The sequence below is a fragment of the Siniperca chuatsi genome, linkage group LG7 (assembly GCF_020085105.1).
Source record: "Siniperca chuatsi isolate FFG_IHB_CAS linkage group LG7, ASM2008510v1, whole genome shotgun sequence".
Classification (NCBI taxonomy): domain Eukaryota; kingdom Metazoa; phylum Chordata; class Actinopteri; order Centrarchiformes; family Sinipercidae; genus Siniperca; species Siniperca chuatsi.
In genome coordinates this window covers 18,899,339-19,002,012 of record NC_058048.1, presented here as the reverse complement: position 1 = coordinate 19,002,012, position 102,674 = coordinate 18,899,339, and the positions used below count along the sequence as shown (strand labels likewise).

General features: G+C 42.0%; 5 protein-coding genes across 10 annotated transcripts; 2 read left to right on the top strand and 3 right to left on the bottom strand.

Moving 5' to 3' along the window:
• The first annotated feature begins 2,543 nt into the window (after nt 1-2,543).
• sipa1l3 (signal-induced proliferation-associated 1 like 3) lies at nt 2,544-77,161 on the top strand. 5 transcript variants are annotated; one of them, XM_044204047.1, is made up of 25 exons: nt 2,544-2,713; nt 36,565-36,647; nt 39,524-39,601; nt 46,761-47,502; nt 48,403-49,390; nt 53,209-53,339; nt 55,933-56,121; nt 56,642-56,816; nt 57,201-57,304; nt 59,105-59,262; nt 59,371-59,953; nt 61,217-61,315; nt 61,434-61,609; nt 64,203-64,457; nt 65,802-65,984; nt 66,474-66,595; nt 67,373-67,488; nt 67,584-68,029; nt 69,897-70,127; nt 70,852-71,014; nt 71,125-71,299; nt 71,557-71,733; nt 72,362-72,488; nt 72,893-72,974; nt 73,638-77,161. In XM_044204047.1, the coding sequence occupies exons 4-25, from the start codon at nt 47,014-47,016 to the stop codon at nt 73,830-73,832; spliced, it is 5,364 nt and encodes a 1,787-aa protein (XP_044059982.1). In that variant the 5' UTR covers nt 2,544-2,713; nt 36,565-36,647; nt 39,524-39,601; nt 46,761-47,013; the 3' UTR covers nt 73,833-77,161. The 5 variants fall into 5 exon arrangements, with proteins under 5 accessions (XP_044059982.1, XP_044059981.1, XP_044059980.1 ...); XM_044204046.1 differs by having other exon boundaries at nt 2,544-2,718; XM_044204045.1 differs by lacking the exon at nt 39,524-39,601.
• A 309-nt stretch (nt 77,162-77,470) lies between these two features.
• Nucleotides 77,471-82,994, bottom strand: LOC122879651 (ribonucleoside-diphosphate reductase large subunit). The gene is made up of 4 exons (XM_044204051.1): nt 82,805-82,994; nt 78,938-80,919; nt 78,130-78,318; nt 77,471-78,041 (listed from the first exon to the last, which is right to left on the bottom strand). Exons 1-4 carry the CDS (start codon nt 82,821-82,823, stop codon nt 77,847-77,849), a joined length of 2,385 nt encoding a protein of 794 aa, XP_044059986.1. The 5' UTR covers nt 82,824-82,994; the 3' UTR covers nt 77,471-77,846.
• Nucleotides 82,995-83,860: 866 nt separating this feature from the next.
• On the top strand, nt 83,861-89,633 carry qpctla (glutaminyl-peptide cyclotransferase-like a). The gene is made up of 7 exons (XM_044204052.1): nt 83,861-85,153; nt 86,699-86,845; nt 86,922-87,215; nt 87,634-87,795; nt 88,165-88,264; nt 88,359-88,475; nt 88,794-89,633. The coding sequence occupies exons 1-7, from the start codon at nt 84,935-84,937 to the stop codon at nt 88,937-88,939; spliced, it is 1,185 nt and encodes a 394-aa protein (XP_044059987.1). The 5' UTR covers nt 83,861-84,934; the 3' UTR covers nt 88,940-89,633.
• Nucleotides 89,634-89,911: 278 nt separating this feature from the next.
• Nucleotides 89,912-92,696, bottom strand: six9 (SIX homeobox 9). Of its 2 annotated transcripts, none has more exons than XM_044204053.1 (3): nt 92,166-92,696; nt 91,059-91,219; nt 89,912-90,230 (listed from the first exon to the last, which is right to left on the bottom strand). In XM_044204053.1, the coding sequence occupies exons 1-3, from the start codon at nt 92,562-92,564 to the stop codon at nt 90,062-90,064; spliced, it is 729 nt and encodes a 242-aa protein (XP_044059988.1). In that variant the 5' UTR covers nt 92,565-92,696; the 3' UTR covers nt 89,912-90,061. The 2 variants fall into 2 exon arrangements, 1 of the variants encoding a protein (XP_044059988.1); XR_006378749.1 differs by having other exon boundaries at nt 90,101-90,230; nt 90,825-91,219.
• Nucleotides 92,697-93,039: 343 nt separating this feature from the next.
• On the bottom strand, nt 93,040-102,430 carry six5 (SIX homeobox 5). The gene is made up of 3 exons (XM_044204050.1): nt 101,211-102,430; nt 97,409-98,895; nt 93,040-96,141 (listed from the first exon to the last, which is right to left on the bottom strand). The coding sequence occupies exons 1-3, from the start codon at nt 101,894-101,896 to the stop codon at nt 95,474-95,476; spliced, it is 2,841 nt and encodes a 946-aa protein (XP_044059985.1). The 5' UTR covers nt 101,897-102,430; the 3' UTR covers nt 93,040-95,473.
• Between the last annotated feature and the right edge of the window lie 244 nt (nt 102,431-102,674).

Here is a 102,674-nt window from a genome sequence, read left to right as displayed (position 1 = left end):
CACAGGACAGCAACAACATATGATGATCTTATGGAATATGATGCATTGCTGTAGATTAAACTACCCAACAGTATATAAAGTAGTTATAAATATATATATAAAGCAACTCAACCTTAAACATCTACAGCAGTAAAATCCAACATGCACATTTATGCAGCAGTAATATTAATCCAGAAACCTCATATATAATAGCAAAACACTGACAGGGACCGTTTTCTGCATAATGAGCACTTTTACTTTTGATACTTTAAGTACATTTAGCTGATAATACTTACATACTTTTACTTAAGTAATGAATGAAGGACTTTTACTTGTGTTGTAGTATTTATTACATATTGTATAGTTGTGACTATTTTTACAATGTGCTATTGCTACTTTTACTTAAGTAAAGGATCTGAATACTTCTTTCACCACAGGAAATAGGGGTATCATTTGAGTCATACTTAGTTCTCTAGTTCTTTTCATCCAAGCGGAAAGTGTCTGCTGTCCTGTTGTCATTGGGGAGCTCATTCCACCGTTGTGGACCCAGGGCCACAAACAGTCGTGATTTTGTTGAGTGGTAGTTGGGCCCCCTGGACATGAGGGAATAGCAAGCCGATTGGCAGTAGCAGAACGTGGTGGACGGGCTGGGGTGTATGGTTTGACCATGTCCTGGATGTAGGATGCGCCTGAGCCATTCGCAGCACTGTAGGCAAGTAGTACCACTGTCTTGAATCGGATTCGAGCAGCCACCCGTAGCCAGTGCAGGATGCAGAGGAGCGGTGTAGCGTAGGAGAACTTGGGTGGGTTGAAGACCAGCCGAGCTGCTGCATTCTGGATGAGCTGCAGAGGTCAGATGGCATATGCAGGCAGACCACAGAGTTCTCAATGGTTATGGAGAGGTCATGGACGGGAGATGCCTTCCCTGGAAGGAAGAGCAGCTCAGTCTTGTCGAGGTTGAGCTTCAGGTGGTGTGCAGACTGAGATGTCAGCCAGAAATACTTTATTGATCCCTGAGGGGAAACTCTTTTGTTACAGCTGCTCACTATTATTTGAGGGTCATCTGTAGCTGTGGTAGGAAAAGCCATGTGAGTGAATAACAGAGCCAAGTGACTTGGTGTAAAGAGAAGAGAGAGAAGAGAGGAGGAGACCCAGAACAGAACCCTGAGGGACCCCCGTAGTAGAAACCACTTCCTCCAAACTATCAGCATGTCCTGCGTCTTCCTACTCTCCAGTCCTCCAGCTCAGTGCTGTTTACGCTTTTACAGGACAGAGGACTGAGGTGGAAGTCAAGTCATTCTAGTTACTGTCCATTACTTCCCATTATCAACACCATCCTCTGATTCAGAGACAGCTGCTTGGAGCTGCAGAAATCAGACTGGTACAATGAACAGGTTGTCGGTTTTGGTCTGGTGTTATAGAGCTGATCTGAAGACTTTCTGGCTGCTACATTGTTGCCTAAAACCACAGATCAGATTATATTTGCAGGAAATATACTTTTGGATTGCTGAGAAATAGCCTACACATTCTCAGTGACTGATCCATAAATAAAGCAGACAGTATACTGCAACGTATAAAACATGATACAATGGTGTACAAATGTATGCGATTCCATTATAAGCACAAAACTTAGACTCATGGAAAAGATAACTGCAAAAAGTCAAGCCCCAATACTATCCATGCTTCAGACCCTCATCCTGCTCCTCCACAGACGGCAGGATGTTACATGTGTAACTTTAATTACACAAAAGGGAAAGAGGGTTAAATAGTCAGTTGTGAAGTAGTATTATTATCATTTTTAAAAAATGTATCTATTGAATGTTTAGCCTATCTTAAAACTCACACTTTACAAAGATTTGTGGTTGTGAGCCCTGTGTGTTTGTTTTTCCTCTTTCCTTTTGTATTTACAGTATGTGTGCATTGATATGCTCATAGCCAGCTGACAAAAGCAGACAATTTGAAAAAAGACGAAGACTGTAGTAAAATTACCTGTACTTTGATAAATTGTTGTCTTTGATTTGTCTTTTAATTTATTGTTACTTTTGCCTCTGATGTCTGGTCTTTTCAGGGGGTATTTACCAAAACATGATTAGATAATTGATGAAAGTGAAAATGGTGATATTGACTGAATAAAAAAAACAAAACAAAAAAACAGTGGTTTTAGGAATATGTCATGCATGTTGGTGATACTTAACAATAAACCTTTTTGTAAAACTAAACAGTTCTTAAACTTATCTGAATTGATCTGTGAAATACCAACTGACATATGAGAGGACTGATTATGTTAAGCAACCACAAGGTTGTGCTATTGACTAATTTGTGAGCGATGCATAATCGAAATGTGATCATGCAGCATGATAAATATACAGAATACTCATCTAGTGTTATTTATACATGTGTTTACACTCAGATGTAGTTTCCAGTGCCTTTAATATTAACAGTAAAACTCTGTCACTTTTACCAGATGGTCATTCAAACTATATGTGTGTCCACAGTCCCAGTGGTGGTGGTGTGCTGCCCCCTGTGTGTTACTATCAGTAGGTTGCGCCAACCAGAGCTGCGCATGCGCAGTGAGTGTGCGGGCGCAGCTTCGCCGTGGTTTCGGTTGAGCATTCTTGGCAACGTCTCGCTCGGTGAACAGGCAGTCGACCGTCGGCCAACGAGTGTTTCCACAATGTCTGGAGAATTATTTTAACGGAATAGGATCCGAGCGGAAACACCGGATCAGCGTTAGGTAAGGTGTGTGCTCTTTTTGGTTTTCTCTGAACAGTTTTAGTTCAACAGTGCGGGCTATTCAAAAGCGCTGAAAAGTAAACGTTAGCGAGCGAGGCAAAACCGAGAGGCAGCCGAGCCGACCAACTTCAGTCAATGCCGAGAACAGGCGCTTTACTACGGCTCAGCCGTTACTCTGAGTCCTACCTACAACCGTTTACACCGGTTCAATGCTTCACTTCGACCTCCGGCCATTCAACAGAGTAGATATATAGCCTCAAATATGCCGCTACCCGTAAAAATGTATTAACTACAAAATATTCTTCAACCTTCCTGATCATTAAGGTTCCAGTGCGCATGCTCATAGTGCTGTTCAGACTTCGGTTTGTAGTTTTTCGTACCTGAGTTAATCACAGTTGTTAGGGCCAAGAGAAAACGGTAAAACTACAAGTTCCAGACAATGGGAGCTTTGTTTGGGAGCAGAGCTAGCCAGCTAGTTAGCCTGGACGAGCTTTGAATTTCGAGTAGTTGTGCTGCAATGGGAAGTTGCCTTGGCTGGAAATGTGTTTCAGAATGAGCTGCATGGGAAATATTTTGGCTGTACTGCTACACACATACACACATATTCTTTTTTGATGGGAGTGTTGCAATAGTTGTAAACGGCACCGGTTTGCCGTGATAGGTTGTGCAACATGTTTTAAATGTGGTCATAAAATGAGAATTGGTTGTGCTCCTACTATGTTTGGACATGCAGGCTCTGCTCAGCTGTCAAAAGACCTGTGCGCAGGATTTGCAAGTGCGTAGTAGACATGTGTATATATGTATGATTGTGTGTGTTGTGTGTGTGTGCGGTCGAGTGTGTATATTGAATGGGGAGGTGATGATGCCTCGGCGTGTCGTCTCCCTTTCATAGAGATCCCCCCGTGCTGCTGCTGTATTCCCCAGCCCTCAGGAAATGACACGTCGAGTATCAGGGTGATGGATCTGTCCTGCAAGAGCAGCAGAGCATGGCAGCACTGCACATACTCTGGTTGCCTCCCATCTGGAACTAATGGATTAATTATTACTGGGGGAAATCTGAGAATGATGTTTAAGGGTCTTACCCTGGTTATCCTTCTGCTTACCCGCCTGTAACAGCACAGGTGTTGAGCACATCACTGCCCACTGTTTGCTGTGCAATGGGGAAATCCTGCATTTCATCTTCAGTTTGTGAGGAAATCTGATTTGAATGCAGTCGACACAGTTCTGAACTGTGAAGTTTATGCTGAATAGTAATTACATGGTTCTCCATATTGTAAATCCAGTTTCCTTTGATCAAATGCTGTGCACCAGACTGCAGAAGTCATTTATACAATGCTCTCTGTTTATAGTTTCCATGAAGACATTTCCATTCTTTCAATGGATGTTTGAAAATGTTACATAGTAAAAGCAAAGCTAATCAGACTTTCTGTTTATTGCCTGTGAACTTATCAGTCTATGCAACTCCAATGTTGTATGTTTTTAGCTGAAGATCCCAAAGCATATTACACTTATTGAGTAAGCAGCAGTGTCCTGCTTAATGACACACTGCTTTTGTGAGACATTAGAGTCTGAAGCAGTCTTCATCCACAAGGCTGCCTTACTGTTCATAACCTTCGCTGTTGTAACTCAGACATACTTTATACACTCCTTTCCTGACGTCTTTTGTAGATAAGCTTCTTTTCCTGTAGCTCTCTACCTGTCTGACAAAGCAAAAATTCCATCAATTGATGAAAGAAAACTGCAGTACACATGTAGTCCTGCATGAGTTATTACATCAAGTGAGTGCAGCTGCATGTCCCTTCGAGCTGCTTTTGATGGATATATTGAAAACAACAGGAGCTTATGGCTTCCAAGAGATGAAGCAAACCTGCAGAAATTAGCAGGGATTTCACACTGTGGTGTAGATACATTGGTGCAGTTTGAATCTTAAGTGTCCAAATTTAAAATCCTCTATTGTGTGGTGTAATAGGCCCTTTTCGCTGAAAAGGCACAGGGCCAACAATAAAGGAGCCCTTAAAATGACAAAGTAAAATGACAAAGTAAAAAATTACATTGACATTAAATGTTTTTTCTAAATATTCTTTGCATTCTTCTTTAAATTAATCTCATTCGTAAAGTTCAAAGCATCAAAATTAGCACAGTCTAGTCTAGTATTTGGTAAAACTGTGTTGGTGCTGCATTTAAAGGTTTTCATTCCAGCTATGCGGCATGTTCAGGTAACAAACCCTTTGCCAAATGCCGCATTGTTCTCCAGGTTGTACAGTTGGGGTCACGTAACTCAATTGAAGTCAATGCAAGTTGTCATTAAAATCACTCTCCTGAACTCCATGCTGTTGAGAGCAAAAGGACAAAATCTAAGGTATATATACAATATTTATGAACTCTTAGGTTGGGAAAATGTGTCACTCTGAAACTAGTCAGAAAAGTGTACATTTCAAGATCCAATTTCTCTAGTAAAACTTAACCTTTCCAAACTAAACTGGGGATGCTCAAAGAGTTCTTAAATATGGTTCATTACCTTAGATTTTGTCCAGAATATGCTTTGCTGCCAATACTAAACGATTTTGTAAAGTCCTGCCAGGTCCATAATATCTGTGTAAGCATGTTTGTTTTGGTATTTTTACAACATAATCACATTATCGATGCTCATTTCATAACTTTGGCCCCACGTCACATCTCGGCTTGTAGTTGGCTCCACTGGTTACCAGATAACAATTGCTTACAGTCTGTGATCTTGAGGAACATCTCATATTTTGTGCTACTTATTCTGGTGTTTCATTGCAAACAGCTGCAGGAACAAAGGATCCTGCCTTCAAAGAGAGCTGAATGTGGGCCACCTGAGTTATTTCGCCTGTAAACATTACATTGAATCACCATGTCCTATCTTGATAGAGGTGACTCATCAGTTGCTGATTTTTCCCTGGTCCGTTATTCTTGACAAGGATTTTAAAGAACTCACACCGAGGCACGCAGTCACAGTCATCTGTTGGGTGAACAATACATTTTTCCAAGTGCGTCTTTTGTGATGTTTTTAAGGCAGCAAAGATTTTGTTTTGGCACCAGCTCTGGTTAAAGTTCTCTTTTCCCAACCGCGACACTTTGGCAGCCCTCCTGCTGTTTGTAATTTTAGAACGAAAAGCCTCTTGCCAGGTTTCTATTTAATCCTCGGAGGCGTCTTAGTTAAATGAAGGTTAATAGAAATAAACAATTGTGTGCTCTCACAGTGTGCAGAAGAACAAACACACTCAAAGACCTTAAAAAACATCCATCACAATCATTGGGTGTGTCCTGATAGGTCACAGAGAGGGAGGACGATACCTTAGGCTACCTTACGCCATCTGGTCTTTGTCAGGGTGCTCAGTGACGGCATAAGTGTGTGTTTTGAGGGGGCTGCTGAACATGAAGCATTGTCTTAAACTTGAGTTTATAAAGTTGAGCTGAATGTCAGCTAACCTGCTACAGACATTAATTTCTTACTGAGGTGTATTTCAAACTGCTCTCTCTCTCTCTGATCTGCCTCATGCTGTTGGTTTATACTCCTTTTAAACAAACGCTGTGACGCAGCCGGTTTAACCCATGTCAGTGGTTAATCTGAATGGGTCACCACACGTCATCACACCTGGCATCACAGCCTCCAACCAACTGGGGTTGAATACAGGTTTGACATTAATTGACTGTGGTAAACAGGTATTTCTATTTGCGTTGACAATTTATTTCAATCTTGCTATTAAATAGAAATTAATTTATATCAAGCAGATTAACAAGTGCCTTCTACTCCTAGCCAGGTGGGCTGCTCATACTCGCCATAAAATCTCCAAATAATTTAGCCAACATTGTCACTGTGACAGTGTAACCAAACTCGCTTAGATCATACAGCACCTCTTGAATGCATACACAGAATGATCTAAGACTGAAAACAAAATATAGACAAAGCAAGGCAAGTTTATTTCTCCAGTACCTTTCACATGCAGAGGCAATTCAAAGTGATTTGCGTAAGGTAAAGAAATGCATTAGGAGTGCATTTTAAAAACACAGCAAAAATGAAAATAAAAGTAAAATAGCATTAAATTAGTTATTCTAATTATTCTAAATTAAGATAAAATAAAAATGGACACAAAATAATAGACTAGAAATACAGTTACAGTGCAGTAATATATAAAGACTCCAGACACTATGTACAAATTTAAAATGTGACATAAGTCAATTTTGTTAATATTAAAACACAATTTTACCCATTGACTCGTCTAACAAGAAAGACAGACAGAAGCCCAGAGCAAACTGTGTAGGCAAGAGCAAGCGTGGATGTGGAGGGAAACTGAATTTTCTATTTGATAATTATGTAATGCAGTGTAGTTCTATACTTCGGTGGTTTAGCTGTGATGTTTATGGGACTACAGTGGTGGACTAGAGTTTGTGTGAACAGTGATATCCTCAAATAACTGAAAATATTTCTTTGCACACCTGAATGTGTAACAGGTACGTCAGAGGGCAGCACAACTTGAATAAAAAGAAAAAACTCCTCCAAACTGTCTTGCTTACTATATTTGCTATATATATATATATATATATATATATATATATATATATATATATATATATATATATATATATATATATATATATATATATATATATATATATACACACACATAGATGCTGGGTAAACTGTTGTGATGCTTGTTTAAACATCATAAATAAAAATACCAGCTGTAACCGAGACAGTGTGCTGGTGTTTTTTGACTTCTATTCAAGGGATTAACCTATAACAGCAGTCTCATGTTAATGGATCAAACACGGTTTGAATGTGGGTTCAGTAAACCTGTGTCATACATGTATTAGTCAGAGTGCAGGTGTACAGTTCAAAATGAAATAGCATTAGACCACCAACAGTATTGCAAGCCCCCCCCCCCAATCCACTCTCTTTGATGTATTTGCCTCCCTTGAGGGTCTTATCCATAAGTCAGCATACATGACAGTGTCAAGAGGTCATAGATTTACAGAAAGAGGAGCATGCCGTGTTTCTTGAAATGAGTCTCTGTTTTATGGCCTTCTGTGCAGCCATAAAACATTTGCTAGGTAGGCAGTTGATCTATGAAGCCTGCCAAGCTTTATTTCTTCTTCCTCTCACTCCTTCAGAGGTCAAATTCCTTCAAGGTGTTGTTTACCAATCTGTGTCTTCTTCTCAGGGAAGAGGATGAATCAGAGAATCACAGTCCTGCGCGTAAATGTCCAAAATGTGCTTGCATTCGGGCTGATACCACTGGCAGTGTGCGCTTTCTATCTTTTCCAGAGGTTAGGGTCTTCTCAGTTTGGATATAACATAGTGTACGTCTCTCAGGCATAGCATAGGCTAGGTCCCAGGCTACATCTTTCTTCTCTTGACTCCTCTCTGGTGCTGGATATGTTTGACTGGGGTAAATATAGCCTGTTGGTTTTAGCTCGAGGATAAACACAGATGTTGAGGAGGCCTTTCTTGCCACAGGTCGGCCTGCGTCCTCCCCCCTGGTCTGCGCTGGCAGCAGAGGGAGAGAGTGAGAGGGAATGCCTCACCATCCAACCACAACACACTTGAAAACAGGTTTATTGGACTTAACACTAAGCTTTTGACAGGGTTATAGGATATGTATACATTTGCTGCAAAGCATTAAGACATCCTGACAAAGTGCTGTACACAAAGAGTGAATTACGCAGGTCTATATATGACTGTCCATTTAGCAATTTAAAGTGGAGGCCACTCTACAGATTTACAAATGGATGCCAACTTAAGAAAGAGCCTGTCAGGTGGTGAGTTTAAACTTGAATACTTGGATTTGTGTTTATTGACATAGAGGAGAACTTGAAGATTTTCACAGACAGGATTGTAAGAAAACCAGACCTGACTGTTTGGGTTATTTATCAATTCTCACACTCCCAGGCCACGAACGATAGGAATCGCTGCGATAACTGGCTATAGGCCTGCTTAGTCCCTGAGTAGTACTGAATGTGCTCATTTCCATAACATTAAGAGCTCTTATCTGTTACTCTCCCCCTTTGTATAATGTTTCTCTCTAGCCTATATGTGTCTTTCAAAAGAGACCTATGATGTTAAATGGTGTTTCAGTGCTGTGCTGTAAGAGACTGTTGATGACAGACGCACAAATCATGCATTCAATCTCTAGGGAACCAGCTTTGTTCTAGAGACTTCCAAAGCATTCAGATACACATCCATTAATATGGATTGCCATGCAGCTGAGAGGGGCGGCAGCCACCTTTCTCTCTGTGATGTCTTCATTGCCTTTGTTCTCCCTATTTGTTGTGTCTTGGGAGTTGAATTTGTCTGGCGCTTTAAGTGGAAGAGCGTGTTGTTACACCTGCTACATATCTGTCTGTAACAGAGGCGTCACACATAGGGTTGACAGGTGGTGTGTGCGCGCACAAAGAGCTCTGTCATACACCCAACATAGCAGAAATGTTCTGGAAAGAGGAAATCCTGCATGACGGGTTAAAGAAACAGCTGATTCTGTCTCCCATCTGTTTTTATGGAGTTAGGAGGAGTAAATTAACCTCGGGTGCCCCACATACACATGAGCTTGACCATCACACACCTGTCAAGTCTTAAGCTCACTTGCTAGTTGCTGTCCATTTTGGTCTGAGCTGCAGCATCTTAAGGTTATGCTACAGTTATAGTTGATTAATCATTTTCAAGCAAAAACACCAAGAATCCTCCAGCTGGGGATTTGCTGGGTTGTTAGTTATATAGCCTATATAGTTATATCATTGTAACTGAATATCTTTGGGTTTCAGACTGTTGGTCGAACAAAACATGACATTTAAATACATATTCTTTGGCTTGGAGAAATTGTGTTGGGCATTTTTTCCCTACTTGACATTTTGCAGACTAAACACTCAATCGAAAATCAAAACAACAATTGCCAGATTAATTGATAATGAGTATTAGTTGCAGCCCTAGTGTTACCATATGGTCACACTAGGGCTGCAACTAATGATTATTTAATTTTAAATTAATCTGATTATTCATGTAGTCTATTACATGACAGAAATTGTGAAAAATGCCCATCACAGATCCCAAGTTGACATCTTCACATTGATTGTTTTGTCCAACCAACAGTCCAACACCCAAAGACACAGTTATATAAAACAGAGAAAAGCAGCAAATTCTCACATTTGAGATGCTCGAATGTTTTTGCTTTTGTTCTCGATTAATGACTTAAATGATCGTTTCAGCACTAAATCACACCAGGGAACATTACTGTAACAGGATCTGTAGAAGGTTAAAGACACATATTGAAGTGAGAAACACAGCCAGCAGAGACGCTTAAGAGTAATTTCAAGGTACCTACTATCATGTCATCTTTTATTTTTCTTTAAATATTAGTGCTAAAATGTAATGACATGACAGTTTTGAAATTGGTGATCAAGAATGTTAATGCGAACGAGGAAGTTTAAAAGCCCTTTATCTCCGTCAATGGCCTGAATCACTGAATCAACAAAAGATTGTAATGACCCAGCCCACTCTGTCTGAACAATGCGTCAATTCTTCATCGTGAAAGATGTGTGTATGACCACGTTTTTGTTGCTTTCTGTAGAGCAATAAAACCATCTTTGTAGGCCCCAGACACCTCATGTGAAATTCCATCTGTATTTTATTTGGAAGCGCTCGACGGCCTCTGCGCTCCTTCTGGCTCTCTGTGCTGCCTGTTGGGGGTCAAGCTGTCGGACAGGAAGTGAGTATTAACTGAGGAGGATGCTAGTGCGTGGTGATGATGAGTGTTGCTATGAATCAGACAATAGGCATCAGAGAGAGAAGTGGCCTGACACTGCAGAGATCAGTCACTGACCAGTTCACAGGACATGAGAAAAAACATTTCTCTAAGCTCAGAAAAATGTTAACACAATTTGTCCGTGGCATGCAGCTGATATCCTGGGCTTTTCTTTGCCCATTCATTGTTGGAATAGTTTAGTATTAGCTCATCTTAGTAACTGGAGACGAACCACGTTGCCTCCAACTGCTGTTAAAAAAACCGTTGGAGAAAAGGGCGTAACACCAAACACCACCAGGAAACGTGTAGATAGATTTGCATGTCTCCCCCTTCCTCTGTCACTCAGGATGTTTTGCTTTTAGTGACCTGCGTGTCCTTTTAAAACACAGACAGCTTAACACACACTGCCTCATGTATGTGTTTTTAGTTCTTTTCTGTCTCATTGTAAGATGTTTTATGAAACGACATCAAAAGTCAGTGTCTCTTTCTTTTCCCTCATTTTGCGGTATGTGGCATACATACATACATGCAGCCATTCAGAGAGGCATGCATAACATACATACATATGGTCTCTCCCACCCTCTTCCTCTTCATAGCTCAGATCTTAGGCTATGACTGCTGACTGTGGAGCCATTGTTTTAATGCTAATTGAGTATAGCATGTGGTCATTCTTTGAATGCCTCTTGGCTCAGTTTTTATGGTACTGTATCAAAATCTGCATTTTTCCCCCTCCTCGTTTCCAAATCAGATTTGATACTGGGATGGAGGCTATTTAGCAGGCTATTTCCACACAAGTTCATTTGGTCTACTCTGCACAGAGAGGGTATGGTATGCTAATGTGTTTATGCTGTCGCTGAGGCAGGGCAGTGCAGATCATATGTTAAGTCTGTTCTATGAGTGGGACATAAAGGGATTTCTAAGCAACATACAATATACAGCTGTTTTGGGGATTTTAAAAAAAGAAATCTTGCTGAGTATGTAATCCACTGTGTGTGTGTTAGTGTGGACACACTATGGCTAGTCAAAATTATTCAATATAGTCAACATTTTTGAATAATTCATTAGTGTTTCCTGTGGGCAATTTGTCATCAGATAACCAAGCTCATTGCCTCTCTTAGTGGTCATACTGAAAATACGCAAGGGGTGTGTAGCTTCAGGTAAGGTGAGAAGATGAAATATGATCCAGGAGAGCCGGTTTGAGTTATAGATTCATGAGTTTGAAGGCTTTTGTCGCCAAAATAGTGCACAGGGGTTTATAATACTGTGAAGAAGGATTTTACCACTACTACCATCGTTTTGTCCTACATCCTTCATGTTACAAAGTAATATACCAGGAATCTGTGCTTGCACATATTTGAATAGCAAATGTAGTGCATTGCCCTATGACATTGCATGGCGTTGCTGCAACGGTTGAGCTAATTTAAATTTTTTTTGCCAGACAACTGCACTTTTTTTGCCGTAGCACACCTGCATTGACACAGAAATGAAATATATGTCTATGTACTATTTAATATATAAGACATTTTTTTGTCTCAGAGCAACGACTGTTGCTTGTGGGTAACTTCAGATTAGGGATATGCTGGTCAGAAGTTTTTCTCCTTCATCATGATAAATGCTCTAATATTGAGTATCTGCAATGAAGCATACCAATACAATATGTTTATAATTACATTAACTATTTTTTATAAAATACATGTCAAATCAATCCAGTGTTTAGTCACGCTAAGCAGTTATAAGGAGCACACATCTGTAGTGGAACTAACTGTCCTGGTCACGTCCTTCAAACAGTCCAAAAGCATTTCACATACTTTGTCACAGTTATACGAGGATAAAGTCTGAGAGGTAGTGTTGGGAGGGAAACTATAGTGTTGGTCCTACTGCTCCATTTGCCTCCAAGTACAGATTCTGTTCATCCAGCACAATACACATATATCTTCTTTTTTTGCTGAGCCTGAGCACAGACGTTTCCTGCACTACTACATGTGAGAACTTGTATGCCTTCCAGTGCTGTTTATTGAAGTGCTAGATTAAATTAGTAGGCTAGTATCGTAATTAGCTCTGCTGATGCCACCCTTTGAAACACTTGCATTATGAGTGTCTCTTTGACTTTTTTTTAGTCTTCAGTTTGAAGTAATTCCACTCTGCACACTTGGCTGCTGCCCAGTTGCTTTCACATCATGCACTGCACTGCTGTAAGTGATGGCTGACACTTGTTATGGTAAATACTCTTATTCCAGTCAGAGGCACCAGTTATCACTGTAATTATTTGTTGTAGCCTGAGACAGCGATACAAACTACTGTCTTCCCTGCCAGCATAAATGAGTGTCCCTGCATGTGTGTTTTTCATGTTAAGAGTGTGTGCAGCAGCCTTGTTGTCTGTCCCATAGGAGTAGTCCAGAGAGCAGTGGAGGGGAGTAGGAAGTGACAGAGGTTTGGGTGTTTCTGCACACAACAGTAGAGCCTGTTATCATCGTGGGAGAGGAGGAGACGGATGAGCTGATAAGTCGGAGGGAGAGAAATGGTTTGACGGGAGGAGGGATAGGAGGAAAGACAGAGGGACAGGCTAAAAGTGAGGCCCGTTGGTAGAAGAAAGACAGCCCATGTGCTTCCTTCTCCTATTTCACATCCTTGATTCGTCCTCCCATTTCTTTCTCTGTTTTCTCCATGACCTCCATGCAGCCTGAGCTCTGATTAGATAACTGTCTGATTCAGCGTGTCAAGAGAGGCTCTACCTGAAAAACAATAATGGAGAACAAAACATAGTGGAAGTGAGTGACGATAAAACAGAGTGAATGTGATTCCCCCCCCCCCTGCAGGGAGGTGAGAGGGAGGAGAGGGAGCAGAGGGGTGTATTGTGTGTGTGTGTGTGAATCTGCAGAGAAAATGCAGAGTCTGTTGTGTGGTTGTCTCTGGAGAGGGTGTGTATGTGGAGCGGATCTCCTCTCGCTGTGATGAGTACGATTAAGAGACGCAATACAAAAAGGTTTAGAGCAAGGCAGAAGACAGTGGACATTTTGTCTCAGTGCTGCAGCTACCAGGTGACTGCTTGTGTGTGTGCTGAAGGTCACGGCTATCACCCCGCCCCTGGATGAAACTCGCTTGACCCACTTTGTTGCCCAGAGGCGCTCCAACACCCTCCCTCCGCCACCTCAGACATGCACTTAGGCAACCTCTCTGCTCCGCTCTCTCTCTCCAAGACATGAACTCTTGTCACTGCTCTCACCTCAGCACACACATGGCTGCGTCCATTAAGCACAGTTCTGCCATGTGCCCCCCGATGTGCATGTACACGCTCACATGCACAGTTGTCTACAGAGGGCTGTGTTTTTCCGGTGGTTCCCACGTCTGAATTTGTCAGGAATGTTGGCAGCCCAGTGGGAAGCCTCTAGGCTGTGGATTTTTCTCCTCCCTTCGCAATTTATAAAGGAATAATTCAGCATTTTGGGAAATGCACTTAGAGTTGGAGAAGAAGATCGAAACAGCTCTCATGTCTTTCTTAGCTGTTTTCCATACACATGTGGCTTGACTCGGTTTGCCTCGCCGCATCAGCCCAGCACCTCAGGGATTTACTGCTCTATCACAACAGGGCTACATGCTTGAAGGTGTGTCTTAAACTGACGACGTGGAGGTGAGGTAACATGTGGCTGTTTCTGCTTGTACTCTTCCTCCCTGCAGCATTAGGAGACTTATTTTTATTAAAGAATAGCCGTTAACAAAGCTCTGCTAATTTGGTGATAAACGCATTTAATTTCCTATAAATTCTTCACAATAAAGCAGATATCTGAAAGTACAAACAGGGATGCAGGAGAGAAACAAAATTTCAAACCCCAGATTCAGTTAGAAGCTGCAAAAGTACTGAGTGCTGAACACAACGTTAAAAACGTCTTTCTCTCTGGTCTTCTGCACAGACATGAGTTAAGTCTTTCAACACACACTTGTTTGAGGGGGAGAAGGGGGGTCGTCACGGGTTGGCCACAGTCGGCGAGTGACGGAGGGAGCGACTCTCCACGACTCGGCACAACTAGGTGCGTTTAAACTGGTAATGGAAACGCAAATCAACATGGCATGGTTTGACTCAGCACGGCCAAAAGTGCCAATGGAACATATGAACCTAGAGCCAACAGGCCCTTAGCTTAGCTTAGCATAAAGGCTGGTAGCAGGAGGAAACAGTTAGCCTCGGTCTGTCCAAAGTTAAGAAAATCCACCTACCAGCACCTCTAAAGCTCACTAATTAACATGTCTTTATGCTAATCTAAACTAAGCCCCTCTCGGCTCTAGCGCCAAAGCTAATGCATAGACAGTGGTATTGATCTTCTCATCTAACTCCTGGCAAAAAAATGTAATATGTGTATTTCCCTCAAATGTCAAATTATACATTTTAAACTCTCCTCTTCCCCTCTTCCCACCTTTCCTCCCTTTTCTCTTTGTTTTTCTCAAAACTTTTTGTCATTAGTCAAATGACAAAAACACCATAGCTGTAAAAAAAAAAAAAAAAAAACATCTAGGCTAGTGTACTGTATGCTTCTGTGAGCACATGTGCAGCTCAGTGTGAGGGCACTTGAATGCGTGAGTGCATGTATGGCTGTAGAACCACACCCTGGACTCACGCCACGCTTTAAACCAAACACAGAGAGAAAGAGAGGCGACTTCTGGAGGGATTCAGCTTGTTGTGACAGCGCTCTGCGCTAGTTTAGGCCAGGACAGCGATCACTGGATCGCAGGGTGAAGAATGAACAAAGTGGCAGCCGAGCAGGCCTTCAAGCCATCCTTGCTCCTGTTGCGACGGCCAAGTTTGGGGAACAAAGTGATGATGGTGATACGGTGGTACAGTCCCTCTGTTGGAGTTTCATTTGAAGCTGGTTGGAACAGACACACCTTCCACTTGGCTGTTATTACTGTTACTGTTATTACTGGCCAAATTCCACTTCAGAGATCCTGCTGTCAGTCCAGATGCCTACGATAGTTTTGAGGGGCTGAGATCTCTATCAGCGTGTAAAACTCCCCCTCACCTCCTGTGTGTGTGATTGATACTGCGACCTGAAACCAACAAGCATACATAAATTATCACCGCTTCTTTACCGCTTCTTCGGCATTAGAACCGTATGCTGGTTTAGAGGGAAACAGGTTTTAAAGTAAGTTGAGATTGAACTCTGGACTCTGACGGGAAGGTGCTGACAGATCAGATCCTGTGTCTCCATTTAACTTTCCATAATGGGGTGTTCATATGGGCTAGGGAAGGACACACACACACACACACACACACAATGCTACTGTGAGTTAAAAGGAACCAGACCTTTCTCCCGTAATCCTCTTTCAGTCTCAGTCAAACCCCTCTTTTTAAAATCCGAATAGACTGATATCTTCTGAATAGACTGTGTTCACCTGTGCTCACCACCTGTCTCTCATTTTGCAGAAGTTTGTGTGTGAAGCATTTACATTTTTAAGACACTTTTTTTTGCTGATTTCCATCTTAAAACGGACAATAAGAAACTGATGTCATTTATAGCAGTCAAATAACAACAAATGGCATGATGGGGAACATTTTGACAAACAATAGCAACAAAACCCTTCCACCACAAATACAGTTTAAAGTTTTCAAATAAAGTTTTCTGCACATTTCAGCAACGTTCACATCCACACAAGACAATATTCAGAGTGTGATATCCAACTTGCAATTCTCAACATGGCCATTGAATGTCTGTCAGAGTGATCCTAACCTGTATTAGATCCCTTATCCGATGAATATGGGTGGGTGGCATTTAATCCTTTTACTTTAGAAAGATCAGTCTTCTGGCAATCAGAGACACAAAAGCAGTGGTGTTTAATTTATATTGTGGAAGATTAGTTTCTTCAGCAACTAGTGCTGTCAGTGGAGATTAGTTGAAAGGGATCTCAAACCTTTGAGGCAGTTTTGAAAATACCTTTCCAGTATTCACAGAGTAGAGGTCAAGGTGTAGATAAGGGTTTGATTTTCGCACCTAGCAAATAGGCGCCTTCCGTACAATTGTGTGTACATTTGAACAAATATAGTGTTACCTTTTGAGAGTTTCTTCTGGTGCCATTTGCTCTGTTTTAATTCCCTGGCTTGTTGGCTGCATTCTTTGTTTCTCTTTTCTCACAGCGTCAGTTTGTACAGTACTTTCTGCAGCTCTGTGTTTCAGCTCAGTCTCAATGGACCTACTGTACTCTGTTTGCTCTCACTAGTCCCGCAGGCAAACAGTGCCTGGTCTCTCTGAGGCCTGGGACTGTGCTAGAGCAAGCTGCAGTACTACAGTTTCACCATAGCCTCATGTTACCACAGTGTCTGGCTAGTGATGTTGTGTGAGAAGTGGGGGTGTATGTGTTTGTGTTGGCTAGGGATTCAGTGTGGGCTCCAGATGCATTTTTTTTGTAAGAGCTAAACACACAGAGTTCACACAGATCAATAAAAAAAGAGTCACACAGATGTAAAGTTTTAGCTCTACACACAGTAAGAATATGTCCTCACAAAAAGAGACTGGGCAGTGGAGGTAGAAACACTAGATCACACATTACAGTAGGTGTGAGAGGAAGAGCAGCAGACCCTTGTAAAAGAAAGATGCATCCCCCCATGGGCAAGCAAGACGTTGTTCTCCACGTGATTCTGCTGCACGTTTGTGTCCAGATGAAGTTGCATGTTCACATTTTGGTGCACATCTTTTGATTTAATCTAACCCTCTCTATTCTGCGGGACTTGAAATTGCTCCCCTCGGCTGGTGTTGGCAGACGGAGGGAGGAGGAGGGGAAGACCGGAGCGATTATGAGACTTGGGGTATGCTTTAACCCACTTAGCACACCATCTCAGGGTCTCCTGCCAAAACGGTGAGCTTAGTGCTTTTAATCCTCTTCCCAGAGTGAGCTGATAGTTTGTTGCTTGCGGCTGCTCTCTTGTCTTACTGCCTAGAAATGTTATCTGCGTGAGTTTTTTTTTTATCCTCCCTTCACAATTTATGATTGTTTGTACCAGCATGATGTTTTTATTTGTCATATAAGTGGATGCATATGAGTGTGGATCTGTCCATCTTGCAGTGAATTTTGTGAGAGTTGTGTGTGTGAGTTGTCAGGCAGTTTCCTGGTCATAAACACGCCAATGAAGTAGCCCTGCTGTGGTTTGACGTGAGCCTCCCTGTTGGCCCTTCCAGCGCACACAGCCAGCCAGACAGGCGTGTTTATTTACCCCCCTCCAGACTGGATTGTGCTGGGCTGGCCTCTGCCCCAGGGGTCTGACTATAGTCCAGTTTGAGTTCATCCTCTCCCAGCTTACAGCCAACATCACATGCCTGTTTCCCCCCACACTATGCTGGGCTCCCTCTCTTAATAAAACAGGCTCATAATGCACGTTCCTTGCATTCTTTATGTGCAGGCTTCTCTGCCTTTTTTCACATGCATGGATGGGTTGCAGTGAGAAATGTAGACCACACCGTTGATGAAGCTGAAGTTGTGCACAAAGCTTTTAGTGTGGCCGAATGTTCGTCAGTTTTAGATCTGTTTATTTGCCAATATAGTGTATTCACAACATAGCAGATCTCCACGCAACATTTGAAGAAGTTTCCTGTTTTGTGGAAGTGCAAAGCGAAGAGCAGAGATGGAGGAGGAGTGGGAGCAGGAAGTGAAGGCTGATTCAGTGGTGGGGGTGCGTTGTTGGAGCAACAGCAGCCCTGTCACTGTAGGTTTACGTCTGGACTCCCCCCCCCCCAGCAGAGTGTAGTCATGGCAGAATCGGGGTCAGCCATACTTCCTCAGTTGCTACCCGGTCCTTAGTTTATCCCTCTTTCCCCAAAACAAACTCTCTCCTCTCCACGTCTCTTCTCATATCTGTCATCTCTATAACTGACCTCTTCTTCACTTCTTTCTCCCTCTACTGCTTTTAATAGCCCTCCTCATCTCATGCATTTTCTCCGGGCACTTCCCTACCCTGTGCCTGTTAGGGGAAGAGGACAGGGTGAGATTTATAATTAACAAAGGCTGATTCTAGCACTGAAAGGGAGAGCTGTCTGAAGAGTCTGTGTGGAGGGGGGCGCAGGGTGGGGATGGTGAACAAATTGGGCTTTTTATACAGAGTATCACATAGATGCTGATGAAGGAAAAAAACCACACTGATGGAACACAATGAGTGATGTGACCTAAAAGAGGTTGTGCTGTCTTTGTTGGCAAGTTTTGGCCACGTTTTAAGCTGCTTAGCCATGGCAGAACTCCACTTTAAAAGCAGCCTACAGTACGGTGGTATGTAGTCCAACACTGCATAAATGCTCTGATGAGGTTGGGCAGCCATGAAGACTCATTACCATCTCATAAAAGATCTTTGTCCCCTCAAGTCTACGTTATCTCTGTTGAAATTATCTCTACTACTCTGTGTTGTTTTATGGCCATAGTACAATTACACTTTGCTCAAACTGCTATAACTGTTTGTCAGAGTTTATGTCTTAAGTTTGACTTAACAAATTTCTGCCATAAACGCAGTGGAATTGTGGACTTTGAAACAGGACTTCTTCCCTGGCACATTTCGTATCATCACATCATAAAATTGATGCTCTTTAGCTTTACAAGACAGTAGTGTATTATCGTGTTGGTTCATACATGCCAGGTTACTTGTTTACTCAAGGAAGGCAGTTTGAAAGAGGGAATGCAAATTATATCCAAAACTAACCCTCTGCATCTCAAAAAACGCAGGCCTGCTCTGAGGCTATAAGGCAGGGCCTGGCCTGGCCTGGCATGGCACAGTCTGGTTGGTTAAACAGATGGCTCAGTGCAGGCTAGTGTAGTGGTGGGAGGAACCGTGCAGACAGACTCTTAACCATCTGGCTCCAAGTGACACCAGGGCTACTTCTCTGTACATACATACAACCGATACCTGCGTCTTGATGATAAGGTCATACTTAATTCATCCCCATTGGAAAATTCTGTGTTTAAAGCAGTGTTTCAACATTTTATGAAATGCACTTACTCACTTTCTTGCAGAGAGTTAGATGAGAAGATTGATAACCACACTTGTAACTGTCCATTCAGTATGAAGCTGGAGCCAGCAGCCGGTTAGCTTAGCATAGCACAAAAACGAGGGGCTAGCCTGGCTCTCTCCAAAGGTAATAATCTGTCTACCAGCACCTCTAAAGCTCACTAATTAACATGTTATATCTTGTTAGTTTGTGCAAATATTTGGTAATAATTTATGGTTTGACAGGGGTTCATGGGCCGAAGGTTAGTAGGCAACTTCATGGTGAACCATGACTCCAGGATGTCACGTAATAGTCCTGCACGTAAACCCTTGTAAAAACACAAATTGTTATTTTTACACTTTGGTTTCCAGTCTTTATGTTAAGCTAAGCTAACTGTCTGCTGCTTCCACTTTATATTGAATGGACAAATGTGAGAGCGATATTGATCTTCTCATCCAACTCACAGTAAGAAAGTGAATAAGCATATTTCACAATTATAATCCTGTATGAGTCAATTTAGAAACAAGGCAGCTTTTCAGAAGCTACGAGCTTGTTCTAAGTAGCCACTGTTTAAATCACTGCTTTGACCTTCCCCATATGTGACGACAATAAGCCATTTTTCAAAGAAATGTGGAACTGTCAGTTAAACCAGTAACAAAGAAAACAGTTCTCTTTATTTTTTTACTCACTAACAGACTGAAGTGGGTTGTGTGGTTTTGGACATGTACTGCAGCGTTCTGAGCTTAAATCCAAGGTGATGTGGTGGAGCACAGAGGCAGGGCCCAAGCCAGCCCTCAGTCAATATTTGCCTCAGCGAGTGCCTAGCCACTGGCAGGAGAACAAACAAAAATGATCTGGCAAATGCCTTAGACAGAGGTACAGTTTCTCTTAGAGGCCTCAGCTCTCATGTTAAACCTCCTAAAGCTGCCACTGAGTATGTGTGACACCTGTTCCCCCTGTTCTCCAGGTCTGTGTTTATAAAAAGCATCAGAGCAAAACCACAGCACTAAGTGGTTAGTGGGTGGCTGCAGCAGAAGCTTCATTAGATGCTCAAATGTACAGCATTCATGTGTGTGTGTGTGTGTGTGTGTGTTGCTTTAGCTTAATGTTTGCATTGCGAGCTGCTGTTGTGACACGCCGTCAGCAAACAGCTTGGACGCAGGCCACCCAGCGAGAACTAGACGCTCTGCTCTTTGTCACCCACTCTCTTGCTCTTTCTCCCTCTGCTCTGTCCATCTGGCAGGGAAAGAGAGAAAAAATGAACAGTAATACACAGGTGGGAAGAGCAGCCAGGATGACACAAAAGAAATGTGAGAAAAGACAGCAGAAGACGAGGAGGATGCCAAGAAAAATTGGAGGAAAAGACGAGGAAAAGATAGAAGATACAAGGAGAATAATGAGCAGAAAGGTGTGGGGCTAAGGGTATAAGTGTGTGTGTGTGTGTGTGTGTGTGTGTGTGTGTGTGTGTGTGTGTGGTTCTGCAACCCATGTGGCACGTAAAAAGACTGGCTCGTCTCATTAACCAGACCTTCCACAGAGGTTTTGAAGGGAGCCGCAGCACCCCAGCCGCCTTATATTTCCCACCCTATCCAACTAGAGCTACAGTGTGGGAGCGAACAGGAAGTTGTTGTCCTGTAGGAACAAGGTTCAGAGTATTCTTGCTAAGACATTTTTCTAGAGCTTTGGATTTGTGCCCAGAATTTCTTTTACTTATTAATATGCCATTTCGATTATATATCAGAAAATTTTTATCAGCATTCTACCTTGAAAAAGATCACCTGACATTTACAAAAGCAAAGCTCTCCTGCAGTTTCTGTTTGTATTAAGTCAGGAGGGTTATTTGTGTGTGTATGTAAGCCAACAAATAGGCTAGCTATTCCTTGTTCATGGAGGTGTGCAGTGACTCATGGCGTAGTGAAACTTGATTGCCTGGTTTGCTCAAAGTCATCCTCGCTGTGTTGTGTACGCTGCTGCAATGTAGTTGTATTTCCTGTTTTGCCAGGAGTTCCAGCAACCGGCGGCTTTGTTTGGGGATTGTGGGTTTGTGCTGTTTGAACGTGTTTACATGAAACTGCTCCACACGAGTGACAGGCATGGAGACACCACAGATGCATGCACACAAAAAAATAGCTTGGTTTTTCTTTGAATGACAAACAGCAGTGAGATCACCTTTGTAAAAACTTTCGAGGTTTATGTTAAGACCAGTCACTCTCTCGTAGCTACGTCACTGCCAAGAGGGGAAAATATATTGCAATGACATATCTATTATAGTTTAATATTCAGTATGGCCTTACTGAAGAGTAAAATGGAAAGGGGATCAATCGCACTTCTTGTGGTCCCCATGTGGTATCTCCATAGCTGCAGTAGCCTTGATGTGTAGTTATATTTTTGAGTAGGTCAGCTCCAGCAGATCTACAGAGCCTCTGCAACACCCAAATGCAGAAATATATGTCTGGAATTAAATGAGTCTGAATATAACTAGATTCATACCAAGAGTTACAAATGCAGAATTTAGCCATAGAGGTGCTCATCATGGGATCTAGTAGTCTTGAAAGAAAGTCCAACCAGCAACTCTTGTTAAACTAACTGGTGACATGCAGCTTGGATACTAACCTGTTTGTCAGAAATAAATAACTGGGACATTTGTAAATAGGGAGCAAGCAAGATTTAGCATGTAATTTTAGAGGATGTAATGAGAGGAAGTGATGTGCATGGCAGTGGTGGGACCATACAGGCTTTGTACTTTTCACAGTTTTATCCAAGCCTGGTTCCAGATCTCTGAATCGTCACCCACATCTTAGATTTGTTTTGGCATTTAAATACGTGTGGTTTCCATTGACATCCTTCTACATAGAAGGCTAGCTACCTAGGGCTACATTCATGAAAACTAGCGACAGAAAAATGGCGACAAGGAAAAATGTTAACTGCTCCTACCAACTGACTTCCATGTCGCCTGAAAATGTTGTTGGCGGTATGAATACATCACTCACTACTGACAGAAACAGAACAAAACAACCCCCTCTTCCAATAATAAATCAACTAACCTGAACACAATGTTAGGCTGAATGAATGAATGGAAGGGAAGCGTTTCTGTCTGTTTATCTGGCTATTTTTGTCCACATCAGTCCTGTTGGCCTATCCACAGAATAACAAAGATGGACATCTGACTGAGGAAAATTAAAATTGTGTCACAATAGCTAGAGAATAAATTTGGCTGTGCTATGCTCCAGATTCTCTCCAACAAATTCTCTGTAGCATAATTTCAGTTGTGTTGAGACTTGAGTTGTGAGGCACTCTGCTCGCCAAATTTCTATGTGAAATTTCAGTCAGCCGTTCAGCCTGAGTGGCTGTTAAAACATAGAGGATCATTTTTTTGGGGTTCCCCCATGCATTCCTCCTCCTTGTATTTTCCATGTTCCTTGCCTGTGTATCCTGCTCAGTCTGCTGCTCTCCCACCGTCTCTGAACGTCTTTCTTTGGCTAAAAGCAAGCTGATCCCAGACATTTCTCACCAACCTCAACCACAGAAGCAGAGAGAAGAGTCTACACTGAGAGAAGTGACTCAGACTATTTATATATAGGTTTTGTGTAATCATGATTCTTCTATTTGTAATTTAAATTATATCTTGTACCTCACAGAAACAAGAGTTAAACAGTTGTGATCAGTGGATTCCTTATCAGCCAGACACTGAGAGGGCATAGATACAGCTCTTTCTCATCATTTTAAACTCTGAGGTTGCTGCAATAAATATTAAAAAAAAATGTTTGGAACTTCATGCACAGACTTTACCAGGAGGTATTAGTATTTGGCCTCACTCAAGAGGAGAGGGAGGAAAAGGGAGGAACAAGGGAGTGGTAGCTGTGTTTTTAATTTCCTCTAGCAGCTCTTAGCCTGTTTCTGCTGCTCTGCTGCCTCTCTGTAGAGTCTCTGTGGTGGATTGAAGGGGTTTGGGTCAGGATCACCCCAGGACAGGGTGAGGTGGGGGGGTGCCATCGGCCCGAATGTCAACGAAGAGAGAGGTTGGGTGAGGACAAGGGACTGACATATAAAAGGCATGATTTCCTAAAGGCAGTGAAAGTGAAAGTCAGTCTTTCCTCACATTACAGCCAGGACTGACTGTACTGCCTGTACCTACCCGAGTCTATAACCCTCATGTCAGCTGTTCCACCATATGATAAAGTTCTATTGTTCAGATTCAAGTTGTTTTCTTCCTTTTCTGCAAAGATTTGAACTTTAAACTGTTCTGCTTTCTGGTAGTTCAGCTTTTTGCCAATTTGTAGTTTTGTATTATCTCTGGCTGAACTTTTGAATGTATTATTGCACAGAACGTGGACAGAGGATTTTGTCCCCCATTTTTTTTTTTTTACAGTATAGTCGCTCTACAAAGGTTGATGGCCAGTATGGAGATGAGGAATAAATACAGCAACTAATAACTCTTGGTCTGGTATTGTATTAAGATGGACTTGAATAAATCCAAACCTGTCCTTTAATCTCAATAAGTATGCAGTAAATGCATAAAGTATATGACTGACTCCAGCTTTTTTTTTATATTTCGCCCTTTAATAGCAGTATATTGTGTATCATGGAATTGCTTATATCATGATATCTTCAAATCTTCATTATTGTCGACAAAATATTTTAATTGTATTGAGAGTTAGCCCATTTTTCCCTAATGCGGTCCCATAGGAGACTGTATTTGTACGCTTGGCCCTAAACATCACTGAAATTACTGCCCGCATGATCTTAAGCCCTGCTGTTAAAGGAATAATGGTTTAACTTTTCTATTTGAAACATTTATACATGAATAACTCAATCATGCAGACAGTCAAAAATACATGTATTCAGGAGCAATGGTGGCAAGGTTATAGAAGTGATTAAAAGCCACAACCCAGCACTCCTCTGGTCACTACGTCAGCTCCAGGTCTTTCTCAAGATTTTCTCTGAGGATGTTTGGCAATCCAGCATCATCTCATGTCATGACGGGAAACATTAGAGGAGAAAATATGGAGAGGTGTGTTTGGGATCTGTGTGCAAAGACTTGTTGTGGAGAGGCAATAGGGTAAATTTTTTTACGGGTTGGTTTTCCTGTGTGTAGTCATACTTTGCTGCTCTTGAGCCGTGTTGTCCTGTGAGAAACATGCGATCGTCACTGTGCTGCCTGCATGTCCTGTCACATCTTACTATGTCATTGCTGGAATCGAGGTGAACTTGGGCTGAGCGCACTTTGCAGTCGCCCTTTGAACATGAGAGTGCGTGACATGAATTTAAAGCCTTTAACTGTATCATCCAGGCCAGTGTATTTGACTTCCTTCATTTAGAAAGCTCAAGCAGTCAGCATCAGGTTTTGCTAATAAGAGGCAAATTAAAAGTGAGCCTGTAAAACTGTGGGAGACTGTAGGAGAAATTGCACTGAATAATCTCCAAATTCGCCAGCAGACAGTTAAACCCTTTTACTTGTTCTGGGATTAATTTGACCTTGCAGTATTACACCCACAATATGCCAAGCCTTTCCCACACTTTATCTTGGCCTAACCACAAATCCAGTTAGAAACCCCCAAAGGAGTCCCATCATTTCACAGGCATCAGAGTAACCGACGGGCACTATTACCTCTATCTCTAACCGCTATCTCTCAGCCCTGCCACACTATCTCTCCACCAGCTGAGCTTATCTAGGCCATATAACTACACAAATGCTGGGCGGAGGCAGCTGCAGTTGTAGTCTTCAAAGTCCATGATCAGGCAAAAGGCATCTAAGACTCCGTCATGAATCACGTTGTTATTACTATCTTGATTTTCAAGTGTAGTGACATTGTTTAGCCAAAGTACAAACTTTGACCCCGAGTCTGCGTAAGTCATTCATTCTAGAGAGATAGTGACTGACGGGAAAAATGATCTGCAACAGTCAGGGTTGTCTCTGAGAGCTCATTTATTCCTTTGGGAGATCACAAAGTCTTCATACAATAAGGTCCTAACTGCCTCTTCTTTCAATGGCACCATTCAGGGAGAAAAAATCAAACAGAGAGAGGCCTAGTGAGAAAAGAGAGGGAGAGAGAGAGAGACTGGCTAGATTTGTGTCAGAGGCCCTCTTTGTTTGACTACACTGTAACCCCTCCACACACACACACACACACACACACACACACACACACACCTCGACCCTGTGCTCTTTTGCTATTGTCGATGCAGAGTAGGTTGCAGAAAAGAGGACAACAGTGTCACTTCTCATTAATCGGCCCTATTAAAAACGCAATTGATGGAAATGTCACTCAATTTACTCTCATCTCCTTTATGTTTAAAAGAAGGTGTGTTACCTCTTAGCGCTAGATGAGGTTGTGCTCCCATGTCACGCTTAGCAGCATTGTTTCATTGACTATGACGTCAAAATTGTGTCTTCATTGACCACGATGATGACCATGAAAAATCTTGACTGTCATTTTTCAACTGATTAGACCAGGAGACAGTGGGAAATAACTATTGCTGAGTTTGCAGCAGTATTTCCTTTATAAGCTTGCTGAACACTCCTTATATCTGTCCTGTCAAGTCCACAAGTCATCTAGGGCTGCAACTATGATTATTTTTATTATCGATTAATCTGCCAATTAAATTCAATAAATCGTTTTGTCTATAAAATGTGAGAAAATAATGAAAAATGGCCATCTGAATTTGTCATGACTATGACGTCTTCATATTGCTTGTTTTCTCCAACCAAAACCCAAAGATATTCAGTTCATAATGATATAAAACAGGGAAAAGCAGTACAATCTGCACATTTGAGAAGCAGCACCCACCGAATGGTTAGCATTTTTGCTTAAACAATTACAGAAAGGATTAATTGATTATTTAATCAATCAATTATTTAACTTGCCGAGCCCCAGTTGTCGTTAAATGAATTATATGGATTTATTACAAACAAATCTGTCGACAGAGAAGCAATGTGGCAGCATGTACACAACACTTAACTTTGCATCCAAAAGGTACACTTCTTATACTAGAACGGTGGGTGGTGGTTTACAGGTTACATCATCTAAAGATGAGACAAAGAAAGAGACTGTCTCTGTCCCAAGTTATCAGTATAAGAAGAACAGAGACTTCTGGCACACTTCTATCTTATGTTAGGAACATCTAGTGCCCCATAACCCAAAACAACATAATCACAGGGCCTGAGGCCTCCTTTGTGAAACAATACTTTAGTCAAAGTGTCATAAATTCTATTACACCCATAAATCCCTTTTACCCCAAATTCTCCCACAATGCCTTTATTAGTGAGGTGACAGGAAATGAAGGGAGCGAGAGATGGGGAATGGCATACAACAAAGGTCCCTGACTGGACTTGAACTAGGGACGTTGTGGTTCATGGTCGGTGCCTTAACCCCCAGGCCACTGGTGCACCCCTAGTTTTCAATCAATCGATTAATCGACAAATTGTTTCAGCTCCAAAGTCAGCACTCATGCTCATTGCTGCTCATTGCTGAGGTGTCATTGAGCAAGGCGCTGTAGCCGACCCTGTGCTGTGATATCTGTGGAAGACAGCAGAAGGTGCAGTGGTCTGTTTTTTTCTTTTTCTTCAGTACGTCTTGAATGTTGCCAGATCCCCTTCTTAGCCTTAAATACCCTTTTTGGCTCATTTCTGTGCCTGAGCTGATTAAATAATCTGTTTTTAGTGAGGTGCATGGAGGAATGCGCTTTAGGAATTTTTTGATTGAGGCTTAACCCGTGCCTGACCCTCCCTGATCCGGTCACTGAAAGTAGGGAGATGGACTTATTAAGTCTGTTGCTTGACTGGAAGTCTGATCAGGGGGCTGTTGAATGAGAGCCCACATCTGTTTACGTCAGTAGACTGCAGCAGGACAGTATACACCTCAGAGATGGAGCTGAGAGCTGCGGGGAAGTGAGAACGAGTGTACTTCAAGGACCGGAGACCAAGCTGTTAAACCTGACCTCTGACCTCCCTTTGAAGGAGGGCATTTCTTTCTATGGATCAATAATAAATCACATGATAACCATTACTTGACTTGCAGACATTTCCTATTGCACAGCTCTAACCATGGCTCCCAGTGGATATTGTAGATGGCGAGACCAGCTCTTCTCTGCCAGATATAGAGTTTCTATAAAAGTAAAGCTTCTGGAGGAAGCTGTTTGACACATCTTCTCTTCCTGAAGCCTCATCAACATTTAGCCTCATTAGTCTGTCACTGCTCTGATTCGGTTACAGGAAGAACCTTGAAATAACCAGCCGTACAGGCTCACACACACTTACATGTCGACACACTCCTGCCCCCGCTTCCTCTATGAAGGCATTATTGTAAAAAAATATCTGAGAATATGTGCATACAGACACACATAAATCTTTTGATATCTTACTTTGAGTAATATAAACATGTTTTTCTAAGTCCTCTTTTGTATTTAACAAGCTGAGCTTCTTAAATGAATCAGTGTTTAATTTTGTCTTCAGACAATGCAGCTGTAAAATAACTTTGCCTGTATTAAATAGAGCCTAAAATTAAAGAATAAGGAAACAAATCTACAAATCAGACCAGATATTCCATGTCAGCTATCAGTGCTTAAAGGAATAGTTCAGCATTTTGGGAAATATGCTTATTTGCTTTTTGCTGAGTTAGATTAGATGATTTAATACCTCACTCATGTATGCAGTCTAAATATGAAGCTACAGCCAGTTAGCTTAGCTTAGCATAAACACTGGAAATAAGTGGAAACAGCTAGCCTGGTCCTCCTACCAGCACCTCTAATGCTCACTAATTAACATAATATAATTAACAGTTTTCGATACTTTGTACTATGGATGCATTTCGGTCGATAGCAAAAATGATGCATGGTGGAATCTAAATTCACAGGAACACAACCGTGTGGGAAACCTCAAGTCAGAGAAAAGATTGACAAAGTAATGTGCAAAGAACAACAGCTGAAAACATCTCTGCCACTGTGTCAACTCATTGATCTTTGCTTAAAAGGAAACCATGATTTGTTACCTGCAGGCACTAAAATGAGTGTATCCTGAGCAGAGCCTCTGCTGCTCTGATCACTCTTTTATTCATTTGTGTGTGTGTGTGTGTATGTGTGTGTATTTATAGGATTTGTGTGAGATTATGGTAATAGACCAGTGTTTACCAACCCCTTAATCACAGTCAGCTGGCTGATTTTTTTGGAAGTATTGTAGCTGACCTCAGTGCAATCAAATTACAGCGTACAACTTTATAAATGGTCAAGATATTTCTGGTTAATTTGTGAAAATCTATCTCTGCTGTCCAGTTCTCCTACTTAGCGGTAAGAGTCTTTGGAAATAGGAGCACAAATTGCTAATCTTTTGTTGCTGCCACAGCACACAGCTATCTGACTGCTCCTGCTCTCTGCCGAGCCGCAGTTGTTGAGTATGAAGGGGAAACACTGGCTAATCACAACTGTGCCAGAGACATTGAATATGACAGATGTATTTACTGTAGTTGAATTGCCCTCATGGTCTGCCTGAAGTCAGAGCTGTCAGCTTCTTAAAGGTGAGCAAACATGAATCCAACATTATTCCCAATTATAAAAGCATGTGTCATTGATACAGTGCACCTGCAGCCATGCTTGCCCAGCTGTCTCTTGACAAAGCACAGTCATTTTTTACACAGTTCTATTTGTAATGATTAATCATAGCGGTGAAGTCTGTGTTTTCCAACAGCACAGGGAACTGTGTCCAGATAGAGGTCAGAGGTTCGACTCACATAATTTAAAGCCTTTATTGTTCCTTTTTCATTCATTCTGACACATTAATTTAGTTGAAAATATACACACAATACTGTAATTGAGTAATTTAAGTAATTTTAGCTCAATAAATTACATTCTGCTAATTCCTGATGATGTATGAGGTGTAATGTAGGTCATAAGCATCCAATATAGCCTACTTTTATTTTGAAACATGTGTCAGTCGTTGGATGGTTTAAATTTTTGCTCTTTATTGTTCTGAACCACAATAGTGAGATAAAAATTTTTTTTTTTTTTACTCTGGACTACTCTTACCTCCCAGCTGATACTCAAACACAGTAACAACATGAAGGTACCAGGCAGACAGTGTATTGCATTCATTTTCAACTTCTACCTTTTGTGTTGGGTAGGTTTACAGTTGTTTTCACAGTATGTATATATTGTTGTTTTCGCATTTAGGAGAGTTTGAATAAACTAAAGAAGCATATGGTTAAACACGGTAGGAACTCAAAGATTTCATTCAGGTACATCTTGCATTACGGTACAACTGGAAACTGTATTTAAGTTTAGTTTAGTAGCACAGTAATTAAGCCATCTAAGCAAAATGATAAGATACAGCTAATAAATTATTTATTTAGATAATAAATAATTCAAAAATAAAATACAGGAGTAAAAATGCACATAAGGAAACCCCAAGAGCATTGTCTATAGCTATAGAAGATGAGTACTACTGAATTATTTAATGAATGTTTAACTGTTATGTTATATACCATAATATCTAGTGAACATACAGGCCTGCCTCTGTCTGTGTGTAAATGTGTGTGAGCGAGTGTTTTCCTCGACGGTCCATGTGCACGCCCTCGGGTTAATCAGTGTGGAGCAGCAGTAGCCCGCTGGTCTCCCCTGAGACGTCTCTGTGGGAGCTGCAACAGCTGTGACAGTGTAAGTCACCCCGAGGACCCTTCGTTACCTCTGCACACACACACACAGAAACACACCCAGAAACACACCCAGTCTCACCGCCCGCCTGTGGGGATAAAAGCCGAGTCCAAGAGCAGAGTATGTAGCTTCCTTATTGGCCTGGTCTGGTTCGGCTCGAGGTTTCTGCCTCTTAAAGTAAGCTTTTTCTTGCCACTGTCACTAAGTGCTTGCTCATGGTGGGAATTGTTGGGTCTCTGTAAATAATATTATAAAGAGTACGGGCTAGACCTGCTGTATAGGAAACGTGCAATAAGATATCTTGTGAATTGGTGCTATATAAATAAAATTTAACTGAAAAATGAATTTAATTGTTTTCTCTTCCATATGTTTTTGCATTGTGAGCTTATTTTCCTGCATGTTGTCCCCTTTACTGCCAAGAGTCTTGTCCTTCCTTAAGTCTTGTAAGGAATGTGCCCTCTGGCCTGAGTTTGGATCAAAGTATCACCGAAGCTGGTCTTTTCAACAGAGAGGAGTCGACTAGTTTCACGTCTGACCTGCACATCACTGCACAGGAATGCGTCTGGCAGTTTGTTAGACAGTCCGATAAAATGCGGGCCTGCAGCTGCAACAAGTAGCTAGCCGACAAAATCTAGATGGTAATCGTCGTCTGTACCGACAGTTACCTGACGCCAGGTGATATGCCTTGATGAGCCAGGAGAATGGCTGTGTGTTGAGAAAATGTCTGTGTGGTGACAAAATCCCCCTTTCGTCTGTGATAAGTACAAAACATGCAGGCCTGTTCTCTCTAAGACGTCATTCATCCTTTACAGCAGCTGTCTTAGGACATTGTTAGAAGTGGAGATTATATTACAGTACATATGTGTATTCGTGTACATTTAATCACTCACACAAACACATACAAATGTATGTATTGTCAGACTGAACAGCACTGAGTTAAGGGCCCTTTCTATTATATTCTTAAAAAGTCGTTATTTAGGAAGGCCAGAGGGCATTTTGTGGTTGCTTAACCTGTAAACTTCCAGTCATACAGTAAAGTTTCTCCTCCGCTAATCCTCCTTACTTACTGTCACCGGGTTCAAGCTTTGCAGATGTAATTGAAAAGCCTCTCCATACAGCAGGCTCTGGAGCTTGGCATATGGCTGATTAATCGCCATAGATAGCGTCTAAGACGACCATCTATAGAAAATGCAAGGAATTTGCTAGACTGGATTATTCTATGGAAACAAAAACAAGTAACAGATGCTGGAAGTCTGCTGATGAGTGCATTTTTACAGCCCTAAGCTTTTTCATGTGTTTGAAGAGTTTAGAGCCTGTTCTAACATGCTTTGATGCTTGCATGGCACGTGGTCGCGAGTAGCCTGCCCGAGAGGGAGAGCGAGGGGACATCGACAGACTGATTAAACCACAGAGGGAGAAGGAACAGATCTGAGGACATCTGGGTGAACGCTTCACAGACGTAGAAGTCAAATTAAAGAATAAAGAAAGATCCACTGCAGCACCTCGAATGAGCAAAGTTTAGAGTTGTTCAGTTATTCCAGTAAAGCACATGCTGTGTGTGTGTGTGTGTGTGTGTGTGTGTGTGTGTGTGTGTGTGTGTGTGTATGAGCGAGCAAGCTTTTCTGCAAGGTGACCAACTGGTGGCCGTGTTATGTGGATTATTATTTTTACATGTCTCATTATCAACTGCTGCGCTCTCAGGTTGTGTGTTCTGATTGTCTGCGGCCCGCCGCCTACATCATACGTCTTTTTTGCTGGTGCACATTCCCGTTCCTATGGCAACCAGCACCAGCATAACGATCAAACGGCTACAGCAGCATTTCCAAGTGGTTTTGGTAAAAGGATCTCTGTGTATTGCATATGACTTCATCACTGTATTTTCCTCTAATGTTGCCCAGAGTCAAAGCACGCAGCCAGTGGACTTCACTCAGCCCTTTTAAAAAATTGAGAAATGTCAGATTTTGAGTTATTGTTTTTGTTTGTGTTAAGGAAGCTCAGATTGGAATATTATTAACATAGCGCAATCATAAGTTTATTAGCAAGTAATAATTAAAAATATGAGTCTCAATAAATAATCATTGGAACAAACACCTACACACTTCCAGCGAGTTTAGGATTCTTTCCAGAAATACTTTGAGTAGATAATTACAGCCTAAAACATTTGATGGATGGCAGTAAACATGGCGTTTTTTGACTCTCCGCTTGATATATTTATAGTGTACACAGGGATACCTTAAGAGCACACTGTCTGGTTTCATTCTGCTTTTCCAGTGTTTTTCCCCCAAGCAACACTCCCACTCCATCCTGATTTTATCCTAATGAAGATCTTCACAGCGGGACAGAGCCACGTGTCATTCATGTGTGCGACTCACAGAGGAAGCAAAGCAAGGTCTTTTTTTCCCCATTGCTCCATTTCAATTCGAATACGATGAGGTGGCGAGAATCACGGGGGAAGACAGAGGGGCGTGCCGAGGAACGGAGATGTGAAAGGGATGAAAGTGTGGCAGTCCCCACCTCCCAGTGTTGGCGTGTGAATGGGGCTGCCCACCCTTCTCTGCAGGGGGTTCCCTCCCTCTCCTGCAGCATGTGTACTCATTACACACTCCAGACTACAGCATATTATGTAAAGGATATGCAAACATAGACACAATATTCAGAGAACAATGAAGTGACTGCTGTGTGTAATTCTAGTGAGATTTTCAGTTGAAAGATGAGTGAAAGTTACAGGAAAAACCTTAAAAGTGAACATTTTGTATTTTTGTTTATAGTGACAGTGGGCTGCATAATTGTTCAAAGTCTGCAGCTTAAACAAGATCAAATGATTCTTGGTAATTGCCAGGTGTGTTGTTTAAAAATAGGGCTGCAACTAACCATTATTTTCATTATCTATTAATAAAAAATGCTCATCGCAATCTTTCATTGGCTTGTTTTGTCCAAAACCAAAAAATATTCACTCAACAATAATGTTAAACAGAGAAAGTCAGCAAATCTTCACATTTTAGGTCCATCAAATGTTTGCCACGTTGCTTGAAAAAAGACTTCAACTATCAAAATATTTTAAATAATAAACTATTTAATAAATAATACAATTATTTTTTTGTCCATCGACTAAGCAATTAATCAGCTAATTGTTTAAGATCTACGTCTTAGACGTCTATTACCTAGAAATACACTGACAAGCTAGCAGTACGAGTGAAGTTTGTATACATTTTGGTCAACAGTAAAAATCAGTTCAACTTCTAAAACTTAAATAGCAGAAAGTTTTTAATTCACTGTACCAGATCATAACATGCATTAATCTGATGCCCAGAGCTGAGATGAATCAACAAACATTTATTATGTGTTTCACAGATATTGTGACAGCCGTTGAGCTTCCTAGAAAAGAGCATGCTCTTTTTCAACACGCATTTTGATTAAAAACTTGAGTGGGCTGAACTCTGGAGGAGGACTGACACAGCACATGCTCTGAAATATTCATGTATCAGAGTTGTGACAGTAATCCCATCTTAATCACAACATAATGACGGTAAAGGCGCAGACACGTATACTGACTCTTTTTTTATCCCATCAGTGGTGGTTGCACTTATGATTTACATGTCTTCTCTGAAACGCCCCTAGCAGATGAATTTATTTATTTATTTATAGAATTATTTATGCTGAACTGACAGTCCAACTGTCCTGCAAACATACTGTATGTACACACACACACACACACACACACACACACACACACACATAAGTGTTCTGGCTGTGTGACAGTTATTCTGTCTGGAGGATTGAGAGAGTGACTCCACGACTAAATATACAGTAGACTCTCAAGACTTTACCAGAGTCCCAGTCACACAAATCGACTTTCCATCAGACACGTGTGGACGTCTGCTCTGAATTCAGCTCTGCTCTCTCTGCACTCTGCTGCTTCACGTAACGGTTCAGTGATGTTTGCATGTGGTCATTTGTCTACATCCTGGTGTTCCCGAATCCTCTGTCAAACTTGTTCTGCGTTGTGCCTTGAGACCTTTACTGTAATATCAGGCAATCATTACACCCAGTGTACACACGTTGTTCATGCTTTTACAGATCCGCCACCTTTCACATACACGTTTTGCTGACTCAAGAAAATGGTTGGAAAGAACTGCTGAAGATTTTGTTCTCAGATACAGGTACTTCAGTAACAGCAGCAAAGCCACAGATAACAGCTTTCTGATCCTCACATCAAACATTTTAAACTAAGCCTGTGGCACAGAGGTGATGATTCAACCCCTGTGGCAGTTTGTGAGGTTGTAGTTTTGTGGTGTGTGTGTGTGTGGTTTACCAGCGATGTGTCAGCTGTGAGTCCCTTCATTCCTGTTGTCAAGCTGACCACTTTGCCAATATTGTTTGTGGCTGTGACTCGTGAGTCAGGTGTCGGCTGGCATCTGTGGAAACCTGTTAATGCCAAAATATGCTTCAAAACAACCATGCCTATTGTTTTCTGTTAAAAGGCCATACAGTGGTTGCATCTTGATGTGTCAACTCTCCAGAAAAGCAGCAGTTTTATCACATTTGCTCCCCTGTTCCACACTACTACTGCTGTCTGAATGGCACGTCCAGAATGTACTTTTGATGGGACGTAGCATAGTAATGTAGTCAGTGTGTGTTTAGTTTCTCAACAAACGACAAACAAATACACATTTGGAGCAAACTAATAAAAACACCTGATGAAAACTGAATCAATTACATTTACAGAGGGCACCTACACCTACTACCACTGTAGTTATAGTAAGTTGAATGTAAACTAGTAGCATGTGACAGGTTTTAGTGTGAGTGTTTGATTTGATTTCACTAATGCAATATGTGTCTTTGTGTGTGTGTGTGTGTGTGTGTGTGTGAGTGTGTGAGAGAGAGATAACAGCTGCATACTTACACAAAAGCTGTAGTATAATCACTTTGAGGCTGGGGTCTGTGGTGCCTGCTATGGTTCGGAAGTTTTCACTTACAGTTTAATTTCATTTTCGCGGAAAGTGGAGTGAAGCCTGAGCCTTAAATCCATGCTGACTTTGTTAAGGACTGACGCTTTGACCCTTGTCCACCCCTGCTCTCCCCTTCTGCTAAAGACAGTGTTATTATTCTTGCCGTGGCAGGGTAAGTGGACCCTGATTGATCAGTATTGATTAGAACTGTATTTGTCAAGCAGTAATAGGCCTCCCCATCAGGACATTATGTCTGCTGATTCCCACCCGCCCCCTCCTCTGGCCCCACTTCACCTCTCTTTATGTCCCATTTGTATTTGAAGAGCCCTCCCCCCTCTGTTCTTGGGCCCCTCGACCTCTAATCAAAGTGCCCAGTCTTTTTCACTTTGCCTCCACTCTTGCTTTGTATTTCCTTCCATGCTCAAGAACGAGCTGGAAGATGGAGATGGGTTTGTGAGGATGAGGCAGGAAACGACGCAGAGTTTGTTGGAGACAAAATCAGAGCACATGTGTTTGTTTCTGTATACTTTTGTGTGCAGATGAAGGAATTAATCCATCAGCTGTCTGGTTCAATATTTGATCAGTTTTTATAGAGGAAAAATGCTGCAAAATCTACATGACCTGGTGTTTTTAAACTCTGTTTGTGTGCAAGACAGTCAGTGTGTACGCAAACGTGTTTACAGCACAGATGTTGTACAGACAGACCGCCTCAGGCATCTCAGAGTCCTCACAAACAATAGACATGTCTGTGTGTATGACCTGATGAGCGTGGAACTGATTACAGCTGCTCAATTATTACTACCACATACAGGTTATGTGAAATACAAGAGGTTAAATGTGTGCAGATTAACATATAAGAGAGTCACATTGATTCAATACGTTTAGACTTTTAACGGTTTGATCACATCACCCCGGTTTTTACACTGGCTTCCGGTACGTTTTAGAATTGATTTTTAAGGTGCTTTTAATTACTTACAAGTCACTTAATGGTCTGACTCCTCAGTATATTTCAGGTCTTTTATTCCCGTACAACCCTGCTCGCACCTTCAGATCCTCTGGCCGGGGCCTTTTATATGGTCAGACTCTCGGCTGAAAACTAAGGGGGACAGAGCTTTTGAAATAAGAGCCCTGAGACTCTGAAACTCCCTGCACGAGGAAATACGTCAGAGGCTTCATTTAAATCTAAGCTTAAGACATACTTTTATCGCACCGCCTTCCCTGATTTCATCTGATTCTAGTTTTGATTATTTATTATGGTTCATTTAATATTTTTATTCTATTACTGCTGTGTTTTATTTGTTTTTATATGTTTTATGTGTTATTTACTTGCTATGTGAAGCACAAATAAAGATATTATTATATTATTATGTTCACCTGTTATGCATTACATCATATGAAACTCTTCATGTGTAAAGCAAAAACGTTAAATCATTTTAATAACTGTACCAAAAATTAGCTGTAGAGTGCCTTACCATGAAGAAGCTGAGATGATTAAAAAAGAAGTAAACTGCAGTTTAACAAGATGCTTATTTCTCTCATTTTTTCCTTCAGAGAAATCCTGAGTCTTCCCTTCCTGCACTGTGTCGTTAAACACCTGCTTCACCTGCAAGCTGCACAGCTGAAGGCAGAACACGGTAAATTTTGTACATTTGATGTTGCTCATCATATTCATGTAATCACATATTTTGTTCATTTTAATCTGAGGTTTGTTTATGTGGACTTGGCAGAACATTTATCTTATTTGTTTTGGAGCTGTGTGATCCACTTTTCTTATTTGTCATGATACTTCTAATGCAAGCAATTGTCTTCTGGTCATTAATCTTCAAGTTATTCTGCCATTTCCAGTATTTGAGCTCTTTGTGACTGGTTAGGGCCCAAGCAGCAGCTGCTTATTTAATTTTTTTTTTACTTTGAATGCATTTTTGGGGCACTTGGCATGTTCCAAATCTCAGGAAATTTGGCACACGCGTCAGTCAAGTGTGTGAAATAGATATCTGATATGGGTCTCATGCATGTCAGGAAGTCAGCCATTTTGAATTTACGGTACAATTTTAGGGCATTTTTTGCCATTTACAGGCTCCGTACTTTAATGAACTCCTCCTACAGAATTAATCGGATCAACTTCAAATTTGGGCACTCCAATCTAAAGACTGTCAGAATTAAAACTTCTTCAAAGTTTGTGCATAACTTGAACGGCGTGTCTGTGGCGTGGCGTGACACAGGAAGTTGTAGTAACTTGAGTGGACATGTTCAAATCTGCCACAGAATTCACATGTTTGATAAGAGTACCAGCCTGAAGAAATCTACAGGCCAATATTGAATATTAGTCATAGCGCCACCCACTGGCAACAGGAAGTTAGCCTTCAACGCAGTAGCCCCCAGGGTATGTTTGACCTAGATGCACAAAATTTCTGCAGCTGATCTACCACCCCAAGATATACATGTTTCGCCATAAAACAGGAAGTACTTTGTAACTGGACTGTACATCGTCAAATCTGTCCAAAACTTCACGTTTGATAAGAGTCCCGCCCTGAAGACACCTACATGCCAAAATTCAGTCAGTCATAGCACCACCTACTGGCAACAGGACATGCCATGTTTCATACTTTGATGTACTCCTCCTAGCAAGTTGACCACATCCACCTCAAATTTGTTCAGCAAAGTCTTAAGACCTTGATGATGCTTAATTGTGAATATTGTGAGTTTCCATCAAACACTGTTGTCGTGGCGACGCATTATTTGCCGTGCAACAGGAAGTTGTTGTAACCTGACTTTACATTGTCTAATCTGCCCCAAATTTCACATGTTTGTCCGGCCTGAGAACATCTTCATGCCAATTAGGAGTTGTAGTCATTGTGCCACCTACTGGCAACAGGAAGTAAGCCCTGTGTGACAATCATCATTTCATTTACATGAAACTTTCCAGGTGTGGTCCACACTTCATATAATTAGTGGGTGTTTTCTAGCGCCACATAGCAGACGCAGGAAGTGACATTTATCTCCTTCGTGCAGCGTCCAAAACACCTGAAAATTCAGAGCCGCATCGTCCGACCTCCGGCAACAACACCGCGACTAAGGCACGTCCTGACGTGCGGGGCCACGACCATGACCTCTGTACAGGCAAGCGTTTCAGCTCCATTTCAGAAGTAATCTCCGTCCATACTAACACGCCTGAAAACGCATATCACATGATCATTCACGTACACTGGGCATGCGTCTGCCGGTGTAAACAGGAACAGGACAAAAATAATAAGGCAGGGAAACGTGACTGCTCTTCACAGAATCCTCCCAGATAATGCTGTTTTTATTAAAACATTGTAAATAGCATTTTGTTTGTCTTTTCCATCATTGTATTTTCAAAGTCTTTTTGTGTCTTTCTAAATATAGACAATATAACATCCATTCCGTCAATGTACAAACTCAAATACTCCACAGTATCATAACAGATACTCTGAGTTCACATTAGCCAATGATTCTTATAGCCTACATAGTGTTACACATGTACGCAATAGTGTGGACCCTAGGTGTAAACATAGCAAAACTTGTGCATTTTAAAACGAAAAAGTAGTATTGTGGATGTAGCCTAATTCTCTCTGATTCAAGTAGCAGCTCACCAGTACTTTCTTTAGATTCTTCCTGGCTGTTGTCATGAACTTGTTGTTATCAGCAGCCTCTTCTGATTTACAGAACTGTTGTTGTTTGGCTTCAGGAAGCACTTTGACCTGCCTCTGAGCTGTCTGTCTGTGCTATATCTTTAACTTTAGTGTCAACAAAGGTGCTGGCCACAAAAGCTGAAATACTTGTTTTAATTCTTCACACTTTAGTCTTCTGTTTCTGTGGTATTTATAAATACATTTTGTCATTCTAGTATCCTTGGCCATATTTTGATGCTAGGGATGTCGGTGGTTCTCTTACATGGCACTGGGAAACAAAGGATTAAATATTAAGAAAATGCAGTAGGTTCTGCAAAAAAAAAGACTTTATTCACAAAGGGATTTTGACATCGTTGATACTGACAGAAAGCTGTATAAAAAGAAAATTGTAATAGGGTTGGGCGATGTGATGACATAGGTATAACTTAGAACAATATAAATTTGCCTTACCATTTATACTGTGGTAGCTACCCCATTCATTTTATTCAGTACAGTTTGTTGTTCAACAATTGTTTTAGGTTAGAAAGGCCATCCTTCAACCAGACCTCCGAGGTTCATGAACCCCTCCCGGCAAGTGTTTACCTTGTCAAAATGTCCTTGAGCAGTACTCTGAATCTCCTCCAGCTGCTACCATGCTGACTTCTGACCTCCTTGTGAGCGAAAACTTTCACTGCTGGGATGAATTTGATTATTTCGACAAGTTATTTCAAACCAGAGAGATTACAAATCTTGCACCAGCGCTGCAGTATCTGAATATTTACATACTCATCTCGACCTCCCCTCTGTTTCTCCTCTCCACCTCCATCTCTACAACTCCTTCTTGTTTTCTCACCATTCATCTGTTCCATCGCCCGCAGCTAAACCAGTGAATGACGATGATGATGAATGGTGATGTGGGCTGTGATTCGTGATCCTCCATCTGGATGCATGGATGTGTGAGTGTGTTTTGAATCTAATCTTGCTAAATGCGTCTTGCTCTTTTCACCCCAACCCCTGGTCCTCCTCCTCCTCCTCCTCCTCACGAGCTGTCTCGGTGTCATGGGACAGCAGCCTGACAGACAGACAGGCAGATGGAAGTGACACTAGCGACATCAGCGGGATTCAGCAAAACAATGTAGACAGAAATCAGTGGAGACAATGACAGTGGGGTCGGGACAGACTTGAGGAAAAGACTGGGGAGGAAAGTGAGTGGAAAGGAAAGCAGGGCGACAGGGAGAGAGCTGTAGCTCAGTAAAGCTCCAGTCTGAGAGGGAGAGATGTCGCCTCCAGATAAGCCAAACAGACTTACAAACCCAATATAGACCAGAGTGAGACTGTATTTCCTTCAAGCCCAATGTTCTGATATGTCAATGTTGTTTTCGGTGTTTCCTGTAGAGTTTTGTTGTTGATGGAGGGGGTCGGGGACTCAGACTTCCAGGATCGCCTGCAGTTCGTGTTGCACGTAAAGAATTTTGATATTTATCATGGTGCGTGACCAGGGATGCGAATCGAGAACCGGTTCCAAATTGTCCGATCTATCAGAATCTTATGCCTCTGAGCTTATCAATTCCTTCCTTTTTTCATTAATTCCTTTTTCTGAGAGTTGTGCATTGCAAAACAATGACATCAAAACATCTACACTACTAGAAATTTGCAACAAGGAGTCCTGGCGGAGAGGAAGAAACAGTCCAAAGCGTGTCTTCATTTCACGAAGAAAGATGACAACAGTGCTAGTTGTAATGTCTGTAAAATGATCATTTCAAGTAAGGGTGAAAACGCCAGCAATATGCTGAAACATCTTTCTACGCAACATGGGCTTAAATTCCAGGAATGACATGTATTTGACACTCTACCCATGAGTGCCACTCCTTCTCCACCAAGCAGCACGTCCATTACCGAGGGTAAATATTCAATGTTATAATAACATTACCGCCACACAGGCAGGCTAAGCAGTTTTTTCTTTGACTTAGAAAACCGAAATGAAAACGAAAGTTATACAAATATTCTCTCATTTCATCCATTTTAGATGATGAGACTGTTGCTGAGTCACATGCATGCCTTTTTTTCTCCACTCTGTTTCTACACTGTGTTCAGACTCAGAGATAATAAAACAGTTGCGTTGATGCTGAAAACCTGTGTCGACCTACTTTTTTTCCACACAGAAAATTGAGCAGGAATCAATATAGAATCGGACCGATAAGCAGAACAGATAATGGCATTGGTATCAATAAAATCTTATCAATTCCCATCCCTATGCATGACCATTTGTGCTACTACTGTTAGTATTTTAGGGCAAATGACTCTAAATTATTTGTATTTTTCTAGCTATGGAGGAAGGAACACTGTTCTCTTATAGCTGGGTTCGAGTGAGATGTCCGGTCAGAAGCGGAGCCCTGTAGCTCCATTTGGCTCGTCTGCCAGCGTCACGTCAAATTTGTTTAACAAATCTGTTATTGTAGAAGGGAAAGCACGTTGCCTCTACACTCACATCAGGAAAACGCAGACGGACACGGGCAGTCATCCTGTAACCTCTAATCATGAGCCTTTCCAACTGCTCCGCTCCACAGCACAATTAAACATCAGGGCAGCTGAACTTCACTCATGGTCCCAGAAACCTCACCTCCACCACTTCCTTTTAAAGGCACTGACCTTTCAGCCATGCACTGGTGTCTTTTCATTTTAATTTGAATTTTTAGTCTTTTTGGATCAAGTCATTCAGGTCTCTGAATGTGGACCATTGAAGGATATGTTTTGATTTTTTTTTCAAGTTTATCTTAATACCATGCTCATATGCCACATGTATGTAGTTATTGATCATTGCAATCATTCCTCCTGTCCATAGTGGTAGTGAAAAGATGCCTTTGTGCCGCAACTACACTGTAAGAAGAGGGGTTAAAGTATTTTTTATTTCATTTGTATTGTTTGGTGATTTTATCAGGTCAGAGCTGAAGACTTGAATGTTTTCTCTTTAAAGTCTTCAGTCAAGTATTTAGATATGACTCGAGTCCAAATTTCAAGTCCGCAGTTCCGCTTTTTATTTTCTTTGTCTGACTAAATGGAAACAAGCTTCTGTGTTGCCAGTAGTACACACCTTTCAACATGACCTGATGTTATTTTTATGTTTACTAGTCTCTTCAGTTTAATAACCTCTCTATTTTTGTTTTTTTTAATTCATCACTTCAGCTGGCTCTAACTTCAGTAACGTTTTACCTCTAAATGAGTTGAGGTCGTTCAGGTTGAGTTTAGTGTCAGTGCAGACCTGATATCACCTGCTGGTCTGTCCGCTCCCTCAGAAGCCATGGTGGCATGAATGCTGGATGTGGCGTCCCTGCCAGCACTGTATTGTGTTGTATTACAGTGTCGTGCTCTACTCTGCTCCTGTCTGCCATCTGCCAGTCATATGTACCACCATCTGTTCTTCAAACCAGCTCATAATGTAGCGCACACTCTGGCATCGTTTGCTTAATTTAAACACTTACCATAACTGCTGCTGATGTTTTATGTCCGGGGAGTTTGTTTTTTTTTCCTGTAAGGATTTTAAAAAACTTTTATTGTAGATTTTCAGACGCCTTTGCTCTTTTCATTTGATTTTTGCTTTCTGCCATACATCTCTGCTTCAATCTTACATATACTTATGTATATATATGCTTTCTGTTTTGGCAACAACAGAGACAGAAACATATGGCAGGTCTATCTCTCCTCATCTCTGATCCTTTTACATTTGTGACAAACTCTTAGTTGCACTCCGCGCTGATCTCAGGTCTGCCCGTTCTGGTATGACATACCATCAAGCAGCAATATCAGTGGGCACCTCCTCCTCTACAGAGTACTCTCATTCCTCTGGAAGCTGTACTCCCTCTGCTAACTCTGTCATTACTACCATCTAACCAGTGTAATTACCAGCCTCGGTGTGTGTTTGTGGTGCATGGGCCAAGCCTGCATCATGTAGAGCAAGTGAGAGCATGTGTGGAGGGAGAGAGGGAAGGAGCATGAATGGGAGAGTCAAAACAGGGGAGGTACATCCCATAGCTAACTAATTACTATATGTGAGTAATTAAAGTGCAGACATTTAATGCCTTTTATCTTCTGAAGTATGGGCCAAAGTTGCATGTGTCTGCTCAGTTCTTACTGTATTTCATGGAGATTAATGTTTTCTTTTCTGGATATTTTTTTTTACCCTTTTCTTTGTATTTGATAATCACATTTTATTGTGCTGTTGATTAATACACCAAGCTTCTTGCTCTCCCCTCCATCTCAACAATGGAGCAAACTATACAGGTTACAGGTTATTGGCCTCTTCCCCTCATCTGTACAGTGTACGTGTAGCTGTGGCCCTATACTCGCTGCTGCTACTTTTTATAATTGAACAATTGTTACTATAAATTTGTACAATTGTGTCCACACTGTGTGACTCTTTGAAAGTGGTGATTTGGTGTTACAGATACTGTTGGGGTTAAAGAAGGTGCGGATGTTTCCTTTCCCACACAACAAATAATAATAATCTTTATTTATACCACACTTTTCAAAACAAAGTTACAAAGTGCTTTACATGGTTGAAACAGGAATAAAAACATTTCAGGACTGCAATGAAATAAAGAATATATTGTCACACATACCGATCCCAAGGCTCAAATTAATTTTATAAGTTGGATGATAAATACATGACAGATTCATCTTGGCAGATTTGTGATCATAATAAATCCTTACTGTTCTTGTATGTACTCCCTTTTACTATAATTTATGGGTGTTTTAACTTGTAACTCTGGTATTTACAGCAGATGCCTGAGGGCAGCGTAATGCATTTAATTTGTCACTTAATTATGCACAACACAATCAGTCTTCTCATAGTCATCTTGGTGTATGAAAGACAGATTGTACAAATTTTAATGTATTGATACTTTGGTTCATGACAAAATACCTACAAAACGACTGACATTCCCATCAGCCTCAGCTGAACTTTGTGTTTAGTGCTAATTAACAAATGTTAGCATGCTAACCGATAGCCTCTGTGTGGCAGTTGTATTGATGTTGCTGAAACGCCACCGTCCCACAGGTCAACTGTCTCACAGGGTAAACTCCAGCTAGTGGAGATTACCAGTCTGTATCTCTCACTCTTTGGGTGTCTGTTAAATTTAGGCAGGTATGTTTCTTGCTGATATGCTGTGGGCTGCTCACACTCTGACAGAGGTCACTGGTAAAGATCAAACCACGCTCTCTCCATTGCCTCTCTCATCAGGCACCTCAGACACATAATGAAGCCATTCTGCAGCTTCTGCAGCTGGGGCCGGATAATCTGGGATTGGGTCTGATAGTGGATCACAGGACAGCTCTCCGGATGAGGAGAGACTCAGTCAGGAAGCACGATCAGAGCAGGAGCCTTTGGCCCGGAAGTGCCTGTGGTTCTCCAAAAACAAAGACATGATACATTTGCTCGGCTGTATGACTATAGGGGGATTTTGTTTGCTGTGAATGAGTTCTGTTGATGGTGCCCGTCTGCGTGTATGAGTGAATGAGTAATGCGGTCTTGGGGCCAAAAATGAATTCAGCGAGGACTCATAAAAGGCTTTGTGTATCATAAAACACACACACAAACCACTCTGAGCTGCCTCAACACAATGAAAAGCTCAACATTATGCAAATTGGATGTCATAACGAGATAGTCACCCCAGGAGTCGACATTTGTAGAATTCACAAAAACTGAGGCAGCTGGAGAGGAGACAAGCACAGATTGGTTCTCCCAACAAATTGTTCCTCATGTACGCTTTCTGGAGGCTATTAAACTTACTGGAAAGAGTAAAATGTTTAGCTTCTCTTTTCAGACAAGTGTAGCCCCTGATTTTTAAACCCCAGTGGTTCCATGTGTAACAGCAGTATCGGTGAAAGTGCTTAAATTTTAATGTGGTTAGATGTGAGTCCAAATGATTATACAGTTAAACATTGTGCCTGTGGTTTTTCTGCTTGTGGTTGAATCGTATTCAAAGCTTTTGTCTGAGGAGTAAAAATGTTACCGCTCCTGTCCGATCAACCGTGGAAAAACGCCCTCTGAGCAGTTTTAGTGTAGATACTTGAATGACTTTGGCGGTTTGAGGAGAGACTCATGTAGATAAAGGAGCTTTAATCCAGGAACGGAGACCTAAATAGAGAATGAGATTAGACAAAAACTCGAAAATGGAAATTCAGGAGAAAGGAAGAGTAGCACTAGAAACACTAGCAGTTTGACTGCAGCAGAGATGGATGGATTGAGCAGATTTACATTTGAGACATTTAGCTCTCATTTAAAATATTTAAAACCCTCCTGTTATCATGATTTCCATATTGCATGTTGAGCTGTGTTCAGGTAACAGGTCTTCAGGTAGCAGGTCTTGAAAAGTCTTAAAACATTGAATTTAGTTTCCTCCAAAAAAGACGGACCTTAGAAGGTATCACAAAATCTTTTGCCTGCTATAGGAAGTAATGTTGGTTATAAAATGTTTTTGTATCCAATTGCAGTCTGTTGGGAGACATTACACACCTATAAACTAAAAGTAGAATTGTTTTGACAGGAGATTGTTGCGCACAATCTAATAATGAATAATTCTAGACTGTATCATCCCTACTGGTTTTCCATCATATTTTGGCCAGTATGATTATGAAACAGATATTTAATTGCATTCTGTGTGGTATTAAAAAGGTCTTAAAAAGTTTATTTAACTTGGTGAACCCTATAGAAACCCTGGTAATGGGACTCAAACACATACAGTAGACTGTACAGTGGTACAAGGCTGCCAAGATCCCACAACAGCTCTTTCTTCACATGTTATCCACGCAGACCCCTGCCAGCATATTGTCATTGTTTACTGGGTTTATAATGGTCATCCAGTGGAGTCATAACCACATGATCGCAGCTGGTCACTCTGAACAACCACAAAATATGGCCATGACTTTTTTGTGAAGTTTTGTCTGGCCTGATGACCAAAGAGTACGATGATTCAGTCTGCCTGGAACTTTACAATGAGTGCAACACTAGTTTTTAGATCACCAAACTTTAAGTAGACATTAATATAGAGTGTGTGTACTCCTGTACCCGTGCAGTGATCGTGTAAAACATTAACGCCTGTAAAAAATCATTACGTTAAACCTCAGGAGAGACATAGGATGCTTCTGGGTAAACAAGAGTCTTTACAAGGCTGGTGGATTTTTAAGACTTGATGCAATGTGTCATATTAAAGCGCGCTGTTGTGGTTCACTGAGCAATGTACAGCTCTCCTCCTTGCTCTTTCTTGAGTCTGTACAATCACTCTATTTCTGGATTCACCCCATCTCACCCGTCCAGCACTTTGTGCCATCGCCCTTTTCTGTCTCTCCTGAAGTCCCTATTCATCTTCCCGCCTCAAAGTTGTAGTAGTTTGTTGTTTGGCTTCACTTCACTAGAAAGAGTAGAACAGAGTAGCTTCTGTGTCTGGCACTCTGTCTCAGCCATGTGCAGATCAGTGCCCGCATGATGACAAAATCAGTCATGAGTTGACTCTTAACACACATATAGGCTATATCATCTCTGTGGGTAGTGAGCACCAAATGTGCTACAGTGCTGAAGTGTTTCACTTGTCTGTGTACTCCCTCTGTTTGCATCTGTATTACTTTATAGTCGGATAATATTAGCTGAAGTGTTTCGGTGGTTTTAATCTGCAGCAGAGCGGCCACAGCCTTCATGTCCTCTGGGTATATGAGTGTTTGTGTGTGGACGCACATGCACTCGAGTGCACAGTGTGTGATAATAATATCCCTTGTCAGCCTCCTGAAGATTAGCCTCAATGGGAGAAATCCTCTGTCATATCCCCTCACCTTATTTTCTCTTTCTCTGTCTCTCTCTCTCTCTGTCTCTCTCTCTCTGTGTCTCTCTCTCCCTCTCTGTCTTATCAGTTTTACATTGTTTTACAGTTGAATGACTCTCTCTTTCCTGAATTCAGTGCTCAATTTTTCTTCACGTCTGCAGAAAGAATGTGGGTCACACAAGCTCTGTGATTTAAAAAAAAAAAAAAAAATTGTTTCAAATGTAATTTGTTTTGGTTTTAGATTGTTTTGTGCTGATTGTCTGAAGCTGATTTGTTGGAATGATTGTTTTTCCTTTTGTTTTAGTCTTTTCTCAGATCTGCATTCAACTGAAAATAGTCCCAGAAGAAGAAGACCGGCCCTGACTCAAACTGGTCATCAGTGGACCAGTGAAGTCTTTCCCACCCTGCTAAGTTAAAAGCGATGTTTTTGGGAGCTGGAGGCCGTAGCACCATCAGCAGAGTGTGTGTGGGGCCCCTCCTCTCCCTCTTTCCCAGCACACCTCCTGACATGGGATGCCAGCCCCCTGCCTCCCTGCCCTGAGCTCTCCTGGGGTGCCATGAACAGCTACAGAGACAGAGGGGTCACTTGCACCTCCTCAGACCTGCTGGATGGAGGAGGAGGAGGAGGGTTGCCCCAGCACGCTCCGTTTCATCACACCCCCAATGGCCACCCGACTCCTGGCCTGACAGACTTGGCCATCCAACCACGCGTCTCCATGCCCAAAATGGGTGTTCGGGCGCGGATTGCAGAATGGCCCCCACGCCGCACCCAGTCCAGAGAGTCGCTGCTTGAAAATGGGCAAATTTGCAGCAATCGCCATGGAGATGACTTCTCCACTTCGATTTCCTCGTCAGTTTTGTCATCGGACATTGGGTTGGTGCGGGGAGGAGTTGCCAGGTTGCCACGTCGACGGTCCAAGGATGTAGAGTTCCGAGGAGGAGGTTTTGTCGGTGAAAGAGGTTCACCTTTTAGCCTAAGAGTGTTCCCTCCACTGAGACAGCGCTCAAACAGCGAGGTGACACTGAGCGAACAGGACGAAAATGAGGTGAGTCTTCAATCTTCAATCGCTCTCACCACCCGTAGTCTGGTTCAAGGAAGAAATTATGTTGCCTTTTAGTTCTGTAGCGTGTTTACACTGTTTATATCGACTGATAGGTAGTTCATTCATTGGACAGTTTTGGTGATGTCGTCCTGCTTCATCATTGCTACTCTGACCCACATGGGGAAATAAAATTACAGTGATCGGCAGCAGGTCATGCTACACTTTACTGCACCCAATGTGTTAATGTATCTTCTCTGGTGTCACAAAGAGTTCACAAGATTACGAGCATCATTAGTCGCGACTGGCACTTGACCTCATGTTATGTATAATAACAAACAGGTAGAATAAAGACAAAAAAAAAAGAGGCGTCTTGTACTCTAATATTGGGGGGGGGTAGTTACTGTGTGGTCACTATGTTTTACAACTTGCCTCTGTTTGAACTTCTTTTCAATTTCTGATGTATCAGGGAAAATCTCCACACTGACGTCATGCACAATACAGTATGTGTTACCATTGTTACCAAATAATCTTGCATGAATTTATACGTTGCTTATACAGGTGGCTGCCTTGACACTTCATGGCACAGTTAACAGTAGTTTAGCTTTTGAATTAATGCGAAATTCACATATCTACTATCTTAAAATCTTGTGGTTGTTCTGCTTTGCTTTTACACCACAAACAAACTATTACAGAGTTTGGTTGACAGCCATCACACCAGCCTAAACTAACCGAACTTAACGGGCAAACCAGAGTTTGTTTGAAATTAACCGGTTCATTAACAGGTTAGGTGTGAAAGCACCCTAACTTTACGTTTTTTTCCAATATTAATATTAAAATCAGTTGTTTTGTTATCCACTGATATATCATCACAAATGGAAAAATCTGTCTTCTTTCTGCTCCAAGGTGGAGGTACGTGGAGGTGGCGGGATGGGGAACCTGTTCAGAGAGTATGGCAGCACCTCCTCCATCGACATCCAGGGCATTCCCGAGCAGAGCTTCTTCGACATGCTCAGCCAGTTCCACCAGGAGAGGCCCGACCAGCGTAGCTCAGCACCCGTACGCCTCGGGGAGCTGCTGCGTGCTCCAGATTCACCACCAAGCGCACCCCTTCCCTCTGCTCCCTCACCTGGTCCTGCGGGTGGGGACGACAGAGGGACAGGACGGAAGGATGGAGCTGAGAGAGTGAGGAAGAAAAGTGGAGGGACAGAGTCGTCACTGGGCACCTCCTCTTTGTTCAGGAAACTTAGGAGCACTAGTCGCGGTGAGTTGGACGGAGGGAAAGGAGAGACTAGTGAGGACGGGGGAGGACGGGGTTCAGCAGACGCCTCCTACAAACCGTGGGTGTGCCCCAAGAGCTTTGTCCACTTTGATGCTCAGAGCATCCTGTTTGACCTCCACGAGGCGGCGGCTCAGCGGGGCTACGCCGCCCAGAGGAGGAACACCGCCACCGGGGCATCAGCTGCTTCAGTGTCCCTGTCCGTTTCCAGATCCTCGGCTCCCAGTGTGAACGACCCAGTTTACTCCAGCATAGAGGACCTGACCCTGAGCCCTGACCCTGGCTCCACCACACCCTCCCTTGGCATGGACCCCCTGGACGGGCCTCCTGGAGCCCACAGCTCGAGCCCACTGCTCCTTTGCTGCCCCCACTTCCTCAATGAGACCGGGGGCCACGGGGAGCGCAACATCAGTTTCCTCAGCTCGTCAGCAGAGCGAGGAGGAGACAGAGGAGGAGACGGAGCGAGGGGTTGGCTGAGGAGGAGTAACGCCAGTGTCTCAGTGCTGGAGGTGCCTATTGAACAGCAGGTTACGAGACTGGACAGACTGAAGCTGTACAGCATAGAGCATGTAGACCTGGGGGCCAGGTACTACAGAGACTACTTCCATGGAAAAGGTAACACTGAGACACATTTACTGTAAGACAGATATCACATTCATTCATGTTGATGCCAGCTGTGTTATGTAAGGATCGCAAGAATTAAACATATTGATTATACATGGTTGCGCTTTGCAGTATTACAACATACATTTTGTTGTAACTGTAACTGTTTATAGATGCTTAAACATCTATATTCCAGTTGGAGTTATTGAAAATGGGTAAAAGCAGCATTTATTTTCATGAACACAATGAGAGCAAATAGGCAAGGCAGGTTTATTTGCACAGCACCTTTCAAAAATAAGTGAATTCAAATGGCTTTACATAAGACATAAAAAGGCATTAAGACAAGCTGTAAGTAGAATAAAGTAAACAAGTACTGAATGAGCCATCTGGACGTTAAAGATTCAGGCATTCAGATATTTTTCCTTTCACTTTTTCATACAGTACATTAGTGCTGAAACATTTGGTCGAATAATAAGTTAATTAGTCAATCTTGTGGAAGTTTATAGAATCAGTCAATTTGTGGGTAATTTTTTCAATCAATCAGTTAAACGTATAATTTATAAATTGTCATAAGATTATGAAAAATAGCCATCACAATTTTCACTAGTCCAAGGTAACGTCTCTATATTGTTTGGGTTTTGGACTGTTGGTCAGACTCTGTGACAGAAATTATTTTTCATTATGTATTTTATAGACTAAATGATCATGATAAAGTCGATTAATCAAAATTAAAGGGAAAAAAAATCAAAACATTTGCAAACAATATCCCCCATACTGACGAAGTTGCAGCTTTTGCCAAAACATTTAGTCGATTAATCAATTAGTCGAATCGTCAGAAAATTGGCAGATAGTTTGATAATTGAGTAACTGAAAATACATTTTTCAAGCAAAAATACAAACCATTCTTTGTTTCCAGCTTCTCAAATGTGACAATGGGCTTTTCTCTGTTTTTATATCATTATAAATTAAAAAACTTTGGGTTTTGGACATTTGGTCGGATTAAACCAGCAATTTGAAGATGTAACTCTGGGATTCTGGGAAACAGTGACGAGCGTTTTTCTGGCGGCTAGTGTCCCTACAGTACATACTTACTGATCCCATTTTATACTCTGATTTGGGCCCCTTGCTGTTATTCATCCGTATGAATTAGACAGAGTCGATCTCGTCTGTCCAGCCAGTTTCTCCAGTGACATTCCCCACATCTCATTCAGCAGCTGCTAATGTCCAGCTGGACATTAGCAGTCAGAGTGGGCCAAGCTGGCAACGCTCCCAGAGTTTTTATTACACATGTACCTGCCACAGGACTGTTGGCAAACTCTGAGCTGATGATACAACACCTGCCTTTCTGCACCATCACAAGTACCATTTAACAGCTAGTCAGCTAGTGCTGCTTTGTTTTACATCTGGTTTTCAGTGTCAGAAGTAACACCTACCTTCAGAGAGGAATGCTGTGTGTGTGATGTGTGCCTGTCCGTTCACAACATCACCTCTTCAGACACTGTGGATAAAACTTCCCCTTGGCAAGCATCATCTGGCTGCACCCTAATTAGTGACTGATGCTGTTAGGAGCACATGTGTGCAAGTAAGCATGTCAGAGAGAGAGAGAGAGAGAGAGAGAGGCCTGCAGCCACACAGATAAAGGTTATCGTTCCAAAAATATATTCATCTGCTGACTCGTTTCCAGCTTAGCTGTCCCCCAGAACGCAACTGTGATTGTGTGTGTGTGTGTGTGTGTGTTGTGATGTGCCCTGTGTGCACGTCAGAAAGCCTCATCAAAAAGCTGACATTTTCACCACAGGACATGGCATGGAAGCTAAGCAGGCCTGAGTCTCCTAACGTGTACGTCGTCCCGGTTCATTCCAGTCAGACTGGGGATAGAGGAGGAACACTTGTCAAGCTAGATTCCTCCCCGAGTGCCGGGAGAATTTGTCTTTCGACTCCCATACTGCCTGTGGCGTTGGCATTACCACGGCTTAGCTTAGGAGCTTTAGAAGAGGACATGCAAGATGCTTGTGAAGTGTGTTGATAACTTTGTCTCAGGCTCTTAATGGATGAATATGTTGTGTGCCAACACTGTTTACAAGCCACAGAATGTTAATTGGCGACTTATGACAACACATTTTGTTTATTTCCTGGATTTACAAGACTGAGGACATATTTGTTCCTTAATAGTGTTATTGTTAAACATGGAGTCGAATTGTATGTTTTCAAATTGGGTTGGGCCGACGGACAGTTGTTGAGCCACTGAGCCCTCTGCCATCGTAACATCGTGCGTTAAAAGCCTGGTCCACACCAACACCAGGGTGCACCCTGCCACGCGCATACAGACAGGGTCTGAAATGAACACCCGCCAGGCACCAAATGCGGGTAGATTTTCCGTTTGGTGAGGAAAAACCTGGTTACTGAAAGTTAAATAAAAGCTTTGCATTAAAATGCCAATAAGACTAATTTATCAAAACATTTAGCGCCTTAGAACTGTTGAATATGTATTTCGAGGAGTGTCAGCCAGAAAGTGCAAAAATGAAGGATGGCTTTATTCTAATTATTATAATAGCACCTTGCGCCTGATTTGCTAAAGGAAAAACATCTTATTTAATCACACTATTTATCGCCCAGTGAAAGCGTTTTCATTTAGGCGCAAACATAAAAATTATTTTTAAACCTACCTGGTTTGCGCCTGCATAAGTAAATCAGGGGGTGAGTCTTTATTTGTATTGCAAAACTGAGGATTAAAACTTACCTACAGAGCGAACTCTCCCGTTCTCTCCTAGGAACCTAAATTTAATAAAAACCTGCCAGATGGGTGAAGTGGTAATTTTTTTAGTTTGTTGCCGCCATAATGCAAGGTGATTTGCCACCGCCGTCACTAATCAATACCCGCTCACATCCGCTGGACTTTTCACTGGTATATTCTGCAGTTACATCACTATGACTAGTATTTAATATTTTTTTATAATCAGATGATCTGATTAATGAGGCAGCTTAAGCAGAAGCTATAGAGGATTGTAGTGAAGCGCCTACTAACAACATCAGAAACTTTTTCAGCATCTCTGTGACCACACAACTATTTAGTCCTTTAATCCTCACCTTTCTTTAGTAGCAATCATCATTTTCTCTGGGTTATGCCTTGTGATAACTAAATTGATTTTGTAATTATGTGAGTATTGATTACTAGATAACATGTCATTGTCTTAGTCCTGTCCTTGACTTGATGCCGCTCCTCTGTCAGTCCTGCTTACTACACATAACCGGGTTGGTATCTTCTTCTCTCTCTCTGTCAGACTCTTATCTGTCTCATCCTTATCTCTTGAGGGTTATATGTACCATTTTCTGTCTTTTTTAGTGTTGGGTATCAAACCTCAATAGTATCACACTACTAAAAAGTTGGGGATCAAATGCCTGGATAGAGTCTTGTTTGCTTATTCTTTACTGAGATGTTGACTGATTGAAATCAGTTTAAGACTGGATTTTATTTTGTACTTGTGTTTAAACACCATGTAATATTTTAGAAGTTTGGCTTCTTTTGTTAAATGAAAAAAGTTTTTGCAGAAAAACATTTTCTCGAAGTAAAGTATTAAAAATATTAGGGCTGCATCTAGGGATCATTTTCAGGATTAATAGTTTGCCAAAGCTCTAGTTGACAACCAGCAGTCCAAAACCTAAAAATATTTAGTTGACTGTCATAGAAGGCAAAGAAAACCAGCGAATATTCACATTTGAGAAGCTGGAAGCAGTGGATTTTTTGCCTTTTGCTTAACGAAATGACTAGCACTACAACATTTTCTCCACAACACAAACCTTAACATTGATCTCTCCCTGTCCTTCACCAGAGCACTCAAACTACTTTGGGACAGATGATAAGATGGGCGCTGTGGCCGTGAGCATCCGCAGGGAGAAACTGGAAGACACCAAAGACCTGAAAGACCAGTACCAGTACCGCCTCATCGTCAGAACAAGCGAGGTATTCACAATCTGCCGTTTGTGTGTGTTTGTCCTGGGGATTAATGAGCGATGAGTCAGTATGAGTGTGCACTCTTTTAATTAAGTCCTTACCTACTTTCATTTTACCCAGCCCTCGCTTTATATCCCTACCTGTGGCTTTCCTCACCCTCTCTGCCCTGATTTTAACCTCACCCCCTCACCCCCTGTCTCCTCTCTGCCAGTGGAAAATTCCACCTGCCCAGTCTCAGCACAGCAAAGCCTAACCAAACACTGGCTGCTCTGGCCGAAGCGTTTAGCCTGCTCTCAAAGGGAGCACACCCAACCACTTTTCCCCTTTGATGGATCAGACACTAATAATGTATTAAATGATGGGCAGGTGATCATGGAGAATTAGTTAAGAGTCTCCCTCAGATGTGTTAAAAGACTTGACTATAAACAGGTCATTTATGTTCATTTACTTTCAGAGATTCTGCTTCCAGAGCGCCAAACTTATTATTGTCACCTTTTTCCGTGGTTGATTTGTGGTATCAATATGAGCTTATTATCGACGGGCAATTCATTTGCAACTATTCTAATAATCGATGAATCGTTTACGTTACTTTTTGAGCAAAAATGCCAAATATTCACTGGTTCCAGCTTCCCAAATGTGAGTCCTTTGTCTTGTGTGATATTAAACTGAATATCTTTGCACTGATGATTGAACAAAACACATTTGAATATGTCACCTTGATCTCTGGGAAACTGATGGGCATTTTTTGGACAAAAGGACTAATCGATTAATTAGGAAAATAATTGGCAGATTAATCTGTAAAGAAAATAATCTTTAGTTGCAGCCCTCGTATCAATGACTTGATCAAAGACAGTGTTTTACAACTATTGTGTCTGCAGTCTCTATGAATAGTTTGTTTGACCTACTTAATATTTTATTACCACCTGTGTTGAATTGTCAAGGTCTCTCAAACAAACAGCAAACTTTGCTTCTGTTCACTGTGTTCATGTAGTGTCTTCCTCTGTGAGACTGGCGCTGTGTTGTTTTTAGCTGGATTACATGGCTGCCTGGCCTCATCACCTTAGCTCTGGTATAACAATGGAGCCTCTCCACCATCTAAGTACACAGAGCTCAGCTAGCAGACACAGCCAGCACACCCAGGCCTACTGTTCCCACACAGAAAAAAAGGGATTGATTGCAGACTTTATTCTCTCCCACTCAAGCCACAGCTGCTCTCAAATATCCATCCCCCTAAAGTCTGTCATTTAATTCTGTGCAGCAGTGCTGACACAGCAAGGTGGAGAGACTTCCTCTTTCTCCCTCCATCACACATTTATACACACCGTCCTCTAACATTCCTGCTCCGCGTGCCGCAGTCACTCACTCTGCCGTCACACAGAAGCTGACGAGTTGAAACGACGGCTCCATAACTTCAGATGTGTGTCAATCAGGTTTCATTTCTCTGCGGCACACCCCGAGTCTCTGAGGTTCAACTGTCTCTCCGGCCGCTGCCAGCTCCAGAGTCTGCCATGCATTTTTAACGAAGCTGTGTGGGTGTGTGTGGGTGGTGTGTGTGTGGGTGTGTGGGTGTGTGTGGGTCTGTGTGTGTGTGTGTGTGTGTGTGTGTGTGTGTGTGTGTGTGTGTGCAGTGAGAACGAACACTCCTCCCAACTGGATCTGAGGTTATTATAGTCTTACTGTTTTGAAGCAGGTCAATTTCCCCTCACCAGGGAGCAGCACTCTGTGGCAGCACAATACTGAGCAGAATATTAATTCACAATACTGCCCGACTTAACATCCTCCACACAGAGCACTTTTACTGTGTGTGTGTGTGTGTGTGTGTGTGTTCGACAGAGAGAAAAAGTGTAGCTTCAGGGCAGCAGGGCACTATTATGAGTAGTGAGACCATCCCTCATCTGATGGACCCACTTCAAGCTCCCAGGCTACTAATCATCTAACTCTTTCATTTCCAGAGGCGTGGTACTGTAGCTGAGCCTGACCTCTGACCTCATCAATACCCCTATCTTAATATCAATAGTATTACTATGTATGTTCTTCTTGTTACTGTTTGCCCAGGCTAGGTCTCGATCAGCCCTACATGTCTACCTGTATTTGTAATGTGCTTTTAACAAGCAGAAAACGCAGCTTTTTACAAGTGAGACGATACAAAATGTAGAATTATAACAGCCAATAAGTGCGATGCAATACAGTTATAGACAACACAAGAAAGGTTTTAACTCATACCAATAACGAAAAAAAATAAAGAAGAAAATATTTTTAATTTAAAGAGAGAAGGAAGAAGAAAGGGTGCGGGAAAAAGTGGATGTCAATAACCCATATTAACAAGCAAGTTAATATGGGTTATTATCACCAAGATAGGAAAGAGGTAAACATATAAATAGTAAAGGTAATAGTAATAAAATTTCAGTTCCTGGTCTGATTTAAGCGATTGATAAAAGGTAATCATGTGAAATTGTTTTTATTTTTAAGGGGTCTAAATCAACAAAAGAAAATTGAGTCATTTCTTGACCTTTTCAGTGTGATTTTTAAATATTTCTAATCTTAAAATCTGATGAATGCATTGCTTCCAGTCTCACAACACTTTTTCTTTCCCCACATTTAGCTTGTGACCCTGCGAGGCTCCATTTTAGAGGATGCGGTGGCGTCTACGGGGAAGCACGGCACGGTGCGGGGTCTGCCGCTCAAGGAGGTCCTGGAGCAGGTTGTCCCCGAGCTCAACGTCCCCTGTTTGAGACTGGCGCTCAGCACACCCAAAGTCACCGAGCAGCTCCTTAAACTGGACGAACAGGGGGTGAGTTATGTGTTTGTATTCCAGCAGCAACGAGTTCTTGGGCAAAATGCAAAGCAAAAAATTTGAACTGATAAAGCAACACAGTGACATATGGTATGCTCAGATATTGTGTATAAAAGTGTCTAAAACCTGTATAACTTATTTAGTGTTGGTGCAAAGTACAAAATTGGACCAAGGGCAGTGAAAGCTGAGTGAAGCAGGGTGTGGTGTGTTTGAGCATGAGTGTGTAACTATAAAAGCTTTAATGTTTAGCTGTGTTATCTCACCTTTTTATTTAATGGAGGGTGCAAGGCGGAGGTATTTGGCCAGCCGTAGACTTGTTTTTGTTTGTGTAGGTGGTTTATACAACAATGTCGCTGTGCTCAATGTGAGTGTTTAAGTGTATCCAGATATGCAATCAGGTTAAATTCTTATCCGTAACATCTACTTTGACATTAAGTTGCATTAGAAGCACAAAGTTCAGACCGCATTGTTTCATCTGTGTGTGTAATGTTAATGTTATCTCCCTGCTGCCTCGTAGTTAAGTCAGAAGCACAAGGTGGGTGTTCTGCTGTGCCGTGCGGGCCAGAGCACAGAGGAGGAGATGTACAACAACGAGGAGGCGTCACCCGCCTTCTCTGCCTTCCTGGAGCTGCTGGGGGAGCAGGTGCTTCTCAAAGGATTCACCAAATATGCTGCACAGCTCGACACAAAGAGTAAGTCTACACAAGAGCCCCTTTCAGACATGCACTATGGTCCATAAATGTGCAGGCAGTTTTACATGTTGATTACATGTCTGAATAAGCACCTGAATCACTTTTACATAAAAGTCAAGATGGTAGTAACTTTTCATTGAATGCCGTTTAACGTAAAGGCTGCAGCAGCAGAAGGTTAAACATGCACTTCTTCTTCACTCTAATAAATGTATCACTTAATTATCATCTCCTATGCTCCGAGAAAAAAAGAATAGTTTAATAAATTATTAAACAATGTGAATGAGCCCCATGTTCAACTTTCATCCATGCAGTTAGCTTTATGAATATATAATATTAACAACTTCTGACGTGAAATTAAATTCTTCCTCCTCCTCCTTTCTCCAGCGGACTCTACAGGCACCCACTCCCTGTACACCACCTACCAGGGCTACGAGGTCATGTTCCACGTGTCCACCATGCTGCCGTACATGCCCAACAACCCCCAGCAGGTAAGAGCTTATGAGCACGCCTACCTAAATCCAACATGGGCCTGTGTGTTGCGTCTCAGGCCAAGTTTTGGTGTGTACAGCTGAAAAATACATCCAAGACTGTCCTTTCTTGTCACCCAAAGCCTTTTAAAGTCTGTCTGTGGTTGTTGGTTAAAGTCTCAGCCGTTTGCTCTGGGTCATAAACCACAGCAAGAATTCATCAAGTGGAAACTCGTGACTTGTGCCACCCTCTTCATTTAGAGTCTCTTTCCTCTTTTATTCAGCCTCTCGTGTTTTTATAGTCTTTGTTCTCCTTGTCTTGGCTTTTCTTTTTTCTCTTACTTACTGGCTTTTTCTTTTGCCTCTCATTCTTTAACTGGATCAGAGTTGGGTGGGGTTCAGTAGTGAGTAGTTTCTTTATTTTCTCCCTCTTTTTTTTATTTTTATTTTTTACTTCTTGAAATAAAGCTGCCTTCCTACACATTCTCCTGGGCGCTGTGTGTTTGCAGCGTGGGCTGCGTGTGAGGGACCTGTGTGTAAAATAACATTTTGCCTGTTGGTATTTTTAATAGTTTGCATAAGTGTTTGCGTGAGAGGCTCACACGGGTGAACACATGTGCTCAGACAGGCCCTTTGGGTGCTCAGGATTAGTGTACACAGTTTGTAATGTGTCAGCACTGCACATCACTGCAGAACAGTGCAGGCTGTGGAAAAGTCATTTGTTCTTTCTCAAACATTAAAAAAACATCATGAATGAATGGTGTGAATTGGAGAGCTATGCTTTTATTAGCACACCCACAGCAATGTATTGTTTGTATTGTAAACAAGCTTTTATGACAGTTACATCATCTTGTTAAACATCTTGTGAATGGTAAGTAAACAAGAAATGTGAGGGTTGCACCTTTTAATTAGGACAATTAAAAGTGTGTTTGAACAGTTCATATTAGTATCAACTCTTAGGATCAGAAAGTGTAATTTTATAAATGGCACAATAACGCCACCCAGAGGTTTAGAGACTGCAGCAGCGAGGAGATTTACTTGCTCAGATGAACCTCTAGGTGGCAGCATCTGACAGTAAAAATAACCTGCAGTGGATGAACAGGAGGAATGAAGTAGAAATATAGATAGTGTGAAGGCTCTTGCAGTCAGGAGAGAGCTAAAGGAGAGCACAAGCTAGGCCTGCACAATCATCTATTGTGACAAATGATGAACGTACAGTAAATAACATATATACATATCAGCAGTATGTAAATAGTCAAGATGTTGATAAAAGATCCCAAATGTCAAATAAAACTTCTCTTCTCCAAATGATCAATTCTAACAGTTATAGTTGTTATACATTGTAGTTATACAATGTTTGTAAACACTACATCAAGCACAATAATCAGAATTTTCAAAACTGCAGTCTTAGTACGAGTGAAGGATGCTCCTGCAGCTCCATGCTGGAGAATTTGTGTATCTGTGGCCAAACAGTGGGCTGGATTACATAATTGGTACTTTCACACTTCCCTCTGCAGATGAAGAGAGGATTGGCAAGCATTGCACCACAGACACAGCCTGGACTCTGTGCCATGTCTCCTACACGAACGCAGATAGACAGACAAACCAGCACACACACACAGACACAAATAGCCCACACAGAATCCGAAAAACAAATTACATAAAGAGCTGTTGTTTGGTGTCTAGTAGTGAGCGTCTCAATCTCTCATTTCCCTTGTCTATCTGTGACTGAGTCAGCTGTGTCAATGGCAGTTATGTTGGCTCATTTTATTAATTTGTCATTTTTATCTCCCCTCTCTTCTCTCCCCTCCTCTTCCTCAGCTCTTGAGAAAGAGGCACATAGGGAACGACATTGTCACCATAATCTTTCAGGAGCCGGGAGCGTTGCCTTTCACCCCTCAGAATATTCGCTCACATTTCCAGCACGTCTTTGTTATCGTCCGTGTGCACAACCCCTGCTCTGAAAGCACCTGTTACAGGTAAATGTGCAGAACAAGCACATGTTCATATACACACATCTATGATAAACACATATATATATATATATAGTTTCTCACACTTCAAATCCCGCCTGCCTTTTCTTCCAGTGCTGCTGTGACAAGAATGAAGGATGTGCCCCCCTTCGGCCCGCCCATCCCCAGCGGTGTCACCTTCCGCGACCCAGAAACCTTTCGTAACTTCCTTCTAGCCAAAGTTATCAATGCAGAAAATGCAGCGCACAAGTCCGAGAAGTTCCACACCATGGCGACACGAACGCGGCAGGAGTACCTGCGTGACCTGGCTGAGAACTACGTCAGCAGCACGCCGCTCGACTCGGCCGGCAAGCTTAACAACCTCATCTCCCTTGCGTCCAAAAAACGCGAGCGCTCCAAGGCAAGAGAGGGCGCGGAGCTGGGAGCTGCGGGGGCCGTCGCCTGGAGGGTCTTGGCCCAGGACTTTAGTGGAGGGGGGACGGAGCTCCCTTGTGCCTTGGGTTTGTCGGCTGAGTACATCCTCCTGACAGACTGTTCCACCAAAGAGGTGGTGTTCAACTGTTTCTGTGCGGATGTGATCGGGTGGACGCCTGAGCGGCTGGCGCTGAAGATCTTCTACGGCAGAGGAGACCACATCGCAGTGCGGGTACCAGAGGGCTGTGCGCAGGACATCAGGGAAGTGGTGCAGAGATTAAAGGTGAGAGTTTGGAGCTTGTTCCAGTTCAAGTGTAGCGGGATAGTGAGTACCAGAGCGGGACATGTAAATCTCTGTGGCCTTCGAGGCACGTAGCTTGTGTTGTGTTTGAGACCATAGTGTGTAGTAGAACGACTAGAGCTTAAAGCGGAGTTATATTTACATTCAATGTTTCTCACCAAAACACTTTGTGTGTATCCTTGAGGCCTGACAAATGTGTTGAATGCATTTCTTCCTTCATAAAATATTTTCAAAGCCGATTTATTTGAATATTTTGCATCTCTCTTTCCCCCAATTTACCGTCATCTCTTTACCGGTGCTATTTATATTTTTGTTGGAGATCGTGAGGCGAATTTTAGTCCCACAGTGCAAAAATGTGTCTTCAGACTACTTAAAGACCTTAATTATACTCTGTCAAGTCTCTGTGTTTTGTTAATATGTGATTTATTACAGTTTTATCTTGAAAATTGGTGGAATTGTTTTCATTTCAAGACCGTGTTACACAGCATTAAGCTCAGGGGATTTCCATAGTGGGTATTGTTTTCCAATCCATGAAAGCTTTCACAAGCATCCTGGAAAACCTGGAAATTCAAGACTCTTTTTATGCTCATAAACAACAACAGGACAACTAACTGTGAAGATAATTACAAGAAGTAGCGAGTTTTGTTTTTTTTGAATGGCCCAGGACAATGTCTGATGTAATTATACACATAAGTAAAAGCTAATAACGTTTCAAGCTATAATCCAGATCCTATTAGATTAATATTAAAATATGAACACAAATATCATATAGCATGAAGGTACTCTATGCGACCATATAACTAACTTTTTCAGTGAAGTTGCGCAACTGCATGCACTGGCTGATGAGAGGCGTTTCATATTGTGATAATCCCTGTACAATTTGATGAATTAAATGCTGGGAAAAGGAGATTTCCTGGACTCCAGCGAGCTTTGTGTTAATCCAACAGAGAACTAAATATTTAAACAATGACTTAATCTTTCTAAAAATACCAAATATATGCACAGAGACTGATACATTTTCCAGAGTGCTGGGTGAAATAGTTTCAGGTGATGTCGCCTGGTACTATTTATAGTGATAATATTTTATTATTGATGGATTTTAGTATACAACGGCCTTCAAATTTAATTCTGCATGCAGTGAACCTCACCTTTCCCCTTTTCAAGCTGTTGCCTTTGTTTTGGAGGATAGCTAGAGACATGATAATACTGTAAATCTAATCTTTTTTCATGTCCTCTCCTTGCCAGTCGTTGACAGTGGGATGTGAGACAGTGGATATGACTCTGAGAAGAAACGGACTGGGACAGCTGGGCTTCCATGTTCGCCTGGACGGCACTGTGGCTGAGGTACCGTCAGATGACCATCTGCCACACCAGATCTCATACTGAAATACTCATCTATAAAGATTTCTTGCTTTACATAACTGCCTTGTTTGAAGACCTTTTTTGTGGTTTTCTCATGCAGGTGGAGGAATACGGCTTTGCCTGGCAGGCAGGACTGAGACAGGGCAGTCGGTTAGTGGAAATCTGCAAGGTGGCCGCGGTGACGCTGACTCACGAGCAGATGATCGACCTGCTGAGGACGTCGGTCACGGTCAAAGTGGTCATCATTCCTCCATACGAAGAGGGGGGGCCTCGCAGGTGTGTTAAAGTCTGCGTGCTGTATTTTTTGAAGCTAAACTAATGAGCGATGCATTTTTAAGCAGTTTTGGTGAATACAGATGTTGAGGCAGTAGGTGACAGCACAGGAGGGCGCTGAGCGTTAGCAGGCAGTAGTGGAAGGACAAGAGCGAGCTAGAGTGAGTACAGGGACGCTCTTCACTCAAACACACAAAAGCTTGGTGAGATAGTGGCTAGACTCCAATGTTCTGAGAGGATTTTGTGTGGGAGTTTGTGAAAAGAGGAAGCGAGCGAACAGAGAGAAAGAACGATGTGTGGTTCAAGAGGAAATGAGGTATGGAGACAAAAAGAAAGAAGCATTTGTTCAACGTGAATTAACAAAATTCGCCTTTCTTTCTTGTTCCTCCTTCCTTCATATCTAGTCATCTGGTTGAGCTTAACAGCGTCTTTCCTCTCCTCCCACAATCTATTTCTTTTCCCCTGCCGTCATCCCTTTCCAACCTTTCATCTACACATACGACCTTGACAAAGATCGGAATAACGAGGCCTTTTGAGACGCTAATGTGGTGTTACAGAACGGTTACGGAGGTGAAGAAATAACCACAGTGTGTGTGTGTGTGTGTGTGTGTGTGTGTGTGTGTGTGTTTCTCACTGAGAACCAGGGCTCCTAAATACAGTAATTGTGGCTGGCTATGTGATCGCACAGTGGTTAGATTTCTTTAATGTCGGAGGCAGTTTAATTACACCAAGTTAAATCCCTTTGACACGCACATACACGCACAAACACACACACTCTCTCCCTCAAGTAGCAGCTGATAATTAGAGTCTTGTATTTCACTCTTCCCCCCTCTTCCCCTCTCTCTGAGTCGTTTGTGTGCCAGGCAAGCAGATTGCACGAGATTAAGGCCTGGAAATCTGCAGGGGGGGGAAAGGGAGACCACAAAAAATAAATAAATAAATAAATGAGTGGAAGTGATTAATTAAAAATGCATGCCCTGTGCGAATGAAAAGGACGGAAAAGAGGGAGGGAGAGGGAGGAAAAGAGAGAGAGAAAGGCAGGGTCGAGTGTATTGAGTTGGAGAGACACGCTCGGTGAGGAGGACGTGTTTCAACACCACCGAGAGTGAGAGAAGTGGGTGGAAGAGAGAACGAAAGAGAGAGACGAGAGTTGGAAGTGTTTTTCCTTGCTGTTCTGACTCCGTCGTGCACATGCAAAGATGGACGGATACAGCAGAGAAAAGGTGTGATGTTGTGGTGTGTTTGACTGTGTGTGTGTGTGTGTGTGTGTGTGTTGGGAGCTCCAGCTGTGTCACATCAGCCAGTGTGATGGAAGAAACACTGCATGTCAACATATGAAGGCTCTGCTCTCTCTGAGGTTTGAGGTTTGTACTCACGTCTTCTTCTGTGTGTGTACGAGGTCAGAACATGTACTACTACTGTGTAACTGTGGATATTGATTGGGTTAGTAGTATTCCTTGATTGATCAAAATGTCCTGACCACGTGTTGTGTCCATGTTCATTGATTAGTGTTTCTAAATAGAGTGTGATTGTGCATACTTTTGTTAAATACACAGTCATTTGTTTTCTACTAGTATTCATATTTTGTGTGTGTGTGTGTGTGTGTGTGTGCTGTTCTGTTTATCTGTCTACAGCTTTCATTTGATGATGTTTACATTCTCGTAGCAAAGTAGAGGCTCAGTGTGACCAGGCTCTGGGATTAATCCAGGTTAAACACTAAAGATACAGTTCAGCCTGGTTACATCTATCTGTTTATTGATTGTTTTGGTTTTGTTTATTATTACTTTAGAAAAACTATATTATATTTTTATATTAATTATATTTTTACAGCAACGTATCTTTCCTTAAATAATGTCCCTGTTATTCAGAATAATCCAAACTGTTCACTGTGTGCAGTTTTAATTGGAATAATGTTCTGATTAAGAAACCCTTATATGCTGTGTATGTTTGTTTGGGTTTTTTTTGTAATTTAGATTAGAGCTGAAACAATTAGTCTATTAATCAGTCAGTAGACAGAAAATGAATCAGCAACAAGTTTAAGCTAAAATGCCACAAATTCTGTGGTTTTAGCCTCTCAGATATGAATATTTGCTTGTCTTCTATGACACTAAATTAATATTTTAGTTTTAGACTGTTGGTCAGACAAAACAACCCTTAAAGACGTCACCTTTCTGCAGATTCATTTATAACGAAAATAATCGTTACTTGCAGCCCTACTTTGGGTGAACCGAGCGTTTATGGGAGGCATCTCACACTGTGTCCTCATCTCTTATTTCAATCTTTGCTGTGCTTGCTTTGTTTGTTTCTCTTCAAGGTCTTTTTTATCCCACTGCTGCCTTGTTCCACCTCACTGTGAATTTCACTTGGTAACACTGTTTCTCCACCGCCATCGTCACCCTTCTCTCTCTTCCTCTCGGCATTTGTCTTGTCTTGAATACATCCTCTATGCATATTTTATGCCTCCTGCCCTCCTGTAATAGGCTGTGTGAATGAAAAAATTATGATGTGTAAAAGAGATCAGGCTAGAGGCTACTAGGACCAGCCACCCCTCCAGCCCTCTTCTTACTAACAGACCTTTCTCCCTCTGTCTCTTTAGGGGCTGCACAGAAGAGTATGAGATGAAGACCATGGAGCAGAAGCCAGAACCTGAGCCTCTGGCGGCAGGCTACCGACCCTCCTCTCGCCCGATGTGGCGATGGGACAGCCCACCCATTCCTCCAGGGCTCCACAGTGCCCCCAACCCAACCCAGCGCTGGGCCCCCATGGGTCCCCCACCTCCTCCACTGCCCCGCACACACAAGGCCATGATGCCAGTTCCTTACAGGGAGCCGCAGCACCTCAACTCTAAGAGGTGAGCCTCAGAGCCGCTGTGCTGGATTCAGTCACATTAGATTACAGAAGAGACCCAACTGGGTTATTTTTAGCAACAATATTAGCAATGATACAGTTTCTTTGTATTCTTCAAATAGTACATTTACCTGTCTCAGATACTACAGCTGATAATATTATTTTAATTCTCTTTTTAATGGGATACAATAAGGCAGTAAACAAATAGTACAGTCATTAAAATAAAATAGAAAAGCATACATTTTTAAACGAAACAGTATATACATAAATGATAATGAAAATGATGAAGAAGGATTCGGTAGAACTTGAATCTTTTTTTGTAATTTTCATGATATAACAACACAAAAATGAGATCAAGTGGGGATGAGATCGATGCAGCTGTACAGGTTGAAATAACAACTCTTACATTTCTTTGATTGTTGTGAAAAATGTTAACTGCTCCTAGCAACCACTATCGCAGGTTCGGTGTTTTATTGCATGTTAAATGAATATTGCATATATTCTTTTGCAGTTTGTGACAGTTTATGTTGTTGTTATTTCACGTCAAGTTCTTTATTTGTCATATGCACAACAATTACAGTGAAGCAGTCGTTGGCAATGAAATTCTTGTTCTTGTTTTTAATTGCAAATTTATTGTTGTAACAGTGTTTTTATGCTGCCCTCTTGGCCAAAAAGAGATTTTAATCTCAGCAATTCAGTCTAATTGTCAGTCTACTGTTGCAGTCATATGCAGAAAGTTATTCTGTCCAATTATCAATCCTAAATAAATATTTGACACAGGAGTTCTTTTAAGGCACAGCTGATACTTTTCATCATATGCTTTGGAGTAATTAACATCTTCAATACATTTGGAAACTTGGTATTGATAGTAACTGATATTCTCTTAAAAACTGTCTCTTGAAAAATGAGACGCTGTATGTACTTTGTGTTTTTTATTCTACTTAAACAAGACTTTTTAACTTAATGGGCGGCTCCTCTGTCAAAACTACATATTTCTTGTCAAAGCTAAGTAGGTTTTAAGTGTATGACCTTACAATACTTGATGATAGTCTTCTGAATGAATCGGTGTATTTAAACTCTGTCTTTTGTTTTGTTTTTACCCTTTTTGTTCTCAGTTGCTAACCACGCACACATGTTACTTGAGTGTCACACTGCCCACTCCTAAAGTTAATAACGGCAGTCAAATCCTGGCAGGTTCTAACTGAATCTCTTTTTTTAGCAGCGTGTTTCTCACTTAATTTAGATAAATGGTTTCTCGTGTTCCTGTAACAGCCTCACTCGTAACCCTCACCTCTCCATGGTTTGTTTTTGTCTCCGTTAACCATCAGCCTCTTTGTGTATCCTCCAGGCCAGTGAGTTACCCAGAGAACCACTACAGTCTGTCTTCTGCAGGAGGCGACAGAGTGCTGCCCTACAGAAACCCCTCAGCCAGCTTCTCCTCGCCCTCCTCAGGCCTGGTCGGCCTCTCCACGATGGGGCCGCCTGGAATCACACCAGGCCCCTTCGTACGCTACAAACCCTCACCTGACAGGTCCGTGTGTGTGGTCTTTTGTTCTCTGAGCTCTCCTCCATCACGCCTTTGATCTTGATCTTGATTAAACATGTCCAATGTTACTCATAACAACTATTTTGTGTGCTAGAGGGGGATTATATCTGTTCATAGGCTGAATAATGTGGCGCGTTCAGGTCTGCAGTTAGACATGTATGAACACACTGTCTCCCAGAGGAAGGATCTGTTGTGTGGGTGGCTCTTCTTCACAGTGTGGAGGTTGATAACATTTCACTCAACCAGATAGATGTGTTTTTATTTAACCGCCATCAGGATGCAAAACAGAAACTGAAATTCTCCTCTGCTCAGTCAAATCCAAACTCTACATGTTTAGGGCTTGCTTTGGAGTTTTATTTTAATGTATTTGTGTGTTTGAGTAAACTTAACCCTCTCTGTGTTATTGCATATATAACTGACACTGTGTGTTTATTAATCAAACACCCTCCCTCCTCCTATGATCCGTCTGTGTAGATATGGAACAGGACAGCGCCCCCTGCTGCCCTATGAGCCCCACCTCAGTGTGGACATCACCTCCAGCGGAGAGTCTTCCTCAGGCTTCACCAGTCAGGACAGCACTATGGAGCGCAAAACAGGTAAATCACCTTCAAAAAACTGCAAGCCCCCGTTCTTACAATTAATGCGCAACAAGTTGTGTACCTGCTGCATTACTCTAGAGCTGCTATAACCAATATTTTTATATTAACATATATTGACTACTTGTATGTGAACGTGGTCGTTCATAAGGATGAACCCACAGAGAATTATCACCTATCTGCAGTTCCTTTAGCTCTACGGAGCTTTAACGCTTTTTAGCTCCTTGTTTTGTTTTTTTGGCTGTAATGTTATTCTTTTGATTCAATCGCACAGCTCTTATCAGCGTTGTTTTCGGCCACAACAGGCAGCTATTTTCACTGTACACTATCTGCTCAGCACCAGACAGAAAACAGACAGTTAGTGAGTAGTTGGGGAATTATTTGGCAGCTAAAGAGCCAGATATTTCCTTCAGGAGTTGGTAGAGACCAAAAATAGAGCTGAAAGGAGAGTGAATATTGGCAACTGTTTGCTAACACGTATGCCATATTAACTTAAAAGGTGATACATGGCCTAACAATAATTTATTGCATGTTGTAAGATAATGTCATGAACTACATTCATGGTCTGTCAATATATTGTTTCAAAGTGTGTGTGTTGCACACTAGAGTAGAGAGAGTGTGATTTTTTATTTTTATTTTTTATTTTTTTTTAACGGTTGGTGGGTGGGTGGAGGTCAGTGTTTAAACGTGCTATAAGTATTTAATCCTCTTTGCCAACCATGGAGGTTCAGTGTAATTTGCTTTAATCCTGCGAGTGTCTGTGTGTTTTCTGCCTAGAACCCCTCTGGCATGTCCCAGCGTCGTCATCTCGAGGACCGGGTGGTGGAGGGGGACAGAGGAGACTAACCAGACAGGATATCCCCGGGAAAGACTCTCCAAACAGACACTCGAAGGTCAGACTCGTCATCAGCCTGACGTCATCATTTGTTCGTCTGCCACCTTCTTTGTCTCGTTGCTTCTCTGAATGTTGCCCTTTTGTCCTCTGCAGGGTGAGACTCAGTACTCCAGCCACTCCAGCAGTAACACTCTGTCCAGTAACGCCTCCAGCAACCACAGCGACGAGCGCTGGTTCGACGGAGGAGCTGGAGGAGAGCGAGGAGGCGGGGGTTGCCTCAGCGACCCAGCTGACCCCGACCCCGACCTTCTCAACAAGGGGGGGTCTAACGACAGCGGCATCGACGCCTCAACCCACTACAACAACACTCGCCACGGAAACATGTCCAACAGCCAGTCCCAAAAGCCCATGCACTGCTTCGCGGCCTACAGTGGCATCCAGGAGCTGTCCGTGGGAAGGAGTGGCGGCGGGGGAGAAGTGAGGAGACGGGAGTCTTCGCCCATCATACCAGCCGCAGCCAGTCAGAACAAAGGGTACCGGACGAGGACGTTCCCGCCTCCTGGCTCCAGTGCTGATAAAATGGATGCTTTCAAACCCAGGTAAGAGACTGACTCACTGATGAGATGCATCTTTTATGGCATGTTTTATGAAGCTAATGTGAACTAACATTAACCTCAATGAATGATATGCGCTGGCTTTGTACGGAGAGAGTGTTGCATTCATAAATCTTGCAGTTTAATGCTTCTTAGCTTAATGCACTTGGTAATAACTTAAGACTTTTAACAAGTTTCGAGGAATCTTTAGTGAATGATGCACCAAGCAGCAGTTATGTTCCACCACCAGATAATTTTTAGACAATAGTATTATAAATGAAAATGTTTCTTTTAAAGGGTACATTAAGGATTAAAGCAGCCTAATCCTTGTCAAACACACAGATTATCATGTGTGATCTCCTCTGCTGGTGGACTTGTCACTGCCACCCCCACATCATAAACGTATGCAGGCATAAAACACACAAACCTACACAGGTTTCGACTGCTCTGTGTTGGATTAAAACAATCTGTGTTTAAACCCTGAGTGCCATCGACTCTGATGTTGCAGTTTGGGCCTGGGATGTGTTCGACCATCAACATAATATAGACATAAAATTAAAACAGAAGGCTTCAGGGCACAGATGATTCATCACAGGTATTGTGCAAACGGTTTGGCAGATACTGTTGTATAGTTTGTTTTAAATAGAGGATACAGTGATAAATAGGTCAGTTTTGCAGTGGTGAAGGATTGGTTTGTTGGCTAAAAGACATTTCAGGTTGCTTGATAGATGATGGTAGTTGTAGTTCATAACTCTTAGGCTGTTTACCTTTGCTTTCAATGGTGTTGTATCAGCAGTCAGTAGCATAGTATCTGCTGTGTGATACTGTTGCTAAACACTACCTGGACTTTGCATACTGTATCTTCATTGATCAATGAAGAGGAGGAAAAGAAGATGTATGCTACAAGAATAAATGAGTCTCATGTGGAAAGACAACAAAGAGCATTAAAAGAAACTCAGTTTACCCTTTGTGAGCAAAACAAGACAGTGCTTCTTCTGTGGTCTAATAATTTATTTCACGATTATGGTGACGTTACATGCAAGACGGTCTCCCACAACTCAGTCACTCAATCGTTGATACCACTCTTATATCTGTTAAATATTAACCTACCGCCAGGAGACGGTTAGCTTAGCATAAAGACTGGAAACAGAGGGAAACAGGTAGCTGTCCAAATGCAACAAAAAATGTACTATTACAAATTAACGCACCTTAGGGGGATGGTAGGCTGATTTTTGTGTATTTCAAAATGCTATAAGTTATTGCTGGCAGGTCATTTTGTGACATGAAATAATTGAATGATCCTGCAAATGGGGCAAATAATTACTGCATATGTAAAATGCAGTATTTGAGCACAGAAGTTGTTAATCTCTTTCTTTGCACGTTCCTTCCTGTGATCTTAATATCTGGTTCTGTTAGATTAAATTAATGTACCTTGCATCATGGTGCGCCACAGGCTATCTGTGACATAGTCCGTTGAGATAATGTGACTATACTTGTTCTTTTTCCATGAAAAGGAGACAAGCAGACATTACCTATCCACTGACAAAAATTGAGTGAACTCATTATACCATAGTTGCCGCCTCTGAGAATCTCTAAAAGATTTTTCAACAATTCATAAAAACTGAAAAGGCTTTTCTTCCTTTTCTACACTTGATACGCGTGGCCAATCGCATGTGTCCTGTCAATGATACCTTCAGTCTACTTATTCACACCAAGTAGCTATTGACTTTCTGTCAGGGTGTTTGTATCATCTCTTCAAAAGTTACCACCTTATCAAGTGAAACCCAAATATAACTTCCTGTGGCTAACTGTGTTCAAAACAGCAGTTTTTCATGTTGCATTAATCATGTGTTTGCCTTGTCCGTTATCTCAGAGCCTACACTCCGCAGGGTTACAAGACTCCGACAGCTGAGAAAGTCCGGCATGTCCGAGCCGCTACGGCAACACCCACTTCAGCCCAGTTAAGCTCCATCCCGCTGTCCAGCTCCGCCCCCAAGGCCTTCTATGGGAAGAGCAGACAAACCGCCTGGCAGACAGAAGACACCAGCCCATCACCTTCAAACGCAACCACGACATCCAGCTCTGACAGCAGCAACAGCAAGAAGTACGTTAGTGACTGAGAGCTTCAAATGATCAACTTTGATTTAGAAACACTGTCTTCACTAATGATGTGGGGGTTGTTTGCATGTTTCTGTCTCCACCACTGTGCAACGATCTTACTACTATCAACATTACACTACATTCTGCTCCTGGAACATCACTAATGTTTGAATATGATGAGTTTATCGAGCACACTTTGAAAGTGCCTCTAAAACTCTCCACCGACTTAATTCTACCGCAGTTACCTGCAGTTTAAACACACCCTAAATCATTATGATGAATCTTTGAAATGGTGTGAGTTTGTTAGTTCCTCCTTTGCGATGCATCCAAGGAAAAATCCATCTCCTTATGCAAAACGTGATCGTATTCTAATTTTGTATAGTTCAAACCAGTGATTCCCAACCTTTTTAGCCCTTAAAATGAAGTAATGTCTACTTGCGACCCCTCTTCACTAGACGCATATGTCTATCGGTGGTGACCAATTCAACCAAACTGCTTTGAGTTCTGAAGGAGTAAAATTATCATGTAATTCACAAGAAGATTAGAGGAAAGTACGAAATAATAAGCATAACTCTGAGCAGCAGAAATATGTTTCTGCTTTCCCTCGACTGTTAATTATCTCATGAACCTTTAACCCTGTAAATGAGCTGCAGGTCTAAATGGTTTGGATCAATGTGGAGAGACATGATATCTTTTGTGTTTTTGGTGCTCATGTCTTTTGTGTCCAGGCAGGTGGATACAAACTCAAAGAATGTGTTTGGACAACCTCGGCTCCGAGCATCACTGAGGGACCTGCGTTCTCCACGACGGACATACAAAAGCACCATCGAAGATGACCTGAAGAAACTGATTATCATGGACAACCCGGGAGAGACGCCACAAAGAGATCCGGTGAGGAACAAACTAACACTTGCGGACAGTTGTATCAGGCTTCAGTCAACAGTCTTACTTTCATGAACGAGCACACACAGGTCTGATCTCTGTCACTTTTGTCCGTGTAGTCTCCCAGACGAACCTTGCAGCGCACCTTTTCAGATGAATCACTGTGCAGCGGGCGCAGAGAGGCCAGCTACGCCAACTCTGAGAACCAGACGGCCCCCACTGACGTGCTGTTTACCTGCACGCTGCCCACACGCAGACACGCCATCTCCTCCAACCACATGCAGAGCAAGAAGGGTGAGTTTAACCTGCAGCAGCTGTTGTCCTTTTGTTTTCAGGCAGGTGGACAAAACTTGTAAACAGTGTTGAATGTTCACTGCCAACACTGCTGTGCTGAGTTTATCAGCTGCCAAGTTTCATTCTGTGGGGATCCAAGGAGTTGAGTGGCGAAAGCAAATTCACATTCATAACTTCTGCAACCTTGTAGTATGTAGCCTTGTTTCATGCAGAGGTTTGGTTACTCACTGCAGCTGTTGTCCTCTCCTGTCCCTCAGTGCCTCTGTCTGCCTCGGAGCTCTCTCTCACAGAAGTTAGAGACAAAGTTCCCCCCCTGAGGAGGCTCGATCCCGGGCTGATGCCTCTTCCTGACACAGCCTGTGGCCTGGAGTGGTCCAGCCTGGTCAACGCTGCTAAAGCCTACGAAGGTGAGGACGGAGACACTCCAAGATTAGGTTTGTTCAACTTAGGCTCACTGTGGGATTCTGGATGTAATATGTGGGGTTTTGTGGATTTCTCTGTTATAGTTTGGACCAGAAATTCTTGAATTGCAACACTGCTTTAACATTAACTACCCTCATATCAATTTATGTATGGTTTTATTGGTCAATTTAATGTTCAACAAATCTAAATTTTCCCAAATTACAGCTGCTCTCTTGTAGCGATTAATTTGCAAGATTTAAACAAAAAAAAAGAGGGATTCGTTAAATATAATTAACCAGTGTGAAATCCTAAGTCCCTGGTGGATGTGAGACATATTGTCTGGATGTTGGGTAGATCTGTTTCTCTATGTCTCGGCTCTCTTCTGAGATCTGTGCGTTCATCTGTGCCTCGTACTGCTTCCCAGCTACTGTTTCTTTCCTGGTTCTCCCTCCTGTCCCCCTGTGTCCTCTGCAACCACAAAGACTATTGCAGCACTATCAAAGACACTAGACTCAAGCCAACACTTGATCCACGGCCTTACCTGCACTCAGAGGCCTCCTGTGCTGAGGTGTGATTGTGTCATGTTTCCCCAGGGACACTTTAGTAAAAAGATTCATTTATGCAGCTTTTAGAAAGTACGATTATGTGTCTCTGTTGCAGCACAAAGAGCAGTTTCCCTCTTCTCACTGACTGAGCCGCAGGTTGGCGGTCCAGACATGAGACCAGTCGTCAGTCCAGTCCAGTTTCACACTCCTCAGACACCTCGGACCACACCGACCTTCAGCGGGTACGTCAACCTCACTGTTACACAGATGAAACAAACAGTATTTGTTGTAAAGTAGGAATACAACTCTAAATATTCATGTTTTGTTATGTCTTAACTTTGTCACTACAGCCACCTTGTCGTAATTTACTTAACTGCCAGGTTGTTTACTCTTCTGTGCACTCTCACTGGAGTAAACAGTTGGTCGTTTGAGTTGTAGTACCGGTTTCTGTGTTGCAAAAAGGGCGTTTATTTTTCTACCAGTGAGCAGCCATGAAACTGAAGATCTTCAGTTCACATGGTTTTAACTTGGGAATGAACAAACAAACACCAGTAAAACCTGTCCTCCCTAACCACCTGCATAACCTGTGCAGCAGGTGTGTGTGTATTTGTCTTTATGCAATGTAATGTGTGCTGTGTGTTTACAGCGACGAGGTGCCCAACGATTTGTCTGGCCGGCTCTACCACCTGGAAGTGATGTTAAAACAGCTGAACACTGATCTGGAGAGAGTGAGAATATTTAGTTTTTCACAATTTTGCCTTTATTAAACAGTTAAAAAAGTAGAACGTCCTGGGCCAAATTTGAACCCAGAACATGATAGTGTTGTTGCATGCGCCCACTTTCCTCCTTTTTTTTTGATACTTTTAAAGTCTCACACTGTAATAAATCAGCTTTTTACTTATGTGTGCGTTCAAGCAATCAGATCCTCGGTTTTTCTAGTTCATTTTGATGTTATTTAAAGGAATAATATGACCCAAAAAGGTAACAAATTTGCCTACCAGCACCTCTAAAGCTTTCTAATCAACATTTAAAATGTTGTTTGTTTAAAACCAAAGTTGTGGCTTTACGAGGGGTTTTGTGCTGCTCGTAGTCAGGTTTTTGTTACCGTTGGACAGTGCCAGGCTAGCTGTTTCCCCCTGTTTCCAGTCTTTATGCTAAGCTAAGCTAACAGTCTCCTGGCTGTGGGTTTATATTTAGCAGACAGTAATGAGAGTGGTATCAATCTTCTCATCTAACTCTCTGCAAGAAAGCAAATAAGAGTATTTCCCAAAATGTCGAACTATTCCTTTAATAACAGTGAAAATTGAAGTTCCATCCATTGTCGAGTCAGTTAACTGAAAAGTCACCGTTTATTTTCTTCTTTCCTGATATCGCTGTCTCTCTACCACCAGGAGAAGCAGGATAAAGTCGTTCTGCTCGCAGAGATGGCCAACCTGAGAGAGAATAACCAGCGCCTGCAGGAGGAGAGCCTAACAGCCAGTGAGCAGCTGCGCAAGTTCAGCAGGATTTTTACTAACCTCGACAAGACAGAGAGTGACCACGAGCCTCACTCCTTAACACAGGAAACTGACTCAAAGAGGGAGTGATATCAAAACCTGCAGCAGAAGACGAGAGTGAGATTCAGGCCACAGAGGGAGGGTGACTGTACTCAGTACCCATGATTCCTTGCACACACAGGGGCGGCAGAGGTCACAAAGATGTCACCTCACTCAGCTTCCACTGGACTGCCTTAAACCGTAGAGAGAGCAAGAAAAAAAAGACGATCGTGATTTTTAAAATGCAACACTCCCAGAAAGTCTCACCAAGCCTGTGTGCACAGACAGAGCAGAGACCCTCCCTCTGTATTCTCTGAGCCTGTTTATTTTTATAAACTGAAGTCAAAAAAGTCTTATACACTTGTCATATATATAAATACATACGCTACTATGCCAGAGGAGCGAGTAGGAGAGGAGAACCTGACTGTGTTAGAGAACACTACATCACCTGGAGAGGCCTAATACTGTTCCTGCAGCGAATCAGCCAAAAAAAATACAGACTGCATCTCCCAGAATGCACTAGAAGTAATGGAGACTCTACAGACATGGTACTGTAGATAGATGCCTGTGTGGTACAATTCTCATGTATCAATGTTATCTATATTGTACTGATATTGTAAAACAGTCGTACTAAAGAGGTGTATGTGTGTAACTGATGGTACAGCGAATACTCAGAAGCATTATCGCACAACAGTGTTTGTGCTCAAGGCAAGATGCATTTTATTACCCTTTGGTGTGAGTGTGTGAGAAAGAGGCTGAATGTGATGGTCTGTTATAGGACGTTTGATTGATGAACAAAGTAGTTTACTGTAATATGAAACTTGCGGGCCACAATATTTTCCTTTCCTCCGTTTACATGGATGAACCGTGGCCCTTTAGATGTGAAACAAGCCATCAGTGAGTGTTGAGCCAGTGTAAATGGTCGATGTCATTGAAGCTCAGTGATTTAATGGTATCATATCTCTAATGTAGTGCATTGTTTTGAATTTAATTTTCACTGTTTTCAGCAGTGCCCTGTCATCTCAGATCTGGACAATTATTTTAACCTTGAGTCGTTATCACGTCTTTAAATTAACTTTTTTTTCTTCCTAATATTTAAAACAATAGTTTGACATTGACACCACTCGTGTCTTTCCGTCAGACATGGAGCCACAGCCAGCAAACGGTTATTAGCTTAGCATGAAGACTGGAAACATGGGGGAACAGCTAACTAGCTAGCCTGGCTCTGCCCAAAGGTAATACTATCCGCCTACGAGCACCTCTAAAGCTCACCAATTAACTCCTTACATCGCATTTGTTTAATCTCAAACAAAAGTATAAACTGCAATTCGCCATTTTACGTACTTTTTTTTTAAGCTAAGTGAGCAGTAACGTCCAGGAGTCTCCGCTGGTTGCCTGGCAACTGGTACTGGTGTTACACCAAATTCTGTAAATCACACTTTATCACATACTTGATTTTGATAGCGGTTACCAAACATAGTGCCCTCATAGTACTTAGATATAAAGCAAACAAGATATAACGTGTTAATTTGCGAGCTTTATGAGGTTCTAGAAGGTGGATTTTGTTAGCGTTGGACAGAGCCAGGCTAGCTGTTTGCTCCCCCGTTACCAGTCTTTATGCTAAGCTAACCGTCCGTTGGTCTGTAGCTTCATATTTAACAGCACAGTAAGAGAGCGGTGTCGATCTTCTCATCTATACTAACTCTGCACTAGAAAGTGAATAATCGTATTTCCCAAAACGTTAAGATATTTGAATAATCGCGTCTTCTTTCTTTCGTCTTCTACTAATCAAAATTAAGCTGTCACCGCAGAAAACATTTACTGTACAGGAAACCCACTGGACAACACTGAAGCTCCTTCATATCAGAACCAGTCTGTCTGTGTGTATGAGAGGATTTGTCCCCGTGTTCAGTGATAACCCAAATGAACACAAAAGACACTATTTATACCGCTAGCTTGCTTAATGATATTGTCTACTATATCTATTTTTCATACAGAAATAATGTGTCTGATTGCGTGTGTTTTGGATGCTGGTACTGAATGGACAATACATCCCTGCAGAGGATGGATCTTATCTTCCTGTGTCAGTTTAGCTATTGCTGATAAAACTAAATGATCATCTCCTGCTCCGCCCTGTAGTAACTACTTCTTCCCTGGTCTGACTGGAACTGTTGAATTTTCAATCCCAACTCACTCAGGTTCCTCAAGATGCTGTTAATGACACTAAACCATCAATCAGGGGTGGGCGACGCCTGAGACAATGTAAACTTGTCTGCCATCACAGATTTTGCCATATTGTTTATAACAGTAGTTATCCCTTTAATATTTCTGGGTGTATTAGGTCATTGCAGGCAAATTAGCAGGACTGTTTTATGGCAATATTGGATTTTTATGATTTATAAGTTTGTAATTTGCTGGATTAGCCTAAAACAGACAAATATAAACAATTTCTCGATTGATTTTTCCATAAAGTTGACTATATCGATATCACACATCTGTATCGCCCACACTTAGTATTAAAAAAAAGTTTTTCTTTCACTGACACAAGAGGGAACACGTGTTGTAGTGTGACTCTGAGGTGGGCAGAAAACTGCCATTTCCTGTTGTTACCACCTCCTTCATTCTTCTGCAGCCAGTTATACAGTTTCAAGCTGGGCTGTAGTATCAACTTTAACTTTGATAGCAGTAACGTTTATGCCTGAGCCTATTTGGACCTTTTTGTTTGGGTTCAGAAATACTTTAACCACTCTGGGATAAACAAATTCAGACTGCAATTGTCCCGAAAGAAAAGCTCCTGTTATTCTGGTTTGTGACAAACTCCTGTTGCTCCTTCAGGAAATCCTTCATTCATGCAGCTTCGCAAGTGTAGCTTTTATTTTAGTATCTGCAAGTCTCAGTTTGCTTGTGTTAAAGGGGCGAGGTTTATTTCTTTATTTTAAATACATTTTGTTCATGTTATGTATAATTGTAAGCTATTTATAGCAAACACAACCCTGTTGAACAATTCAATAATGCATTATGGTTAATGGTAATATTGTATAACTAGGTTTGTTTTTTTAGATGTTAAATATTTTGATAATTTATTTCTTAACACATTCCCACTGTTGCAGACAATAGTGAAGATGAGAGGGTACTGTGTTTTTATGTGTGTATGCGGTTTTACGTCTGATCTCTGTACAAAACTGATTTGTATGATTCTGCATTTTCCATTTTCTCGCGTCGTCTTTTCTTTGTGCAGCGGTGCTTTCTGCATGTGGCAGGGCTACGTGATGCACAGACAAAACGTTTGGTTTCTTTGGGTTGTAATAACTTGTACATTTAAAAGTGTAAATTATGTTTTCATTATTTTATAAAAAATATATTAAAAATAACTATCAGAACATTGTCTGATTTTCATTATTTCTGAACTGTAAAACACAATTTGAGAGTTGTTTCACCTAAAATATTCAGTTTTAGACCAAGAAAAGCAGCAAATCCTCACATTTAAAGCTGCAACTAAAGCCTTTTTACCACTTTGATAAATGTCCGTTAATCAATATTGTAGATTTTCCAGTCTCTCTTCAACACCAGAGGGAAGTTTATATTACTGGAACTCCAACTACACTAACTGTAAACATGCAGCTCAATAACATTAATATAATTGGCAATTATTTTAAATCAAGTTTTGGAAGAAAAATAGATTACAAAAATACATTATAGTAAATTTAATATTTTAGACAAAACATGCCATAGTACATTTCATTTTACTTTTCTGATGTTTGGACAAAACACATCTTCCCGTGTTTCCTCTATTAAATAATTAATTGATAATAAAAATCATGAGCCGCAGCTCTACAGCACTTGTTTTCGTCTCCTGTTGGTTAACTTTCCACAGCTCACACAGACAACTTGCATGTAAAACTTTATTTTCTGTTACAAAGCCATTTTATTTCCTACATAAAATACATGACATAAGTGAGTTGACAGAAATAAACTTAATAAAATTAATTCTATACATTTTGACAGTGCATCCAAGCATAGTTTTGAATCGTTAGATTCACATACACCAAGTCACCGCAGGTGTGTTTAAGAGCCACACATGAGGCACTCGTCTCGGTTCTCCAGAGAACACACCATGGCGGCAATGTTGCGCTCTTTGATCTCCGCCTCTGAGGCCTTGGCCGGCTCCTGCACCTCCTTCAGCTTCTCCTTGTTCAGGGTGAACTGGATGGGGTTAGCAGCAGGCTTCGTCCTCAGGTAGTACATTCCTGTCTTCAGACCCTGTGGTGAGAGGGAGGAGTGAATTTAACACGCGTTGTTGAATTTACCGTAGTTCTCGGTTCGGATTCGTCCTCCAGGTCTCACTTACTTGTTTCCAGCCGTAGAAGTGCATGCTGGTCAGTTTGCCGTAGTTTGGCTCTGCGATGTGGATGTTCAGGGACTGGCTCTGGTCGATGAAGGCACCCCGGTCGGCGGCCATCTTAAGTATAGTCTTCTGGGAGATTTCCCACACGGTTTTATACAGCTGCTTCAGATCGTCTGGAATCTCATCAATGTCCTGTTGAAACAAACAACTGTTTTATTATGCAAAATAAATTTAAAAAAACATTTTAAGGACTTCATTTAATGCTAAATTAAGCAACTATTTTATTATAGATTTTTCTAGCGAAAATGCAAAACATTAGCTGGTTCCAGGTCCCAAAATTAACCAACTCAAAGTATTTCAGTAATTATTTCTAGTTAATCATGACTAGGGCAACAACTAATGTTTATTTTCTGAACCGATTATTTTGACTATTAATCATTTAGTCTATAAAATGGTGAAAAATAACTTCAGAGAACCCAAAATGATGCCTTGAAATGTCTTTTGTTCATCCGACAGTCCAAAACTTTTACCGTCTATCATTTACTGTCATATGTGACAAAAGAAAAGCAGCAAGTCTTCACATTTGAATATGAAACGATTAATCGATTATCAAAAGTAGATTTTCTTTCCATCGACTAATCGTTGCAGCTCTTATCACGGCAAAGTCAAGTTGTAATGCGTTTACTTCAGTAGGTCTGAAGCTGATATAAGCAGATAACCATTAAACAAAATAATGAAAATCAGCATCTTGACAATACATGTAGAAAGTTTAATTCCTGATATGCGACCTCGGTGCGATATGGATGATTACCTGAATGGACCCGTTGTGAGCTATCAGCTGGTTCTTCATCTCCTCGCTCCACAGCCCCCTCTCCGTCAGGTCTTTGAGCAGATGAGGATTCACGATCTGAAACTCTCCAGAGAGGACCCTGCGGGTGTAGATGTTGCTGGTGTAGGCTTCGATAGACTCGTTGTTGCCCAGGATCTGGGCGGTGGAGGCTGTGGGCATCGGGGCCAGCAGCAGGCTGTTCCTCACGCCGTGCTTGGCGATCTTCTCCTTCAGCAGCTTCCAGTCCTGCAGGTCGGTGGGCGTCTTCTCCCACATGTCGTACTGGAGGATGCCCTTGCTGACAGGAGAGCCTTCGTACGTCTCATAGGGGCCGAGCTCAGCCGCCAGCTCGCAGCTCGCCTCCAGGGCGGCGTAGTAGATGGTCTCAAAGATCTGAATGTTCAGCAGCTGGGCCTCGGGGCTTTCGAACGGGTAACGCATGAGGATGAAGGCATCTGCCAAACCCTGGACACCGATTCCTATTGGCCGGTGGCGCTTGTTGGACTTTTCCGCTTCAGGCACCGGATAGAAGTTAATCTCGATGATCTTGTTCAAGTTTTTGACGATTACTTTGGTCACATATGCCAGTTTTTTAAAGTCAAAAGTCCGCTCAGGGGTGACGTACATGTTGAGCGCGATGGAGGCCAGATTACAGACGGCTACCTCATCTTCGCTGGTGTACTCAACGATTTCTGTGCAGAGGTTGCTGCTTTTGATGGTGCCCAGATTCTGCTGGTTGCTCTTCCTGTTGCAGGCGTCTTTGTACAGCATGTATGGCGTACCGGTTTCTGTTTGGGACTCGATAATGGCGTGCCACAGCTGCTGAGCCTTCACCACACGCTTGACCCTCCCCTCCTTCTCATATGTGGTGTAGAGCTTCTCAAACTCCTCCCCCCAGCACTCGTCCAGCCCGGGGGACTCGCTTGGACACATCAGAGACCAGTCTTGGTTGCTCTCCACTCTCTTCATGAACAGGTCGGGGATCCACATGGCGTAGAAAAGGTCTCTGGCTCTCTGCTCCTCCTTTCCTGTGTTCTTCTTCAGCTCCAGGAAGTCAAACACATCGAAGTGCCAGGGCTCCAGGTAGATGGCAAAGGCTCCGGGTCTCTTGTTGCCACCCTGGTCGACATAACGTGCCGTGTTGTTGTAAACTCTCAGCATGGGGACCAGCCCATTGGAGTTGCCGTTGGTGCCAGCGATGTAGCTCCCCGTTGATCTGATGCAGCTGACCGCCACGCCGATTCCTCCAGCTGACTTGGAGATGAGGGCACATTGCTTCAGCGTGTCATAAATGCCTTCGATGCTGTCGTCTTTCATGGCGAGCAGGAAGCAGCTGGACAGCTGTGGCCTGTTGGTTCCTGCGTTGAAGAGCGTAGGGGAGGCGTGGGTGAACCACTTCTCTGACAGCAGGTTGTAGGTCTCGATGGCTGCGTCAATATCTGTTTTGTGGATCCCAACAGCCACTCTCATGAGCATGTGCTGCGGTCGCTCGGCCACTTTGCCGTTGATCTTCAACAGGTAGGACCGCTCCAGAGTCTTGAAGCCAAAGAAGTTGTAGGAGAAATCTCGGTCGAAAATTATGGCCGAGTTGAGGCGGTCTTTGTTCTCAAGAACAATGTCGAGCGTCTCCTTGGAGACCATGGGCGAGTGGCGTTTATTTAAGGGGTTGACGTAGTTGTACAGGTCCTCCATCACGTCGCTGAACACCTTCTTCGTCTCTTTGTGCAGATTTGAGACGGCGATCCGTGCAGCGAGGATGGCATAGTCGGGGTGTTTAGTGGTGAGAGTGGCAGCGATCTCTGCTGCCAGCGTGTCGAGCTCCACGGTGGTGACGCCGTTGTACAAACCCTGGATCACCTTCATTGTTATCTGGGCCGGATCCACAAAGTCGGAGTTCAGTCCGTAACACAGCTTCTGGATGCGTGAGGTGATTTTATCGAACATGACGCGCTCTTGGCGTCCATCTGAAAGACAAACAAATACTTCTCAATTAACCCCATCGCCACAGTCTAAAGTTGTCTGTCGGCAAAATTATACAATTAATAAGCAGTAAAGATGAAACTATTAGCTGCCTCAATAAAGTATCGATCATGATAAATCCAGTCAGGTCCAAGTTTGGACTCACCAGTTTCTAAAAAAACAATACATCTAGAGCTGAAACATCTTTTTATTTAAACTGCTATTAATAAACTCCTAATATTTTATTCGTTCACTCCAGTTTTTAAACCTGTTGTCATTTCATCAACATGTTCAACCAACACACTTTTTTGCATCAGCTGGCTTCTTCTTGGATTCCTTTTCGTTATATCTTAAGTGTCCATTTTCCTTTGAATCTCTTCCAGTTCTGACTCCGTCTTTCAAGCTACACGGAATATTTTGTTTAAATATAAAAAGCAAAATGCTTCTATTAAATCTCAAATATACATTTGACAAAATACCTACAAAAATCATAATAGTTCATCCAAATATTATCACTTACAGGGTCTTAACACAGTGCGATTCCTCCTGGTACTTAACTATTAAGTCAGTGGTGGACGAAGTATTAGTACTTTTACTTGAGTAAAAGTAGCAACACCACAGTGTAAAAATACTCTGTTACAAGTAAGTCCTGAATTCAAAATCTTAACTAAAAGTACAAAAGTATTACCCTCAAAATATTCTTAAAGTACCAAAAGTAAAAACACTCATGATGCAGAAAGGCCCATTTCAGAATCACATTATATTACTGGATTATGATTATTGATGCATTAATGTGTTCATCACTTGCAGCTGGTAAAGGTGGAGCTGATTTTAAATACTTTATGTACTGTTGGGCAGTGTAATCTAATAACACATGACAATTTACTAGTTGATTTATATTTTGACTAAAGATATCAAATAAATGCAGTGGAGTGAGAATAATAATTCCCTCTAAAATGTAGTAAGTATAAGTATAAAGTAGCATAAAATGAAAATACTCAAGTAAAGCACCTCAAGTACAGTACTTAAGTAAATGTACTTTGTTACATTATTGTAACTTATTGTAGTCTTCAATTACTTGTTTTGTTGTGTCTATTAGTCCTTTAAATGAAGAAAAGGACTAAAAAAAAATAATTGAATATTATTTGCAACGTTGTCAAGAGCTCAAAGGGTTAATTTCTGGAAACTATTCAGCTTTTATCACTGAAAAGTGTGCAGCAATTCTGGTGACAGTTTATTCCAGTCTACATACATTTACGGTCAAATAACTTGTGTTGAACTCTGTGGTCCAAAAGTCTAATAAAACTGTAAAAACTTTACTTTTCCTGGCCAACGAAACTGCAACACCTGAGCAAGTTAACAAGCATTTCTTCCAACCAGAACCGGACTCTCAGGTCGGCCTGTACAACTTTGCCTTTTGGCGCCAACTATGACAAAGGCTTACGTCCATAAAACACTTAACTTCAATAAAAACATGTCGCAGAATGGCTCAAAAATTACATTTCAATTAATTTAGCGTGAACATTCACTTGTATGGCCAGCTGGTCATCGATGTTAATTATCTAAGAGGACATGCTTGGTAACCTGAAGCTAATTAGCTCAATAAGACGCTGTAGCCTGCTATGTAACTCTGGTTAACTAGCTTAACTAAATTAACTAACTGAGGGCTACTAGCTAACGTTAGCTAACCGCTTCACGCTGCTTCACTGACTCAAGCATGGCGAGTAAGTTTCGGTTGTGTGATATAACACCTAATTAGTCAGGCTGAGGCATCGGATGAGTCGCGATCATTTCCTAATTTCTGGTAAATGCACATTATTGACAGCGATAGCTCTGAAGCTAACTGAGGCCCGAGTCACACTGATCCATGACAACAGAAAAGCAGCTCACCTCGCTTGATAACATGCATGCTGGCAAGGTGTGATGTTACTCGTCTCCCGAGAAAACAGCAGCTCTCCAGCTACAGGTGTGTCTTCTCCTCGGTGTCAAAATGTGCGGCTGAGCACGAACTCCGTCCAAAACTCAGCAGAGGAAGCGCGAAAGTTTCCCAAAAAATCCCGCTAACGGTGTATTTGTATGGAAGGCGTAACCACTGTGGGCGCTTTGACCAATCAGCAGCAAGAGAACGCGGGACTTTATGTCTGAGGGCCAATCACAACAGTTTAGAATGTCAGCTTCCTTTTCCGGGATGAAGATCTGGCGGGATGGAGAAGTAGGTCATGATGCAGGTTTTGTTTTGTTCAGACTTGCTGTAAATTGATTAATTATCCGTCACATGAGGCACGAGAATGTATTCACTCTATGTTCTTACACATTTTTGCTGGATTGTGTCCATCGTGTCTGGAGTTTCTTACAAAAACACTCCCAGGCAAAGCACTGAAATCAAATATTCCTGCAAACTGAAGCAAGCAAGGGAAGAAAAAGAGGAGTATGGTGCATTTATTTGGGTGGGTGTGTAAGGGATAAGGAAGTTTAAGAAACAAGTTTATTTAAAACATAGTTTACTGCAGATGTACATGTTAATCATACTCAGAGGTTGAATAGAGGCTCCTGGTGTAATAAGAAAAACAATGGAAACTTGTGATTGGGTAACATCCTATAATTGGTTCAGATAGTTTGCCATCTTCACAGATGGGGTGAACAATAAGCCTAAAATGAATTAGTTTGGTACTGAATGTGAAATAGAAATGACAGCTCGTGTTATAGTTTATACAAGGGAAAGTTGATCTGAGACCACTTCATATTTTAATATTCTGTACAGGACTGATCAGTATACTGCAGACCTTCTTCAGGCATACAAGTTAATAATTTCCTTGTCCTAGTGTGCAGAAGTTCCTTTTTTTGTTTTTAAATGTGATTTTCAAATTCAGCCTCTCAGCCAAATAAGGAGTGGACACAATTATTATTAAAATAAAAGGTCAAAGTTCAAAGGTCTGTTTAATAACCATGACATCATCACACATTCATAATATGAAATAAAAACAAACACGTGGCCACAATATACAGTATGTCACATATCACCTTTAAACATCCAGCGACGTATCATGAACAGCCATTTGTAGGAAAATATGAAATGTTGCGTGGGAAACATAAACAACAATAAATTTAGCTAGTGAAAGATAAATAGAGTGAAACACATAAAGCTTAGAGAGTCACATTTGGCCAATGAAGCTGATTCTGATTAATTATAACTTCTTTATATACTGTAATCTATATAATCTATAATAATACATCATAATTATTTGTTGATTATATTTTGTATTAAAAATCTGATTCTGCAAAGTGACTAGTAACAAATAAAGGTAGTGGAGTAAAAAGCACAATATTTGCCTCCGCAATGTACCCAAGTACAGTACTTGAGTAAATGTATTGAAGTGTATTTCATGTTATTTACTGTAGTACTGCAGTACTCCTCCTGTCCTATAGGTGGCGTTAGCGCACCACAACGCTGTTTGCCAACCGCCATATAAACCTAAAAGAAGTTACGCCATTTAATCACAGAGCACTAAGATGTCACGTAACGGGAAGGTGTAAAATGTGTACATTTTTACATGGACTTCTGCACCAGAAGAGTTATGACAAGTTTGATACATGCTCACTTTGTTGCAGTTCGTCTCGTTAGTAGCTATTAGTGGATGGAAATGAGTTAAACACAGCAGTAAAGAGCTGCTGCTCGCTAAACGGCAGACGCTAGAGATAGACTGAATCAATCTGTTTCTCTGTAAATTATAATGTTTCCTGGATTAACTTGATCCAAGCAGCCCTAAAGCCAACCATGCCTCCAAAGAGCTGGGCTGCTAGAGTCGCCTCGAAGATCGGGACCACGAAAGACAGACTATCAAACGCGAAGGATGGATCATAATGTTGAAACGGGACTGCAGACTGAGCCGTCCGTTCAGAGCCAGCGTCCTCATCGACTTCCTGTGTGGATTTCCCTCCTACATGCTCCACCAGTCAGTTTGGACACGTAGCTGTTAGGACTGACTGATCGATATTAGAGAGACACTGTATCTCCAAATCATGTCCAGGTCCAGTCGGCGGTACAAGCCTCTGCAGCAGAGCAACGGCAGCGGCTCTTTCCCCGGCTGTGACCGGGTGCGGATGTTCCGGGCCCGGGTACTGCTGCTCTGTCTCCTCGGGGTTCTGGTGCTGGCGGTGGTGCTGGGAGTCTACCTGTCCAACGACACCACCAATGAACATGTGAACCGCATGCCGGCCGCAGATCTGTCCAAAGACAGGGTAAGAGCAATGCCACATACATAAACACAGACTCTAAAACTTTACCTGTCTGTCGTGGGACGAGTTTGGTTCTCAAGGTGTTAAATGTCACTGAAATATAATAGCCACAACCAGATGGTGCTGCATTGTCTGGACTGCTGTGTTACCACATCTCATAGTAACCAGATAGAAGACGTGTCAGTGGTGACAGAGACTCATAATGATTGTCTCACTATATCAACAGCACAGCAACACATTTCTTCCCCCACATTACTGTTTATTTACTTTTTGTTTATGTTGGATACATTAACAGACCAGAGTGGCTGATCACACGTCTAGTGCTGAAACTATTAGCAGATTTATCAGCGACTATTTTGATAATCGATTAATCGTCCAGGTCATTTATTAAGCAAAAATGCCAAATATTCTCTGGTTCCAGCTTGCTGCTTTTCTTTGTCTTGTGTGATATTAAACTTGATGTCCTTAAAGTTCCCCTCCACACATGTTTCTTTAAAGAGTCCTAAAATTACCTTTCCAGAAATCTATGAATATGCAAATATTTTTCATTTCAAATGTTTTACTGCAGGATACAAGATGCCAAGTGCTTCACTGAAAAGTCCATTCAAAGTGTATGTGCATAATTTTCACATCACTCTTGTGTAAGTTGCGTTTTTGGGCCACGATTGGCTTCCAAACAAGTTGCGATGTCACAATGCTTGTTTTGTAAAACTCAGATTTATGATGAGCACAGAGAAACTTTCTCCCCTTCAGCAGATGAATGTAAAAACATCCTTCTAGCGTCAAACTCTGCACAAACATCATTCTGCGCAGGGAAGCTCAAACATCCAAGTGAAGGAACAAAAAAAGCGAAACACATTTTTGAGTGGAGGGTGTTGGTCAGACAAAAACAAGCAATCTGATGCCATCATCTTGGACATTAGGAAAGTGCATTTTTCACTATTTTCTATCATTTTATGGACCAAATGTTTGATTGAAAAACCGAGGAAATAATCGGCAGGTTAAGTGACGGTGTAAGTAACTGTTAGTTGCCTTCATCTGTCCCTTCACATTCAGTCCCAAATCGCAAATTTGCCTCAAAGGGCTTCAATTTCTTGTACAACACATGACACCTTCTAGCTTTGGAGCCTCAATTCAGATAAAGGAAAAGGACACACAACAAATAACCTGTAACAGTAAGAAACAACAGAGGAGCGATCCGTCCTCCAGCGTAGATGTCGTATATGCAGGATAGAGTAGACGTGACAGTTACAATATGGAGAAACAGAATGACAGCGTTGGGTGAATAAAGTGCAAACACGTATATGAAGAACGTGGATCAGAGAAAACGTCGAGCAACTTTTAGCTTCCGCCAAGCACTCGTAGGACCTGCACCACAAAACCTCCTCTGTACCACAACAACCTGCAAAGAGGACAGATTCTTACTAATTATTCTCGGTGCTGTTGTTACACTTCTCTGCCTAACTTTTTGTGCACAGGATACATTGTTTTTCTTGCTTTTTCTCTTCCCACATTTGCTTTTTAATCATTAATCTCCCGTCCATCCAGTTGTCCCACAAACCCAGTAAGTGCTCCCCGGCTCAAATCCGGCGTCTGGCCTCTCAGGTGGACGGTACTCGCCTGTGGGAGACTCACCTGAGGCCCATCCTAATAGAGAGACTCCCAGGGACACAAGGCAGCCTGGTTGTACAGCAGGTGCGTGTGAATATTTATAGTTTCTCTCAGCATTTTCCTCCCTCGTCTTTAATCCACCCTCTCTGCTCCGCTTCAGCACATCACCTCCACTCTGTCTTCGCTGTCTGCTGGCTGGGCCATAGACTTAGACTCCTTCCAGTCTTCGACCCCTCATGGCCAGGTCACGTTCACCAACATCGTTGCCACTCTGGACCCTTCGGCCCCTCGCAGGCTGCTCCTGGCCTGCCACTACGACTCCAAGGCTCTGCCTCCAGACCCCCGGGCCCCGGAGAAGGTGTTTCTTGGAGCCAGTGACTCTGCAGTGCCCTGTGCTGTGATCCTGGAGCTTGCCACCTCTCTGGATGCCCAGCTTAGATCATTCAAACAGCAGGTGTGTGCTCGGTTGTGTTTTGTTACATGTGTAATGATGTGAATTTGCAGTGGTTGCACTTAAGATACAGACAGCAGTTGGAAGCAGATGCTGACAGATTGGATTGATACTTTACCATGTTCCTTCCTATGAGAAAAAGCCTGAGATGCTGAGAAGAGTAGTTTCTCTTTTATTTTTTATCTTATACTCTCATTCCATCCCTTTGGCTCTTTGCCTGCAGTATAAAGTAGAAAATGCTGACTCCAGCCCCTTGTTTTCTCTGCAGCAGTCATCTGTATATAGCAGTATCTCTCCAGAGGCTGTGATTTATGTAGTCAAAGTAGGAATACACACTGCGACATCACTGCAGGAAGAGAAGCTGGCCTCAGTTGCTGCTTTTTGTAAAGTGCATTTTAATTTGATTCCTCTCCCCTCCTAGAAACTTCCAGTGTCTCTTCAGCTGGTGTTTTTTGATGGGGAGGAGTCATTTGAAGAATGGACCGCCACAGACTCGCTGTACGGCTCCCGTCACCTGGCCGAGCGCATGGCCAACACGCCTCACCCCGCAGGCTCCACGCACACCACCATGCTCCAGGCTGTGGTGAGGAAACTGCATTTTACTCAAACATGGCCTCCGTGGTCATCCTCGCATCCGGGTCCAGACACACACTCTAAATTACGTATGACCAGGCTGAATTTAGCAGACTGCCTACACACAGCCCATTTTAAACTTAACAATAGCCGCAGGTCTGTCGTGTCTTTATGGACTGAACCTCCTACTATATATAGTAACTTAGGACTACTTAATTAAATTTAACAGCCCAAATCTAGCTTCACCCCTCCTGCTTTGTCTCTCATGTAGTCATGTAAAGTAACACTACTGTTGTACTATGATTAAACAGAAACTCAATATTCAGTAGCCATTTCCAGCTCCTGACTTCTCTGTTTTGACTTTGAATTGTCCCTCTAGGACCTCTTTGTGCTGCTAGACCTGCTTGGCGGTCCTGATCCACTGATTGCGAATCACTTTGATAACACGGCACGCTGGTTTGACCGTCTCATTGCTGCAGGTGAGCGCTGGATGTACCTTTTTTTTTTTTCATGCATATTTAAAATCCCTCTCGTGTTGCTCGCCCTAACTCTGCCCTCACCTCTCCCTCTCAGAGAAGAGACTCCACCGACAGGGCCTTCTGACGTCTCACCCCTCAGAGCAGACGTATTTTAGGAAGGATGTGTACTTTGGCCCTGTACAGGATGACCACATCCCCTTCCTTCACAAAGGTGAGTGATGACATCGACAGCCACATGATCCGTGCAGGAGCCCGCTACTGTGGATTCCTCCTGTGCAACATCAGGGAGATTTGTCCCTTTCTCACCAGGTGCTCATGCAGGCATTTGTTTGTCATCTCCTGCCTAGACTACTGCTACGGACAAAAGCGTGTGCCAAATGATCGTTATGTAATGTAATATAGTAAAGTCTAACAAGTGTGTGTGTGTGTGTGTGTGTGTGTGTGTGTGATCTAACGCACATGTCTTTTATGTAGGTCATTTGTTCCCGCGCTCTCAGTCATCATCACTATCTTCCTCCTCCCCATACAGGCGTCCCTGTGCTGCATGTCATCGCCACTCCCTTCCCACAGTTCTGGCACACGCTGGACGACACAGAGGAGAACATGCACCGTCCCACTGTGGTGAACCTGACCAAGATCATGGCTGTGTTTCTGGCAGAATACCTGGGCTTCTGAACACCAAACACTGACAGCTACTTGTGGTGGATGTCCAACGCAGCTGTCACATGAAGACCCTGTACTGGAGTACTAGTGCTGTTTGTCACGCTGATGACAAATAATCGCAGAATGACTATGGATTGGACCCGAACCTGGTGAAATGAACAAAACTGTACAGTTATCAGTGTACGGGGATACCAGATAAAATGTTACCAAAGACCCTGCTGGACTGACTAGTCCACCTTACGTGAGGGACGAGTTGGAGACCCCTGTCTAAACTGCGTGGAAATGTGATGTGGATAGAAAGAGTCTTAATTAAAGTGTTAATAGTTCTGGGATCATGGTACCGGAGGAACAGTTAGAAAAGTCTGTGAATTATTTTTTTGCTTCAATCCTGTGAAAAAAAAATCATAGCTGTAGCATTTATTTACCTCGTTAATATGATCGAGATGTACTCATGTCTTCTTAAAGACAGACTTTGTAACCAGTTGAGCTCTCTGAGCTGCTGGGAACAACATGTAGTGACAATGGTGAACGACAGCCAACCTGGCTATATCTGTGAATAATCCTATTGACTTCACTTGAGTGAGGATCCTCTTGGCCTTACAACCTGCTGTTATTAGCTGCTAGCTATATTATATGGCTACACTGCACATTTTGTGTCAACAAAAGGGTGTCCTGAAGAGTCTGCAATAAAGTTAAAATGGTTTAATTCAGTTTCTCTTAGAATTTGATGCATTTTCAGGACATTTTACCAGCATAGTCCCATCTTATCTTCCCTTTAACAAGCTGAAGAACCTGATTGTTGTAAATGTTTTGATACCATGTGGGAATATTGTGTTTAAGGATGAGTGAGAGACCCTCCAAAGTGTGGATATCACCCCAGGGCTTTACAGCACATCTGTGAACTGGTATGTTGAATTTAATCCAGCCATATGATGCTTGTATGGTGTTGTGTATATGTTTAAGTCACAGTCCAATATCTGCTAGTCGTGGTTTGCAAAGTATTTGTTTTACTGACACCGGAAAATAGACTTTACATTCAAAAAGAAGCAAACAGTTAATTATATATATATTATACTAATCGAAAGGAAACAATAAAGTAGCAGAAGTCACAAGTTAAACATTTGAGGGGCAGACTCAAATGAGGCCTCCAGACACGTGATGTAGAGGAGGCGGTGGGTGAGAGAGGGGTGGAGGAGGTGGAGGGCAGTGGTATTGGGGATGTGGGCTGCCTGAAGGTGAAAAGTCGTTGTCAAAGGAAGGGCAGATTTCTCCTGAGGGTCCTCCAGAGCAAGCTATGTGGAAACTGAATGAAGAGATGAGGAACAGCAGAAAAATGCAATGAGTATCTGATGATGTCCAACATTAAATCTTGCATCATGTCTTAATTTAACCACATGAGGGTGCTGTTATTCTGTGTAAAGTTAGACATTGTGTGTGCAACAGAAAGTTAAAAATTATAACTTTTTTGAGCCAAACCACTATTTCTACTTTACACCTGGGCTCTCAAACAGGAAATCAGTAAGAACAAAGGCAATAAAACCAAAAACCATCAATGGGCCACTGAGATCTGTGCTTGAAATGTAATAATTTAATCTTATAATTTTACTAAACCAGTTAGTGCTGTATTAATATTTATATTTACATCGGGTCACCGGAAAATGAAGAGAAGTTATCTTTCTCCTGATCAGTTGAGAAACTTGTCTGTAACGTCTGATGATGGTCAGGTCGGATTCATTCGTCATATCCCTCCGCGGTCAACAAACCCGGTGGATTTGATCGATTTCTTATCAATTTAATGTAAACTTCAAGCCTTGTATAGGAGGCTGTTACTCTTTTAACCCAACGTATATATAGGTAGGTGAATTAATAACTCATGAATTGTAATTAAGCATAAGACCTTTTGTTTATGGCGCGACACTAGACGCCAACGGTTAGTTTGGTCACCGTGTATCCATCCGCTTCCTTTGGTTGCGGTGAGTGCAGCAGCTTGACTAGTTATTACTTTATCCTGTTGGAAAGTCGTGTTATGTCGAAATGTTTGTAAAATAACTGGCTGTTGGTACGTAGGAGATAATTAAATGATTAAAATGAGACACTTCCCCAGAGAGCGACCTGCTGCCCCGTCACTGACCCGGTAACGTCCGTGGTTCGGTCCCTCTGCCTGCGGTTCTTGAACCAGTTGCTGACCTGTGTGGTTGTCAAGCCGCTGGCTGCCGCGAGCTCGCGCTTGTCTCGGGTAGAGGGATACGGTTTATGGTGGTACCACTCCCGGAGTATACTCCGAGATTTTTCCTGTTAGTAAGTTAAATAAATAAAGTCAAACATGAACACAACTGCATACAAAGAATTAGGACAGCTCTATCAATACCAGAGTAATTGAGTCCAGCTAAATCTGAAGTTTAGTTAGAGGAGTTATGTGGTGATACAAGTCAAGATGTTAGCAATGTAGCTAAATTGTGCTATCATTAAAAAACTGGAACACCTTTTAAAGTACCTGTGTAAATTATGTGTTGCCATTCAACATTTATTCATGATGAATTGTTCTTTTATAACGGTGGCCAAAGCCCTTAAAGCAAATGTGATTAACTTTTTTCCAGCATTGTAACTAGTGGTCAAAAGTAGTCAAAACAGATGCTTAAATAAAGTAAAAAATAATAAAAGTGTGAAAATACTCCCTTTCAAGTAAAAGTCCTGCATTCAAAATTTTACTCAAGTGAAAGTACACAAGTATCTACCAGCAAAATGTAGGCAATGTTAGTTATTAAAAGTACTCATTATAAAAAATGGCTCCTTCAAGATAATTTTATTTGATCATTATTATTGATATACTTTAGGCCTACTTTTGAGTATGTTAATCTATAACAATCATATTTTAGCGGAGGAATCTGCAAAGTAACTAAGTATAGGCTAATTATAGATGTCAGATAAATATAGTGTAGTAAACAGTACAATATTTCCCCCTGAAATGTGGTGGAGTTGAAGTATAAAGTAGCATAAGATACTCAAGTATAATACAAGTAGCATAAAGCTGTACTCACAGTAAGTACATCTGAGTAAATGTACTTAGATACTTTATACCACTGGCCTTTCCAGTCTGCCTGTCTGTTGGTGTTAGACCATCTCCTTTACTGATAGTTTCACAGCTAATCAAAATTCAAAAGTCAATACAATGTAGCACGTACCAAAAGCTAAACAACACATGGGGAGCACATTTTTGATAAAATAACATTTTGCCTACCTTGAAACAGTAGCTGGTCTCCTCTCCGTCCCAGATGGTGTGTGGTAGAGGGAACTTTCTCCTTACGCGATACTTCCCCACAGCTCCCAGGGGTCGGCCCCTCTGCCTCTCGGCCTCTATGTAGTGGGCTCTGAGCCAGAGCTGCTGCAGGAGTGGGTGGCTGCATGGGGAGAAGGGGAAGCCCTCTATCAGGGCGTAGAGGTCAGTGAAGCGGCCCTGGTGAAAGGCCACTGCGGCTTTAGCCTTCAGCACACTCTCCAGATCCCCAGGGCAACGAGAGGAGGAGGAGAGGGAAGGAGAGGGAGGAAGAGTGCAGAGGAACCCAGTAAGACGATCCATGTAACCGCTCTGCAGAAGGACCTCGCACACACAAGCCACCTGCTCTGCTGTAAAGATCATTGCTGTGGAAACAGGATGGTGGCTCCAAAACAGTCCCGAGATGTAAGTTGAACCAAAGATATCTTCTAACAACTCCTCTTAAGTTTGTACTGGAGAGAGCCGAAGCCTCTGCGGAGCATTGTGGCTTGTCTGTGGATGAACAAAATCTAAGTGAACGTGCATGTGTGTTTATCATTACTCATCATGCCCCGGCAGAATCAAATCACAGGTAACCTGAGACCATCAGGGTTATAACAACACACCATATATTCTCCTCCTGTACAAACACAAGCATACACACGCTCACACACATTTTGGAGCTTTGCTATTGTATTGACATTCACCCACCGCGAGAGAGTAGGAGGGTTTTGCCATGCAGAAAGAAAATTTAAATAAAATTTTCTTGCCAAATTAGAAGCAAAATCCTGTGACAAATAGTTTGAGTGCTAACAATAATTCACACTTCACAAATGCGACGAGAACACAAACACCAAACCTTTTTGTAAATGTAGTTTATTACAATATTATGTAATATAAAAAATAGAATGCATTTGAATACAAAAATGAGAAAACAAGAACCTTTGAACGACCGACACAAATGATCCCTTTCAAAACTATCAAAAAGTCCATCAAAATACATTATCTTTGGTTAAATCTGGAGTCATACACGTCATGCGTCAGGTAGGAGGGAGTAAAAACATATCCCAGGCTACAAACAAACAGGGGTACAAATGTGCGTAAGCCCAGAGGCTTTAATGTCTACATACTTTGGTAAGAAATGGCTCATATAAACAAACGCAGGCTACCATATTTTCCATAAACACATTTCCCTTTACCCATAACTAATTTAAATGTTCAGCAAAATTAAAATTAAAATTGATTTGTCAAAGCCATTTAATAATATACTGGGAACAAGTGAAAATTTTATTAACAAGGGGTGACCTACTGTATTTCAATGACCTATCTGCCATCAAAACTGATTTAATACCTGTAGTCTAAGATTGTAAAACCTCAGTTTGCACAACAATGTGACCTTCTAAGTGAAAATGAATATAATTTCCTATTTTTCCACAAGGACTCATTTTCTTTCCATTAAAACTAGAAACCGATACATGCTTTAAATAGATTAAATGCACAAAAAAGACAAACAACAAACATACTAATAAAAACAACACAGAACACAAAGGCCATTATTGTAACTAGATGCGACACTGAAGTGTTTTTTTGTGTACCATAATTGGCCAAAAGTTTGACCGCTAACTGTGTTATGACAGTGGAAAGCTCATATGACGATGGGGATTCTGAAGTTTAAATTGAAGGTGCTGATCCATCAATTTACGACAGACTTCATCAGGATCCTGTTTTCTGATTTACCTCTTTAGCCATTCTGTCAAGTGGGGATTATTGCGGTTGAATTAAGAAAGAAATGGAAATGTCAGAACAGAATATGAGTCCAAGCACTGTCATAACAGCACGGCAGCGCAGCGTAAACATTGTGTGAATGAAAGGTGCAAAATATACAAAAACAGGAGATCAAGCTGTGACTATGCAACCAAAACGGTCACATTATGTTTCAATGGAGATCAAACAGATCTAGAAATGTCCATAAAATGAATCCCAAAATTTGGTCGGGTATATAGCAATTGTAAAAACAGTTTTTCAAAAACATTGAACATGTAAGCTTTAAAATAAGGCACTTATCAAGATCAACAAACAGAGATTTTGGATGCATTTGATGAACAAAAATATCACTAAGTGGGATCACAGCAACGTTTTAGTGTCATGCTTCATTTAAAAGCTCAGTATTTAAAAGCTTTTTCTCATCTCCCAAGTGTACTGGCTTTTCAACTCAGCCATTGTGCCACATAGTGTCCTATAAAGAGCTAAACATGCATTGCATAGGAGTATAGACCCTTTTATTTCCTGTGTTATATTTTTACTAATGGAGTGCAGCATTCTCACTTGAAAACTGCAGAAAGTAATTTAAAACAGTTTACTGATAAAATGCAGTCAGGCTGCATGTTTCAAGCCAGACTTCAGGAACTTGTAGCAATAAAACACTGTTTTATAGCCCTCGAAGCTATGGAGTAATAATGGTTGAAGAAAACAAATTCCAACGGTTTCACATAAAACTCAACCAACTCAACTCAGTTCTGTTTGTGAAGAATATAAACTTCACTATATTCCTGGAGTGTTGGTAGAATAATATATTGAGGCTGAGAACAAGAGAAAGAAAACCAACATCCTGAAACTCTGAGTTCTGGACAGGCAGGCAATGCTCAACTATTTGTAGATTTATGCCTTTGCCAGATAGTCCGGTGTATAGTTACTGTGGAGAATCCACAACAAACTACTTCTACTGCCAATACAAATCCCAGATACCTTTTCCAAGTACAGCTGAACTTAGTCTGCAGTCCACAAAACTGCAAAGAAGAGCTGAGAGAATAGGCAAAGCCATGACATCTTGCATAATATAGTTTTTCTTTTTTTACACCAGGACCTGTAACTGGGCCAAGCAGACTAATATGTGTTAGTTATTCTGTCTGGATCTGATAAAACAGGTAAGGCACGCACGGATTTTAGCAAAAAAACAAAACAAAAAACCCTCTAACATTCAAAATTCTCAGGCAAAACCCAGAGGAATATTCTGTTGTTGAATCAGCAGAGGTGAACGTCACATATAACCCTGCCCATCCATGTGGAATAGAACTGCAGAGGATTTATCTCAAAAGTGCCAGCTAAGACCACAACGGTATACATGTCAGAACCTAAAGATATTGTAAAAGACATTTGGGTCTTAGAGGATTGACAATGTGGAATAAAATCTTTTAGATCACATAAAAAACAAACAGCAGAGTCTGTAACCTACTGTATGCTTCATTGCTTTTGTTTTTAGAGACTTGGGGTTGCCAAACAGCAACGTAAACAGCCTACAAGCCCAGCTCATCATCCACAGGGACAGACTGGAGCTGAGTAAGAATCTTGGAGTCCCCGTCCAGCTCCTCTGGATTCCCCAGTGCTGAGTTGGCTTCCACGTCCTGCTCTGACGAGGGGCTTCCCAGGAGCAGCGACTCTCCTCCAGGTAGACCTAACAAAGCTGGGTCTACAGGTAGGTCCCCCTTGCCGCGTACATCAAACAGAGTCAGACTAGTTGAAGTGGAGAGCGGCACGGGGCTCCAGGCTGGTTGGGACAACTGGGAGTTGGGTGTCACTCCACTGTACATGGGACTGAGGGTAAGCATACTTTCTGGAGTAAGAGTGTTTGGCGTTGTGGGAGTGACTGAATGGTCCAGCGTATGAGGGGAGGGGACGGCAGGTGTCCCACTCTCTGGAGCACAGTATAGTGGAGACGAGTTGATGAAGTTTAGGGGAGATGATGTGAGGCCACTGGGGGTCGGGCCTGAGGTGGTTAATGGCTGGGAGGCTACAAGAGGGGTGGAGGGGGTGAGAATGGGACTCACTCCATTAGCAGAGATGGGTGAAGCCTCGTGGACTGGTTTCAGGGGCAAACTGGTGAGTTGAATGCCCGCTGGGATGGTCAGGATCAGCTTGCCTTGCTGGACGCTCAGGTAGGGGCTTCCACCGAGGAGAAGGTTACCTACAGTGGTGGTAAATGATAAATTGACAGCAATCAAGACTGTGTGACAACATTCAATCAGGAGGCGCACCAGCATGAGATGTAGCATCATTATCAGCACCAATACAGCTCTTTACTGCTCATACGTGGAGGCAGCAAGTTAATTTACAGACCAATACTTATAATAACGTGTTTTACACAATAAAAATTTGCTGTAGGGAAGAATCTGTCAATCAGGCATTAATCTTGTCTTGGTATTCTGTTTATTTTAATTTTTTAAATTGATGTGTGTATTACAATCTGATCTTTTCCTTAACTTTCTACAGTTACAGATGCTCCACTGTTTTGTGTCAGAATATATTTGTTCAGTTTTTTGAGGCATAGTTTCTTGGGTGTGTTGTGTTACAGTGTAATGGATAAAATTGCCTACTGTATTAATAAACGTATTTGACAAATATTAATGAAAATATTTTAAAACTGAAACAATAACATTTTTATTTTGATAAATCGATTTATTGTTACAATATTTTTTAAGCAAAAATGCCAAATATTCTGTGGTTCAAGCTCATCACTTGTGTAGGTTTTCTGCTTTTCTTTGTTTAATGTGTCAAAATAAAATGAATACATGTAGGTTTTGGACTGATGGTAAGACAAAACAAGAAACATGACGACAACACCTTGGGCTATAGTAAACTTTGATGGGCATTTTTCATTATTTTCTAACATTTTATGGATCAAATAAATAAGCGATTTATTAAGAAATGTATCACCAACTACCGGTAATTTAACAATTACTTGTATCAAGTGACTCTGCATCAGCTAATCCATGTAATGAAATACTTGTTACTTAGATTGGCTCTGAAAAAAATAAAACATTAAGTCAAACAATTAAACAGTTGCCATATACAGATTATTAATGCATAAACTTGTTATTACGAATGCAAGTATTATTTTCATTGTCGATTAATTGGCCGATTATTGTCTCGATTAGTCTCTTAGTCTATATAATATCAAAAAATAGTGAAAAATGCCAAGTTCACGTCTTAAAATTTCCTGTTGTATCTGACCAATAGTCCAAATCCCAAAGATATTCAGTTTAGTATCATATATGACAAAGAAAAACATCAAATCATCTCATTTGAGAGGCTGGAAGCTGTGAGTTTTTGGCAATTTTGCTTGAAAAATTATCAAAACGCTTAATCAATTATCAAAACAGTTGCATTTTCTGTCGGTCGACTAATGGTTTCAGCTCTGCTTGCTACACTTGCAAATATCTAATTCAGAGTACCTGGAGGAGCAGGGGGCAGCTGAATGATCCCAGAGTTGAGGAGCTGCACACCAGGGGCCACACTGGCTGGGGAACCTACACTCTGAATGGGCCTCAGCTGGTTTATCCTGAGAGGACCCTGTGCGACCCCTGCAGCTGCAGGAGCTGAAGTCAGGATCTGTAAGGGAACTCCAGCAGAGGGGATGGAGAGAGAAGGACTGGCAGGTACCACTTGGGGGAAAGAGATGCTGGAAGAAGTTTGGATGGAGGAGACCGGGACCAGCTGAGGCATGGAGAGGGGGACTAACTGTGCTGGTGTCGGGCCTTTGGCCTGGGGGACTGGGACTACTTGTGTCGGGGAAGAGATGGAAATAACCTGTGGGACCTGGATTTTGCCGGGTGTGGAGTTTGTGGTTTGGTCCCCCAGTTGCTGTGCCGTTCGCTGCGGGAACTGATGGTTGTTAAGCTGTGCGATAGAGACTATGGTTGTGGCACCTTCAGGCAGACTTGTCGAAGCATCCTGCTGGTGTTGTGCCAGTCTGTTGCCTGTGTTCACTGTCTGGCTTTGGAACGGAGGAGCTGGCGAGGTGAGGGGGGATACTGGGACCAACTGAGGACACTGGGACACCTGGGCTCCTGAGGAGTGCTGGACCAGCTGGGATACTGGTATACCCTGGATGGAAGGCACAACCTGGGGCAGAGAAAAGACCTGAGGGGTGGAGGAAACCACAGAGCTACAAGGGTTTAACTGGGAGCCAGCAGTGGCAAAGACAACATACTCCCCTTGCTGACTGGAGAGAGACATGGCAGAACTGGAGATTACCATGCCTGCAGAAGACATAGAGGCCGGGAGGGTGAGGGACTCCTGGTGTTCGGTGTTTTGTGTTAGGACTAGTGAGGGGAGACTGGTTGGAGTAGACAGAGTTGGTGAGGAGGGGGATAAAGATGAAGAGGAGGAAGATACTGTCTGGCCCTCTGAATCAGGGACACTGATGAAATCCATTGCATTGCCACTGCCTGTCTTGGTTTGCAGAGGAAGAGAGATGATGGACGGAGGGTTTGAGACTGGTGTGGTGTTAGTGCTAAGAACAACTGCTGGAAGACTGCTTGTCTTGGCCTCCATGGCTGAAACCTCCTGCTCTGCCACAGAAACTGCTTGCTGCACACCGATACTAGGTTTGGTTATCACCTGAGCCCCGTTCAGTATCAAAGGAGAGTTGGTAGCAACAGGACTCAATGTGACTGTCTGGCAATCGCCCAAGCTTAGCCCGTTAATTATGACACCAGCACCAGTACTGGAGATCAGGGAATTTCCATTAAGAAGTAACGACTGAGAGGCTGCGAGGAAGCCACCGGAGCCGTTGAGGATGAGCTGGCCTCCTGTGCTACAGGGGACAGCAGAGAGGGAGATGATGGACGCTGTGGAGCCAACAGCCTCCTCTGGTTTGTCAGGGGTGTCGTCCATGGGGCTTGCCTCGTCTTCGGTGCTGTGGTTCCCATCAGACTCACTGGAACAGAGGAAAAATAAATGGGTCAATTGAACGCGCTACCGCTTCCCTTTGTAATTTCCTAATCCGTTAAATGCTTTGAGCTAATGACATTAGGTGGTGGAGCAATTTTATTGTTGCTCTATGTTTCTACAGCTCAAAGCTGTACAATACAAATGTTTTGAGGTCAACCTTGCGCACAAATGGACCAAGACCCCCCAAAAAGTCTTGACGCATCTCATCCTTCCTTTGATTTCTGTTCTGGGACTACATTTTACCCACAAATAAATATATATGTCCTTAATAAACAGAATTAAGAGTTTGATAAATTAACAGGAAAAAACAGGGTATCTGCGCACTGGATTGTAACTCCCAAACTCCATTATACCGAAAAAGCAACATTTCAGCCATACAGAGTCTTCATCAGGCTTCGTCTTGCATGATCTTGCATCTGGTTGTTCAACACCATTTTTGACCTTGATTTTGTTCTGAGAATTGATTTATTTATTTATTTAACTCTCAGTCACAGTAGTAGAGTTTGAAATTGCTGGAGTGTGTAGGAGGGTTGAAATTCACATTGACATGAGAAAGCATGGAAATTTGCATTTTGTTTTGCAGTAATGTCGACATACTTTATGATTTTTTTACCTGCTCAAAAGTAACCCATTCTCAAAAATGTAATTCACCCAAGAAATGCAGTATGTGTGAAATGTGTTGAACAAAATTAAGAACAGTTTGGAAGATGCACTTACAATTGTTTAATTGAGGATACGTTATTTTTCGTTGTCTCACACCTGTACTCTGTGCAATGACAATAAAGTTCAATCTAATCTAATTTTAGTATGTAATGTCTTGCAGCACTAACTTCAGGCTCCAAAACAGATGTTAAACAGATATTTCTGTGAAAAAGTAAACATGATATTTTGTCTCACCACCACACGTACCTCATGTTTTGAAGTGCATCTCAGTAGGACATTTAAAGTTATTGTACATAATCATTTCTGGTTTACAAAAACAGTCTAGAGATTTTCAGACAAACAATATCCTCCCTGTACTATATGTGCAAAATATTTGAATAACTGTTCAATATTTTAATGGCCATTTTATAAATATTATTTAAATGTACTATTTTAGTTGTCTTTTAGCCAACTCTGATACATTTGCACTGTTTACAAACATGCCCTCTCTCTGGTGAATAATTAAAAATAATGTTATCAGGCTATTTAAAGGTGATGACATACCAGTAAGTAATTTGTGTGACAAGATTTGCATAAGTAACACTTTCATGATAAAATCTGTCATTAGAGACAGCAATCAATTTAAAAATAAACTTATAAATGCAACATCTGGGAAAAGTACACTAGAAATGAAAAATGTTTGCATGTTTATATTCAAATTAATGATAAGTGTTTTTTTTTGTTTGCCCACCTTGTGTGTTTTATAGCTTTTTAAGTGGTTAACTTGTGATATGAAAGATACCCACCATTCAGTATTATTAGTAATCCATCTCATCCTTTTCTGGTCATCTTTACAAATCCTATCTACAAAGCCAGCCATATATTCTGCAGTGGATCAGTATAAAAGTCTCTGTGCAGACAGGAAGCTGGATCAGATTCCTGGAAACTCCTTTAGGGCCTGTCCTTGATTAATGTGTGCAGCCCGTCGACCATACAGATTGACTGTCTGCCAGACCACCACAAACCCTCAAGTCTGATAAGATAAGTCTGCTGTATTCTCTCTTATCTCCTCACAATGTGGACCCCCCCCCCCCCCCCCGTGAAATAGTGGCTGTAAAACTCTGAGATTTCAGCCTGTGTGAAAGCAACTTAAGAGGATTTCTTTTTTTCTGTTTACCACCCCCACCTTCCCTAGTCCAAGCTTTTACTCTAACCTCTGTCACCCTGCAGGCCCTACGCAGCGGTGCAGCGTTTCAGGAAACTTGAGCCATGATGGGCGCCTGGATCTCACATTTCATAACAAAGCAACATGCTCCTGGTCTCAGACCTGTGTGGCTTTACTGCTGTCAAAAAGTCAGCTCCTCTGCCCATCTTCTCACTTGATGCACTGTTTTCTGTTGTTAGTTTTGTTACTTTATAGCTGAATGTGTGCACAGTCTCTCTATGCTGCCCTGTGTAGGCCTACAGGTCTTTGTTTACCTTTAAGGTTTGGTCTGGTAGTTTCAGTGACTATTCTGATCGTAATCGTCGGTGTTATAAACATCAAGGAACAAGCCGCTCTTAAATAAACAAAGGAAAGTTTAGATTATGACTTTTGAATTCCACCTAACTTAATCCATAAAGACTAGATAAATGCAATAAGTGTGTTGCTGGTCTTGCCTTTTGCTGTGGGTCCCGGATGGGGTCCTGTCCCTCTGCCTGCGGTTCTTGAACCAGTTGCTGACCTGTGTGAGGGACAGTCCGGTGACTTTGGCCAGGTTTTTCTTCTCGTCCGGAGTGGGGTACCTGTTGCTCTTATAGCACTCTTTCAGGGCATTTCGGGACTTCTCTTTGAAGCAGTACACGGTCTCCTCTCCGTCCCAGATAGTTTTGGGCAGGGGGAACTTCTTCCTGAGCCGGTACTTGTCCACTGCGCCCAGGCTGCGGCCCCTGGACCTCTCCGCCTCCTTATAGCGGGCTCTCAGGTACAGGTCCTGCAGGAACCCATGGTTAGACGGGTGGAAGTCGTGGCTCTCCAGGATCGCGTACAGCTCCTTGAATTCTTCCCGGTGGAAAGCCACCAGTGCCTGGGCCTTCAACAGGGTCTCGTTGCCACGTAGCAGCTCGGACGAAGGAGGTATGGTGGATAGAAATCTCCACAGGCGATCCGCATTGCCCGCCTGCAGAAGGGCCTCGCATAGACATGATACTTGGTCAGTGGAAAAACTCAGAGCCGACTTTTGGAAACTTTGGAGTAATTGTTCCGAAACTTGCACCGGATCTTTCTCTTCTTTGGGCTCCGTTGCCGTTGGCTCCTCTGGGCTGTTCTCAGATTGTTCTGTAGACTCCAAAGACAAGGAAGCCATTTTTACTTTAACTTTTTTTTCGTCCAGTAGTTCCTCCTCCTCTCTCTCCCTCCCTCCCTCCCTCCTCCGCAGCGCAGCACTCTCTCCCACTCTCCGCCAGTCGACCAAACCATGAATGTGCCTGGAAGCTACCAGCGGCCACGCCCCTTTACTAACCTGATGTACTGTCTTTGTTATCTAATGTCTAAATTATCCTCCTCGAGCTCCACTTGTGTTCTTCTCAGTGGCGCCTCTCACGTTTGCTGTTGGATAAAACTTGTTTCATGGCAATAATATGAAATGTCTGACTAATGTGGTTGATGGAACAAGAGATCTTTCACTTGAGTAAAAGTATCAATATTTTATTGTTAAATTACTCCACCACAAGTAAACGTCATTCATGATTTCACTTAAGTAAACCTACAAGACACAAGTCTTTGCAACAAAATGTACCTCAGGAAAGTACAGCTGAACCGACTGATCTATTAATCCACTATTTTGATAACCAATTAATCATTTCAGTCACTTTTCTCGGTGAAAAGCCAAACTTTCCCAGGTTCCACCTTTTTAAATGTGAGAATTTGCTGCTTATCTTTGTCATAATGTGATAGTAACCTCAATAACATGGAATTTGCAGAAGCCACTTTGATTTCTGGGGAATTATAGTCAGCATTAACCGACTAGTCGAGGAAATAATCGGCACACTAATCGATAATGAAAATAATTGTTAATTGCAGCCCCAAATAATAGTATTAATTATATTAGATTGTTATATTATTGGATTATTACTGATGCATTA

Coding starts and splice junctions, on each gene's coding strand:
- sipa1l3 (XM_044204045.1), top strand. CDS start 47,014: ATGAACAGCTACAGAGACAGAGGGGTCACTTGCACCTCCTCAGACCTG. Junction 61,610..64,202: donor GAAGAGGGGGGGCCTCGCAG/GTGTGTTAAAGT, acceptor CTGTCTCTTTAG/GGGCTGCACAGAAGAGTATG. Junction 64,458..65,801: donor CAGCACCTCAACTCTAAGAG/GTGAGCCTCAGA, acceptor TGTATCCTCCAG/GCCAGTGAGTTACCCAGAGA.
- LOC122879651 (XM_044204051.1), bottom strand. Junction 78,319..78,937: donor CTCACAACGGGTCCATTCAG/GTAATCATCCAT, acceptor TTGTTTCAACAG/GACATTGATGAGATTCCAGA. Junction 78,042..78,129: donor ACTTCTACGGCTGGAAACAA/GTAAGTGAGACC, acceptor CTCTCACCACAG/GGTCTGAAGACAGGAATGTA.
- qpctla (XM_044204052.1), top strand. CDS start 84,935: ATGTCCAGGTCCAGTCGGCGGTACAAGCCTCTGCAGCAGAGCAACGGC. Junction 85,154..86,698: donor CAGATCTGTCCAAAGACAGG/GTAAGAGCAATG, acceptor CCGTCCATCCAG/TTGTCCCACAAACCCAGTAA. Junction 88,476..88,793: donor CATCCCCTTCCTTCACAAAG/GTGAGTGATGAC, acceptor CTCCCCATACAG/GCGTCCCTGTGCTGCATGTC.
- six9 (XM_044204053.1), bottom strand. CDS start 92,564: ATGATCTTTACAGCAGAGCAGGTGGCTTGTGTGTGCGAGGTCCTTCTG. Junction 91,220..92,165: donor AGACCAGCTACTGTTTCAAG/GTAGGCAAAATG, acceptor ACTTACTAACAG/GAAAAATCTCGGAGTATACT. Junction 90,231..91,058: donor CGAACCACGGACGTTACCGG/GTCAGTGACGGG, acceptor CTCTTCATTCAG/TTTCCACATAGCTTGCTCTG.
- six5 (XM_044204050.1), bottom strand. CDS start 101,896: ATGGCTTCCTTGTCTTTGGAGTCTACAGAACAATCTGAGAACAGCCCA. Junction 98,896..101,210: donor TCCGGGACCCACAGCAAAAG/GCAAGACCAGCA, acceptor CCTCTGTTCCAG/TGAGTCTGATGGGAACCACA. Junction 96,142..97,408: donor GCTGCCCCCTGCTCCTCCAG/GTACTCTGAATT, acceptor CCACCACTGTAG/GTAACCTTCTCCTCGGTGGA.